The following is a 144,179-nucleotide window of genomic DNA, read 5'->3' as shown; positions in this document are numbered from 1 at the left end:
CCCTAAATTTCTATTCCACCTATTAACCTAACATATGTCAATCTATTGTCACTACCGCTCATTATTTCACTACCATACCGTGCAGCAAGGTTTTCAAGAAGGGAGATGACATGAAATGGCATCTACCTATTCAAGGGAGAAGACACGAAGGTGTTTCATGGAAGGTTGCATGATTGCATATTGGCTTAGGATAACATGGTAATAGGCCAAACGATGGTAAATTTTTACTGCTAAAGATTTTGGCATTTAAAATTATCATTTTTGTTCCTCATGGAAGTATTTGTTAATTTGTTGATTTTAGTTGAAGCAGGTTAGTGAAGGGTTTCTTGATTTTATCCTATTCAAAACTCATAGAAGGGTTTTCAAAATTTGAAATATAATATTTATTACTTGTTTCTTTAAATTGTGTACATAGTAATTTGACTTATGAAAGCTACCATTTTATATTGTTTTATATCAAACACACAATGAATGTTTTTGTCTAAAACTGGTATAAATTTTAGTAAATCAATGATATATACAAGGAAAAATTATAATGATTTAATTTTAAGACATTATTGATAAATAAATACATCAAAATTAGTCTCTTATTGTTCAATCAATATACTATATTGATACCATAACTGGCCAATAAACTCTTAACAGCCCTCACAACTATTAATACCTATTCAAGTACTAGGTCGTCTCCCCTAAATGAAAAAATATGGGATGATTTTATGGTATGAAAAGTTGGACAACTCACCCACACTTCAAAACAACTTTCTAATACAGTTAAAAAAATTCAATCATTATTAATGGACTATGGGCTTTCAATATCATGCTGGCTCTCTACATTGACAATGTGTTCTATACAAACATTCATTATCTATGACACATTGAAGAAGAATCATCCATATTTGGATAAGATCATTACTCGATTGTTGTGTAGTCTCTGAACAATTATGTGGATTTTGAAGCGATCTCCTGAACAAGGGTGTTCAAGTTACTGTGAGAAGAACCTCCTTTACTTGCAGCAAATTTCACCAATTCCTTCCATTTCAAAGCATTATTTCTCAATTACTTCCCCTCTTTGCTTACCAATTCCATGGCCACTCTAATACATCTCTCTGTCTCTTCCCTTCCCATGACCCCATCATCTCCCCTTCTCATTCTCACCTCCATCTTCCAAACCTTGCTCACAAACTTTGACTTAGTTGTCTGGACAATCCAAACTCCTCATCAAAATCCCTAAGCTCAGAGCATCTAGAGTTGAATTCCATCCATAGTCAATCATAAATGCCCCCACTGATAGATGGAACAACACCTCAAGTTGAGCACACCAATCCACCACTGTTTCCTCCATAAATCCCTTCAGAAAAAACTAAAATAATCAAAGTATAGTAAATCAACATATGACTTTAGAACATAATCACAAGATTAGAAAAATAGAACAACTACACAAGTACATCCATCGATGACATCCAGTTGTTGGATCTCAATGGTATAAGAAACACTACCAACCTAAATTGCCCACTCCCACCATGCTAAGGAGATAATCTCAAGTACCAAATGGATAACAATCCAAAAGTCATAACAAGAATCTAGGTCAAGGAATCCTAATAGAAATATATCTCAAAGGTATCAAGTACATAAGTAACATCTAATCCTAGAGGCAACAAAGACATTTAGGAAACCTACCATGAATGTGGGTAAGTCTCATCACTTGAGCCAACTCTAAGATTACCCTAGAAGCCTCTTTGGACTCCACCCCATAGTGATTCTATGTGGCATCAGTATCCTTTCTTGTAAACAAGGCATACTAATGAGGCAAGGTCACAAAAAAAACATCCTCTCTACTCCCATCCTAGCCTATACTAGCACTTGAGGCATGGGCGAGGTAAAACACTAACTCTTGTTAATTCATTTCAACCTCATTAATGGAAATGTTATCACTTATTAATATAACGTACAATGGGTCACCCAAGCAACCTCTTTGGGGCTCCAACCTCCATTGCATACCACTTCCCAACATACAGATAGATAACCTACCCTAAGCTCATAAAAATTATATCTCATAAAATCACAATATTCACCTTAGTCTTATATAAGCAATTGGAAAGCACCAATAGATAAATCACAATATCCACCTCAGTCCTAGAGAAGCAACTAGAAAGCACCTATAGATAAATCACAATATTCACCTCAGTCTTATACAAGCAATTGGAAAGCACCTATAGATAAATCATAATATTCACCTCAATCTTGTACAAGCAATTGGAAAGCACCAATAGATAATTGATTGAAAACCTCATAGGTTACACAAAGAAAATCACAATACATGAGCTTACAAAAAATGAACTTGATCTCATCACACAAATACATGGATATAATATATTGGTTGGGAATAAAATAATTGTGACAAAATAACATCACATAAAAGCATCACAAAAATAACCACTTCCCAAGCCTCTAGTAAACATGCCTATCTGGTCAAACTACTAGGTTTCCCCCAAAACTACCACAAAACAAAACATGACATCTCGTCATGCATTTAAAACAACTATAGTTATTTAGTCTAGTCTTTAAAAAAAAAATTCCATAAAAAATGATTTGCATCAAATTTAAGTTCGTATTTCATAATCATTTCATAGTTAGATAAAGGTTATCCATCATGCAATATTATCATGAAATTAATCTAAATAATCTTAAATAATTAATTATTTAAATTTTAATAACAAAGATGTATATTATTAGATCAAATCTTAATATCAATTTCCTTTCTAAAATATTAATCTAACTTCTATTTAAGTCTAATATTAATATTTACTTTTTCTTTAATTCATAATGCAACCCAAGATAACTGAAATTTGAAATTATTATTAAAATTAAGTTATCTGCAATTTCTCTCATAATATTAACTATTCATAAATAGATGATTACACAGTAAACTCCACTATAACTTCTCTTAACATATAACTAAATTAAAATTATTTATTTATTAACTTTCCACTTACATTAATAAATATAAAATCATTTATATGCAACTAATACTTTAACTAAACTTAAAGATTCATTAATATCAACATCCACTTTATAACTAAATGAGTAGTATTAATTTGATTTTCAAAATTAATAATTAAAATAAAAATAATAAATAATAAATTCAAAAATTGAATTTTGGACTTAATAAATAATCATTATATATAATAATTAATAAATCCAAAAACTATATTATATTTTATAAAATAAAAATAAATATACAATTAGTATTTTCACATGCATTTGATCTCTCAAGTCATGCAACCATACTATAATTAGTTTTCTATATTTAGTATATTTGTTTTTACATGCATGTGTAAGTTTAGCTACAACATGCTTTTCTCTCAATTAATCTTTCGTTTTTCCAATAAATTTTTCAATTAAATTATTTTAGATATAAGAAGAATATTTATCTTTATTTAGAAAACTCATGATAAATGACAAATTTAAAATTCAAACCCTAGTTCTTCAATTTGTTATTTTTCTTCCAGTTTTCTATATTCGAATTAGAAAGGCTTTTAAAAGAATAAAACCTTATTTTTTTCTAAAATTTTCTACAATTATCCCTAGTCATGTTTTCTTGATTAATAAATTTTTCTTTTCAAAATATACAGTATAATTATTTATCCAAGGATTAATACAATAAATTAATAAGCATTATGCAAGCACCCGGGAAGACATGAAGTAGATAGGTCTTTCAATAAAATTCTACAATGGATTTTCAAACCCTACCTCAAAAGAATAGCTAAAATCTAGACAACTTATGAATGCATGAAAATTCAAATCTTTTGAAACTTTCAACAAGGCTTTCACTCCAATTCCAAATTTTGCTCCCCAAAACCGATGTGTGGAGAAATGATCTCTAATATCTTAATAAAGAATTTTTCAACATAGGATTTAGGTTTTACAAACATGCAAGAGTCTTCCTTTTATTGTTTTAATTAATTTAATTCTTTGTACATTCTTTTTGCATTTAAATTACAATAAACTTTATTTAATTTATTCCTTCTTTCTCTTATTAAATATCAAGACATAATTAATAGTATATTTATTAATTTAAATAATAATAATTTTAGAGTTCATTAATCAAAATATAAATTCTAAATTAATTATAATGAAATAAAATAAATATTATTATGCCAAAATTGGAAATTTAATTAAATATTTTAAATAATTAAATATATTTCAAAATTATTTTTATTAAATTAAAGCATTTAATAATTTTTTTATTTGACTTAATTATAACTGAAAATCACAATAGATCGACAAATTTAAATAAAAAAATTCATTTGATAGACAAAGTACTAAATCAAACTCAAGGGTCAAAATCTCGAATTCGCATCACTTGACAAATTCAGAAAGGTAAATAACTAAGATACTTTTCTTGTTTCGTAGGAAAATTGGCTTCCCCTCTTTATCATCAAGATACTACAATAGGGCATACTCATCTTGACAATTCAAGGAAGTCGATGCTCGATACCTGCAATCTGCATAAAAGCTAAGCATATACATATACATATAAATCTAAACTAAATAATCTCACAATCTATGCATATAAACTGAAATGCCAAATTAAGCATATACTATTGGAATTACAATAGGAAAGGTAAACTTCTAAGGGGGGGAGGGGTGGTGAATTAGTAGTTTAAAGTTTGACCCTTAAAACATTCTAGACACATCCATCTCATACATTCACTAAGTAAATTGAAATACCATGTAGAGCATGTACATCTAAATCATGTAAGCAAGTAAACACGTATGACATCAAATATGATTACGTAGAAACCCTCTAATGAGAAGGTAAAAATGGGGTGGGGATGACACCCAAAAATCTTTAGCACTGTAGTAATAAAGTGTATCCAATGAAGGTTACAATGTTTTGAACATGAGACATGATCTACCCTATGAAAGGCATGTCTCGTTAAAGGCTTACAAAGATTGTTAGGTCTCACCCTTTTAAAGGATTTCAATACCTTGTTAGAAGTGCGCTTTGTTAAAGGACTTCAACTCACAATTAAGTAAGTACCCTATTAAAATATTTCAATACAACCTATTAGGACTACTCTATTAAGCGATTTAACTGATTCACCTATTAGAATGATTCAACAATGATCTTGCAGTTAGCACTTGATTTCCTGATGATAGATCACCTCTATACTAATGTATTCTTGATCCTTTTGGTAGGATGTCTCACTGCTATATACTATTTCTTTCCTTTGTTGTCCTTTAACTAATTCTACAATGTAATCTCAGTTCATAACTCCTTAGCCACTATGAATGCTCTATTTTCGCATGCAAACTTCTCTCTTTACTCCCTTCGCTCCTTCTTCCCAACATAGATAGTTTAGGGTTTGTCCTCCTAAATAAGACTTTGGTGAGTTAAGGTTAGGCATGAATCAGAAATTATGATTCATCCATTTTGCCACTTAATCCTTCCCTTTTTTTATTGGCTACATGTAATGCATTGTGAATCCAAATTAGGATTTGTCCTTATCTCCAAATATCATAATTCAATATTTAAGTTGGCTCAAGAATGGTTTACATAGTTGTTTGTGCCATTACAAACAACTATAACAAAAACTATCTTACTTGACATCTAAAGTCTTTGTGCCATTACAAACAACTATAACAAAAACTATCTTACTTGACATCTAAAGTCTTTGATGCTCGACATATACTGTTCTCTATACTCTAACTCAACATCTCTATCACTTACTAAGCTCCTGAATTACTCGACATATACTATCTACTTGGCACTTGAGTGACTCAGCACACAAACTCACTATGGAATCGGTATGCTCTATTATATACATGTTGTGCTTGGCATGTACTACTTATTCAACATGAACTAAGTAAATGACTAAAGTGTGTAGACACTCACTTGTCAAAATCGATTTGAGTTCAACAATCTTCCCCTTTGACATGAGTGTCAAAATTATTTGGTCATGCATTAATATCTTTATTCTTATGAGCATAACATATCTCTTATTCGACTTATATATAAAACTTCAAAATTTCAAAAATTTTCTAACAACTTGTACCTCAAAATCTGATAACTCCCCCTAAGTCGATAGGTCTATTCTATATTCAAAATGATAACTCCCCCTGAGTTGATAGGTATGTTTTGTATTCAAAATTCTATACTCCTCCTGAGAAAATGTGCCTCAATTGATGCTCTTTAAAATTGATGCTATTTGTGCTTTCTCCCCATTAGCTTATTCTATCTTTACTTTGTCCCTTCTCTTACTCTTTTCTCTCATTCTCATTCTTCTTTTTCTCTATCTCCTTTTTATCTCCCCAAAATTTTATATCTTCCCAAAATCTATATCTCCCCCAAAATTTTATATCTTCCCAAAATCTATATCTCCCCCTTCTTGACACTTATGCCAATGGAATTATACATTGATTTTTTGTTTGTCCAAGAAAAATTTATGGACATCCAGGATGATTTTGAGAGTTGTATCCCAATTTTCACATGCCACATCCAAAGATTTGATTTGGATAGCTAGCTTGCTAGCAAGGTGGACTAGACCATCTAATGTTGAAAGATTTGGGTCTTTCTTCATAAGTGTTTCAACATAGCCCAATTCCTTGAGAAAAATCTCCATGTGCAAGGTCAATGTTGTTTGGATGCTAATCAATTTAGCCCTTATATTGGCTTGATCTATTGATAATGCAACTAATTGACTCTAGGTTTGTAGAAAAGTTTTGAAGTGCTTCTCACTTTGAGCTAGTGTCATAAGAAATTTTGCACTTGATGCATTAATCTGACTTTCCAAACTCAAAATGTGACTTCTTGTCTCTTGTGTGAAGAGTGTTGGATTGCAAAATTTAGTGTACAGTGAGAAGATATTCTCTGTTTGAAATATTCAAGACTATGCTAAGTTACTAAGAGGGCAGGGGTGAATCAATAACTTCTAAAATTTCTACTCCAATTTCAATTCTCAATCATTAAATCACTTGAGAATTAATTTATCACATATGATCAAATTGCATGCATGTGAAACTAAAAATATAAAAGTATCCACAACACTTGAACACAATGATTTGGTGGCCTAGAAACCTTCCACATAGAAAGTAAAACTAGGGTGGGGATGAAACCCACAAAACTTCAATACTACAACATAAAGTTGGCCTATTAAGGCTTACAATGATCACTTCTAATGATCTTTCCTGTTAGGAGCAATTAGGACTGCTAGGTCCACCTTGTTAGAGGTTTTACAAACACACAATGAAGTATGCACTCTGTTAAGAGATTTAAGAAAGATTGTTAAGTCTACCTTGTGAAAGGATTTTGACTAGTCCACCTATTAAGATGAAATAGTAGATCTCTTGCTTACAACTAGATTGTTGACAGAGATTCATTGATTGCATTGATCACCCTTTTTGTGATAGATTTGTCACTATTGCTCCTTATGCTGATATGGCCTTCATAAATCTTTATCTTCTACTTACATTCACATTCTTACATGTTTATTACATCTCATACATACTACATTGGATATGATATAATAAATTATATATATATATATATATATATATATATATATATATATATATATATATATATATATATATATATATATATATATATATATATATATATATATATATATATATATACCAATCTAGATTACAAAATTACAAAGTCAGCCATCATACAAGTTAACATCAGTATTACAAAGTTAGCCCAAATAAAGACACTCAAGTTTTGAAGACTGACTTGGTGAAGTTCTGATACTCTATGTTCACTATCATTACTGGTCATCCTCATGCACTTGGTAGAAGTAGAGGCTCAATCCATACTAATCACTTCAAGGTAGTCTTGAAACCAGTCTGCACTGGTGACTTGGTAGATACTGTGTAACTTGACATAAACTAAATCACTCAGTAAATACTAATTATCATACAACTCAATTAACACTAGCTTTACATTTCATGAACTATAAACTTGGTAGAAACTATAATGCTCGGTAACCATAGAATTGCATGTGTTGAACTGCTAGACTGAATTTGCTACATTTGAACTATTGGGCTTCATACTAACTGAATATACTTGGTAACCATTGAAATGCTTGGTGGCTTCTAGATTACATGGCAAACACTATAAACTATTCAATGAGCTTGGTAGCCACACAAATTATGAATAAGTGTGTGTCACTAATAAAAAACTTGACTGATATGTCAGCAATCTCCTTGATGGGGACACAACCCACAACAGAATAGACACAACAAAAAAGAGAAATTGTATTAATTGAGAAAATAAGCTAGTACAAATAGTACTGAGAAAATAAACTTCAAAGCATGCCCTAAGGGCTTACAATAGCATAAATCTGGAGATAATTTCTCCTTTCAGTACCTCCTCTCAAACTCCACTCTGAGCTGCCTTTTACAATGCAAGAAATCTCCTTAAATAGACCTCGAAGGGTTAAGCACTAGGAGTACATTCTAGAAAGTGCTAGTAGGCATCCACCAACCAAATAGAAGGTTCCAAAAGTTGCGTTAGAAGTCGGTGCAAATCTAGAAGAATCCAAAAATGGTACCCGAACTTCCAGGAGGCATAACTTTTGAACCGTAGCTCCGATTGACGAACCGTTTACATTTTTGGAAAGCTCTTGTTGCACTCTATAGCCATATGGACAAGCTTTGCTCATCCCCCATTTTTGGCCCTTTTTGAGGTCATTTAATGCCCCTAACCTAACTTTGAAGCATTCTTAGGAGGTCTCCAAAACTTGAAAAATTGCAATAACTTTCAAACCGTGGGACCTTTTGACCTGATTCTTTTTTGGAATGCTCTAAATCACAATTACATTCATCTGGCCAATACACACCTTCTAGGTCACCAAAATGATGGCCAAATTGCATGCTCCTATTTTTTTGAGATTTTCTAGCACACTGATAGTTGAACTGTGAGAGTTGGAACCTTTATTTGACCCAAATGGGTATCCAAAAATGTAAAGACATGAAACAGAAACTAAGTCTAAGTACATTTTTTTTTTTGGGTGACACAGGATTGCCCTTATACCTCTGGATGCTCCTGCATCACTCCCCCTTTGGCATTAGTGACAAAAACACTTATCAGCCAAAATCTTATATACATCACCATGTGATACTAGCTCGGTAGAATATACTATTTTGAGGTTTTTCAAAATTTATCTTTGTAAGGTATACTATAAATCATCTATTATATACATTCTAGTCATAGCATGTTTCTCCTTCATACTATGTGTCTCTATATACAACATACCATGACTCAACAATAATAGTCTCCCCCATTTTGATACTAATGCCAAAGAATTATTCAAAACTTATTTACATGGAGATACCAATATGAGATAAAAAAAAATTAGAATGTACCTTAAGAATAATTGCTAGGGTTTTATCCCAATTTTCTTGCAAAATCTTGCATGTATGTAGAGCAATTTGCACTTTTGTAGAGAGTTCTATCATGTGCTCTACAATAGAGAAGTTATTATCATGGACCAAGGTTTTTGAGTAAGCAATATGTTTCTACATTGTATCCATGATAGGAAGGATCATATTCTGAATATCAATTAGTGATGACCAGATCCTTGCTTCTTCTCTTAACAATTCTACCTACATGTCTATCAAAGATCTGATCTTCATATGATGTTTAGAGCTTGAACTATGGTCAAGTTGCAACTTTTGAGCACTAGCTTTCAGATGCTCATCAATTTTTGACAATTTTCTCTTTATTTCCTTTGTGAATTCTGAAACATCTCATAACTTCACAAAAAGTGATGTCACATTGGTGCAAGATGATTCAAGATTGGTCAAAATTGATAAAAGCTCAACTTGTTGAATAACAATTTTTTGAGGAATGTGCTCAAGCACTTTATTATCAAATTTCTTTTTAGCTTTCTCAATTAAATTATCCCGTCCACTAGTGTCCTCATTGAAATTTTGGACTACTTCTACTAATTGCAATAAAATAGGTTGAGAAGAATCTATCTCAATACCTATTGCCTCAGAAAAATGTTTTTAGCATCATCAATAATCTTATATTCTCTATCTCTTTCTTCTCTCCATTTTTGTTCCTTTTCCTTCTTCTAAAGGAGTTCTGTTGGTCAAATAAATAGTATTGACAAATGAGTGTCAACAAACTTAACCATTTTCATCATACATGTCGAGTACACAATAGATGTCGAGCCAAGAATTTCAATAAGTGTCGAGCAGATTATAAAGTATTATGTGCCAAGAAATATAGGGATTGTTCATGTGCCGAGTAATAGAATCATTCAGATGTTGAGCAATTCAGAACAATATATGCCGAGCAATACAAGATATAACAAGTGCTGAGCAAGCTAGAAAATGTAGTTGATGCTAAGCAATCCAGAAACAATATGTGTCGAGCATCAGTAATACTTCATGTGCCGATCAATGTAGGATTAACATAAGAGTTTGCATTTGCACAAACTAAGATGTGAACCATTTTTGGAGCTGACTTAGAGAAATTTTGAAGGAGAAAAAGGATAAGGATGAATCATTTATATTCCCTAGGCAATCTACATGTAACCAGTCAATAAAATGGTGAAGGCATGCAACCAATAAGAAAAATGCAAAGTATGAGTAGGAATTTGAGATTTAATATGGATCATAGATCCATATCTAACCCTAAATCTTCACATTATTTATAAGGATAATGAATGCACCATTGCATGTGTGGAAGAAAACAACATAAAGGGGAAGATTATAGCAAACTTTTAGTGTGAAGAGAAAAGACTTAGAGGAATAGAGGAATAGTTTTATATTAATTTGATCAGAACAACACAAGGGACAAAGAGTACATACAAAGATCAGATCAAGTAAGGATTAGAATAGGAAGAGCATATCTTGTACCTGAATCAAGCAATTTGAGATTGCATTCAATCGGGTCAAATGTTCTAATACTCTCTCACAATTTTATTTGAGATTGAAATCCTATGTTGATAGGTTAGCTTAACAACTAGGTAGGAGAACCTTTGGAGAAGATCAAGAAAATATCATGTATTAGGTGGGTTTAATAGCCTTTATGTAAATCCTTTAATAGGGTGACACTTCATGTAAAGTGTTTGTAAATCCTTTCAATAGGTCACATTTAACAGTGTGTTGTAGCCTTTAACAGGGAAAACCATCAGAAATGGTTGAACTCATTGTTGTAGTAATATTTGTGGGTGTCATCCCCACCCCTATTTTACCTTCTTATTCCTAGAGGGTTTCCGGGTCACCAAAATCTCTAGTGTTATGTGTTGATGCATGCTTTCATTTAATGTTTGTTTATATGTTTACATGCATGCAAATTTTTTTTTTATAGATATGTGTTAATAAGAGTTTAATAGGATAAAAATTGTGTACTTTTGATTCACACCCCCCACCCCACCCACCGACCACCCCCCCCCCCCCCCCTTCTCTCAGAAGTACTCTTCCCATTTGGAACATTCCAACAAGTTCAACAACTATGTGCATTTGATCTGTAGTAAGATTATCAATGTCTCATTTGGAAATTTCTATTTTCTCATCTAGGTCTATTTCCTCCTCTATCTCCTTTCCTCTACCCAAAAATATTGTACTTAGTTGAGACTTAGGTTCAATTGTCCTTGTACTTAATGCCTTTGTATCTGAGATGGAAATAATTGTAGATATATTGGGATTTGTAGTGAAAACTGAAGTAGACAAAACTGTAGTATCCAAAACTAAAGTACTTACTGCTGAAGAGCTCAAGACTCTATAAGCCATTATATTCATAACTGATGACTCAGTAGCTAAAGAAGTGAGAGGTTGTAGCTTGGTAGACAAAGTGGAAGTCACATCTGCTATAGATACATTGAGCTAAATGGGGGCAAAGAGTGATTGGACATTTGAAGTGTTTGTGGTTGTCACAATCAAACTTACTAAAGTTGTCTCTGAGGTTGATGTAGTTACTGGTTTTCTCGAAGAGTGAGGAAGTGAGGCAATGTCTACGACTACTATCTTCATAGGGTCAGTCTCCTCATAATCTTCTTTATCTTCCTTGGTAGCTTCCTCCTCTTTATCTTCTTCAACTTTCTCATTGTCAAAATGTGTGGGCTCAGTGTAAATTTCTTCTTCATCATCATCACTTTCATCATCATTATCCTTAACATCTATTGGGAAGTCACTTTGTTTATGCAAATGATAAACATTCTTCCACATACTTGTGGCATTCTTAACCACATGCTCTATATGCTTGATCAAAATTAAACATGTATTAAATCTAAGAGTCATTTTGTCTTCATTTTTCTTCAAAGACTCTTTTACCTCAACATTTGTCATGCTTGGTAGCAACTGCCTCAGGATTCGTGCATAAATGTCTTTTGCTATTTCCATTACAAAGTCCCATCTTGGATTTATTTTCTCTAATAATTCATTAGAGATTTGGGAGGCTATTTGATCTGGTGAGTACTTCCATTTTTCCATTTTGGTTAACACTAGTTCTTCAACTGGTTTCTTCTTTGCCTCTGTCCTAGTTTAATACTTAAAATATTTGAAGTTGGTTATGCCTGCATCTTCTTCCATTTGTTTCAATTTGTTTTGGAAGGTGGGTGGAGGTTTGCTAAAGATAATATCACTGCATTTCTTCTGGACCTCCTTGTGAAGACTGCATTGGATGGCTTAGGTGGCTTGGTGATGACTATCTCTCCTTTCTTCTTCACAGGTTCTTCTTCCTTTTTTGATTCCTCTTTATCCTCTACCTCTTCTATATCTTCTCCTTTACCTTCAGTTAACATGAGAGGTGTGCTGGATTTTAGTTTAGCTATCCTCCTCTTTCCCTTGTTAATTGCCTGAGCGAGTTTTATCTCCAATTCTATTCTTGCCTTCACCTCATCATAGGTTCCAAAGTATGATGCCTTTGGATCAACAGGTTCATTAATCAGAGCCTCAATAATATCCTTTTCTTTATCAATATTTACCTCATAAGGAAGAGGTTTTACCCATACAATTTTGAGCTTCACTGCCTAAATGTAGACTCTGTCACAATCAACAATAAAAACATATATCATCTTGGTAATCTTCAACTAACTTCTTAGGTATTCTAAACCTATTGTTCATTTTCTTCTTGAAAAATTTGAAGTAGTTGTCCATAATGCTGACATAGTTCTCTCCCATTTCTGCAATGCATTCATTTATCTGATATAATATAGGCACATCTTTCCTCCATACTACCGTGCCTTTGGAAGGGAAGAACTTCTGAACATAGAAGAACAAACATGTCAAGAGTGAACCAAATTTATAAGGGTTGTTCTTGGATGTCCTGATACTTTCCATATTCTTGTTGAATTTCCTTAACAACAAATCTGCCAAGTCCTAAGATAAATTATTTTTCACCACTTTATAAGCCAAGTCTACAATGTCATAGGATACACTATTAAGATGGCTTGAATTGTATATCTTATGTTCTATGACATGAATTCAAAATTTTAGTTCTGCATCTATTACACTACTAATTTTCATGCCTCTACCATCTCACTCGATTAGAGTTTTCTTTTCTAGCTCGGCTTGACCTAGGGTTTTGGTGGTTTTAGCTTTGGTGAGCATGGGGAGGTCGGTGATGTGATGAATTATATTCTTTGTGATTACAATAGGTTTCTCAAGCCATAGAAGACCATTATGCTCCTGGCTTAGAATGTATCTAATCCACTTAATTTGAAAACCTCGAGTCATGTGAAGAATATGAGTTAAACCTTTGTCTTCCAAGTGCTTATGCTCAGGTTTGAGAATTTCATTAACACACAATTTTCCTAGGGCATATCCATTTCTAGGGTTCCAATTTCTTGAATAGTACACTTGAAATGAGTATGAATGTTGTTAATAAGGAGGACCATTGGAGGGATTTGCAATTGAACTCCGGTTGAATTAAGAGTTTTAGCAATTGTAGGCACAAGTTTGAAATCTGGTGCTTTCCATTCGACTCCATGAATCAACATCTTAGACCCTCTCTTCACTTTCTTGTTGCTTGATGCTATTATACTCGATAAACTCTAAAAACATTGATAACTTGCTGTAAATTTTCTTGAAGTCACTTGATCACTTTTTAAATTGCTTCTTCACAATAGGACTGTAGATTTCACAGTGAAAAATGAATTTGATTTCATGTTTTTTGTTAAAAATTTTCCATTAATGCTTTGTATGAAGGTAGCTGGGTTGACATCATACTTGACATTATGTTTGAAAGCCTATCATCCACTATGTTATTGATTACTCGGTGAAGGCTCTATGACTCAATAACCATGTGTGTCTTGTTACTCCTGACCTTGCTTGATAGAGTCTATGACTTGACCTTACTCAGTAGAGAAGGTAACTCAGTGATAACTAATACCGATCTTCCTCAGTGATCCTTTTGTATCTTGAATATTGATTTGGATCTTTGTCACCTTTCAATTGGAACTATTTAAATGTGATCTTGATAATGTAGTTCTAGTTCTCCTTTGGAAACCTAGTTGAAAATGGTGGAGTCACCCACTTCTTGAGTGACATGACCATCATTACTTGAACTGGCATCCTCTATAGGTTTAGGAATCCATTTCTGCCTCATTTTCTTTCAAATGTTATCTACTTTTGCCTTCTTTCCATCTTCAATTTTATGAATGTTAATGCAATTTTTGGCTAGATGACCAAGTTTAGTACAGGTGAAACATCTTATGGTGGTATCTCTTCTTCTTGTGTGACCAATGTGTCCATATTCTCCATAGTAATGACATCTACACCAAGTGTTGTAGTCCTAACCAAATATTGCTTTCACAATTTTCTCTACTGGATTGAATGACTTAGTTCTACAATCTAATGTCTTCTAACCTTGTTTCTTGCATTTGAGACACTTGCCCTCAAATTTTGGTTTCTCTTTCCATTCGTTAGCCTTGCAACCATGCTGACTGAAATTGTAGCATTTTCCATTAAATTTGGCTTTAGCATTACTCTAACATTTGTTTGATGTATGACCTAACTTACCATAGTGATTACAAGTAGGTCTTTGATTCCTTTGTGCACCCTGTTTGGAGGATTCACCTTCTTCTTTATATCCAATTCATACTTTACCCTTTTGTCTATAAAGATTCTACTCATTTAGTTGAACCATGTCTGCTTTAGATTTCATCATTCTTTTATTGATTTGCTTTTCAATGTTTAGATCATTTTTCAATCTTTCACTGATTTTCTTTTTAGATCTTAGCTCATTTCTTATTCTTTCATTGATTTGTCTTTCTAATTTTAGATCATTTCATAATCTTTCATTGATTTGTCTTTAGCTCATCATTTCCTCATTTGTATTGGAGATTTGATCCATAAGATTTGCATGCTAAAGTGATTAGTTCTAGATCTCATTGTTTCTTCCATTCATTTCTTTTTTTTATCTTGTTCCCTTGTTCCAAGATCTCACATAGGCTTATTGGCTAAATTTTTTGTTCTCTTTTGAGGTTTCTTACTTTTTCTTGTAGGAAACCATTCTTCGCTAGGAGTTCTTTGATTTCATCATTTGCTTCATCTGAACTACTTGAAGGGAAAAGGTCTTCAATTCTTTCTTCAATGTACTGATGATCATTCATCTAATTTTTAAGTTCCTTCCTTCTTTTCAGAGATTGGAAAAGTTGCTCCTTAGCTTTCTTGAGTTATGCAATGGCCATTTCCATATCCAACTTTTCATTCTCAATTGCCTTATCAAGTTTGAATATCTCCATACCCTTGATCTTTGCTCAAGCTATTAAACTTTCTCCAGAGAAACATAAAGCTCTGATACCAATTGTTAGAAACATTCAAGACTATGGTAAGTTATTGAGAGGGGAGGGGTGAATCAGTAACTTCTAAAATTTCTACTCCAATTTCAATTCTCAATCAATAAATCACTTGAAAATTAATTTATCACATCTGATCAAATTGCATGCATGTGAAATTGAAAATATAAAAGCATCCACAACACTTGAATGCAATGATTTGGTGACCTAAAAATCTTCCAAATAGAAAGTAAAATTGGGGTGGGGATGAAACTCACAAAACTTCAATACTATAGCATAAAGTTGGCCTATTAAGGCTTACAATGATCACTTTTGATGATCTACCCTATTAGGAGCAATTAGGACTACTAGGTTCACCTTGTTAGAGGTTTTACAAACACACAATGAACTATGCACTCTGTTAAGAGATTTAAGAAAGACTGTTAAGTATACCTTGTGAAAGGATTTTGACTAGTTCACCTATTAGGATGACATAGTAGATTTCTTACTTACAATTGGATTGTTGATAGAGATTCATTGATTGCACTGATCACCCTTTTCATGATAGATTTGTCACTTTTGGTCCTTATGCTAATATAACCTTCATAAATCTTTATCTTTTACTTACATTTGCATTCTGACATGCTCATTACATCTCATACATACCCCATTGGATATGATATAATACATTACATATATACCAATCCAAATTACAAAATTACAAAATTGACCATCATACAAGTTAACATCAATATTACAAAGTTGGCCCAAATGAAGACACTCATGTTCTAAAGACTAACTTGGTGAAGTTCTGATACTCAACATTGATTGTCATTAATCGACAACATCATGCACTCAGTAGAAGTAGAGGCTTAGTCCATACTAATCACTTCAAGGTAGTCTTGAACTCAGTCTACTCTGGTGACTCGATAGATACTATGTAGCTTGACATAAATTGAATCACTCGATAAACATTAATCATCATACAACTCGGTTAACAATAGCTTTACATTCCATGCACTATAAACTCGGTAGAAACTATAATGCTCAATAACCACTTAATTGCTTAGGTTGAACTGCTAGACTAAATCTGCTCAGTATAAATTTTTGGGCTTCATACTAACTGAATATACTTGGTAACCATTGAAATGCTCGGTGGCTACTAGATTACATGGCAAACATTGTAGACTATTCAATGAGCTTGGTAGCCATACAAAATCTGAATAAGTGTGTGTCACTAATAGCAAACTTGATTGATATGTCAACAATTCTCAAGTACCTTCTTCACACTTTCTACCTTTTTTGCCAATGCAACTTATGTGATTGCTATGTCACCTAATATTTTCTCATTTGCTTTTCTTTGAGATTTCTTTTTAGGACATTCTAATAATTTTGAATTTGTGTCTAGGTCTGCATCACTAACCTTCTCCACTATATTTGTCAGTTATTCAATGAGTGGCTTGGTTTCATTTGGAGTTGGCAGGGTAAATGCATCTAAAAAGATGTCTTTGATATCCTGCAATGCTTGCTTCTTCCTATGCTCCCTTTTGAGCATTTCCTAATGCTCCTTTCTTGCTAGGGATTCTTGGAGTATGCCCATCTACTCAATTGTCATTGTGTCAAAGTCATACTTTGGTAACACAATCTTTTCATCAAGGTTCACATCTCCATATTGTATCAATTCTTCAACCTTTAATTAGGTTGGACTCAATATTTAGATTTGCAATGGTGTTGCATCTATGCTTGACTTCTGAAGAGTGTGTCTAGAAGGAGTGCTAGGTTTTGGTAAAGTTACCAGTGCTTGAATGGTTGCTTGCTTCTTCATCTTTAGTGTCAACTTAGCCTCTTTAGGCTTTTCCTTTGTTTCCACAATTCCTTGTGATGCACCTTGTACTTGTGATGGAGGTACAGATAAGATTATTTGACCTATTTCACTCTATGTTTCTATAGTGGCTTGGGTTGCCACTATGTCTTTTCCAACTATATCAACCTTTTCTAATGCAACTTCAAGTATTTTATCTAAAGGTTGTACATTAGTGACTTGAGGGGTGATAGTAGGTGGTTCTCATGTATTCAACTCTTCCCTTGTAGTTTCAGTCAATATTTTTTGTATCTCATCTACACTCACCAATACTGAATTATCACATAATTTGGCCTATAGTGTAGACTAATCAACTATCTTTTTGAGATCTTCCTTTGTAAGGGGATTGATGTTCTGAGCTGTGAGACCATAAACATCTTTTATGGTTACTGTTTTAGTATTTTTTACATGTTGAGGGCTAACATTAGGCAATTGCATATCTTTTACACTCTATTCTTGTTGTTGTTTTGCCTCCGCTGTTGCCTTGTCATCTACTTTCATTTCTGTATCTCCCTTAGTAGTTTCTTCATTGTCATCATCTTCTTAATCATCCTTCATGTCAATAAGCTCTTTTTCACCTACCTTTACTATATCAAGTCCATAAGTTATCTTCCATGTCTAAGTAGACTTCTTAACTACATCTTCAATATTGTTTTGTAGTATGCTAAATGCTCTATATTTAGGTATAAACCTAATTGTATATTTCTTCATAGCCTTAGTAATTTTTTCCTTACTAAGTTTAGGCATCACTGGTGCAAGTGAAGTCTCCCTTATTTTTCTTTCCAAGTTCAAGCAATAGTGTCATTTCCGCTCAACTCTCTCATATAAACTTTTAGGCATTGAGTTGACAATTTCTAGTGGGGTTTTCTTAAAATTTTCTATCATGGCATAAATAGCTTCCTCCATTTGATTTTTCTCAACTTTACCAAGATTATCAAAATCAACATGAGTAAATCCTATCAAATCTACATTATTCTTGACATTTTCACATACATTTTCTAAGTTTGATAGAGGATTGTGACTCACCACTTTGAATTAGCTATTGTCATCTAATTCTATTTTCTCCTCATCATACTCATCTTGTGTAATGTACTTTCTCCTTGGTCTTTTTTGCACTTCACCTCCTGTTCTATAGGTTTTGTCTTTTATTTTTCCTTTAGCATAGTGACACATGCACTAGCCCTTGTAGTAGGTGCTATAGATTTGAATTGACTTGACTTGGCTACCTTCTTGGCTTTTACCATTGGTTAGGCCTTGGCCTTCCTCTTCTTTTGATCAATGGGTGTAGGTGCTTCCTCGACTTCTTCTCCCTTAGTACCTTCAACAACTTTTATATCCTCCTCTAGATGATCTTCACCCATTCCTTGAGTTAATGCAAGTGGTACTTGTGTCTAGATGTCTTCTTCCTCTTCATCCTCTTCTTCTTCTTCCTCTTCTTGCTTGACAAATTCACCAATTTTGGCTTTTAATTTCTTCACCAACTTCTCCTTTTTCTTATTAATAGAGGTGGCCTTTAGTTCCATAGTGATTTTAGATTTAGCCATTTCATAGTGTCCAAATGCTTTTGCATTTTTATCAATGTCATTTGCAAGTAAAGTTGTAATAGCTATAGATGCCTCATCTACATTGACTTCATATCCTAATGGCCTTAGCCATCTTACCATTAGAGTTGCTACTTGAACAAAAGTATAATCAACATCCACTAGAAAGAAAACATCATCGTAATGTTTCTCCACTAAGGATACTGGTATTCTTAATATTTTCTTCATTGATTGTTTAAAGTCCTCAAAATAGCTGGTCATAACTAGCTCAAAGTTCTCTCCTGATTGTTCAATGAACTCACTAATCTATACTACCACTAACCTATTGGTTTTCCATGCAACTATGCCAAATGTAGGCAAAATGTTTTGAGCATAAAAGAAAATGAATATCAAAATAGAACCAAATTTACATTGTGCACTATTTGTCTTCCTTATTGCTCCTAGATTCTCAATCAGTTGTTGTAGTTGTAATTCTACAAGATCATATGTGTGATCTTTCTTGACAATTTTATAACCAACATCTACTGCAATATAGGACACACTATTCAATTTTTTGGATTGGTAAAACTTATGTGAAATAACCCTTATTTCAAAGTCTATCAAAGGATCTATAATGGTATCAATTGTCATTCCTCTTTTATTCCATATAGCTCCAGCATTTTTCTCAATAATTTCTTTTGAGTTACTTCTTAGAGTCTTAGGCTGATTTAGGGTTGGATACATTGTTACCCTATGGATTATCCTTTTGGTTATCTTGATGGGTCCATTATCTAACTAAAGTGAATTGTCATGAATTCTACTTAACACAATCCTAATCCATTCAACTTTAAATACATTCAAGAAATCTAGGGCATGAGTTAACCCTTTCTTTTCTACAATTTTATATTCTTCCCTTAATACACTGTTCTCACAAAGTTTGTCATATGCTTGCCTGATCTCCATATCACCTATACTTCCAATTTTATAGTTGTAGCATTTCCTAATATCTTGCACCATTAGAATATTCAATGGTATCATGGATAATGCACCAGAGGGCTCTTGTTTATAAGAAATGTCTAGTATGGCTTTGAATATTGGTTGCTTGACCTCATTGCTAACTAATTGAACATTCAAAACTTCCTTTCCCTCTACATTCTTTGAACTAGATGTCATTGTGTGAAACAAGGATTTATGAAAATATAAATAGCATAACTCAACACTTGATAAATACCTTGCAAGATCCAATGAAATGATGTAGAATTAGTACTAAAATCTTCTACAATCACTTTGGATGAGTTTATTGATAGCCTTCTTCTCTCCTTTCTCTTTCTCAATTTTGAAATGATGTAAAATGAGCTGAAAATTGATTAAATACCCTTTGAAGTTCTACAATAAATTTTGAGTACTTACATAGCTACAAGCTTGACATAAACCAATTTTAGGCTTACTCAACATCCGTTTGTTGGAAATCTAATTGAAAAGATAATTGTAAGAAGAAGATTGATTGAAAGAGGGAGATTGTTGGAAAATTGATTGAAAAACAATACTATCAAAGAGGGAGATTGTTGCAAAGAAGGAAGATGGTTGATAAAAAATGTTTTCAATCATTGTTTTGTCATTGATGTCAAACCTGCTATTTGCTGGAATGAAAATTTCTTATAAGATCCAAGAACTATCACTTAGTTGATCGATAAAAAGGATTTAATCAACAAGATGTAACAAGAGTACCTAAGGGAAAGGTTGAGTTATGGTTTTGTAATGAAGTGCAAGGATTAGTTAAGACAATGATTAAATGATGTATTGATAACATACTTGAAGATACAGAGGCTGGCCACACTTAGAAACATTGGAAGAATAAGTTGTAACAAGGTTGACTGAAAAACTTAACTAAGTTCATTAGTGAGTGTTGAGCAAGCTAGTTGGAGCTAAGAAAATTTTCATTTAGTACCGAGCAAATGAAAAATCTAGTGTCTACCAAGTGATATAGAAGGAGTCGAGTGTGGTCAGGTGCCAAGAAAAGTAACAAGTGTTGAGAGTTAGAAAAATATAGTAGATGTCAAGTGAATCCACAATAGGTGCTGAGCATTAATAAAATGTAATTGATGCCAAGTAACATAGTATGTGCCAAGCACCAAAATTTTAATAGTGCCGAGCTACTGCATTACTGGAAAAGTCAAAGATTTTCCAAATCTAAGCTGACAAGTTTGTTACCTTAAATTTTGTAAACCAGTTGGAGGATAAGGATGATGAGTTAGTGGCACAAAATTCTATGTAAACCATTTTTGAGTGAATTCAAGAGGATTCTTCATGATGTTTCTAGAAGGAACAAGATGTGGGTTATATTCAATGAATCCTACCGAATCCATTTGAACTAGAATTAAAGGAGGGAAGAATTGAGCAGAAAAAAAAATTCTAGAATTCTATTTAAGGAGTCACAGACCAAGAAGCAAGAGCTACTGAAGTGCCAAATTGAAAAGTGGTTGAAGGGTGTCAAGGAGAAGGCATCAAGGAGAAGGAAGAATAGAGCACAGAGACTCTGGTTTGATAAGTGGTCAAAAAGATGATTGCATTGGTACATTGAGCATGAAGACTCAAGGAGACAAATCTTGACAAGGGGAACAAGCTATCAGAGCTACAGAGATTGAAAGCCAAAAAATGTGAAGAGCTGAATAGATATTTGAAACTTGCAAGATAAGTTGTGAGTTGTATTAGATCAAAAGCCCTTATTGTTACTCTTTAGCAATTGTATCAGTTAGGGTAAAAATCCCATAGAATAAGGTTGGTTTAACAACCATTTTTAAATCCTTTAATAGGGTGGCATTCCAAGTGAATGTTCTAAAGTCCTCTAAATAGGCCCACCTCTAACAAGGTGGTTAAATCCTTTAACCAAGTCACATTTAATAGTGTGTTGTAACCTTTAACATGGCAGGCCTTTCACAAGGCATCACTTTAGAAGAGTGAGAATTGAGTAGCATGTTACTGGTGGTTTTTCTCAAATTGGGTTTCCATGTAAATCACTGTGTTATGTGTTTATCTTTTCATGTGTTATGCTTGCATGATGATTTACAGTAACTTGCTAAGTAGGAAAGTTTAAGCTTGGATGAAAGAATAGTTTTAAAGGCTCACTTTACTTGATGAAAAAGTTTTAACTAGACATTTGAACTTTGAATAACTGATTCACCCCCACTCTCAATTGTTCTAAAGAATTTCTAACAATTGGTATCATAGCCATATGCTGATTTAGTTTAAAGGTATTAGAAGTAGGAAGATTAAGATGTCCAAGATAGAAGTTCCTAGCTGAACAAAGACAACTTTGTTGCATGGAAAAACTTAATGAAACTGCATCTTGGATCAATAGGTGATTATGCAAAGACTTCAATTGGAGTAGAACATGTAGATTTGGCTGGACCCCTTTCTTTAGATGATTTCAACAAAAGGAAGGACCATAATCAGACAATGTTGGAGATTGCCTCTGCACTTAGCTATGCTGAATTTGATGACATCAAAGGATGTGATTCTACATTCAAGATGTGGAAAACCTTGTTAGATATCTATGGAGGACATCAGAATGTTCAAAGAGGAAAGAGAGAAAGCCTCATTGGAAAGTTTGATGACATGGAAATGGAGGAAGGTGAGAATGCTGCACAATATGCATCTAGAATGAAAGAAGTGGTAAGTGTAGTAAGGAGTTTGGGTGGTCATTTGGAAGATGATACTATCAATAGAAAATACTTAAGAACTTTTCTCCCCATATATGTTATTAGAGTTTCAGCCATTCAAGAGCTAAGGTGTGTACCAAGAAACACGTTAACCTTTGAAGGAATAGTAGGAAGACTCGCTGCATTTGAGTTGTCCAATTATGATAACTAGAGACCTAAGAATCTTGAATCTGCTTTCAAGGCTAAGCTATCATTGAAAGATACTGAGGAGGTGAAATCAAAGAAAAAGAGTAGAAAAGAAAAACGTGCATCTAGTGATAACAACATAGATGAGGAAGATGTGGAACAATTGAAAGAACTGCTAGCTAGAAGATTCCACAGAGGAAAAGGTAAATTCAAAGGTAAGCTCCCTATAATTTGTTTCGATTGCAGTGAGGTGGGACATATTGCTACAAGATGTACATATAGGAAGAACTACAAAGAATGAAACAAATACAAGAACAAAAGAGAAGATGACAGTAGAGATTACAAGGACAAAGGAGAAAGATGCTACATTGTAGAAGAATATTCTGATGAGAATGATGATGAAGTAGTCTATGTAGCCATAAAGAATAAATTAGATGAAGATGAGGCAACAACACTGGTAACCTGTGTAAACAAGAATGACAAGTGGATCATAGACAGTGGATGCTCACATCACATGACAGGAGACAAAAGTAAGTTTATTACCTTTACCCAATATGATGGAAATAGTGTTAGATTTGGAAATGATGCTCCATGTCAAATCAAAGAAAAAGTTTGAATTAAACTCACAAAGAAAATTTTATGTGACAATGCATACTATGTAGAAGGATTGAACTACAATTTTCTAAGTGTATCATAGTTAGGTAATGTAGGTTACAAAGTAGAATTTGGAAACAAAACTACCAAAATCTATGACACTAATGGAAATTTGATAGGAAAAAGTGAACAAACTAGGAGTAATTTTCTTTACATAAATATGGAAGATATAACATGTCTTGTTGTTAGACTTGATGATGTTTGGTTATGGCATAAAAGGTCGTGTCATGTTAATTTTGACAAACTGATTAGCATTAGCAAAAAGAAGAAAGTCAAAGGTTTTCTTAAGCTGAAGAAGCCTAAAAATACAATGTGCAAACAATGTCAAATAGGGAAGATGACCAAGTCAAGTTTTAAAATAAAAACCTACACTTTCAAAGAAGTACTAGAACTAGTCCATAAAGACTTATGTGGCCCAATAGAAGTGCAAAGCTACCTAGGAGACAAATACATAATGTTATTTGTGGATGAATATTCTAGGATGATGAATTCCATGTTCTTACAAAAAAAATTTGATGCATTTCAAATGTTTAAGTGGTATTTGGCCAGAGTTGAGAAGGAAATAGGAAAGAGTCAGAAGTGCCTAAGATTAGATAGAGGAGGAGAGTTTACATCAAAAGAATTTGAGATGTTCTACAATGACAAAGGAATTAAAAGGTAAACATCAGCACCAAGAACTCCACCATAGAATGAAATTATAGAAATAAGGAATAGTTTAGTAATAGACTATGCCAAAACATTGATGATGGAGAAAAATGTTGCTTTGAAGTACTAGAGATAAGTTGTAAGTACTGCTATTTACACCTTGAATAGAGTCCAAGTAAAGAAAGGAACAAATGCAACACCTTTTGAATTATGGTATGGTCACTCACCTAATGTAAAACATTTCAAAGTATTTGGTTGTAAATGTTATATTATTAAAGATGCTAGAAATGGAAACTTTGATGCAAAGACTGATGAAGGCATATTCATTAAATACTCCACTAGAAGTAAGACATATAAGTGTTTGAATACTAACACTAATAAGATTGTGAAGAGTGCAAATGTGACTTTTGATGAGCATGTAGAAGTCCAAGTTGATGAATCTAGGAAACTAGAAGATTATAGATCTTTTGTATAATTCTATGAAGGAATACCAACTTAAGATGATGCTACCAATAAAGTTGGGAATCAATAACAAATTTCAGTATCAGCCAAGTCACAGCTAGTGAATGTTGAGTTGCATTCAGAACCTAAGTTGCAGAATGAAGAAAACACACATTCTAATTCTGAAATTAGTACACATGAAAGAGATAATGAAATACTAGATAGAGATGTGGAAAGTGATTTTGAAAATGAAGGATCAAATATGAAAAGAAGGACATAACCAAGACTAGCCAAGTATGTGAGAAGACATCACCTTGCAGAACAAATCATTGGTGAAAAGGATGCAATACCAATGACAAGGAATAGACTAAGGAATGAATCATGTCTGCTAAGTAAGATTGAACCAAAATAGTGAAAGATGCACTACAAGATGATAATTGATATAAAGCTATGGAAGAGGAGATAGATTAGATTGAGAAGAACAAAACTTGGACCCTAGTTCCTAGAGTAGCTAATAAAAATGTAATTGATACCAAATGGATCTTCAGGAACAAACTTGATGAGAATGGTAAGATAACAAGAAACAAGGCCAGACTAGTTTGCAAAGGCTATGCACAAGAAGAATGATTGTACTATGGAGAAACATTTTCCCTTGTTGCAAGAATGGAAGGAGTAAGAACACTACTTGCATATGCTATTTACATAGGTTTCAAAGTCTACCAAATGGATGTAAAGTCTACTTTTCTAAATGGTATATTGGAAAAGGAAGTCTATATAGAACAACCAAAGGGATTTGTTGATGATAGCAACAAGGATATGGTTTGCAAATTGCATAAAGCACTCTATAGTTTGAAGCAAGCACCTAAAGCATGGTATGAGAGACTATATAAATACCTTATGAAGATAGGATTTGAAAGAATAGATGACAACACCAATGTTTACATCAAAGTAGAAAAAGGTAAAGACATTTTGATATCTGAAAACTTTGTTCATGATATAATATTTGGAGGAAAAGATGCTCTATGCAAAGATTTTGCTAATCAAATGAAATATGAGTTTGAGATGTCAATGTTTGGAGAAATCAAATTCTTTGTTGGATTAAAAGTATATCAACTGAAGCATGGCATATTTGTGACCCAATCAAAATATATCAAAACGATACTCAAGAAATTTGGATTAAAAGACTCAAAACCAATCAGTACACCAATGGTAATAGGACATAAATTATGCAAGAATGATGAGTCAACTGAAGTGAATTAGACAATGTATAGATCAATGATTGAAAAGTTGTAGTATGTTGTACATAGTAGACCAAACATTGCATTAGCTATTGGAATAGTGGCAAAATTTTTTGCTAATCCAAGAGAAAATCATCTAATGGAAGTAAAGAGAATATTGAGGTACATAAAAGGAACTGGTGACTTTTGTTTGTGCTACAAAAGAAGTGAAAATTTGGGTTGAGATCCTACACTGATGCAAATTGGGGAGGTAATATTGATGACAGAAAAAGAACCAGTGGAGGAGCACTTTTCTTAGTAAAAAGATTGATTACTTGGACCAACAAAAGTAAAGTTGTACCTCACAGTCAACAACATAAGCTGAATATGTTGTAGCTGCTATCAACTACACTAATATTGTATGGATTAAACATCTATTGCAAGGCATGAAGGAAGAAGTAACTAAACCTATGATACTCTATTGTGATATTACAAGTGCCATCAATATATCCAAGAATCTTGTAATGCATGCCAAAACAAAGCATATTACAATTAAGTATCACTATGTAAGAGAATTGGTGGAAGACAAGAAAGTAAGGATGGAATATGTTAGCTTAAAGGAATAGATTGCTAACATCTTTACAAAATAACTACTTAAAGATGCTTTTGAATATCTTAGAGGTAAGCTAGGAGTGATACCCCTATCCAAGGCTATTTGAGAAAAATAAAGATTGCCCTACATCAAATGAGTTGATTGTTGACATATTACAAATTGATGTAGAGGATATTTACTTTATGCTCATGCCTGAAGTAATAAAAAGTGCTAAAGTTCCAAATCATCACAAAGCAAGGTGACAGAGGGAGAAACTAGAGTACCGACAAATGCTACACTTGCATGTTAAAATGCTGAAACAATATGTCTTTGGCATTGTTGTGAAAGAGGGAGATAAGAATGAAGAAACTAATCAAAAATATTAAGAATGAAGAAATTGATCAATAGTTGAGGGAGAAGAATGAAGAAATTGATCAACATTATTCAATTGGACAGAGGGAGAAGTAGCTAAAGTAGTTGAAACCAGAATATGATCAATGCATACAGAGAAAGAAATAATGTAGGAAGGAGTCATGTGTAGTAAAAAGAAGAAGAATATACAAATATGAAAAAGGAAATAGTAGCTTAGAGGGAGAAAATATTGCAAACAAGAATCAATTAGAGGAATCACAGAACAAACAGGGAGAAGATAGTTTATTAGCAAAAGAATTCAAAGTGAATCATAAGTTAACTTATGTTGTTTATAGAATGAATAGTTTTGAATATAGTTTTCTTTTTGGCATTTGACTTATTGTTTTAACCTAGTTAGCATTTTGTTAACTTGGTTGATTAGTTTGGTTTTCCATCAATGCTAACGAGGGAGAATATTGGAAATCTAATTGAAAAGATCATTGTAAGAAGAAGATTGATTGAAAGAGGGAGATTGTTGCAAGCAAGGAAGATGGTTAATAAAGAATGTTTTCAATCATTGTTTTGTAATTGATGTCAAACCTGCTATTTGCTAGAATGATAATTTCTTATAACATCTAAGTACTATTACTTAGTTGATTGATGAAGATGATTTAATCAACAAGATGTAACAAGAGCACCTAAGGGAAGGGTTGAGTTATGGTTTTGTAATGAAGTGCAAGGATCAGTTAAGAAAATGGTTAAATGATGTATTGATAACATACTTGAAGATACAGAGGCTAACCACACTTAGAAACATTGGAAGAATAAGTTGTAACAAGGTTGAATACAAAGCTTAACTAAGTTCATTAGTGAGTGTTGAGCAAGCTAGTTAGAGCTGAGAAAATTTTCATTTAGTGTTGAGCCAATGAAAAATCTAGTGTGTGGCAAGCGGTATAGAAGGAGCTGAGTGTGGTTAGGTGCTAAGCAAAGTAATAGGTGTCAGGCATTAGAAAAGCTTAGTAGATGCTGAGTAAATCCATAGTAGGTATTGAGCATTTGTAAAACATAGTTGATGCTGAGTAACATAATATGTGCCAAGCACTAGAATTTCAATAGTGCCGAGCTGCTACATTATTGGAAAAGTCAAAGATTCACCAAATCTGAGCTAACAAATTTGTTACCTTGGATTTTGTGAACTAGTTGAAGGATAAGGATGATGAGCTGGTGGCACATAATTCTATGTAAACCATTTTAGAGCAAATTTAAGAGGATTCTTCATGATGTTTCTAGAAGGAACAAGATGTGGGTTAGATTCAATGAATCCTACCTAATCCATTCAAACTAGAATTAAAAGAGGGAAGAATTGAGTGGGAAAATAAATTCCATATTTCTATTTAAGGAGTCACAAATCAAGAAGAAAGAGTTGCTAAAGTGCCAAATTATGAAGTGGTTGAAGGGTGTCAAGGAGAAGGCATCAAGGAGAAGGAAGAACAAAGCACAGAGAATCTGCTTCAATAAGTGGTTAAAAAGATGATTACACTGGTACATCGAGCATGAAGACTCAAGGAGACAAAGCTTGAGAAGGGGAACAAGCTGTCAGAGCTATAGAGACTAAAATCTAGACAATGTGAAGAGTTGAATAGAGATCTGAAACCTATAAGATAAGTTATGAGTTGTATCAGATCAAAAGCCCTTATTCTTACCCTCTAGCAATTGTATCAATTAGGGTAAAAATCCTATGGACTTAGGTTTGTTTAATAGCCATTTGTAAATCTGTTAAAATGGTGACATTCCAAGTGAATGTTCTAAAGTCCTCTAACTAGGCCCACTTCTAATAAGGTGGTTAAATCCTTTAACTATGTCACATTTAACAATGTGTTGCAGCCTTTAATAGGGCAAGCCTTTCACAGCGCATCACTTCAGAAGAGTGAGAATTGAGTAGCATGTTACTAGTGATTTCTTACAAATTGGGTTTCCACGTAAATCATTGTGTTATTGTTGATCTTCTCATGTGTTATCCTTGCATGATGATTTATAGTGACTTGCTAAGTAAGGAAGTTTAAGTTTGGGTGAAAGAACAATTTTAAAGGCTCACTTTACTTGTTGAAAAAGTTTTAGCTAGACATTTGGACCTTAAATAACTGATTCACCCCCCTCTTGGTTCTAAAGCATTTCTAACACCCTTATCATTCCATTTTTTTGAAAACCATTATGAGCTTAGCATGAACCAGCCATTTTGTTAGCTTTGCATCTTCTAGTATTCCACTTGGTAGTCATAGGAAACATTTCATGCTTAACAATAGCATGAAAACTTAAAGATTTTCTTAGATTCCTAATAAAATCTTGCATCTTTATTCATGCTTATATAGTATTTTCAATACTAAGTCTTTTTGGAATTGATGTATGATATAACCATTAAATATCAGTTCCACGTACCTCTTGATTTTTTGGTTTGATGAGGTGTGATCACTTGACCCATTGGGTGAAGTGATCCCTTCTCCATTTGATGTGTTGTAACCATCCTTTTCCTTCCATGTCTTGGTCATCTTATCTTTGATATTTTCAACATATGTGTTGCTCTCCAGATATAGCCACCTAGGACCAGGTGTGTGGATCTTAAATTAGAATAATTTTTTTTAGTTCGTAGGTGGAGTGTTTAATAATTTTTAGAATCCAATAATAGGTAGTAGGCAATTTTTGGAATATTTCTGATTTAGAAAACGACTGTCTAATATTGGTAGAAAAAAATGTTTCAGATTCTTATCCTTTTTTTGGATAGAAGACGTTCTTCTTTTCTAAATAAGAAGAAAACATTTCACATCCTTTAATTAGAAAAAGAGAGTCAGTTTAAAAAAAAAAGAGCCAGTCGGCTATGTAAGAAAGGAATCGAATTTGGAGAGATATGGAATGGTTTTTATTTTGTCTTTGTGCAAGTTTTCGATGGTCTGAGTTTTGAACGGATTTTTCTTATCTTGTCACTGGAAACAAGTTGATAGTTGTAGAAGATTAAAAAGTTTTAGTTTTGGGTCGAATTCGGTATGTTTGCAAAAAATTAGTCTCAGTGCATGGGTAATATCTCCCAAATGCACCATTGGATTTTCATGAGCTTTGGATATGTTATTATAGGCCTAATTATGCCCATCTTCACCAGAGCGATTGAAGAGTTTTGATCTGGTTCAAGAGTTATTCATGTCTGACTGCAGGCCTATCTAGAGACAGCAAGAAGTAATGTTTTGCAAAAAAATGTACTCTAATGCAGGATCAATATCTCAAGTTTGAATCGTTGGATTTCTCTCAAATTTTTATATGTTGTTTGAAACCTAGTTATGCCAAATATCAATGTTTGGATTGAGTAAATCATTTTTGGTTCGAAAGTTATTCATGTCTGAGTGTAGGTCTATTCGGAGGCAGCAAGAAGATATTTTGGAAAATTTTATTTACAAAGTTTTGTTTAATTGAATTTGATTTTTCTGTGTGATCCTGAAGGTTGTAGATGCCCCTTGAAGCAACTCAGTTGAGTGACTGATTCCTCCTGAGTTTTCCAAGGTGTGGCTCTGCATCATTTTTGGTATTAGAGCCTAGCATCATAATGGAAGAAGAAGAAGCAAAAAGACAAAGCTATAGTCAAAGACATTCTATATTCCGAACAAAGTGCAAGTGCAAGAATAAGGTATGCAAAGTTATAGTTGATAGTGGTTCCTTTGAAAATATAATCTCAGTAGAAATGGTTGAGAAACTGAATCTTCCAAGATTACCTCATGATTTACCTTACAGAGCTTATGGGTTAGGAGATGAATAGTGGATTGATGTCTTCGAAAAGTCATATGTTTCTTTTAACATTGGACCATATTTTGATACCATTGAATGTGATATTATGCTTTTAAAAGATTGTCACTTGATTTTGGGAAGAGCATGGCAATATGACAGGTCAACCATAAATGATTGTAGAGAGAACACATATACCGTCAACAAGAATGGGAAGAAGATGGTTTTGCTTCCATTGAAGGATGATACAACATGGAAGGAATCAAGAAGTATAGGTCTTATTGATAGGATAGCATTTCCAATGCATGATGAAGTGAAAGAGGAAGTGAAAGAAGTTTTGGTAGAGGCAAATGAAACTACAAAGAAGGTAGCCATAAAGAGTGTAGATGTATGTGAAGTTGGTACATAAATCTCAACAATGATAGATGTAAGTTGTCTTTTGGAAGGGAAAGAACCTGAAGAGAAGAAAGAAGATAAATTGCAGCAAGTAAATGTTGATGAGAAGAATAAAGAGGAAAGTCCTATGGGATTTGATTGTGAACAATTTGTGGTTGGAACAGTAACACGTCCTTTGAAAATAGAGAAGAGTACAATGTTGGAAGGTACTCCTATGGAAAAGATTTTGGAGGCAACTGATGAAGCCTTAAATATGCATAATGAAGAAAAATGTCAAGAGGAATGGCATGAAGGTGAAGCTAAGGAATGTGTAACAGCAAATTCTAAAGAAGAATCTGATTTATGGGAAAAATTTGCAGCCATTGTAGGAGAATGGAAAAGTCATGGCGGTAGTATGGAAACTCAGCTTGAAGAAGAAAGGAAAGAGTGCAATACTATTATTGTTCTTGAGAAAAGTTGTAATAAGAAAGAGATATTTGAAAGTGAGATTACTACAGAAGATCAAGATGATGATAAATGTTTAATAAAGGAAGAAGAGATAAATATGATTCTTAAGATTCAAGATGTGAAACTGGTTGATAGTCAAGAATCAGATAAGTTTATGGTTACTATTGATGAAGATAGATATGATGCACATTTCATGGTGTATAAGGAAGCTCATATTCAACAAGAGAACTCAAATAATCTTAATGCTGATGATATGTTTTCTTCTAATAATGTTTATGCAGGGATGCATATTTCATGTATAGTGAATCATGTTGGAGAATTTTCTGTGACATTTACAACATTAAAGAATCAAAGCTACAATGTGGAGAAGTTGGATATTATTTTTGTTTTTCTTGTAGATGTGCTCATCCTAGTTCAAAGAAATTGGAAAGTTCGAAAGAAGAATGAGATTCATTTCTGCAACACATCATCTCAAGAGGACTTGAGCATCTGGAGAAGTGTTTATTGCCTTCGTCATTCGCAATCACATTGTAATCTCTTTCAGCAATCTCCATGGGCCCATCCCTAAATCTGGTGTTAACGTCACAACAAGGAAATGGGTGTTGCAGATTGGCTCTTCTCCACCAGGTTCTATAGGGGAGTATGCTGCAGTGGCAAAGAAGAGAAACGCTATAGGAGGCAACATTGTTGAAAATGTAATAGGGAATTTAATGTTATGTTTTAAATGCTTTTAGTTTTTGAAGTTTGTAATAACGTCCTACATGTGGTGGCATACCTAGAGTAGCAGTTCGATAAGCTCTCCAAATATAGCCACCTCGGACTAGGTGTGTGGATCTTAAATTAGAATAGTTTTTTTTAGTTCGTAGGTGGAGTGTTTAATGATTTTTAGAATCCAATAATAAGTAGTAGGCAATTTTTGGAATATTTCTGATTTAGAAAATGACTGTCTAATATTGGTAGAAAAAAATGTTTCAGATTCTTATCCTTTTTTTGGATAGAAGACGTTCTTCTTTTCTAAATAAGAAGAAAACATTTCACATCCTTTAATTAGAAAAAGAGAGTCAGTTTTAAAAAAAAGAGCCAGTCGGCTATGTAAGAAAGGAATCGAATTTGGAGAGATATGGAATGTTTTTTATTTTGTCTTTGTGCAAGTTTTCGATGGTCTAAGTTTTGAACGGATTTTTCTTATCTTGTCACTGGAAACAAGTTGATAGTTGTAGAAGATTAAAAAGTTTTAGTTTTGGGTCGAATTCGGTATGTTTGCAAAAAATTAGTCTCAGTGCATGGGTAATATCTCCCAAATGCATTGTTGGATTTTCATGAGCTTTGGATATGTTATTATAGGCCTAATTATGCCCATCTTCACTAGAGCGATTGAAGATTTTTGATCTGGTTCAAGAGTTATTCATGTCTGAGTGCAGGCCTATCTAGAGACAGCAAGAAGTAATGTTTTGCAGAAAAATGTACTTTGATGCAGGATCAATATCTCAAGTTTGAACCGTTGGATTTCTCTCAAATTTTTATATGTTGTTTGAAACTTAGTTACGCCAAATATAAACGGTTGGATTGAGTAAATATTTTTTGATTCGAAAGTTATTCATGTCTGAGTGTAGGTCTATCCAGAGGCAGCAAGAAGATATTTTGGAAAATTTTATTTACAAAGTTTTGTTTAATTGAATCTGATATTAGTGTGTGATCCTAAAGGTTGTAGATGCCCCTTGAAGCAACTCAGTTGAGTGACTGATTCCTCTTGAGTTTTCCAAGGTGTGGCTCTGCATCACTATGAAAGTAGTTGTTGTTGGACAACGTCAATGAAATTGACTTCACATGGTTGAACGAGTTTATTGACATCATCTTCTTTAATAGATTCCTCATGGAGGGACTTGAAGACCTTTGTGATTGAAGGCTCTAAGCCCTCGACCCCTTAGCCCGTTGATGCTTCTAGCCTTCCTGTTCCCTGGTTTCCTATTTCTTGAATCATGTTTCCTTAACCCTTGCCCTTTGGGAAATTTTTTTTTTAATAAATCTATTTTTTCTTTGGATTGGGCCTTGCCCTTTAATGTAAATTATGAAATAGTAAAACCAGGTTGATTTAATTAACTATTTTGAATATCTATGCTATGAATCAATATTATGTACATTGTACATTCTAAAATATTATCAAAGTAAACAATAATTTTTGACTTCTCAAATCGTTGTTCTTGATAGTCTATGACTTTGTTTTTGGCATCTTAATGCACTGTTGAAATGTTAGTCTATGACTTTGTTATAAAAAAAATTAACTATTAGCTATAAAGTTAGAAAGAAAAAAAAAGGGTTTCAACGATCCCTTTATGGTTTCATATTTGATTAATGATTTATAGTAAAAAATTATTCAATTGAAAACTATCCAATGAAAATTTGTAAATTTGTAATATGTATATGTATGTCATTTAAATTCAAAACCTATAAAATTCAATAATATATGGACATAGGGGCTAGGGCCATGCAAGTTAATAGTTAATAGTTCTAATAGTTTTAACCATTATTAATTTATTTATTAAAAATATTAAATAAATAAAAAATAGTTTGTTAAAGTTAAGCTTATGATACATGTAACATCATGAATCATGAATCATAAATCCTGATCAATGATCATGCAATTTAAATTGTATAGATAATATTGAAATTTGATTTGAAAATAAAAAATTCAAATTATAACTTATATATAAATGTTCATATAAAATATTGAATATTAATTAATTTATTCATTTCTTCCTATTTTGAAATGTAAATTTATTTAAGTATCATGATGATCATAATATTTTTAACTTTTTATCCTATTTTGAATTAAACAAAAAATTCCACAGTTATTTAAATTTAAATTAATTTATCATTATCATTATCAAGTTGAAGAAATTTAGTGGCTCAAATATTGATTATAATCTAAATCAATTTTAATTAAGTAAAAATGCTATGATTATTAAAAAAAATTATCATTATCAAACAAATAATGATCGATGGATGATAATTGATTACAATTTACAAATTATAATTTTATATTTTTGAAAATTCAATGTTTCATTAATTATCCATGTTTATTTTTATTCATCCAAATCATGGTTTTAGTAAATTGTCAAGATCTTCAAATAATTGGTATGTTTTCAAATTGCAACTAGTTACTACACTTCATGATTTAAGTTTTAATTTGCATTGTGCAACAATAAGATAGGGGAGAGGAACCAGTAGTCGTGGGGGCTAACTTCATCAACATGTAGCTATACATGGTGATGGGATATCTTAAGACCTTCATTTCTTTTTAGAAATGTAAAATGGACATTGAACTACCTACGGGCTACAACTAAGGTTTGAAGTTATGATTCATCACACAACTTGGTAAAATAGTGCACCTAGTGAGATGTGTCAAAAAATGACTTTTTAAACATTTGACCAAAGCTTAATCTAAAAATATCTAATAATTAAATTTAAAATTATTATTTTTTGTTAATAGAATATTGTACAACTGTGTGAAATGTAACATATATGTAACTTAAATGGACCAAATAGTTATTATTAATCACAAATATTTGTTATATATAACTTTTATATATAACAAAATGACAAATACTTCAACAACAAAAAATTATTTGTTGTTATACAAATAAAACATTATTATATAAAATACAACCTATAACCAACACAAAGGTTTAAGGGACCATTAGTTGAATACTAACAGTTTTTGACAATCTCATACATTTCATAAGAAAATACAAAATATTTATTAGTATTTACCTTTTATATTTTCAAGACATATTATTGATATGATTCACTCTATGCATATACATTGCTATCCCAATAGTTGTACACATAAGAGTAGTATTTGTACACTATTACTAAGATATCAATATTTATTTAATTGAACATATTATGTTTTGAGTGACACAAATATATGAAATAGCTATGATATTTTTATTTTTATTTGCGACAAAAAGTTATTTATTCTTTCTATAACATTTATAAGTTTTCATGTGTTCAAGTATTGGTATATTTTTTGATCAATGTTTGGATTTTTTTATATGTAAAATTAGTTCAGTTAATTACAATAGATAGTATAGTAGTAAAAATGTGTTTGAAGATTGGACTCTATGTTCACGAAAGGGTGATCATAACTAGTCCGTGTCGTAGGCTATAGAACTATAGGCAACAACTTTTTTAATTATTAATTAAACTATTGAACATCAACCAATCAATTTTCATAATTTTTCTTCTACATATCAAATTTTAATATTTGATAAAGTAAAATGCACAATTTTTAAGTTTTGCAATTTCTAAAACTATTTATCTTTAATCTAATTGGTTAAAACAAATCAAGCAAAACTAAAAGATTATAACCTTAACAAAGTTAAATAAAACTTTGATAATTTATGTGTCATATTTTTTATTTCATATCTATCTTGTCACCTAACTTTTTTTCATTATGAAATATTTTAAATGATGAAGAATAGTTTATAAACAATTATCTCATGCCCATTTTTAATTATTGTTAATAATTTATAGATAATTAAACTAAATTACATTTTAATTTTGAAACTAATTAATAAATATGAATAAAAATATAGCATTTGCAATTATATTTTTAAATTTTAATTATTTCATTTGAATTAAACTATTATCATTATTATTTCATAACTTGCGTCAATTTTATTTTATAAAATTTAATATATCTTCATTGAATTTTTCATATCATCTTTACAATAAAAAATTTATGATAGAAAAGAAAATCCTTTATTTATATTATATTATAACTATTACAATTATTATTATAAATTATATTATATATATAATATTATATATAAATAGTTAAATTAACATCATGATTTTGACGTGCTCAAACTTAAAAATAAAATAATAATAATTAATAAAAATTTATTTAACAATATTTATTTCAATATTTTTCTCTATATTAATTAATATGTTATTTAAATTTTTTTCATGCTAATATTTTTTTTAAATCAAATTTATTACTAATTCTATCAATTTTTTTGGTAAGAACTTAGTTGCTATGGAACCTTGCTTAAATAATTAATATTAGTTATTCGAAAGGTTTAAGTTTTAATGATTCACAATTTGATCTAGACCATCCAATGAATGATAGATCAACAACCATGGCTCTATTTTGGGCCAAATTTTAAAAGATTGAAGTTGAATTCTATTTTTACCCAAAATTGGGGCACATGTAGTCAAAGATTCTTTCTTATAAGTTATAGTTATGTCAGACTCAACAAATCCCGACTCCTGACCAATGACTAAAAGAAAGATTGATGACCTGAGCTGAATTTTGGGCCAATTTGGGGAATGTTTTTCCATGTGCCTAGATTCATTCAAAATCATGACACGTGTCTAGTCATTGAAAAGATTAATTAAGCATTAGGATTTGGTTAATATTAATAATAATTATGTTTAGTCTTTTAAAAAATTTATTACTTAGTCTTGACTCGATGATGGCACGATTGTAAAGTAAAAGACAGATCAATGCCAATGGCCCGGGATGAATTTTGGGTTAATTTTGGGTCTGCTATTGCTGTTGTCAAGAAATATCTGTAATCATGACACATGTCAAGGACACATGTCCTTGACAAGTGTCACAATTTCGGGTGACTCTTGACCACAATGATAGCATTCCACAAATTGACCCAAAAATCATATCGATAATTAAATTTAATTTTTATTAATCTATTTATTTAAAATGAACAAATTTCAAAATTCAAATGTATAGTAATGTAAAATTTTTTACCTTTTATTATTATAGTTATGCATATTACTAAATTATTGAGTCTTTTATGTTGTTTACATTTACATTGTACATAGTATTAGTAAAATACCTAAAACTGTTAATTACTTAATACTTATGTTTATACTTTTAACTATTTACCTTTTATGTTTTTAGAGTATGAAGTTGAAAGTTCTACAAGTCGAGAGTCGGATATGATAGGGTTTTCAAATTTGAACTTTTCAAAGTTTGACTGAGTTCTATTTTGTGTTCTAAAGACTAAAAATGTGAAACTTGAGTATCACAAGACAACACCAATTATCTGAGTATTTTCTAGCACTAGTATTGTCAAATTTTGAATCTCAATTTCATGTATTTAAATTTTTTTAAAAAATTTCATTGTAATTTGTAGCAATAGCAATCTTGATTTTTATTATCTTAGGTTGACACTTTACTATTTTTTTAAAATAGGGCTTAAAGAAGAATTTTGTGTAATAACCAGTAGTAGGCATGGGCAAAACAAAGTCAAAAACCTCTAGTACAAGTGCAAACATAAAAGAAATGAAAGACATTATAGAACTTAGGCAAGTGCTACAAACCCCAGGTTTTACTGATGAATGTCATGATTTTTTTATCCTATTATCCATGGAGATTTTGGAATCATGGGAATTAGACATTCATTGTTTAATAAGTGAGAAGATCCACAAAAGGGAAAAAATTATTACAAATATAACAACAATATTCATGCACATACAGATAAACTAGCTGATTTGGTTATTGGATTAGCGAACCTCACTATACCTGAAGTATTCCCTTGTCGTCAAATTGTGATGCTATGTGCTTAGAATTATGATGAAAATAGAAAGGCAATTGTAAACCAAAACACTTAGGAGGAAATTTTATCCATAATTAAGAGTGAATTTTTCACTCTGTTAGACCTAGGACTATGGTTTAAACTAAAAAGCTTTAATGAGTGCATTGACTTGGATAAACTAGCATAGGCTTATGACAAACTAGAAATAGTTTTTCAAGATTCATATATTAAGGGTTTAATAAACTCAGATTCGTCTACTAGTGTTGTAGTAGAGATAGACCATAAGCCTCCCTATTAGTATGATATTTTTGTGCCATGGGTTTAAAATACTATTTCATTGTTATCATTTTGTCTAGGATTGGATAGTAAAAAGGAAGTGGGGACTAGTGTTCTTGAAATAATTTATAATATCCATTGTCAAGGTTAGTCAGTTGAGAAGGTAGATGTAAGATATAATTTTGTTCAGCACATTGTTTAATCTATCTAATAACAATTACTAATGATTAAAAAAAGCACAACTATAGGCAAGATGAAGATATTTAGGTTCACAAGTTACTTGTGCTACCTTCTTTTAGCAAAGCATCACCCAACATTTGAGATAGAGAATAATAAGCTTGATATTGAGGTTTATAAGTTTGATGAGAAAGCCCAAAAGAAATTAGAGACTTCAAGTCCAGTATATGAGTGGACACATAAGATAAGGATGACTGCTAACAATAATAACTACAACCATTTCGTAGACTTCTTTTTGGCACTTATTCACCAAAAAATCATAGGCACTTTGATGCCTAGATTTCTTGTGTCTTGTAAAGATTGCATTCAACTAGGAAGTCAAATTCAATTGGCTGACTAGTTCTTCATGGAAGAGTACACTATCTTAAGGTTTTACAGTTCAACAATTGAACCATGCAAACTTTCAATGCATGTTATAGAAAGGGTTTTTTCACTGGAATATGTATGACAAATGGAAAGCACAGATGAACTTTAATTGGACATCAAAAGAAAATGATATTTCTTTCCTTTCCTTTCACAATTGGAGGCCTTACATTTGAGAGAAACACTTTCAAACTGAAAAATGAATTGGTAACTTTTTGTGGCTTTTATTTTGTCAGCCACTTGAATTATGATCCACTAAACATAATAAAAACAAGGCTAATTGCCAATGGGAACTCTGTAAGCAAATATCAACATCAAGAGATGCCATCAATAGAAAAGTTAAAAAACAAGGATTCATGGGATGAGGTTAAGAAAGAGATGGAGAAACATGCAATAAAGAATAGTATTTCAATGCAAGAATTTTCATCCTAAATTATGACATTGCACATATCAGAGTCACACAAATCAAAGCCTTTGACATACTTAAATTTTTACAAGAAATCATCTCGACGTTCTAAGAAGTCTATGTTGAAAGCAATTAAGGAGGCATGCACATTTGAATTGTGGTGTCAAATGAAGATGAATTTTTTTTGAAAAATGAGCAAAATTTGGGTGAACCAAAGACATCAATAGGTTTTGATAAAATTGAGGAGGATGAACTTTTCAGCAATTATTAGAATAAAGAGCATCCAACTACGCTATATGATTTTGGCAGTTGCAGTGATAGTGATATTCAAAGATAGAAGGACCTCGAGTCTGATGGAGACATTCAAGGTATTCAAAATTTTGAGTTAACCCAGGGTAGACATATTATTAATCTTCAAATGAGTGATTCTATTAAACAAACATATAGTAAAGGGGCAACTATGATACAAAAAGTGGGTTATGCAAGTATAGGGTCCATTGGTGCAAGTGGTCAAGGGATTTGAAATCTAATTCCATTACTAGACCCACCCAAAAGAGGAAGTAAACCAATCATTGGACTCTCTGATGAGATTGATGATGATTCATCTAGAAATGAAAAAAAAATATTATACTTCTACTTCTAGAGGTCATCCCAACACACTATTTGTTAAATCTTCAAATCCAATTGTAGTTTATCCCATTGGCACTAACATTGGCACTATCATGGATACACCTTGTGCAAAAAAGAAAAAATTTATGAAAATTATAATGCAAGCGATGTTAGCGGTTACTTCACCAATCTATGTACCAGTAACTTCTATAAAAAACCCTGAAAAATAGTCCTAAAATGCTAGGATTTGGAATGGGTCATCTTTAGTATGTTGGTAATCCTCAAAATACAATTGTAGGTGGAGTAAGTTTAATTGGAGTTGAAGTAGGATACAACAATACAACTAATAATTCACCTTTCAAACACCCAATTGTGTTAGTGAACCTAGATTTTGGTTTGAAGGAGTGTGCATCAAAGTTTGATTAGACAAGCAAAAGAAATAGGCAAATTATGAAGACTTTGAAAAGTGATGCAGTTGTTGAATGTCAGGGATCTACTAATAGTATATTTCCAACATATGATCCAAACACTAAATGATGAACTTCATGGCTGCTATGCCCCTAGATAGAGATAATAATCCACCAAAAAATGTAATAAATTGTAACGATGTACAAGTTACCAATCTTCAAATGGATTTGTCAAAAGTGAAAAATATTGACAAAATCAATCTATCAAAAGAGAGGAACAAAATGGTCCACTCTACACTTCTAAAAGCAAAGAGAAAAAAAAAAGCTTATAAAGAAAATAGAAAAGTTACAAGCAGACTTTGATAATGTGAAGACCAAGAAGAAAGCAACAAATAATAGGTTCAAAGAATTGCAAAATAGGATAAAGAATTCTTCTCCTATCGAAGCAATTGTCCAGCAAAAAAAGATGAATGAACAACTGCAAAATTTACTAAAGAATTAGATAAGTACAAAAGAAGAATTTAACATAAGAAAACCTCTACTATATAATTGTTCAAGTCTGTAGAGAGTAATGCATAGGTTAGTAATAAATTGAAAACTAACCTAGACTCTATTGTTAAGGAAAATAATAATTTGAAGATTGAATTGGAGAATGAAAAGAAAAAAGAGGAGTGTAAGGACGGGATAATTGATAATTTGTAGAAGGAATTGGGAAATGAGAAGAAAAAAGAGGAGTCTAGTGCAAACACAATCCACAATTTGAAGATGCAATTGGAGAACATGAAGAAAAAAGATGAGTCAACTCCAAAAATAATCCTTGATTTGAAAAAGGAATTAGAGAATGCAAAGAAAATGGAGTCTAGTGTTACTGCAAATAGTAATACAATCCTGCATATGAAGAAGGAATTGGAGACTGTAAAGAAAAAAGAGGAGTCAACTATAAAGAAAATCCTAAATTTGAAGAAGGAATTGGAGAATGCGAAGAAATAGGAGTCTACTCAAACACTCCATGATTTGAAGAAGGAATTAGACAATGTGAAGAAAAAGGAGTCCACTATGAAGACAATCCATGATTTGAAAAGGGAACTCGAGGATGAGGGAAAAAAAGAGAGGTAACTACTACAAAGACAATTTGAGATTTGAAGAAGAAATTGTCAGATGAGAGGAAGAGAGCAACTAATTGGCAAGAGAAACTAGAGGAAATACAGAAAATGAGTGAAATAGAGATGTTTGAAATGAAGAAAGGGATGGAGAATGTAATTGACAAAAATATAATGACATCTTTTGAAGACCATCATGTCAAGGATTCTATAATAAATACAATTAAGCTTATCAAACAAGAAAATTGGGATAAAATAATGAAGAATAGTGATAGTTTGTTTCAATGGCTTGATTTAAATAGAAATCTCAGACTTGTCTTTGAAAATGTAGAAAAAGATGTTGAGGGTAAAAGAAGTATCTTCACCAATTGCTTAAAAAAATCTTGGTAAACAAATTTTGAATAAAGTATAGAGATCCAATGATAGAGATTTGGCAAACCAAGGAATAAACAACCACTTGAATGCCTCTATAATTACCTTTGTTGTCTGTCACAATTGTGAACAAGTAATGCAAATATATGAAGCTCTCAAATTTGCTTCTAGAGACTTGATGAAGATGAATCACAACATACTAAACTTGTTAAATGTTGGATTACCAAATCTAGCTTACCGAGACAACAAATTCATTGGAAAGAAGATTACATGAAAAAGTTGTAGAACACAATGAATTTTGATTTAGGCAACTTGCCTGAGGAAATCACTCTAGAAAGAATTGCCAGTTGCATCAAACGACTATCAACAATGAATGCATTTATAGATAAATTCTTTGATTCATGTAAAACTATCTCTTTAAAGTATTCATTGTTGACGAGGTTACAACTATTTAGCTACAACCTCAAACAAATAGAGTTTCCAAATGATGCAGAATGGAGTACCCTAAGGAACATCATTGGAGCTGGGTCATCTTCTCAAACTATTATTGTTGCTTTCAGTGGTAGTCATAGTGTGTGTAAAAAATGTGGACAAGTATGCAAACACACTTCTATGAATCCTTATACTTGAAATCCTTCAAAATAACACCATGAAAATGCAAGATCTCAAGAATCGACTCATAGCTTCCTATCATTAAGGAAATTGATGTAAAATAATAATGATTAATTAAATAATTCAAATAAATTGAATAATTCAAATAATTTAATTTGATCAAAGGAAATGGTGATGTAAATATCGATTCAAGCTTGAGAGAAATTATGAAACTGGAGCACACATTCAAGGTGACCATTTTAGGGTGCATACACATTGCTGATAGCACTAAGAAGTAACAACTTAGTAAGGGATAGTACTATAATCATTTTGTTACTTGTTTTTTTTTAATTTCAAATTTTGGATTTAATTTCAAATTTGTTTAATGTTAACTATTATAAGAATCAAGAACCAACATATCAAGATAGTTGGATAGCCAGGCACTGACATACTATCACTATACAGAGCAGACGATTTTTTTTTTCCTACTCCTACTTGAAAAAATTATACAATTGACAATGTGATTGTACAAACATAATGTAATATTATGTAGTAATATTTTGATTATATATACAATTACAAACCGACCTATAGCTATTGTTGCTCCCTTGTATCTATAAAAGGGAATTCAGGGTCATTTGATATTGAGTCATTTGCAAAAGGTTGTAATTTTTTGTAATTGTTAAATGTATTATGTTACAGGCTTATTTATAATTATAAATTATAATACAATTTAAAAAATAATAAACCTTATTCTATTAAATGCATTATATTATAATTTCTTAAAGAAACTAGAATCAATAAAAATCTAAAAGTAAAAATGTCTAAAAACTAGAATGAATGAAAATCTCAAGTTCAACATGTATTATTGTATTAAAACTAGAACCAATGAAGATCTCAACATGTTTAAAAAATACAATCAATGAAAATTTCAACATGCAAGTTTGTAACATCAACATGTTTAAAAAATAATTTAAGCATCTATAAAAAGATAGTGAATGAAGGCTATAAATTAACTTCTATAAACATAATTGATTAGTAGATAGAGTCTTAGATTAGAGCTACTAACCTACTACTTGACTCATGCAGAAGTTAGAACTTGAAGTTGAGAAGTTACTATAGTTGCCACTCTGCTTGGACTAACTCAACATTGCTTTCATCAAAATCCTCCTCATTTATTGCATATAAAATTTCATTATTAGTTTTATTTTCTTCATATTCATTGTCAGTGTTAGTATGCATGCCAAAGTCAACATCATCTTCATTGCTTCCAATATTAGGACATGAACCACTACCACTACCATTGCCACTTGGGTTTGAAATGTTGGCCATCTGTATTCTTTGACATTTATTTCTCCAAATACGAAGAGCCCTGTCATAAGGGAAACTATCTATCTCATACCTAGAACTATAGAGTTTCAAATAATTATCCAATTTTTTGTCTAATTTTTTTCTAACCTTTGATTTCAGGAAGCCCAAAGTACTAAAAACTCTCTCATCCTCCATTGAACCCAATATCATTGTTAAACATAAATTGATAAGCTTGAAATATTTTGGTATTGACTCTCTCAACTTAATTCTCTCACCAATGTTTTTCCAAAGCTTTTTTATTGCTCCCTCTTCATTTGGATTCTCCATAAGATCATATTGTTCCCTCATTATGTTTGCAAATGAATATGATTGATCTCTCAGTCAAGATTCATCTAAAATTCTATTTATAGTTACTTCATTGATTACTTTAGGTTTACAAAAATGCTGAATCAAAGTCATCATCCTTCTTCAAAAATTAGTTGGACAATTTAGATACCAATATTGAGGAAAAACAATTAGCATTGCTTTGAGCAGTTCCTCTGGAGGGAATTTGAATCTAATTTCTGACAAAAGATTATAGCAAACTCACTTGATAGAGTCAAGCACAAAGTCTTTGATCTTCTTGATGTCTTTACTTGTAACATGTGAAAGTACCTTCTCTGGTTCTAATTATACTTTGCTTCCTGCTTCATTGGGGTTGGAGTCAAGGTTGATGTGGGCATAGTACTACATTGGTATGTCAACTCCATGTACCCTGGAACATACCTTATTGTTTGCACTAATATGTAAAAAGTTCTTAGGATTGTTCAAATTTGTGATTTCTATCCAATTTGCAAACTTTGATTCAGCTAATGATAGTAATCGATAAAGAGTATCCAAGCTATTACATGTCATTTTATGTAGCTTATCGTATTTTACAATGTACATAGTTCTTTGTTGAACCTTTTTAATAATATTTCTCATGTCCTGTAGCATAGGGAGAATAGCTACTAAAGTTAAGAGTATCTTAACATTAGTTATACTTGAATATAGTTGAGGGAATCTGTCTTGCACAGAGTGGATTAGTCCAAGAAATGATGGATATTTAGAGAAAACTTGATGCGCTAGTCCATCCAAAGAGATCCATCTAGTATCATTGTATTTAAGAAGTTTCCTCCCATCAATGAGTCCTTAAGAAAAGTGTTGAAATTCCTAGACTCATTTTGGACTTTGACAAAAGTGTTGGTAAATCTCTTTGATTAGAGATTCCACTTTACTTACACAACCAAAATTGCTAACAATTCCAAAAGCTAGATTCATTTGATGGGCCATGCAATGAATGAGAATACTATAGGGTGTCAAATCATTTTTTATCTTTTTGCAAAGACCACCTTTATGACCTTGCATAATTGAAGCTCCATCCAATCCAACACACACCAAATTTTTGGAAACCTCCATGTTATCCAAACCTCCACATTCAATTAGAGTACTCTTTAATAAATCATATAATTTTTTAGTTATCACATTACAATTCAATTTAGCAATAGATAGTAGAAAGGGTTGATGACAAAGATTATTTATAGTATAAACATGCATACACACCTAGGAAGTATTATTGATTGTTGTAACTTGATCTAGAGAAAATGCAATGAAATTTGAGCATTTTATTTTTTCCTTCATATCTTCTTTTTCAACTTGTGCAAGACATCTAGCCCATTCCCACCTATTATTTATTGACCAGTGACTATTTAGATAGTTTCAAACTTTAAAAAAGTGAAATAAGGAAGTAATTAAAAGGTAGTCCATCATAGGACATCCTCTACTAAAAATATAAAAGACCACACTTAATAAAACTACTTTTCTCATATTTTGCACTTCCATTGCTTTCCCAATGAAATCTTCAAGGGAACCTTTCACTATAGAACACTTCTCCCATAATTGCTTGTGTAACTTGTATATTTCAGCATTCCTAATATACAGACAATTGTCCTTTTCTTTCCAAGTTAGAATAGATTTTTCAACTCCATCTATAGTTTCCTTTTTGTAAACTTTATTGGCATTCTTTTCTATGGTATCAAGTTTAAGCTTCAACCTCTTCTTCTTCTTTGTTATCCCATTCAAATCTTACATCTACATTATACAAGAGGATTGCCATCAGTTGGATTAGCCATTGGTTCAATGAACTAGTACTTTTCTACCCATTCTAATTGAAAATTCCTTTTGGACAGATCCCAATGAGATTGATCTTTTTTTATTCTAATTTTCTCTTCCCCTTTTGTGCATGAACATGATTAATGGAATCATTTTGGTTTTCTCACTTGACTGGTCATTAACTGACTCCAACTCTATAATATTAGTTTGTGACTCCCTACTAAGGGGAAGTGCCTCCAAATCATGTTTAAGTTTGTCCTCAACTGAGATATCAGGTTCACCAACTTGAACTTCTTCAATATGGTCTCCAACTTGTGACGAATCTCCTTTTTTAATAAGCATTGGAGATCTGACTTGTGAATCTTCTAGGTTACCAACATTTTCACCATAAAAATATGTTGATATCATTCTACGTTTTAGTAATGGTGGCCTCTCTTAGCTTTCAAGAATCCTATCAAAACCCTATTACCCCTCTTGTTTGACATTGTAAACTGATAAAGGCTGTGAAAAATAAATTAACTTAGTTGTTAAACAAAAGACTCAAATAGTTATAAGTCAAAGACCATGAACAATGACAATAGACTACTTAGAGTACATATAATAACAATAATATGATCCATTCTCATAAAAAGGGTACTACTACTATGGTACTATTGTCTATGGTACTACCTAATAAAATTTGCAAACCTATATCTTAGCATGTGAGATATCCAGTCACCAGTGAACACTAGACAGTAAAACTATAAAAAAAAAAAAAATAGTACCAGTACCACTGTTAACATAAAAATAAATTAAAAATCACTTGCCTTTTACAAAAGCCATGGTCCACGAGTCAATGGATAATGCACTTAACAATTTGAAACTTTGCCGACAATAAGAAATGCTAGTCTCTCGACCAAAAAAAAGTGAATTGTGTAGAATAATAATATCTTGTAGTCCAATTTAGGTTGGTGAATTATATGGGACTAACAAGTAGGAATGTCAAATGTAGGCAAAAAACACCTTCCTATGCAAGCCCACAATGAGGAACACTTGGCTAAATGGGGTTGGTGGTCAACACACATTAGGAAAATGGTAGGCGATGCCCAACCCAAGGGAAAATTATTTGGTTATAGTAATGGAAAATGAATGTTAGCCAATAAGAAATAACATGCAAATGATGGTGAAATGTTTAAAATAAATGTATCCAAAACGTATGTTACAATTGGTGATTGGATCAATACTTTTGACCAATCATGTGATAACTAATGGGTGACTACCATGAGCATTGGACCCAAATCTGATAAATATCCAATGACACAGTTGACCTGCATTACATGCATTATTCACCAAATGATGATCGACCCCTGAGACGAGACCGCCAAATGTAAAAGATTCACCTTTAAAGTAATATTTGATAGTAGTATGGCTTATGATTCTTGCAATAACTTGAGATTGTTGATTTCCATAGCTTGGGATCTATTCTTTTTTATTAGATCTGCAATTGGTGCATCAAATTCATTGGAGTATCCATTAGCAAATAGCTTAGTAGTGTCTATCTCTCTATATTGTGTGTCATTCTCCTCAATGGAAATTTCCATCCTTCTCTTCAAAGATTTCTTTAGTTCTTCTCTTACTTCATCTAGTTCATGTAGAATGAGTTGTATTTCAATTACCTAATTCTCAATGATCATTCCCAACTTATAGACTTCCAGTTCAAGATCTTTCCTCAAAGCTACAAAGGTTTTCTTTTAGAGAACTATGCTCTGATACCAATTTTTGGAATTACAATAGGAAAGGTAAACTTCTAAGAGGGGGGGTGGTGAATCAATAGTTTAAATTTTAACCCTTAAAACATTCACCACACATCCATCTCATACATTCACTAAGTAAACTGAAATACCATGTAGAGCATGTGCATCTAAATCATGTAAACAAGTAAACACACATGACACTAGATATGATTTCCCAAAAACCCTCTAATGAGAAGGTAAAAGTGGGCGGAGATAAAACACACAAATCTTCACTACTGTAGTAATAAAGTGTATCAAATGAAGGTTACAATGTTTTGACCATGATACATGATCCACCCTCTTAAAGGCTTACAAAGACTATTAAGTCTCACCTTGTTAAAAGATTTCAACACCTTGTTAGAAGTGTGCCTTGTTAAAGTAATTCAACTCAATTAAGTAAGTGCCCTATTAAAGGATTTTAATACAACCTATTAGGACTACTCTATTAACAAATTTAACTGATTCACCTACTAGAATGATTCAACAACGATCATGTAGTTAGCCTTTGATTGTTTAATGATAGATCACCTCTATACTAATGTATTCTTGATTCTTTTGATCGGATATCTCACTGCTTAATACTATTTCTTTCCTCTGTTCTCCTTTAACCAATTTTGTAATGTAATCTCAGTTCATAACTCCTTAGCCACCATGAATGCTTTTTTTCGCATGCAAACTTTTCTCTTTTCTCCCTTCACTCCTTCTTTGCAACATAGATAGTTTAGGGTTTTTCCTCCTTAAGAATATTTTGGTGACTTAGGGTTAGGTATGAATCAACAATTGTGATTCAACTATTTTCCCCCTTAATCCTCCCCTTTTTCGAATTGGTTGCATGAAATGCATTGGGAATCCAAATTAGGATTCATCCTTATCTCCAAATATCGTAATTCAATCTTTAAGTTGGCTAAAAAATGGTTTACATAGTTATTTGTGCCATTACAAACAACTATAACAAAACTATCTTACTCAACATCTAAAGTCTGTGATGCTCGACATATACTATTCTCTATACTCTGACTCGACATCCATATCACTTAGCATGTATTGCTTACTCGGCCCCTGAATTACTCAACATATACTATCTACTCAGCACTTGAGTGACTTGATACATGAGTGGCTCAACGCTTACTATGGACTTAGCATGTTCTATTATATACATGTTGTGCTCAGCATGTACTACTTATTTAGCATGAACTAAGTAAATGACTAAAGTGTGTAGACACTCACTTGTCAAAACTGATCTGAGATCAACATATACATCCATAATATGAAAGTAAAATATTCAACACATGTATGACACAAGATATTTGGTTCCCCAGAAACCCTCCAAGGAAAAAGTAAAACTAGGGTGGGGATGACACCCATAAATCTTCACTACTATAGTAATAAAGTGTATCCAATGAAGGTTATAATATTTTATCATGAAACATGATCTAACCTATGAAAGTTCTATCCTATTAAAGGCTTAAAATATTGTTAGATCTTAACCTATGAAAGGATTTCAACACCCTATTAGAAGTGTGCCTGGTAAGAGGACTTTAACTTACAATGAAGAAAACACCTTGTTAAAGCATTTACACCTTGTTAAAGGATTTACAATAGTCTATTAGGATTACTCTGTTAAGAGATTTAATTGATTCACCTATTAAAATGTCTTAGCAATGATCCTACAGTTAGAACTTTGTTGCTTGATGTCAGATCACCTCTTTATTGATGTGTACTTGATCCTTTCTAATCAGATCTATATCTAATGTCTTTTAATTCCTTTCCTCTATTCTCCTCTAACTAATTTTGCAATGTAACTCAAAGCATAACTCCTTAGTCACCATGAATGCTCTATTTGTGCATGTAAACTCTCTTCAATTCTCTTTAAGCATTCGTTAAAAATTTTAGGGTTTGTCCTCCTTAAGAAGACCCAGGTGACTTAGGGTTAGGTATGAATCAATAGTTGTGATTCCCCAATATTGCTGCTTAATCCTTCCCTTTTTTGATTGGATGCATGTAATTCATAGGGCTTCACAATTAAGATTTTCCCTTATCATCAAAATATTGTAAAACAATCCTTAAGTTGGACCAAAAATGGTTTCCATAGAATTTTGTGCCATTACAAACAACTATGTCAACACTATGTAACTGGGCACTAGAAGTCCCTAATGCTCGACATCAACTACAACTTCAATGTTGTAACTCAACCTCTAAATGACTCATCATCCACTAATCACTCAACATTTAAATAGCTTAGCACATACCATCTGCTCGACAATTGAGTGACTCGACACTTACTAGTTACTCAGGTCATACTAAATATCTATTGCTCGACATGTACTATTTGAGGACTTATGCTCAACACATATTACTTGTTTGACTTGAACTAAGTAAATAACTTAAGTATATTGTCATTCATATGTTAAAATGAATATGAGATTAACAATCTCCCTCTTTGACATGAGTGGTAAAATACTTGATCATGTATGAATAATCTTTAGCCTTTCAAGCATAACTTAGATAATATCCATTTACATACAAAACTTCAAAACTTCAAAATTATGAGTCATCAGTCATACCTCAAAATTCAATAACTCTCCTTGAGCTGATTGTGATGTTCTATATATGAACCAAAATCATTCCTCCTACTAAGTAGATTTGCATTAGTTGATCTGTGTACTTTTTCTCTATCATTGGCTCCCTCATTTCTCAAAAATATTATCTCCCCCATACCTCTTATTTCTTCCATACTTATTATTTCTCCCCCATTTTGGCACTTATGTCAAAGGGTTATACACTTAGAGTGTATTTGTCAAAAAATGTTTTGCAGACCTCAAGTATTATTTTCAAAGCTATATCCCAGTTATCACAAGCTACCTCCAATGATTTGATCTAGATGGCTAGCTTGGTAGCAAGGTGGACTAAGCCTTCATGAGTAGAAAGATGTGGATCTTTCTTCATGAGTGTTTTATAAAAGGCTAGTTCCTTGTACAATATCTCCATACATGGAGTCAAGATAGACTAGATGCTGATCAATTTAGCTTTAATGTTTTCTTCATCTATACGTAAGACTACTATTTGATTCTGTGAGATCAGGAGATTCCTAAAAAATTTCTCACTCTGGGCTAGAGATTTTGGTAGAGTTATACCAAATGATTGTATATGACTCTCCAAACTTAGTATGTGGGTCCTTATTTCTTGTGTGAAAAGTGTGGGATTGCACAATTTGGTGTACAAAGAGAAAACCTTCTCTAGTAGCTTCTTCACACAGTCAATTTTGGTTGCTAACTCAACCTGTGATAGTGCAATAGCACTTGATACCTTTTCATCAACCTTATGCTAAAACTTTCTTTTAGACTATTCAAGTAGTTTAACATTTAAATCTAGGTTTATGTCATTTACCTTCTCCACTATGTTGGTTAGCTACTTTATGATAGGCTTTGTGGCTTCTAGTGCTAGTAGGATAAATGCATCAAGAAACATTTCCTTGATATCTATCAAAGCTTTTTTTTGACTATGCGCCTATCTGAGAAGTTCTTGGATCTTCTTCTTTGCAAGAGCATCCTAGAGTATGCTCATTTGTTCAATAGTGATAGTTGCAAAGTCAAACTTGGGAAACTCAATCACTTTATCCAAGTTCACATCAACAAATGATGTAACTTTAACTTCCTTGTATGTGCTTGGACTTGGCCTTGATGATTGTAGGGGTATAGCTTCTATACTTGGCCTATGAAGAGCTTGACTACGAGGAGTAGCAGATGCTAGACAAATCACCAGTATTTGTATTGCAATTTTCTCCTTAGGTTTTGTAGTAAAATTCATCTCTTTACTCTTATCCTTTGCTTTCTCTACATTTTTAGTTCCACCTTGATCTTGTGTTGTAGGTGCAGGAGGATCTACTTGACCTGTTGGAACTTGTGTTCCTTCATTCTTTTTTGCTTCATCTTTATGCTCACCAACTATCTCATCCTTGTTAGTTTCTTTTTCCTTTAAATTGACTAAGACTAGAGTACCCTATACCAATGTATTGATGATCTAATTTAGGATCTACAAATTTATGATTTAATCCCAACAATTAGATATACTTTCTCAATCCAAGCAGTAAATGTGTGGTTATGTATTGAAAACCTTTGAAAATTACAGAGAAGAAGAATTTAGAATTGATATAGAGGAATTTTAACCAATTGCGTAAAATTAATTATTTCTTTTACTAAAGAAAATTAACATAATTGAAAATGCAAAAAAGAACAACACATAACAAGATGACAAAATTTAAAATGAGAGATAAGAGGCATAACACAATTTGATCTCGAAGTTTGCCCTGTCAGGACTATGTCTTCGAGTCCTACTCCAACTAGTGGATTGATTTGATTAACTCCAAAAATTAACTACAATGTGTTACAAATCAACCCCTTCAAGTACATTAGCATTACATTTCTTTGATGTATGAGCCTGAAAAATATGTCCTCCAAAATTTTCTCTCTGGTTGATAATTAGTACCATGTTAAAGTCCTCAAAATTATGAATTTAACCCAACTTGAACGGATGAAAAAGGAGTTTGTATGCTCAATGTTAAAGCCAGTCAAAATTGGGTCAAACCTTGGACTAAAGGCTATTAGTAAGGCAAAATTTTGAACTCTCCAAAATTAGTCAAAGTTGGCACCAAATTGAAGGTCTTGTCGAGAGCTTTTCGACAACATTCATTTCATCAAAATCATAGCTTGAGTGCAAAAGTTATGAGAGGTTAAAGTCGGTTGACCAATGATGTGGCATGCATGTATAGATGATGTCATAATGGTGTTAGTTGCCCCATCAGTGATGCCACATGGCATTGCAGCATGTGGCTAGGGTAACAAGGCAAAGACGTGTGCCGACATTCAATTAGTCCATGTGGAAAGAGGACATGTGTAGCATCGTGGCAACAAATTTGGAGAGACATGTGGCACGTCGGGCGTAGTCCATGTGGTAGCTTGAAAATCAATGTAGTGGCACATTGGCAAATGTGGTAGGTGGGGTTTGAACCTCTGACCATTGGTCTCCAAGACATGACCAGTGGTCGTTGCACTATCGCCGATGGTTATAACTAATTTGGGAAAGTTCTTATTTAAACTTAATAATACTACCTAGATGATTGAAAAGGGTTTGGCCACTGGTAGGGTTTGAACCCCTAGCCATTCACTCCCAGCCAAAATAGTTCTGCTAACACGCTACATTTTTGTTTGTTATATATATAACAAAAATTTTATTTATGTTTTAACAAATTGCCTACCCTACATTTTAACAAACTGTCCACCCACTTATAAAATAATGCTTTCGCTAAATTTTAATGTTATTTTGTTAATCCCAAATTAGTAAATGCCAAAATAAAAAATGGTAATAGGGGGTTGAATGAAATAAAATTTTTCTATAAGGTCTATTTATGTAAAAAAAAAAAATTAGCATATTTTAGGCCTTTTTTATGTATAAAAGAGGGGTTAGGGGCCTTTCCAAGGCATTCCAATTGATGGAGATTATGAAAATTATTCAAATTATTCAATTTTTGAGAAGAACTAGAAGGATGACTAAATGTTGACAACCTTGTTGAGTTGCAGATGCAATAGTTATCAGAAAACTTGGGAGCAATAAGGAAGACCAAAAGTGCACAATGTAAATTTGGCTCAATTCTTGCATGTATATTATCTTATGTATAGAATAAATTCCCTACATTTGGTAACGTTGCATGGAAAAAAATAGATCTATTGCAGTGCAAATAAGTGAATTTATTGAGCAACTTGGAAACAATTTTAAGTGAGTCATGACTAGCTACTTTGAAGATTTCAAGTAATCAATGAAGAAAATACTGAGGATGCTAGTTTCACTAGTTGAGAAATATTTCAATGATGTTTTCTTTCTAGTTGACACTGACTTTACATATGTTCAAGTTGTTATTCCAAGGGTAAGGTGGTTAAGATTACCAAGCTATGAAATCAATGTTGATGAAGCCTTGCAGCAATAACAACATTACTTACAAAAGATGTAGATGTTAAGGCTACTACCTTTGGGAACTATGATGTGGCTAAATCTAAAATCTCAATAGATTGAAGACTACCTTAGTCATAAGAAAGAAGCTTAAAGAGAAATTTGGTGAAGGAGCAATTAATGAAGAAGAAGAAGAAGATGATGATGATGACGACGATGAAGAAAAGGAGGATATACTAGCTTAAGAACCACTAGCCTTAACTCAAGGTCAAGGAGAATATCAAGAAGAAGAAGTAGAAATTAAAGAAGGTGTCGAGAGAGAAGAAGCCAGTAAAGCACCTAAGAAAAAGAAGAGGAAAACTAAAGTTCTAGCAGCTAGCAAACCAAGGAAGGTTGTAAAACCTAAGCCTATAGTTCACACTACTAGAGAAAGCACATGGCCTACTACCAAAGAGGCTCTACTATCAAAGAAGAGGAGCTTGAGAGGAGACCAAACAGAAAAGATATAGCTCTAGTTGAATCTAATGAAGAGAGGACTGAATCTGATGACAATAGCCAATTCAAAGTGGTAAGTCAGTGACTTCTTTAGATTTAGACAATACATGTGAGAACATAACAAATAATGTTGATTTATCTAGTCTCACACATATTGAGTTTGAAAAACTTGGAAAAGTGGAGATGAACCAAGTAGAGAAGTCATTATATGCTATGATGACAACATTCAAAAAAACTCCAATTGAGATTGCTAAATCACTACATAAAGATATATATGAAAGAGTTGAGTGGAAGTGGCAATACAGTCTAAACATAGAAAGACAAATTAGAGAGACTACACTTGTGCAAGTGATGCCATAATTGGCTAGGGAAACAATGGCTAAGGCAATAAAGAAGCATACTAGAAAATTTGCACCGAATATAGGGCATTCAACATATTGCAAAACAATGTTGAGGATATTGTACAAAAGACTACTTTGATTTGGAAATCATTATATGGTTTGACAACACCCAAGGTAATAGTGCAGACACCTATTGAGGTAGGTGAGGACAAAGATGAACAACAGGTGACTAAGGTGATTACAGTTGATACTAAGATAGTTACACATGAGGAAGGTAGTGAAACACATCAAGATATACCGACACTAGCTGAGGAAGAGCAACTGATAGAATAGAGTGTACAAGATACACTAGTGCCAAGTGCTAGTCCTCAACATGAGTTGAATATAGACAGTGATACTGTCCAAATCAAGGATGTTTCTGATATTGTTACTCAAAACATCAATCCTCTTATAGAGGAAGACTTGAAGAAGGTATTGGTCGAGTCCACTACCCAAGCTAAACTTTGTGAAAATCTTGTACTGGTGAGTGTTGATGAATTTGAGAAAGCAGATAAGGAATCTACAAGGGAGGAAGTACAAAAAAAAGAGACAAATACAACCCCTCCTCAATTCACAGTAATATAACCTACATTACCCATTTTGGTATATCAAAGGAAGGAGACAACAACTTCCATGGTCAGTTGATCTAGAGGATATTTTTGTTGAAATTTGAAGTATCTCCAAAACTCCAATAATCAATACCATGTTAAAGTCCTTGAAATTTTGAATCCAATGCAACTTGAATGGATGAAAAAGGAGTTTGTATGCTCAAGTTAAAGCTAATCAAATGTGGGTCAAACCTTGGACTAGAGGCTATCAAGAAGGAAACATTTTGAACTCTCCAAAATTGGTCAAAGTTGGCACCAAATTAAAGGTCTCGTCGAGAGATTTCTAACAATGTTTGTTTCGTCAAAATTGGAGCTCAAGTACAAAAGTTATGAGAGGTCAAATTTAGTTGACTAGTGACATGGCATGTCCATATAGATGATTTCATAATGGTGTCAGTCGCCCCATTAGGTGATGACACATGGCATTGTAGCATGTGGCTAGGGTGACGAGGTAGAGACATGTGTCAACATTCAATTAGTCCACGTGGGAAGAGGACATGTGTAACACCATGGCGAAAAAATTGGAGAGACACATGGCACATCAAGCATGAGCCATGTGGTAGCTTGAAAATCAATGTGGTGGTACGTTGGCAAATGTGGTTGGTAGGGTTTGAACCTATGACCACCAGTCTCCAAGACATGACTAATGGTTGTTGCATCATCGCTGGTGGTTATAATTAAGTTGGGAAAGTTTTTATTTAAACTTAATAACGTCACTTAGTTGGTTGAAAAGGGGTCAACTACTAGTGGGGTTTGAACCCCCAACCAGTCAGCCCTGACCAAAAGACTTTTGCCAACACGCCACATTTTTGTTTGTTATATATATATATGTATGTATGTATGTATGTATGTATGTATGTATGTATGTATGTATGTATGTATGTGTGTATGTGTGTATGTGTGTATGTGTGTATGTGTATGTGTGTGTGTGTGTGCCTATGCACGCACGCGCGCGCGTGTGCGTGTAAAATAAACATTTTATTTATGTTCTAAGGCTTTTGTTAATTTTTAATGTTATTCTGTTAACCCCAAATTAGTAAATGCCAAAATATAAAATGGTAAAAGGGGGTTGAACGATAAAAAATTGTTATAAGGCCTATTTATGTAAATTTTTGTTTTAGCCTATTTTAGGCCATTTTTATGTATAAAAGAGGGGTTAGGGGCCTTTCCAAGGCATTCCAATTGATGGAGATTATGAAAATTATTTAGATTATTCAATTTTTGGGAGGAACTAGAAGGATGACTAAATGCTGAGAAAGAGAGAGAAAATTCTCGAGGACATATTTTTTAGTCTTGTACATCAGAGCAATGTAATGTTGATGTACTTGAAAGTGTTGATTTGTAACACATTGTAATTGATTTTTAGAGTTAATCAGATTGGTCCACTAGTTGGAGTAGGACCCGAAGACGTAGTCCTAATAGGGAAAACTTTGAGATTGAATTGTGTTGTGCCTCTTATCTCTCATTTTACTTTTTTTTCAACTTGTTATGTGTTGTTCTTTTCTACATTTTCAATTACATTAATTTTCTTTAGTAAAAGAAATTATTTATTTTATATAATTGGTTAAAATTCCTCTGTATCAATTCTAAATTCTTCTTCTCTATAATTTTCAATGGTTTTCAATACATAACCACACATTTACTAGTTTGATTGGGAAAGTATATCTGATTGTTGGGATTAAGTCATAAATTTTTAGATCCTAAATTAGATCAAGTTTGGTATCGGAGCCTGCTTTGCAGAGAAATTGTAGGTGGTGAATGTTAACCAGGTTAAAGTTTAAACAAGGATAAAGTGAAGTTGTAGAGTTCAATCTAGAAATTGGAAAAAGAAGAACCTTTTCACGAGTCATGGCATCTAAAAAAATTCTTTATGAGTTTGATGTGGAAGCCTTCCAGAGAGCTTTTGTGGATTTGAAAGCTTTGGTGGACATTCTTCTTCAAAAGATTCATGAACGACAGTTGAGAAAGGTGGACATGACTATGAAGAAAGAAGAAGCTAAATCTTCATCAAAAGATGACAAAGGAAAAGGAGTAGGAGGTGGTAGTGACCCTCCTGAACCTCCATCCCTATCTTCTTCATCTTCTTCTTCTCTATCTACTTCTTCTAAAAAGAAACATTCTGTGAAGACAAATTTTTTAAAGCTTGATGTAAAGTTTGATTTGCCTATATATAGTAGTGAGTTGGATGTAGAAAAAATAGATAACTAGCTTAAGAAAATTTTAGTGTATTGTAGGGTTCAAAATATTTTGGATGATTCTTCCAAAATCCAGCTAGCTACTCTCAGAATGAGAGGCATTGCATTAGTCTGGTGGGAGACAAAGATCTAGGATGATCTTGCTACACATGGAAAAATCATTTCATTATGGTATGAATTTATGTTTTCTTTAAAGAAACAATTTTATTCTTTGGGTTATATGCAACGAGCCATTATGGATTGGCAAAATCTAAAACAAGGTAAAGGGTAGTCTATGCTAGAGTATACACAGGTGTCTAGGAAGAAGGCTTTAACTCTTAGAATTCCTCTTTACATGCAAGATACTTTATTAAAGTATAAAGGTGGAATGCATTCTTATTTAAAACATACAATATTGATGTTTATTCCTTCTAACTTTGATGAAGTATGTGTTCAAGCAACCCATATTAAAGCAGGTGGAGGAAACACAAGTTTCAGTTCAGAGAAGGAATTTGTTCCTCCTGAAAGCATCAAGAAAGGAAAGAAAGCAACCACAATGAAGGAAGAGGAAGATAAAAAGCCCACTTATTCACATTGTTAGAAGAAAGTACATGTAGAAGAAAAGTTTTTGAAATTGCATCTAGAGTTGAAACCAAAGTGGTTTAAGAAGGATCAAAAGGGAAAACAAAAGTCTACAGTTGTTGTTTAGGATCTTGGGTCAGATTCTAGTGATGAGACAACAATATTAGTCGTGTGTTTGAAAGGTAACTCTTTTGTTGATTCTACCACTGATGTTTCATATGCTTCCACTTCCAAAAGTCATGTTGTTCCTGAAGATAGTAAAAGGTGTGAACTTTTTCATATAAGGGTGATTTCTAAGAACACTAAAATCAACACATTGATAGATAGTGGGTCTCAAGTTAATTTGACTTTAGAAGAAGTTGTTAAATAGTTGTGATTGGAAACTAAGAAAAATAAGAGACCTTATCCATTAGGTTAGGTGTGCAATGATAAAAAATTGCGAGTCACTAAGCAATGTAAGTTAAGATTTGCAATAACATCTAAGTTCATAGATGAGGTTGAATTTGATGTGATTCCACTTGATATCTATGGGATTGTTTTAGGAAGCCCATACTTATATGATAGGAAAGCTATCTTCTATAGGGAACATAACAAGTATCATTTGTTTAAAGATGGAATTGAATACATTATAAGAGCTCATCATATGAAGAATGCACGATCAATTGTAAACATGGGACATTTGAAAATGATTGTAAATACAAGCAATAAACTAACTCTCATGTCTGTAGCAGCTAGTGAGGATCAGGTGCAAGTAGAATCCAATCATCAGTCAGTGATTGTAAAAAAGATTTGAAAGGTTCATTTTCTAATGATGTTTCTGTACAAGAGGTCCAAAATGTTGATATTCTTTCCATTTCATTAGTTATTTCAATTTTTTTACTTCTATTTCTACTAGTTGGTACTATGTAGGTGGTAGATGTAACAATGAACACTGGTGGATATATGGTTGATTGTATTAGCATTACCCTTTTATTCTTCATAATGTGTGATGGTTCAGATATTTAGAATTCCAACAGTTTGTATAGGTGATATTGGACAAGTGAGGCAAACATGCCTTCATTTCCATTTTATGCAAAAAAAAACTTTCAAAGATTGGAAAGCTCTTTTTTAGTGGGAAGACTTGATCTGGAGGATATTTTCATTGACATTTGAGGTATCTCCAAAACTCCATGGGTGAACCCACAATAGTGGGTTACACTTTTTTGAAGGAAGAAATTCCTCCAAAATCACAAAAGATGATTTTTTTGCCTAAAAACTTTCGATAGAAAGTACCCATATAGTTTCTATCGAAACTAATTTGCATCCTAGTTTCAATCGAAACTAAGTAAATGGAAGAAAAGGGTCCTTAATAGTTTCAATAGAAACTAAATAGTTTCGATCGAAACTATTTAGGAAAAGAAATCAACCTAAATAGTTTCATCGAAACTAAATATTAACAATTTCTATCGAAACTATGTAAAAACTTTTGATAGAAAGTTAGTTTCTATCGAAACTAGAAAACTAGATGTCTTTTGCAAATTCTATAATAGTTTTAGTTGTTTTCATGGCTTCTAGGCTCAATTACTAGGTCTAGATGGAGCATTGAAATCATTTCATTTTTCATGATAGAAGTACTCTGAACAAGCTTTCTAATGAGTATGAATTTGATACATTTTGAATTTGTTAGGTATACGTTTTTGCATGTGAATCGAATAGAGGTTCTTTCTAAAAAATAAATCTCTATATTGAATGCTCATGGAAAAATAGTAACTAAGAGAAAAAAAAAATTGAAAAATAACTACGGTCTTTGTATTCAAGTCCTCTATCAATCAAAAAAAGAAATTTTGAAATTAGGTAAATATATAATAAGTTACATGTGTCAAAAGCCATGTATGTCCAGATTCATGTTAGGTCAACTTAAAACGCTAATAAAATATGAAATACTAAGGATAAAAACATCATATCAGCTCTATGGTTTTGGTATGGATGTTAACAAACTAAATTTGAAAGAATCGCATTGATATCTATTGTAGAAAAAAAGTTATGTGTGTCAAAAACAATGTCACTTTTTAAAAACCAGGTTTTTGATAACATACCAGTTTTCATGGGAGAAAAAATAATTCAATCAAATCAAGTCAAATTTTCTTTTAAAAAATATATTTAGATTCTAAATAGAAAATCCTAAAAGACTCTAGTTTAGTTCATCTTCAAATTCCTAACCGTTAAATGGCAATTTGCATCTGAAAGTGAAAGTTTTCTTGAAAATTCATAGTTCATTGTCAGTTTAGGAAAAAAAGTGTAACCCACTATTGTGGGTTCGTCATATGTATGATCCTTCTTAACTATCTTATAGCCCATGTAAATAGTAATACATGGTAAACTATTGAGCCTATTGGACTGATAAAATTTATGTGCTATTATCCTCACTGCAAATGCAATTAGGGGATCTAAGATAGTATCAATTGTCATTCCTTGTTTGTTCCACACTGCCCCTGTATTCTTCTCAATGACCTCTTTAAATTCACTCCTCATGGTTTTAGGTTAGTCAAATGTTGGATACCATGTTACACTATGTACAATTTTCTTTGTGATTTTCACTAATCCATTATCCAACCATACAGAATTGTCATGAATTCTAGTTAGAACTATCTTTATCCATTCAATCTTGAAAACATTGGGAAAATATAGGGCATGGGTTAACCCTTTTCTTTCTATGGTTTTGAATTAATCTTTCAGTGTTTCATCTTCACACAATTTCCCATACGTTTCCATAATCTCCATGTCTCATATGCTACCCACCTTTCATGTGTAGCAACATCTTATATCTTAAATCATCAAAACTCAAGTTGGTATCATTGACAACACACTAGATGGATCTTGCTTATAAGAGATATCAGGAATGGCTCTAAAATTTAGTTGTATGATCTCATTTCTTATTAATTGTACATTCAAAACTTCTTTACCCTCTCTAAAATTTAGTTGTCTGATCTCATTTCTTATTAATTATACATTCAAAACTTCTTTACCCTCTTTAACCTTAGGAGCTAAAGAACTAGAGGCTATAATGTAAACTAGGGTTTACAAAAATTTAAACTATGTAGCTTAGCACATGATTAATACCTTTTTAAATATTTTGTGATGGTATCGAGTGACTATTGAATCCTACTAGAAAATGCTTGCAATGATCTCTTCAAATTGCCTTTTGCTCTTTGTGCTCTTCTTCAAATTTGAATGATGTCAAATGAGTAGAAATAGATAATATAGACCCTAAAACCTCACATTTAATGCTTAGTTCTTACACAACTGTAAGCTCAACTTCAATAGAGATTTCAACTCACTCAGCTTCCATGAAGTTTCCTTTTTGCTTAGCAACCACTATGAGCCCAATCAACACTATCACCTTGCGATAGCTCAATACTGACTAACATTTCACTTGACAACCATAGTGAAACTTTTCATGCTCAGTAGTAACATGAAAATTGACAAAACTTGAAGATTTATTCTAGATTCTTAACAATAATTTACACCTTTCTTCATACAAATATAATCCTTTCAGAACTAAATCATTGGAATTGATGTGTATATCTTTAAATATCAATCCCACACATACCTCTTGATTGCTTAATTGGGGGTGGTGTAATCACCTGACTCATTGGGTGAAGTGATCCCATCTGAACTTGATGTGTTGCAATCTTCCTTTCTCTTCCATGTCTTGTTCATCTCATTTCTGACATTCTCAACATCTACCTTTCCTTTGCCTTTGTTGAACTCACTACTCAGTTCCTTTGACCTTGTTGGACAATTCTTGCTTATGTGACTAGTCTTTAAACAACTAAAACATGTGGTTTGACTCAACAATTTTTTGTAGTTACTTTTGAAATGTATTCTTATGCATTTTTTAGTAACATGTCTATACTCTTGACAATAGTGACAAGTACACCTAGTATTATAATCCCAATTATAAGAGTTATCATTGTGCTTTACCTTTTCTTGTTTGATGACCATTTAGGCTTGGATCTATACTCATATGCTCTATGTCCATACTTCTAATAGTTATAGTAGTATCCTTTAAATATTTGTGTGCTTATGGTCTTGGTTCTACATTCATGTTCTTGATGTCCTTGTTTGTTGCATTTGTGGCAATGATCGATGAATTTCTACTTAGGATTATGATTTACAGCCTTGCGCCTACAAACATTAGCAATTTGACCTAACTTACCACAATTATGACAACTAGGTTTGGAGTTATTAGCTTTATTACTTCTTTCTTCACCACTTTTGGATGTTTCTCCTTCTTTAGTACTAGTGTAACCCAATCCAAAAGTGTCACTCTTGGATCTAGGAGATCTTATCAATTGTCAATGTACTTGATGGCTTCACTAGGTTTATTAAAACTTTTTACAAATTCTTTTTCTCTTTTTAGATCATTTCTTAGTTTTTCATTCTAAAAATTTAGTATTTTGATCTCAATATTATTTTCATTTAGTTCATGATTTGCAATCATCATTTGACTCAAAGTTTCCAATTGCATGTTAACAATCCTACTTAGATCTGATGTTTTCTTTGTCACCTTCAATCATGACTTTTTCATCTTCAAATTTTTTTTTTTCTCGGTCACCTCATATAACAATACTAATTGGACTTCTTGTTCTCTCTTTAGATTTATGACCTCTTTAGTTAGGGTTCCATTCTTTTCCATTAGATTTGCAACTGTTGCATCAAATCTATTGGTGTTACCATCTGCAAACAATTCAGTAGTGTCAATCTCTTGGTATTGTTTGTCATTCTCTTCAATAGCAATTTCCTTCCTTCTTTTCAATGATCTCTTTAACTCATCTCTTCATTCAGCTGATGTAGGGAAAGTTGTATTTCAATTGTGTGGTTCTCAATAGTCTTTCCAAACCTGTAGACTTCCATCTCTAAGATCTTTCCTCAAAGTTGCAAAGCTTTACTTTCCAAAGAACTCAAATCTGATATCAGTTGTTGGAAATACAATAGGTAAGTAAACTCTGAGAGGTGGGGGGGTTAAGTCAACACTTAAAACTTTCAACCTCAAAATCATTCACCATATATCCATCTCACAATCTATGCATATTGTTAGTAAACAATTTTGCCCTTTAACAAGAATTACAAAATAGGACTCAATACGCTTGACAAGAAGGAAAAAATGTACTACCAATTGGATTAGTGATCATTGATTGATAACTATCTTCTGAATTAAGAGGTACAACTCCCTCATAAAAGATATTAAATGAATGTGATATTTGGTTGTGTCTTTAACTTGAAGATGCAAAAAGATTTCTAACACCCCCCATCAATATGAGGTGAATGTAATTACCAGATCTATGAATAAAGAAGGAAGACAAATAAATAACCCTATGATTGCTTATTTAGCTTCCCACATTACATTACATAAGAGTTAAGAGGGGTTGCAGATACCATGCAAAAATGTGAGTACATCAACCATAAGATTACATGCATCACAAATCTGGTGTAAGAAATATGACTGTGTCTAAAATAGGAAATAAAAGACCATAAGATCTTTTAAACCAGAAATATGAGTGTACAAACCATAGGATCAAACACATGCATATCCTCTTTATTTTATAAACATAATAGAATAACAATAGTATTATTTCATCCATGCATTACAACCAGACTGCAAAACAAATCTCTCTCCCCTTTTTACAAAATAGAAATCCCTTCTCCTTGAAGTGGCTATAGAACTTGCAGATCAAAGAAGAAGTAGACTTACAAATGTTTTGTCCCTATTAAATAAATTTTCCAAGAAGTTGGGCAACTACCACAACTTCTTACCGAACTTCTCTTGTCTTCTCTGACACTTTACTATGATAATTAATTCTTATAAAATAATTAATTTATTTACATCTTTTCTCAACTTTAATCAATTTCTCAAGAGCTTTTACAATTTCATTTCACAAGAATAATTAATTCTTTTTAAAGAATTAATCATTTCAAATTCTTTTTGTGACATTTACCTTACCCCACTAACTTCATTTATCATTTGACCTTCAATATCACATTATAATAGTAATAATTAATTCTTTTAAAATTAAATAATTAATTATTTGAAAGAACATATTAAAAGTGTGGTATTTAATTATTTTGCAAATATTAATATCTAATTAGTTAAATAATTAAATATAATGCTTTTTGCTTTGAAGGTTTTTTCTTTTTTAAAATTTTAATTGTTGGGGGGCAAGATACTTAGGGTTTCAAAACCCTAGGTAACACATATAAATTGAAATACCAAATTAAGCATATACATCCATAATATGAAAGTAAAATACTCAACACATGTATAACACAAGATATTTGATTACCCAGAAACCCTACAAGGAGAAGGTAAAACTAGGGTGGGGATGACACCCAAAAATATTTAGTACTATAGTAATAAAATGTATCCAATGAAGGTTACAATGTTTGATCATGAAACATGATCTACTCTATAAAAGGTTTTCTCTATTAAAGGCTTAAAAGATTGTTAGATCTTAACCTGTTAAAGGATTTCAATACCCTATTAGAAGTGTGCCTGCTAAGAGGACTTTAACTTACAATGAAGTAAGCACCCTATTAAAGGATTTACAATAACCTGTTAGGACTACTCTATTAAGAGATTTAGTTGATTCATCTGTTAAAATGTCTCAGCAATGATCCTATGGTTAGCACTCTATTGCTTGATGTCAGATGACCTCTTTATTAATGTGTACTTGATCCTTTCTAATCAGATGTATATTTTTTGTCTTCTGATTCCATTCCTTTATTCCCCTCTAGTTGATTCTACAATGTAACTCAAATCATAACTCCTCAGTTACCATGAATGCTTTGTTTGCGCATGCAAACTCTCTTTAATTCTCCTTAAGTGTTCATTAAAAAGGTTAGGATTTATCCTTCTTAAGAAGACCTAGGTGACTTAGGGTTAGGTATGGATCAATGGTTGTGATTCACCCATATTTTTGCTTAATCCTTCCCTTTTTCTAATTGGATGCATGTAATGTATAGGGATTCTAAATTAAGATTCATCCTTATCATCAAAATATCATAAAACAATACTTAAGTTAGCCCAAAAATGGTTTACATAGAAGTTTATGTCATTACAAAAAATTATGTCAAAATTGTATAGCTTGAAACCTAAAGTCCTTGATGCTTGACATCAACTACAACTTCAATTTTGTAACTCAGCCTCTAAATGACTTGGCATCCACTACTCACTTGGCATCTGAATAGCTCAACACATATTGTTAGGGTTAACCTCAAATAGAAATAATAGTTACATGCAAATATAACCAATACCAAAAAATATTAGATCACACAAAAGAGAATACAAGACACCAATATTTAACATGGTTCACCTAATCCTTGGGCTACATCCACCGATAGCAAGTCCAATATTATTATGATCCAGTGATTACAATTCGTAATCCCTTACAACTCAATATTGCCACAGGAAACAATTTCGCATCATGCACTATGAAAAATCCCTAACCTTAAGCCTTTTTATACAAGTTTTTTTTCCATTTACAAAATTAGGGCTAGAATAATAGAAAAATAGTAACTGACACCTTTTACAATACAAGGTCATTTTTTTGCTTCAAGGGTGTTGCCCCTAAAAACCCTCGCAAGGGCATTGCTCCTTTAGCCCACCTTGTATTGTGATAGGGAATGCACCTAGGGCACTGCCCTAGGACCCCACAGTGGTGCTACACCCAAATCCCTGTAAAAATAATCTAGAGGTAAACCATGCCTAATAAACCTTTGAGTTTTTTTAGGCTCCACATCACAACAATCTCCCATGTGGAGACTAAACAGACTCCACAATAATAACACATACCATTTTCTCAACACTTGAGTGACTCGACACTTACTAGTTACTTGGCCTATACACATGAAAAGTAAACTAGGGCTAGGCACTACAAATTGAATTCCATTTTTTTTTTCTATTTAACTTCTAGATGTTTTTGTTTGAATATTTAAATAGTTTCAATCTTTCAATAGTACACACTAAGAGTCTTCAAATATATGATTAATCAAATCATACGATGAGAAATAAGATCTAAAGAACCCAACAATGAAAAATTCCCTTCATATCCAAAACTAAAAGGCCTACTATTGATTTGCCATTTAAAACAAATGATTGGACTTATTAGTTCCCACACAATTGATCTCTTCTACTGATTATCTTCAATCTACAAAGCAACAAAATCACATTTATCACATAGATCTGATTCACAAACATCAACACTCATTTATACCTAGAATCAGAGATCCTAAAAGAACTAAAATGTAATAATTGGTTCTTTTTAGCATCATTTAAGCTAAGAAGGTCTATACAGTTTTTGTCAAAATGGAAAATCTATAGATCTATATTTCCACAAAATGATGAACAACAAAAGTAGGTCTAGTACTAGTTACCTTGACTTATAGGAGGTGACCACCTTTGTAGCCTCATTGATTATTATAAGAATTGTGAGTAGAGAGAGTGACCGATATGCACATAAAATTTTAGATAAATAGGGAATGGCCCTGTAATAAATAGGACAACAATAGAGGAAGTGGTTTTTCAACTGGTAAGTGAATCTTCCTTATAGACCTTTTATATTTTGAATATTTACCCTACTTCTAAAAGGCCTTACAAATAAGATGTCCACAAAACCTATTTGTGGATGTTAAATTCCCTTCACCTCACAACAACCATATAGTACAAGTACAACCTCCTATTATTGTATACTTTGTTTGAAGCATTTGTTGCCTCAAGAAAACCACAACACACACATTTTATACCCATTGCATTATGTAAATATTCATCTCTCAAGCATTTTCACAAATGATTTTAGCACCTTATGTATGATTCCACATTTCAATTTCTTTTATCTTAGTAGCAATTACATATTCATGAAAATCCACATTCAAATAATAATTTATAAACATTGATACCATGTAGCAAAGCTCCTGTTTTGGCACATGCAGTTTGAGGGTGCTGCCAATTGCCCAATGTGTTGTACACCTCTATTTGGTGCTAAAAACACACATTTTCTTGCTTTCATGTAGAGGGTGTGTTAAAAGACTTGGAATCATTTTGGTTGAACATAAGGTTTCACTTTACCAAGATTTTGATGCCACTACATGGTAGAGATATTTTCTCTCAAGTTGTTACTCCATAATTTTTCATAGATTTCAAATAAATTTCAATGGTAAATGGGATTGGGACTTGGTATTTTAAATGTATTTAATGTAAGGTGTATGTATGAGGACATTACTACACATCACGTGTCTAGTCTTATCACTCATTTCATTGCACATTATTTTATAATATTATTTCACAAATCATTTAAATGTAGAGCACAATAGTGATTTCAGCCATTGATTTAATAGGCCCCTTCTTTTTAGAAGTATTTGAAAATATGATTTTAAACATAAAAACGTAATGTTATTTTGATAATAGGAATTATGAGAATATGTTACAAGCATTTCACAAAATGAATTTAGTTAAATCTTGGTTATTATTAGATCTTGAATACTAAAGTATGTTTTTGTATATATACAATTTAATTCCTTCCACTTGTAATTATTTCAAGTGGTGATTTTTTTAATTCTTTCAACCTCTAAAAGTTATAAAGTAATTTAAAAATAAAAATAAAAACATTTTCAGGTAATTATTTCAGAGCTTTTTTTATTTATTAAATTTGATTTCTAATCATGTTTACTTATTTATATAATGTAATGTATTTGTTAGTATTAATTTTTATATTGTATTTTATAATTTAAAAAAAAAATACAAGATAAATGTAGATAATAAACAATATTTTTTCTTCACAAACTTCTACCAATAACAAATCTCTCATCTAACCTTTTTACATTACAAACCACATTAAAACTGATCTTGCATAATTACATACCCAACATCTTTAGGCTAACTACTTGACTTTAACAAGATGTTAAGTATTAATATCAGCTAGCAATTGCACCTTAAGGTGGTGCAATGGGTACGCCGAAGATATATTAAAGGTCAATTTGGGAAAATATTTGGTTTGTTTGTTTAGATAATAACACATATTGAGCTAATTCATTACACCAACGATCAAAGCAATTTTATTTAGGGTTTCAAATACCTATATTGTTATTTGAAGTTTATTTAGTTTAAAGCATACACGCATATTGGGTTTGTTTGGACTAAGGAATATTTAAGGTTTTAGCTTTTTAAGCTTTAAGGATTTAATATGGATGGATCGAAGCAAATGAGATTATAATTTTTTTTCTATTTTTACTATTATCCATCATAGACCTCAATTAAATTTAAGTAAACTTATTAATGTGGAAGATAATCTTGCTCAACATTAACCTTGAATCTTAGATATATTAAGCCATATTGATCTAAACCATACTTATAATACTATATATAATCAAAACCCATACTGTAAATACACCTCTAGCTTTGAGATAAATTGAAACCATTGTCCTACCTTTAATAATAGCCCTAACTTTAATCATAAATTAGGTATATCCCTAAGAAAACCTTAGCCTATAACCCCAACCATAATAGAAAGCAAAATGTGAACCCTTACACTAAGAATGTCTATAGTACTAATCCAATACATAAATATCTCCTTTACATATGTCAATTATAGAAGTTTGGTGATTTTTTTAATGTATGATAAAAGAAAAATGAGATTATATATCACAATTATTGCAAAATTCACTAATACACACTAAGGAGGAGATAGAGTGAAGAGTGAATGTTTATTACAAGTGATCAAATTAAATCAATTTTCCTTAATTAGAGTTAAGTAGATTAGATTGATTCAGCTAAAATGAATCATTAAAAATGCAATGACCATAAAATCATTAAAATACAATGAATTATAGACTCTTTTAAAGATTAAAATCATTATGGTCTATAATATAAAAATTAGCAAATCAAATTGGCTTCAATGGAAATGAATGGCCAATTTGATGATTTTATGATCTATAATCTAAAATTAGCAAAACTTTAACTTCAATAAAAATGAATCACCAATTTAATAAAATCAATATCTAAGGAGGCAATTCATATTTATATTTCAAATTCTAATAGATTAAAGTAGTATACGGGATAATTATTAATGCAAATGGAATAGTAAGCTTGAAAAAATGTTTAATACAATGAAAAGCCTCCCATTCCTAATCCACTTTTAAATAGCAGAACCCAGCACATGGGAACATGGAATTACAAAGCAGTGGAGAAATCACAACCAAACAAATTGGGATTAATATCAAAGGGTCTTAACCAAATGCAATTAACATGTTGTCCATGTATGCACACACAACAACAAGCGGTAGGCTCACACAAAAAAGAGCAACAAATGCTCCCTGCGCATGAATCCAAATCCAAAGTTGATAGTGTTATTTTGCCCCATACGCCTGCCCACATAATGTTTCCAATCTATTTCCGGTTACCATCTATAGAGAGAGGACAAAACGTTGGTATTCCATGCAACAGACTCATGGATTTGAAAAGAAAAATTATTCACTTCTGTGAATACACTTACAATGGGGTCAATATTGTGTACTTACTACTATTATTCATTCTAAATCTGCTTCCAGAACAGTTTTAAAAGAACACAATCGCCTTCTTCATTCTCAAATTGGGTATTTCTACTATTGACTTTATGTCCACGTGAGTACTTTGCATCGTCATTAATACTTCTAAAATTATATAAGGGAGACGACCAGTGGCCGCCCATGTTCCAATGACTCTTATGTCTACTATTATAGATCACTCCCAATTACCGTTCATAACAGGCTCCAATAAATGATAGCACATGTACTAATAACCGATCATACATGTACTAATAAATGATCATTTTTTAGCTTTCTTGGTTGTTGATTGGTCCATTTGTTTAAAAAGTACTTTTTTTCGTGAGCAATTCTTGAGGAGTGAACATAATGGGTTCTAGGCGAATGGTTTAAAATGACACTTTTAGACCAGCTCACCTAGTTCTCTAGAGAGCTTTGTAAATGTGGAAAAGTTGAAAGATTAGTTTAAAGTTCTTTACTGCCCTACAGAAGTTCATCGAAAAATTTGACAACTTTTGACATACAGATTGGAAGTTTTATTTGTCTGAAATTAGCCTAAGTGGCTTTGGGTTGTCTCCCCGGCATATATAAGTCTTTAAAATAAAATTCAAATTACTTGGATCTAATTAATTCATTCATTTATTGACCTATTTTTAATTAATTGAGCAAAGCAAAATGACTTTTGTCCAAAGTACTGATATTTCTCAAAAGTAACTTTGTGTAAAGAAAATGAAAAAAGATGGGCTGATTTTTATGGTACAAAAAGCTGGACGACCCGCCCACACTTGAAAACGACTTTTTTATACGGTACAGAAATTCAATCATTATTAATCCTGTGGGCCTTCAAGATCATGCCAGCTCTCTGCATTGACAATGTGTTGTATACAAACATTCATTGTCTACAACACATCGAAGAAGAATCATCCATATTTGGATGAGATCGATACCCAATTGCTCTGTAGTCTCTGAACAATCATGTGGCTTTGGAAGCGATCTCTTGAACAAAGGCATTCAAGTTACCGTGAGAAGAACCTCCTTCGCTTGCAGTAGATTTCAGCAATTCCTTCCATTTCAAAGCATTGTTTCTCAACTACTTTCCCTCTTCACTTCCCAATTCCATGGCCGCTCTGATACACCTCTCCGTCTCTTCCCTTCCCACACCCCAGCATCTCCCCTCCTCATTCTCACCCCTGTCTTCCAAACATCGCTCACGAACTTTGAGTTAGTCGGCTGGTCCGTCCAAACGCCCAATGTGAGCATTGGGATCCCCAAGCTCAGAGCATCCAAAGTCGAATTCTACTCGCAGTGGCTCATAAATGCCCCCACCTACGGATGGGACAGCACCTCCAGTTGAGCACACCAATCTACCACCAACCCCCTCTCTTTCGTTTCCTCCATGAATCCCTCCGCCAAAACCTCCCCAATGTGATCGTGTCCTGGAGGGGCCCGGATCACCCACAGGAAATTCTTCCCACTCTGCAGAATGCCCAAAGCGAGCTCTTTGAACTGCTCTTCGCTCAGGACCAAGATGCTGCCGAATGAAATGTATAACACCAACATGGCAGCTTTCTTGTTCAGCCATTCCATGCTGTCTGCCGCCTTCCATGGATTCGCACCGACTTGTCTGTCCTCCAAATTGGGATCCTGCAAGAAAGCCCATGGAATGGAAGGGCCGATTGGGAGAAAAGGGAGGGAGTTTGATTTAAGGGAATCGATGATTTCAGACTCTAGATCATACACCGTATTCTCAATTACCCACGAGACATCCTTCACAACGTCCAATTGCCGTAGTTAATACTTTATGAATCCTCTTGTTCCCAAGAATACCGACGGTAAATCGGTCGATCTCAGCTCAAGAATGTGAAAAATTTAACTATTGCAGTCAATTATTAATCTCCTATCATAAACGATTATTAAACTGCTGAAAATAAATTTCCAGCTAATATCAAAAAATAACACAACTGCAACTTCACTTATGTAATACGGAAAGAAATGAACAACACAATATTTTCGGACAAATTGTCACTGGAAAAACCCCTAAGGGAAAACCAGAACTACAAATGAGGAATTATATTAAACTTTAGCAAATCAAGAGATACAATATTCCTTGCCTCTTACTGGCAGAACTTCGACAACCTCCTAATTTATCCCACTGATATTCCCCACTATTATTCTCACGCTAACACTACGCCCTTGCTAACACTGCAAGACTGTTTGCTAACACTGCAAATGTTTATTTAAACTTCATGTTCTCCAAATGCTCCCCTGACCTCCTTTTATACTACTCCTATTGGTAAACCAACGGCGGAGGTCAATTTACAATCGACGGTTGAGATTAAAACAACTTAACAACCCTAACCAAGTCAGTTTCTAGTTGTTTCCAAAAGTGGTCAATTAATTAACAAATATTTGTTTTTAATCTAACCAATTAGTTAGCAAAACAATTACTTGCTAAAAAAAAGCAAATGGACAAACAGTTGTCCAAAGCTAACAAAACTAACACTCCCTCTTAGTGAGGAAGCTATTCTGCAGGACACCTAACTTATCTTTGAAGAAGATAAATTTTGCCTTCCCCAATGCCTTAGTCAGAATGTCTGCTACCTGCTCCTCTGTAGGTATGTACTGTAGTTGAACAACTCCCCTTTGTACACAATCTCTGATGAAGTGATATCTGATCTCTATATGTTTAGACCTATCATGAAACACTGGATTCTCAGACAACTTGATGCAACTCTGATTGTCACAATGTATCACAGTAGTCTCAACCTTCTGACCAAACAAGGCTACTAACAACTTTCAAAGCCATATAGCTTCACATGTTGCCATGCTAGCTGCTATGTATTCTGCTTCTGCTGAACTTAGAGCCACAAACTTCTGCTTCTTGTTGAACCAAGATACAACTCCTGATTCCAAGCTGAAACAACACCCTAAAGTGCTCCTTTTGTCTATTGTACTTCCTGCCCAATCTGCATCAGTATAGCCTATCAACCTGATACCTTCATGTCGAACATATCTGATCCCATACTCGACTATACCATGCAAGTAATGTAGCACATGCTTAGCCGCTATCCAATGCATTCTCTTTGGTTCAACCATAAACTGACTAAGAGAGTTTACTATAAATGCTATATCTGGTCTAGTGTTGACCAAATACATAAGCGAACCAATCAACTGTGTATATAAAGTGGGATCTACATCTTTCTTCTTAGTTGTATCTACCTCCTCCAATTCATGATCATGGGTGTAGACATGGCTTTGCAATCCTCCATCTCAAATTTCTTCAAGATTTCAATGCAATATTTCCCTTGACCAAGAAAAATCTCCCCATCTGTCTGCCACACTTCCATGCCTAGAAAGTAGTGCATAAGTCCTAAATCCTTCATCTTGAACTCTTCTACAAGGTTCCTCTTGCAATCCATTATGAGCCCTAGTGAACCTATAAGAAATAGGTCATCCACATAAAGAACAAGAATGAGAATCTCACCCCCAACCATCAAGTAGTAGAGGTTAGCATCTGCTTCACTCTTCACAAAGCCCATTTTTTGCAAGTATGTATCAATGCGCTCATACCACGCTCTAGGAGCCTGCTTGAGTCCGTACAATGCTTTCTTCAATCTGCACATGTGGGTCTCTTTGCTATGTGCTACAAAGCCTTCTGATTTTTCTATGTATACCTCCTCCTTCAACTCACCATTTAGGAATGCTGTCTTGACATCCATTTGATGGATTTGCCATCCCATTTGTGCTGCAAGTGAGATCATAGCTCATATAGAGTATACCTGGCAACATGAGCAAATGTCTCCTCATAGTCTATTCCCTCCTTCTGAGAGAACCCCTTTGCCACAAACCTCGCCTTGTATTTCTCGATGCTACCATCTGCACCATGCTTTATCTTATAGATCCAGTGTGATCCAACTACAACCCTATCTGTTGGTCTAGGTACTACCTCCCACACATCATTTTGCATTATCGAAGAATATTCTTCAACCATAGCATCTCGCCATACCTGATGTTTTGCACCTTCCTGATAGCTAGAAGGCTCACTATCTACCAACTAACTAACTAATGCCACATAGTCATTGAACTTGGCTGGTTGTCTTTGTTGTCTAGTACTCTTCCTAGGAGCTCCCACAAACTCTTGAGTATCCCTTTGTGTATCTGGAACCACATGGTTACCCCTGCCAACTGTAGAGGATGAAATGTTAACCTCTAAGTCTTCTAGATGAATTTCCTATTGCACCTAGTGCTCCATACTCTGTGAATCTTCACTAACTGAGTCTACACTCGTACTGGTAACTGTACTTGAGCTTTGTTGCTCTTGACTTGGTCTTGGAGCTTCTGTTGGCTACTCACTCTGATCATCTACTGGCAAAACTCTAGATCTCTTGAATGCCTTGTCCTCCATGAACTTGACATCCCGTCTGACAATAATTCTTTTAGTCCCCAGAATGAAAATCTTGTATGCCTTTGAGGTCTCACTATACCCAACAAAGTACCCCCTCTCTGCAGTCTGATCTAACTTTGTACGTGTATCTCCAGGAATATGGCAATATGCCAAACTCTCGAATATCCTGAAGTGACTAACATCTAGCTTCTTCCCTGTGAAAGCCTCCTTTGGTGTCATCTTCCCTAGCACCTTGTGTGGAACTCTATTTTGAATGTAAACTTCTATATTACATGCCTCTACCCATAAGTAACAGGGCATGTCTTGGTCATGTAGCATAGCTCTTGCTGCCTCCGATATAGAATGGTTCTTCCTCTCAGCAACTCCATTCTGCTATGGATTGTAAGGAACAGTCCATTCTCTCTTGATTCCTTCTCTAGTGTAGAACTCATGGAAGACATTTCCTTTGTATTCACGTCCATTGTCTGACCAAAGAACCTTTATCTTCTTTCCTGTCGAGTTCTCCACAAGAGCCTTGAACTCTTGGAATCGACTAAAAATCTCATCCTTAGTCTTCAAGAAGTATATCCAGGTCTTTCTAGAGAAATCATCAATAAAAGTAACATAGTACTCATATCCTCTGAGAGATTTCATCGACATCGGTCCACAAACATCTGAATGTACTAGATCAAGAACACCCTTAGATCTGGTGTCACTCCTCGAAAAAGATGCTTTTGCAAACTTCCCCAACACACATCCCTTACATACATTTTCATGCTCTGTGCTCACCTCTGGAACACCTGTCACTATCTCACGAAGCAATCGAAGTGCTCCATGATGAATATGGCCCATCCTCTTATTCCATAGCTCTCCGAGATCTCTAGGATTACTATTGCTCATAAGTGCCTTAGGAGTATCAAACTGCAATCTATAAAGGTGACCACTCCTAACTCCAATAGTTATGGGTGATTTCCAATCCTTGTGCTTAATCAACACATTTGTCCCTCTAAAGAGTACATTATACCCCCTATCCTAAAGAATAGATATAGAAATCAAATTCATACTTAAGCCTGGCACATATAACACATTATGAAGTGGGATTATCTTTCCATTCTCCCTCTGAAACTGAATAGTCCCTTTTCCAACAGGGTTGAGTTTGGACAAGTTTTCCATAGAAATCTGGATGTTGGTGTCCTCCTCCTTGTAACTGGAGAAGTATTCTCTAACTCCTGTCATATGAAATGATGCCCCACTATCTATATACCAAACACACTGTGAGGTTGAGCTAACCATACAAGCTATGAGTGCAAACTCATCTTCCATTCTATTGGAGAGTTCTTCTGCACTTGCTGAAGTTGCCACCTGCTTCTTACCCTTCTTCTTCTCTGGGCAATCACTGACATAGTGGCCAAACTCGTGACATCCAAAGCACTTGACCTTAGAAAGGTCCTTCTTCTTTTCACTTTGTGAATTTGATCCTTGGCTAGATCCCTTCTTTGCTTTCCCTTTACCCACTAGAGCAACGTTCTCTTGTTCCACCTCATTTTTATGACTCTTGTTGGCCCCATTGACAAGACTTAGTCTAAACTCCTCCTGAGTGAAATCAGCCCATAGTCGATCCTAGCTCGGTAAAGTATCTCGTCCACTGACAACTTGAACAAAGACACTCCATTGTTTAGTAAAACCATTTAGGGCTATTCTCACTAGCTCGTCATCACTAGGGCTATCTCCAACAGCTACTAACTCATCCTTGACAAGTCTGAGCCTGGTGAGGTAACTTGTGATGTCTTCTCCCTAATTCATCCAGGTATTCTTTAGCTTCTCTCTGATAATCAACTTCCTATTGGTGGTAGCATTTTGGTATAGATTTAGAATGGCATCCCACATCTTCTTTTTCATATCTAGCTCTGCGATATGTGGAACAATATGATCCTTGACACCATCAAGGATAATCCTCGTCGCTTTGGAATCATCCTTTCTATATGCTGCAAGCTGGGTTGCATCTGTTGGTACAGGAACAACACTGGTAGCATAATCCTTGATACCATTCTCTTCCAACAATAAAGAAATTCTGGCCTTCCAGACACCAAAATTTGAGGCACCATCCAATCTATCCTGATCTCTCAAACCAACTAAAGCAATAATAAATCTAAAGAGATCAAAATTTCTTTCCTAGGGAAAAACTCTTCTACCCTTAACAATGCTCTGATATCATGCGAAAAATTTAACTATTGCAGTCACTAATTATTAATCTCCTATCATAAACAATTATTAAACTGTTGAAAATAAATTCCCAGCTAATATTGAAAAATAACACAACTGCAACTTCAATTATGTAATACAGAAAGAAATGAACAACTCAATTAACACAATATTTTCAGACAAATTGTCCCTAAAAAATCCCCTAAGGGAAAACTAGAACTACAAATGAGGAATTATATTAAACTTCAACAAATTAAGAGATACAAAATTTCTTGCCTCTTACTAGCAGAACTTCGATAGCCTCCTAATTTATCCCACTGATATTTCCCACTGCTATTCCCATGCTAACACTGTGCCCTTGCTAACACTGCAAGACTGTTTGCTGACACTGCAAACATTTCTCCAAAATTCATGTTCTCCAAATGCCCCCCTGACCTCCTTTTATACTACTCCTATTGGTAAACCAACGATCGAGATTGATTTACAATCGATGGTTGAGATTAAAACAACTTAACAACCCTAACCAAGTCGATTTCTAGTTGTTTCCAAAAGTGGTCAATTAATTAACAAATATTTGTTTTTAATATAACCAATTAGTTAGCAAAATAATTACTTGCTAAAAAATAGCAAATGGACAAACAGCTATCCAAAGCTAACAAAACTAACAAGGTAGCCTCGGGATTGCCACGATTTTAGGCATTTTTCTGCAATCCCATCCTTATGCTAAAAAAAAAAGCCATCAATCACAAAATTAGATTTTGGGGATTAAAATATACAATCAGAGATAAACAAGCTAAGGATACAAGCTTTAAGTAGTTTGAAAAATAAACAGAGTGAAAGAGAGCAATAGTGTCAAAATTTGACTGTTTTGAAAGTGGTGATAAATGGTGAAAACAACAGCGGACTGCGTCTAGAACAAGACCTGAGGGATGCCCAGTTTATTCACAACATCTCGAACCCATGGAAAGAACAAATTGTAAATTATGTAGGAGACCGAAGGCTAATTGTCCCCCATGAGGGCATTGAGTCAGCGGATCAGGTGTTCAAGTCCTGAGCTGTCCATGTTGTCTAGCATGTGCTTGAACACTACTGGATTTATGTTCGAGTCTAGAGTGGGGTCATCTTCTAGAAGGCCGTCTAGAATGCATTCAAAGCGTATGTCCAGCTTCAGGCGCTTCAGAGACTCACTGGCCTGAATGACTTTGCAGTGATTGTAATTGAATGTGACGAACGTAATGAGCAAATTGCTTGTGGAGGCTAGATTCTTTGAGAACTGGAGCATGGGATTCATGTGGCCCGTTGTTGGGTATGAAATCACAACTATGTGACCACCCTTCTTTGTATCATTCCCTCCATTACAACTATTCATATTATAATCTTTATCTTTTCTTCGACCAGGAAATAGCTGGTATTCACAGGCAGAAGTCGAATCTAATGAGCTCCTACTCTGTACCAAAGAAGAGATATTTATTGCACCTCCTTGTACTTTCACACACACATGAATTTGAACCATAGATAGTAGCCACCATATATGTGACAATTTTGAACATCTATTTGATTAAGACAAAAAAACTGCAATATATCTTTTTTGTTATGACAAAATTAGGATATTTGTATTGCATGATGACATGGATGATAAATAATCTTGCGTAGGGGGCGGCTTATGCCAAACAACCCAACTTGGGTGTGGGCATGCCTTTAAATGACTTCATCCTCTTACAATGTTTCTCAAACAATGTTTCCTTTATTTAATTAGTAGCACTTGCACTAGAAATAGGTGCAAGGGGTATGCCGATAGGTTTTGTTACAAAAGAAAAAATTAAGAGATGTAAAATTAATGTACAGATTTCAAATTGATAACATATAATTGAATTTGTTTATAGAATAATGGCATATACACATCACTAATCTTTTTAGAGGTTCAAACATTGTACAACATTCGAATTCAAGAGTTGATTTGAATAGTACATTTTTTGAAATATTTTTTGAGCTATAAATAGATTTAAATGAAAAATTTGTAATATCATGCAATTAGTCATGTGAGGGTTTTTTCTTTACAAATTCATTGCATATAATTGCACTATTCCTCAGCTGTTGTAATGCCCCATCAAGGGATCCAAAGAATTAACCTAAAATTTCACTAAGTTTGCCAAACATTTTTTTTTTTTAAACATGAAAGTAAACATAACAAGTTACATTCTTCATGGATCCCTTAATTTTGTATCACATCTAACATAACTAATTATCCAACATCACATCCTTATGAAGTAACAATGATACATCCAACATTCTTAAACCATATACGAGTGTCCTTCTTAGTAGTTACCTTATAGATTGCTCAATCATCCACTGTACATGTCACATGGTATGAAAGCTTGAAAGATTATAAATCCGTGTAAATAAACTACATCATCATCCAATATTAATCCATGATGAAATAACATAATGAAACCACATGTCATACATGATACATCATCACAAAAGATATAAACATCCATCATAAAAGATAACCATATATCACAAACATAAATAACTAAGTGCACAGTTCCTCCCAACCGTAAATAACATCATTACACAATCGTGGATCCTAGTCATCCCTCTGTGCATAACATCCCAAAGCACCGAAGAGATCATCAATATTAACATAGTAGGAATGTCACTCCTAAAACATCCTACATCATATGCAAAAAGTAATCTAACATGCAAGTAAAGCATAAGATAACATTATCTAACATATACAAATCATCAATGTGAGGATACTTGTCCACCATCATAATCTATGAAGAAAGATGCCAACAATGAATATATCAGCCATGGTGTCTCAGACAGATCTCAAATGATAAGAGTGATAAATACTACCACACGATCGCGTGGAACCTAAGTGGTCCACTCCCACCGTGCTAAGGAGATAATCTCAAGTCCCAAATCAAAACTAAAAATATCAAATCACATAACACAAGTACTCTCTAAGTCCAGGAATCCTAAAAGTATACTAACTCAAAGGTTCCAATCACAAAACCGACATCTAATCCCAAAGGCACACAATGAAATGTAGGAACCTACTATGCAAGCAGGAAAGTGTCATCACATATATCATGTAGAAGTTACCTTGGTAGTTAACTAAAATTCACAGGTCCCTACTGATCCTCATGCAGCCACTAGTATCCTTTCATACTGACAAGGCATACTATGGAATGCAAGGTCACAACCAAGCGTTCTCTCTACTCCCATCCTAGTCTATACTAGCCCTCGAGGCATGGGCGAGAACCAAAATAATTATCTTTTTAGGTTCATTTAATCTCCATTTAGTGTAAATGTTATCACTTATTAACAAAACTTACAATGAGTTACCCTGGCAGCCACTTAGGGCCCTGGCCCCCATTGCAAGCCACTTCCCGACACTACAAGTAGATAACCTACCCTAAGCTCATGGAATCATAAATCTCAAAATCACAAAAGATAATCCATAATAAGAACATCAAATATGCACAATAAAGCATCAAATCTCCATGAGCAAGCATCCATAGAAAATCATGACCACAATAGCTCTCTATTGACAACTGAAGCATCACTGACAATCAAAAGTATCCATTGGTTCTCAATAGCCAAAATATATCTCAAAATCATATTGATCGAAGACTCCAAAATGGTCAAGTCAAAACATGTCACAACATGACATCATCAAGAAATAAATCAACACTTCAGTCCCATCATGGCAATTGGAAAATATCCCAAGGATAACTGATCGGTGACTCAAAAATGGTTAAGTCAAGTGTCTTAGATATATATAACTCAGCTTCACTCAAGAAGACTGATAAGCAATAACAATCAATAAATACAAACATGTCATAGAGAATTCCATCACATAACCATGGTTGGGTTTATAAAGATCGAGACCAAATAAGATCAACATGCCATCACATCTCATAACCCCTGAGCCTCTGGTAACAACCTAAGACTGGTCAACACTAGTCAACCCAAAAACCCAAAACAAGAAGCATAAAATATACACAATGCAAACACAGGTTTTGGTTTTGAATTAAGTGTAGAGGTTTCCAGTTTTTGTTTTCAAGTATACTAAGAGTAATCATTTGACCTACAAGTCAACCCGTTTGTTTCCCCGATAGCATTATCCTTCCATTATTAAAAATTACATTCTAAGAATAACTGAAGGATAGATATTTACTCATTAATTAAAATTTTCTCTTTATTTAACTATGATCCATATTCTAATTGATTAACTCTTCTTCAATGTTACTTCAAACTTTCAACATAAATCAAGGCTCATTATTCGTTATATTATAAGAGACCCAGTTACTAGTCTTCGAATAAGTGTTTATTAAAATGATCAATTAAATCAATCAATTAACATAGGTACACAATCCATGACCTTTTAACATTCTAATAGTTCTCAATTAAAAATTAATTAAATATTACTAAAATTTGAATCTTTTAATTTAATCGTTATCATCATTGACAGCCATTATAGTATCTAAAGTCATTATTCAAGTCATTAGAATAAGACTCATCTACTTCGATATAAATACTTTACAACTTCGCTAGAGGAATCGATATTAGCATATCAATTAAAACTTTATTACATATCTTAATTATTAATTAAACTTAATTAACTCTAATTAATTAATTTAATCAATAATTACATAACCATACCAAGAACCCAATAAATATCAATTGATTAATAACTAACTATAATTTGTACGTCAAAAGTCAACCATAATCCAATACACAAATATTCATATTCATAGTTCAATAATAATAACTTGTTAACATTTAATAACAAGCTATATTGGGAATCTTATTAATAAATCTATAATGACCACATTCATCATTCTTTTATGAATACTAATGTCTCCTTAATTAATCCATATTATCGATAATCATTAAGACCATTATACTATTATTTATTAATAATTTGCTACACCCAACAAACATTAATAAATAATAAACTATAATTAATCAATCTAGAGAAACCTTACATAAACTTCATTAGTTAATATCTAACTAACTCTTAACACCATTCAGGTGCATCAATAATTTACATAACGAATTAATAATAACATAATAATTCAAATCATAGCATTGTTATAATATAACAATGACTACCTATCAATCCAATATCATTAAAATTTAAGTCTCTTAATTTTAAATCATTTTCATAATATAAAATTACTATCTCTAAATTATTTAATATATATTAAATAGTATTTAATATACATTAAATAAATATAAAAAGTCCACTATATAAACTATATTAAAATCTCTTCTCTATTAATAATATTTGACAAATTATTATTAATCATTTATCATTTATCATTTTCAATAAGTCAATTGAGAACCCCAAAATAATGGATAACTTAAACATTTAAAACTCATTCTATTATCACTTATTAGAAATTTTCTTGTCTTGATTAATTACTTAAATAAACTTTTTTTGTTAGTTATATATATATATATATATATATATATATATGTATGTATGTATGTATGTATGTATGTATGTATGTATGTATGTATGTATGTATGTATGTATGTATAATCATATATTAAAATCGAATGTTCCACCCAACAGCGATATTTATTTATACTGCGGCCTTCAAAAACCATGAGACCACATATGGGTCGTCAACCTTTTAAAAAGGGTACCCATACCTTTTAAGCCATGCAGCCTCCTGACAAGGTACCACAGGCTTTATTACATAGGCCGTGCGGCCCCCTGCATTAGCAGGTCCGCCGACATTTCAATGTGGATGTGGGGTGCGGTGGGTATAAACCCCACCCGCCCCTATGTTATATGTATTTTTTTTTAAACACATTTTTAAATAACGTTTTCAAATAATGCTTTCATGCGATATGAAATTTATAAATCTCCATTGCGATTTTATGCAAATATATACATATATGTATATATGTATATATTTATGTGTATATACGTATATGTATGTATATATATATATGTATATATATATATATGTATGTATATATATATATGTATGTATATATATATATATATGTATGTATATATATATATATATATGTATGTATGTATATATATATATGTATGTATGTATATATATATGTATGTATATATATATATATATATATATATATATATATATATATATATATATATATATATATACAAAATTTGTTATCAATTATTATTACATTTTCTATATATATATATATATGCAAATTTTACAAAAGAGAACATATACTTAGATTTAAACAAAAAGGGCTTTTCTAATTAAGAATTTTCTCTTTAAAATATTTGTTTTCTAAACATACCCACTAATCTATCTAATAGGTTTAACTATAAATTTTGAAACCATTTTTAAATCCATTTCTCAATTCGATTCTAATTCGAACCCAAACCCGATTTAGAACTAATTTCTTTTCTAAATTGAAGCTACGGTTTTCTATTGTTTTCTTCACATTCAAATAAAAATTAACATATATATCTAGATTCTAATTTCAAGATTGAAGATTCAATCACAGAGAATATTCAGACACATATAACAGTCACGAAGAAGACATGAAGAGAAAGAGTGCAAATAGAATATGCGAAAATTACGAGTGCAACTGGACACTAATGCTAATTTGCCATGCCTCAAAAGTCCATAAAAAAATCCCTTCCTTCTCCAACAATTCACAATTCCTCCAAGATCCAAGCCAACCGAAACCTCCAAGTGACTAAAAGGGCTTGAAGAAGCATAGGAGCATGTAGGAACAAATGAGCATGTAGAAGCAGATGAGCTTCTCAAATGCATGTAAGCTTTGAAGCTTGTCTAAGCACACTAGGAGAGCCTCTATTTAAAGGCCTCTAAGATGCATCTAGAATGTCTCTAGAAACAACTAGAAGATAAGCATGACAACTAAGCATGAGTCTACTCCAACCTTCTAGACGAGTCATAAGGTTGTAGACACCATGTGCTCAAATAATATGTTAACTCCTAAGTGTAGACAACTTGTGCATACTTAGAGTGCAAACTCCTGTGTTGTCTACATGACAACTCTCGAGAATTCGCAAACTCCTAAATATTAAAATAATGCATATAATTAATATAATATTTACTTTACTCTTTTCAATATAATTTATTTATTATTTTTAAATCTCATGCACTAACTTTAATAATTCCACTTGTTTTTATCTTAATATATTTATATTTTAATCTCATCCACACATCATGCAACTTATAATCTTTTAATAATTTTAATATCTTTTCCACTTTTACATTTATTTTTGAAACTTTAGATGCCGAAATATTTATTAATTTAAATAAATATTATCACATTCCAACTTTAAAATTATAACTTTTATCTTCAAATTTAATTATTTTATTAAATTAATTTCTTAATTAATTAAATAAAATAAATATTAAAATACCATATTAATTTTCCATTAAATTAAAACATTAATTAAATCTTTTAATTAGGCTTAATTAATAGAAAATACTTCAAAGACTCACAAGGTAAAATACGAAAACCCATCATAGTCAAAATACATACAAAATCAAACCAAGGGTTAATATCACAAATTACGTCATCCAATGTATTCGGAGGGTACTCAACTCAAATACTTGTCCTAATTTTCAATTAGGACAAATGGCTTAAAGGGTTTGGATTTGGACTTGAGAATTTATCTCCCCTCTTTTACCATTGAGATAATACGATAGGGTACGCTCATCCTAGCAATTCAGAGAAGTCGATACCCGATACCTACAACCTGCATAAAAATCATGCATGTACATACACAATATATACTAAGCTAAACAGGCAATGGTAGGAAGTGGTGCATCATGTAGATTCCGACTAGTAGGTGACTATGACTCCCTTCCTTAACAACATCAGAAATGCCATACAGAAAGGAACAAACACGCACACCATACACATGCAAGTATGGGGTAAGTATCCATAAGAAAACACATGTGATAATAAACCATCCAATCTAATCATCATCAATAAATGAAAGCAATGCAATAATCATCATGCATATATGAAATGTAGAGTCTAAGTGTTCTTATCACATATCAACTGAATCCATAGCACATTATCTAATAGTCTCAAAACTATGCTACTAACCATCAACATAAAACTAGCCCTAGAAGACTTCGGCAATGATAACTAAAAATGCGACCTAGGGGCAAGCACTACAGCTATAGCCACTCCATCTCATACAAACTCTTTCGCTTCACACTTTTCCTCATCAATTGCTAACTTAATAAGAATTATACGAACCTCAATAAATTCCATTTTCATCTTGTATCCGACATAATCCTATATAAAATAGTTTAGGATTAGAGATTCCATGTGGAATGAAGATTTGTTGATTCATAAAAATAACATACCTTTATCATCCCTTTTGAATTTCAATGAAAAATTCTCTTAGAATAATTGTATAATACTAGATTTCTTTTCTACCACCAACTGAATTATGTAGATGGAAATGAATTCTCCTTATGATTGTTTGATTAGAATGATTAAATTAAAATTGTAAAATATAAAGTCATGGACATGTTATGCAAACTTGTGTTTAGTGGTACCTAAGCGAGAGGGTGATCATGCTTGAGATGGAATAAAATTTCAAAATGGCATCCAACATCATTCAACCATGTCAAATGGTTGAAGAACATTATTTTGACCAACGTATTAAAAATAAAATGTTAAAAAATTTATTTAAATGCCCACATATCCAGAGTTATGCAAAATTTTGTCAAACTATTTCATTTATAAACAAGAGACACAATGCAACATAGTTGCTAGTTAAAGCAAGCATTTTTAAAGTAGAAATGAAGATAAAGAGGGTAAAAAATCAGTACAATAAATAGTTGTGGAGAGAAGTGGGAAGAAAAATAGTGAATGGGATGAAGGGATCAAGAATCTTCAAATAAGATATGAATACAATGAAGAAGATAAATATAGAGATGAATACAAACACCTAAACATAAGAGTATGAGAGATAGGTAAATTGTAAAATTTTAGGAGTGTTGGTTTTCCATTGGTAGCTTGATCTTGTAGCATTCTGACCTATTAGTTGACAAAGTTGGAAAATGCCAGGACATTTGATGTTGGAAATGATCTTGGTGTGCAACAAGTGTGTAAAAAATTGGTGAAAAGTCAATAAAACAAAAAAAAGGTCTTTTTCACATGCATTTATGTAGTAAATGAGGATGAGGTTAATCAATAGTTCATTGAGAAAAGGATTTTTTTAACTAGCAAATGTTCTAATGGACAAGTGATAGCTTCAAAGGAAATATGCATCAATTTTCATGAATGCTTGAAATAAAACCTTTGAATTGTCACCAACATGCTTGTTTTATGTCTACAATGGAGAAAGGGATAAATAAGGAGTGAAGGGGTAGAGAAGAGTTGGGGTGGATGAGGGGGGGAGGGGGGTGTGGGGCAAGGTCCATTAGAGGGGGTAAGAAAGACAGAGAGAAGGGGAGATGTCTAGAGATAAAGAAGAGAGGAAGTTAAAATTAGATGGGAAGATAGTAGGAGATTGATAAAGAAGAAGAGATAAAGAGACATTAAACATTAAATATATATAAATATGTAAAAAGTAATTTCTATATTTATGAATGAAAAACATATATATTTATATCAAACATTATAATAATAACAAATGTAAACAATGTAAAGATAATCTAATGTCAATATGTACATCCCAGATAGAGTAGAGTGCATGTCTTCCACGTTTTTTTAACACAACTATGGAAAATGTGTTTCACCACACAAATGCACATATAGTTGACCCACTTTATGATTGTTATTGGCACATTTTAATTATATAAATCTAATGGACAAGTGATAGCTTCAAAAGAAATATGCATCAATTTTCATGAATGTTTAAAATAAAAACTTTGAATTATCACCAACATGCTTGTTTTATGTCTACAATGGAGAAAGGGATAAATAAGGAGAGAAGGGGTAGAGAAGAGTGGGGGTGGGTGAGGGGAGGGTGTGGGGCTATGGAAAATGTGTTTCGCCACACAAATACACATATAGTTGACCCATTTTATGATTAACACTAGCACATTTTAATTATATAAAAATTTGCACCTTCTAAATAATATTATATTAACATTTTTATATTTAAAATACTATATTCAAAATAAATATAGTGAAGAAAAATAATTATTATTACATAAAGTAAATGTAATTAAAATGGTAACATTCGAAAAATACATTTGAGAGTTTTAGGCGATAGTTTCCTACTTAGGATAAATTTTTACACAATTCTATTAAAAAAGATATTCATCAACTATTACAGACTGTGTAGAACTTAAAAACTCGAATGCTAAAATTTTTCAGCAGCCAAACAGGTATATCATTTTGTGATATTGCTATCAGGATTTAACTATGTGATTTCAAGTCAAACTCATTGACCCATGTTTCATGAGTAGTGATTGAACATGAATCCATCTCTCATGAGAATAAATGGAACACTTAGCACTCATTGGATCTAGGTGATGCTCATTGGGGTGAAGCACCAGGACTTCCTGGGAGGTCACCCATCCCAGTACTACTCTAGCCTAAGTGCACTTAACTACGAAGTTTTCTCCATGGTTAAACCCAAAGCTTGCAACCCCATTTGCAAAACCTTCACCAAGTTTTGTGCCTTATGAACCATTCATTAGAAAGACCCTTAGGCTCATCAATTGATAAGTAGAAGATAATTTCTACAGCAAGTCAAACTGTGATATTGCTATCAGGATTTAACTGTGTGATTTCGAGTCAAATTAGCAGTGACAATTTTGAAGAGATGGACAGTCTTGTCAAGGACCATCCTCTTTTAGTATTGACCACATGAGTAACTAAACTTCTTGATAGAATTCATAATTATGTACATTATGCAATTAGAGCTTCTGTGGTATAACATTAGTTAGATATTTTTTAATACTAATGCTAATCAGTTTGATGACTGTTTTTCAAGTTTATTATATGTATGTGTACTGTCAATAAATACCAACTGAAACATACCAATGCCAAAATAAGAAAACCACTAGACCGATTATCAACGGCTCCAAATTCAACTTGATTTTCGAGCATCCTCTCGTAGGGCATTTTAATGTCAGTTGGCCTTGTAGTCATGTACAAAACACACTTTGTTGTCTGATCCAAAACCACCATAGTTTCTGGCAGGCTATCGACTTTCGGCTTCAAACGGAATGTAAAATGCACACCATCAACTTCAACTTTTTGCACTTGATTATTGCTAATCCTACTCAAAAACTTGCTAGAAGGAACACTAACATGGCTAGTCAAAACCCTAGAGTTTGATCTCAACAATGAAAAAGTAGGACGCAAAACCACGCCCAATTCCAAACACATCATTCTAATTTCTCGCACCTGACTTTGTAGGGTTTCCTTACAATCCCACTTGTAGTTTCTCCACCCTCATCCTCTACTTTTCTTTTTCGAAGAGGACTAGCTACTAGTACCGCTAGTTTCATTAATACTGCTTAAAATATTATATAGGATAAAAATAGTATTTATAATTTTTAACAAAATAATAATTAAATATCATTTTAATGGATTCAAAAAAATTGATGCTTTCCATTTATATACCTTGTCTAATTCACCACTTTAGAGAGGTGTTAGATGTCTATATTTTCATTTTTACTTTGTTCTTAACTTGAGTCATCTACCCCCCTCTTAGATAAGAGGCTCACAATTTACCATTATGTTGTAGGCTCTTGCCTATGTTCTAGAAGTCATATTTTAATATTATTTTTTGATTTAAAAAATAGCAAGAAAACTAATATTCTAATATTATTATTTAATAATATTAATTATGGAATTATAATTAATCAATCAAAATGAACAAATAATTAATTATCTTTTATAAATTTATTAAAACTGTATTAGAATTAACTTAGAAAAAAATTAGAAAATTATATCTATGATTCTTTTTATAGAACCATGTTTATCTCATTTAAATAATTATAAAAAAAAAAAAAATCAAAGTGAAAACCAAATGAGCTTGTGCACAAGGTGATTAAACTTAGACAAAGAACGATGTGTTTGGATGATTAAAATAATTTTTTCCCCTCCCTTTCACTTTCTCCCTCAGTGGCTTATAAACATTGACACTTCTAAACAAAGCCTGAATTTACAGGTTACAAACCACTTGTTTTTCATTTTGCTGAATTAACAGTATTACATATAGACACTTTTTACCCTTTTATAAATCCATCCAATTCTCATCTATCAACTAGATATCTCGATGGATTTAACGTATCCCTTCGGCTCTGGCTATTTTTGCACAATCATAGTCAGCATTCCATTTTCTATGGCAACTTTCACATCTTCCAGCTTTGCATTATCAGGCAGCCAAAATCGTAGCAAAAATTTACTGCCTGAGTGCTCCACTCGGTGATATTTTTCTTTCTTTTGCTTCAGTTCTTTATTGCATTCTCCACTAATCTGTAGGATCCGCCCATCCTCAACTTCTATTTTCATAGACCTGACAAAAAACAACAAATTCAAACCCTATCAGATCAATAACTATAAAGGAACAAGGAAATTGCAACATAAAATAGACCTAGAATAATTACTTTCCTGGCATATCGACCTTGAAAATGTGCGCATCTGGAGTCTCCTTCCAATCAATTTGTGTATTTGTAATGGTTGTTGTTTCCCTTGCAAATTTTGAAGGAGGAAAATCCCTGCTAATTGAATTAAAAGCTCCAAATGAATCCCACACATAAAGAGCAAATGGTAGTTGTAGTTTAGTGGAGATGGCAAATAATATTGTATACATGAGCAATCAATGGTGAGTGGAAAATTTTGAATGGTGAATTATAGTTAGTGCTTTCTACTACCCGTCCATATTGGAAAAGAGAGACTATAGTGCCATGTTGGAATCTTAGTGGAAAACAAACCAATGAAGCAAAAAATGCTACATGTGTATAGAAATCATTTAATGTGAAAATCATTTGGCTAGCACAAGACAACTTTCAACTGGTTGTTGCTAGCATGAGACAACTTCTGGTTGGAGTGAACTCCAATGAGAAAGCCTATCAGCTAATAATAAAGCTCAAGTCAAAAAACTTAAAAGGTATAAAATCTTGCAGATTTATTTAATCTTTCTAAAAAAGGAAAAAAAAATGTGAGATCAAAACAAAATATAACCTCTAGATTTTGTGAATGGAAGAGAAGGGGCATTGCAAGGTGAAAGACCCCTTCGCAACAACTGATGGCCACATCAAAGCTACAATATTCGCTCAAATCTACCTTGAAAAGCCTAAGCCTTTCTTTAGCTTTAGGGAGTGAAAGCAGATGACTAGCCTTTGGCACATTATCTATTTACAAAAATGAATTGAAATTTTTCAAAATTTAGGTGTAAAGATCACTTCCGGAGCTCAAAAGAAAAAAAAAATCCAAAATTTAGGTGCAAAGATCACTTTCGAAACTCAAAAGAATTAAATTTTTTTAAAATTTAAGTGCAAAGATTGCTTCCAGAGCTCGAATTCAACAGTTTCCATTAAAACACCAAAAGACAGAGGAAATTTTTGTTCTCACTATCCTTAGTGAACAATAGGGCATAATGAAATACTTGGATCTCTGATTGTTGCATGAACTATGTGGCCATTTTGGAGGAGGCGCTTGACCAACCATGAACTGATGTAGCCTGATGCACCTGTCACACATAATTTCTTGCCCATGCTCTACCCTAAATGTCAGGGTTAAAATCCTCCAGGTACATAGAGAAGATATGAGGGAAAGAGAAATCAATCCGTGCATGTTCCATCTCCTTACACAGAATCTGAAAGTCTTCAGATTTCAATTCAGGTTGTGGAAATCTAAAAAAATTAGTTGCTAATTGATCCCTAAAAGAAACAATTCTATGAACAGAAAGGAAATTCTACACCACCTAGTTCTCACCAAATACGAGTTAGTGCTTTCTGTTACCCATCCGTATTGGAAAAGAGAGACTATAGTGCCATGTCAGAATTTCAGTGGAAAACAAACCAATAAAGCAAAACCTGCTATGTTCGTACAAAAAATCTTTAATGTGAAAATCATTTGGCCGGTGTAAGACAACTTCTGACTAGTTATTTCTAGCATGAGACAACTTCTAGTTAGAGTGAACTCTAATGGAAAAGCCTATTGGCTAATTACATATTCCAGTGCACTTCTATTGGTGTCTTAGACAATTATTTCTCTATATTCTATATTAGGTATTTGACCTTCCAATTTACACACCTAAAACATGCTAAGACACATGCTATACCTCATAGGTATCATGTAAGAATAAAAGATGATCACGATAAGTATTTTTGGCAGAAGATATTGACTCCATCATCAGACGTCTTTGTCTCTTTTTGAGTTTCCATTTATAATACATGTGTACTTCTGATTTCTTTTGATAATTAAATGATAAGGATTTAAAAAATCACATTGTTTGAAAACTAATGAATAATATATGTTTTAATTAATTAATTCATTTGCACATAATTTACATTCTAAGAATCAATTATAAACTATGTTCTTAAATATCAAATATTATTGTTTAATTATCTCTTAATGCATAGGCGAATATAATTAAGAATTTGATGTTGCATATAATGGTGTGATGTGTTGAAGTTTAAAATTCTCTATATTCTAGCATTGCAAGCAACAATAGGCATGCAAGGTTCAAAACTAGTTATAAGCAAGAATGAGGAAAATCAAGTGATTCTTAGCCATATAAATTGTTACACAAAAAATGCTTAATTTCACCATGTTATTCATAACACACACACATGCACGCATGCGCGCGCGCGCGCGCACACACACACACACACACACACACACACATTCAACATTTGTGTTATTGCAATACTAAAGTTGGATAAAAAATTACATGGTAACTTACATGGGAATTTGAAGACAACATAAATATGTGAAGATGATGAACAACTATAGTGCAAAAAATATAACTCAAACCATCACAATGCTTTCACAATGATACAAAATCAAATCCCTTGTAAAAACACAAAATCAAGGATGTAATATTTGGATCATAAAATAATACAATATTTTTTGAAAATCCTTCATAGTGAAGCTCTTAGTCTTGACTTATATTATACTCTCTTCTAATTGGAACCAATTTTATCACTTCGATAAATTTACAAAAAATTGTTGATCACCATCCTCCATATAGACATCATCAACACCTGCAAATGTATTGTGTTAATAATAAAATTTATTTTCAAACTAAAGATACAATTGATTGAAGTTTATTTCATTTTTTCCTTACTATCTCTACCTCGCATTGTATTCATTTTTGCTATTGTTTGATTAAGATCAATAAAATATGGTTGCACATTTTTTTGAAATTTTTGTTGATCATCTAATTCAACAAGAGCATTAATATTTAATATATATCATTAAAAAATTTAAAATATAATTGTAAATTTAATACTCATATATATTTTTTTCATAATTTCATTACCATATCTAGCTTCCATTTCATTATTTTTTGTTGATCCTTGATTAGATTCAATGGAATCTGGTTGCATGTATTCTTGATTTTTCTATTCATCGTCTAATCCTGCAATACTATGAACATTTAGTATGTAAACATTGACAAAATAAATTTACAAACTAAAAACTTATAGTTAATTGATTTATATAATGTCATTACCATGTCTAGTATTTATTACATCTATTATTGTTAATGTTTGGTTAAGTTCAATAGAAAAGGGCAACATAAGTTGAACATGGAGATTCTTGTGATCATCCAAATCTACAAAAAAAACTTGTATTTAACATTTTCACTTAGATAAAATCTTCAAGTATAAAATTAATTTATGTAAATAATTTAAACAATATTAAAAATACTATCTACCTATAATAACTTGTTGAAAGGTATGGGCAAGGATAATAATGACCATTTGTAAACTACACTTTATCTATTGTTGTATGGTTTAGATCGATGAAGAAAGGTAATTGACGTCATGGAATACTTTGTCGATCACCCAAATCTACAATGACATATAATTAATACATGAAATGAAAATATGAATTATTGTTATGTAATTACTAAAATATATTTTCTCAAAAATACACTCACCTTGTTGCTCTATAATATCTCTTTCTTGTTGAATAGCTATACCTAAGCAATTTGTGACCTTTCCCTTTTTCTTTTCTTTTTCTTTCTGCATCCTATATAGGGGGAACTGGAATTTTTAATTCTCCTCAACTCTACTATTTAAGTTTCTAGATAGGGATTTACACTTTTGGTGAATGGAATGACTTTTTTCCATTTTTCAAGCACATCTTGACTTCAAAAAAGTATAGAACCATCTACAATTTAAATATTGAGTAATTAATATTGAGAATCATAAAATTAAATATTTAATTATACAGATCATATTGATCATCACTAATGACATTAATGTCATGACTCGATCTTCCTTTGACTTCCTCATCATCAAAGACTAATGGAGTAGAAGCTTCTGTAATTTTAAATGAGACTAATATAGTCAGCATAGATTTTTTTTCAATAAAATATAAATAAATTAATCCTAAATTTTAAATGATACTTACCAAAAACTTCATCATGTATGTTCCTCTTTAGAATATATAAGATCTTGAACACATGCTTGCATGTGTTTCCTCTTTTTGCCCATTCACAATCACACATGTGAAAATTTGGTCCAAAATTTCTTACGAAATACCATTTTGCTAGAATAGTTTGACTTCTAACTTTATATGTGTTTGGTAGGTGATCATCTAGATAACAATTTGTATCTGGTATTAATTTTGATCTTTCTAAGGTAGTTATGTAATATATTTCCTTTTTGAAGTTGGTTAAAAATACAAATTACTGCAAATATCTTTTATTTTTATAGAATGACTCTACCCTATGAAGAAATGTATAGATGATCCAATCCATTCTTCTTGTGCATTTCCTAGAATGATCACTTAGATGTTGACTCTTGATGTGAGAGAGATATGACTCTATTGAAGCATTAGTTTATTGATTTGCATGAGGGAAGCTTGAAAAAAATTTCGCCCACATCACTAGAAAAACAAATATGACATCTTAGAATATAGATTAATTAATTTAAATTAAATAACTACATAAAACCATAAAAAATAATCTTGATGATCATACCAATGCAACTCTTATCATGGCACCAATAATTCTGAAAGTAATGAATTCCTTCTCTTCTTTGAAATCCTCCATGAACTTTATTATCAAATCAATAATGACATCTTCATTTTCATGGATTGTTAAGATTAAACCACATATAGAAATAAAAATTACATGCAAATATAAAAAATATCAAAAAATAATAGATCTTACAGAAAAGAACACAAGACATGAAGATTTGATGTGGTTCACCCAATCCCTTGGCTACATCCACCAAACAACAAGTCCAATATTATTACGATCCAATGATTACAACTTGATTAAAATTTGTAATCCCTTACAGCTCAATACTTTCGCAAGAACTAATTTTTACATCACACCTTATGAAACAATCCCTAACCTTAAGCCCTTTTATACAATTTTTTTTTTCTTTAGGGTTAAAACATGTCGGCCATAATTTGGTGAATATATGCAATAGCCAATTGGTGAATAATAGCCCAACATTTTGTGCCATTAGCGAATGGTGAATAGTAGCCCAAAATTTTATGCCATTGGCAAATAGTAGCCCAAAAAAAAATTGTACAGTACTTCCCTGATCAGTCACCACAAACTAACATGGATTGCATACATTATCTCACCCAATCTATCAAATATTCTTGTTCCAACATCTTTATTTTTAACATATCTGGATTATATAACACAATATAGAGTTATGATGTTATGTGTGTGATTTTCAATATATTCTAATAAAATATTAACTTGTACACATTCTTCAACCATAACCTACACACAAGCCAAATGCATAACAACACTCGACATTTAAAGGATAATCTACAAGCCAACAAATTATCAAAGTTTATAAGTAGTATTCTAATAAAATAATTCTTAAATTGAAACTAGTTTATGCTAAAAATTGGAAAACATATATCTGTATAAACTAAATATTAATAAATTGCATTCTTCTAACTATAAACTAAGGTTGGAGAAAACCTTATTGCTTCAATCTCAGTGCTAGCATCATCCGTCATGAATGCATTGACATGTCAATCTTCTCTATATATTATTTTCCTATTTTATAAATCTCTATTAGCTGTTCATTTATATTTTAAACTTTATTTCTTGAAGATATGGCCCATGCAATGGATATGCCAACTTCTTGTTCATCAAATATAAGAAAAGTATAAAGTTGATACTACACATGAAAAAATCAATGATATATTATTTTTTTAGATAAATAAAACTAATGACTAAATAAAATTAATATTGTTCTACTTACACAATATTTGTTTGTTGAGAATGTGGAGTCTATTGCAATAATTGAGTCATGTGAATGTTTCACCATCATCTCTTACATCCACGGTGTTTGGGTGCCTATGATAAATGGAATATTTTCCTTATTTTTTGGTGTTTTATAAAAAATAAAGTTATCTTTCTCTGCTATATGCCACAAATATACACTTTTTGCTTCATCCTCATTTTTCTGTGAATGTAGGGAACATATTCTTTTCCATGCATTTAACACATCCTTTCTTAGCAAACAAGTATCCCTCTTATTCATCTAACTTTGGCAGACCAGAATCTAGGTAATGTCATTCACATATTGTGTCAATCCCTATGCTCATCAACAGTAAGGATTCAATATACAATTTACATTCATTTGATAACCTTGGTGCAAAACTACTCTTTGGATCACCAGAAGGGTCATTTATTCCATGAAAAAATTCACCATTAGCATCTTGATGACTAAATTAATTATATGCAATTATTGCAATATCTAGTCTACCATACATAACCCTAACATTAAAGTAGGTTTGAAAACCCCTTTTTTGAGTAAAATTATGATTCTTTCCTTTCTTTTTGGTGCATTTCTTTTATCTAGTGGCTAAAAAGCACAATGCTAGCTATTTATACATGTGAAAAATATAAATTAATGGATATAATAAAAAAAGGGACATGCTTAATCTATTTATTAAAGCTAGACAAACCTTGAATACATCATTGTGGCATGATTAGTAAGTTCTATGAAATTACTCTCCAAAATCCTTTTACGTATAAATGTTGTTTTAGTACTATCCAATAAACTTTCCCCTTTGACAAAATGAGGGAGCCTCTCAAGAGGGATAGCAGTACACCAATCTATCTATTGTTTAGTATCATCTCCAATAGGTGTCCATTTAAGTTCACAACTTGAGTAATGACTTCCTTCATTTGGGATGTCTTGCACGTCTAACTTGATGAGTGATTCCCACTTATTCTTTCTACCCATCTTGAAAAATGTTAATATTGTTAGTGACCCTTAATATTATTTAAATATGTAGAAAACATTTTATAATGGTACCATTAAATCTATATTATAATATCCCTAATCATTTTTTTTACTTTAATTAAAATTATTTAAACAAAATATATATTAACAAAAAAATAAAATGACATATCCCTTGGTTTAAATGCTTTTTCATTGTCACTGTAAGAGGTATATGAAGATGTTATGATAGCATAAGTGATGCTATAATGTATGACATAAATATTTTTATAGATGCCATGTGAGTATGGATACTATGGTGGGGTAAAATTACAAAGTTGTGTTACCTTTTAGGATGACTTATCAAAATGACCGAATTTGAGTATTTCTATCTAGAAATCAATTTTGTTTAAACATATGATCTAAATAAATTAATTCTAGCTAAGTTATATATGTTCTCACACTTCTCCAGTTAGAAATGTCTAATAAATGCATGTTTTATACTAGTTTGTATCCAATTACTAAAGAAATAAAAATATTTTAGAAAATTGACATTTAATAATTCCTATTTTTTATGACATGTTTTTAATAACATATAAATATTATTTTGTAGAGCTCAAAGTCAAGAATATTCTCATATAGAGTTTACAGTGTTTTAATTAGATATAGTATATTGTAATTTAAAAATTCTACAAGCATGTATTTTAACACACAAAAATATGTCAATTTTGAGAAGAAAAAAAATAAATCATATAAAAAAATATTTAAAAATTATATGTCGTTCTAGAGGAGAGAGTCTTTTTCAAGAATGTATAATTTTTCTTTTTGTTAGAATAGAGTTGTTTTGAAAAATATGGTGGGAGGTGAAAACTATCGATTTATGGTGACTTCAATTTTGAATCATTACAAAACAGAAAATATAGGTCTAAAGACAATTATTATTTATGATTGTTCTAGCTATATATGTTATTTATCACATAGTTAGAGATTAAAGTGAAATAAGTTTATTTCCATATAATTTTGTGGTGGGAACTAGACTCCTAATTTTCAACGTTTTTTAGCAACTAAAAACTATCTATAATAATTAGAAAAATATATCAATTCTTATTCCGAATAATTGTTAAAAATTATAATCTTAAACTTCATTCATTTCTACATGTTTCATTAGTTTATTTCATTTTCAAATTCTAAATAATAATATCAACTTTATGTCATTGAATGTGAATAGTTATACTTTTGTTAGCCTTTTCCTTTACAAAAAGGTGACATAGGTTTGTGCTTTTACTCAGTGATGGTACCAAAGAGATAAAAATAAAACTGATAGCTCTTTTCACATTACATTTTTTTTGTTTGAGATTTGACCTGCATTCAGGTATCAGATTTTGGAATGGGTATATGATAAGGGTAAGTTTTCTTTTTTTTAAAAAAAATGTTTTGAATGAATATTATTATAAATTAGTTATTTTTAATTGATTTTGTTAAAAAAAAATATTTTTTAAAATAGAAATTGTTGAAATTTAGGTTTTTTTAATAGAAATTATGTTTTACAAATTAATAACTATGGCTGACCCAAATGATGATACTAAGGCAAGAAACAATGTTCCTCATAATCCTCCACAAAACAATCCAGTGCCCCCTCAAAACCATCCACCAAATGATCCCATACCCCCTCAAAACCCTCATTGAATTGAAAATTTGATATTTGAAAAGCTCACCAAATTGAGGTTTTTGTGAACCACATATAATACTATACCCACATTGGCTCCTATGTTATCTACATTAAACACCATAGTGGATAATATTGAAATAGTTACCAATGAACAAAATGCTGCTCTTCACTGGTGTGACCAAATGCATGCCATGTTTGATGATGGGTTGGACTATGATGAGGTTGTGACCCTAAATATAACTAAAGATGATATGGTTAGCCTTTTTACGGACCCAAAAATCAATAAACAATTACAATGCAGAAAGCCCAAACTATCAATTAAATGGTGCATAAATGAGGCTATGCATGCAAAATTTTGGGATCGTTGGTGGATGGCTTTTGACATCCCTCCACATAAAAATTTAGAGGTGCCATTTTATTTCATTAAAAAATTGTATGCCAAATTTGTGTTGGGCCTCAAGGTGAACTATTGGAGCATGAAGCCCAACATGGGTGTAGGAGGAGGAGCTCCTTAGGATAGACCCTTTTGCTAGTGAAGAAAGCTGGCACTTTTTTCCCCCCTACTAATGTCTTCCCCCCCTCCTCAAGTGCAACATCTTGATATTGTTGCAGAGGCTAGCTCTCAGATTATTAGAGTCATCCATAGATTGAGTAGCCTATTGATATCCTAGGCTAGGCCAGTGTTGCCTCCCCATGTTGATAATGCTGGTGCAAGTTCATCATTGGTGAGCTCATCACATGTTTGTGTGCCCCATACTTGCATAATGTGCAAGAATATTTGTCTAGGTCCCATAAGTGATCTTTCTGAGTATCAATTTGTATTTGAGGAGGATACACTAGATGCACATACAGAGGATACACACCCTAACGTGAGAGAGGAGGGGCATGTAGAGGCATGGAGTCCTTCTGTGTCAGTATGTGCATACATTTTTTTTGTTATGACATATGTGATTTAAAGTTAATATTTATAATAGAGTAATTTTAATTTTTAACCCATATTGACTTATATAGGTATGCAATCTTCATTCATGTTTAGTTGATGACTAAGGAGGAGCTCAGATAGATTGATAATGTAATGCTCTTGGATATTTCATTTGGCCTTGAGACATCTATGGTACATTATGTTGTGTTTTATTATTTTTTCTATTTGATATTGGAGCATATATGGTTTCTAATCTTTCTTTTCTCTTGTAGGTATCACCTATCAGTGGGGGGCAGAGTGCAGGGGATGAGGCATGACCCATTAACAAGGGAAAGGTAATTAGGTGCTTTTAAAGTGATTAAATATCAATGCATTCTTATAAAATATTTGTGGTAATGGAATTTAATTACATTCTTTATTGTATAGGGTGTGGCTACTGGTGATGAATCTAGAAAAATTTCACATCGTAGATCCTCTAGCATTTCCATTTGCAGTGAGAGCCCCATCGTATGTATAAATATCATTTATTTTTTATTTTCCTTATTTTCGTAAATAAATTCAAAATTGATTTCCATGATATTAACAACTAGTATTTTGTATCTCATAGGAAGCACCAAGTGCATAGGAGGTTGTTAGGATTAAACCACGGATAGAAATAACAATTACATGCAAATATAAACAATATCATAAAATAATAGATGACATAGAAAAGAACACAAGACACCAAGATTTAATGTGATTCACCCAATCCCTAGGCTACATCCACCAAACAAAAATTTTGATATTATTATGACCCAGTGATTACAACTTGATTATAATTTGTAATCCCTTACAACTCAATATCACTACAAGAACCAATTTTTGCATCACAACTATGAAACAATCCCTAATCCTAAGCCCTTTTATACAAGTATTTTTAATACTTTAGGGTTACAATTAATAATTACATTTCAGCCCAAAATTATGATAAAATAACAATCTTGATCAGTCACCAAAAACTAACAATCTCCCACTTGGGGACTGATCAAGCTCCACACTAAACAACAATCTCCCACAACATGTGCAATATCTAGCCTCGTACATACCATAGCATACATCAAGCTTCCTATAGCTGAAGCATAGGGTACTTTGGACATCTTATCCTCTTCTTCTTATGTCTTGGAACACATATCCTTAGTCAATTTCAAATGACCAGGTAAAGGTGTGCTGATAGTTTTAGCATTCTCCATAGAGAATCATTGCAACACCTTCTCAATATAATCAGCTTGAGATAGTGTTAACTTTTTGTTCTTCCTATCTCTGCAAATCTTCCTACCAAGGATTTTTGTTTCTACCCACAAGTCCTTCATAGAAAATGCATTTCCTAACTAGCATTTCAACCCCTTAATATGATCCATGTTAGAACCAGCTACAAGCATATCATCAACATATAAATATAAAGTAATGTAGCTATCATCATCCAAGCTCTTAAAGTAAACAAAATGATCTAAATGAAACCTATTGTATCCATGCTTATGCATAAAACTGTCAAATTTTAGATGCCATTGCTAAAGTGCTTGCTTCAAGCCATATAATTTTTTTTTCAATTTGCACACTAATTTCTCCTTACCTTTGACCTCAAATCCCTGTGATTGAGCAATATATATCTCTTCATCCAAATCACCATGAAGGAAGGTTTTTTTAACATCAAGCTGCTCCAAATGTAAATCTTCAATAGCCACAAGACTTAAAACAATATGGATAGAAGTCATTTTAACAACAAGAGAAAATATCTATTCAAAATCGATTTCTTTTTTCTGGGCAAATCCTTTTATAACTAACCTAGCTTTAAATCTTTTCTTACCTCCACCCTCTTCTTTTAACCTATAAACCCAATTATTTTGTAAAGCTCTTTTACTAGCAAGAAACTTGCATAAATCACATGTATTATTCTTTAGCAAAGAGTCCATTTCGTCTTTCATTGCAGACTCCTACTGAATCTTAGTATCCACCTGCACAACTTCATCATAACATTTAGGTTCACCAGCATCAGTAAGTAAAATTGAATACAAAGAGGGAGAAATTTTTTATGGAGGTTTAATTTCCCTTGTTGATTGTCTAACATTCATTGGTGTGTGTGGTATTTGTTATTGTAGTTGTTTCACATCATGAGGAATGGCTGGAACATCAACTTTTGGAGTATCATCCAACACTACATAATCATCTTTTTTCGTCTCATGTTGTTGCAATGGATCTTTGTACAACATTTCTCATTGAATATGATATCACTGATTCTTACAATTTTATGATTTTCAAAATTCCAAAGCCTATAACCAAATTCATTAATGTCATAGTCAAAAAAAACACATTTGTTTGACTTAGCATCCAGCTTGGTTCTATTTTCAGAATCTATGTGAGCAAAAGCTTCACAACCAAAGGTTTTGAGAAAAGAATAACTCACCTTCTAAACAATCCAAACTTCCTCTAGAATACCACAACCCAAAGGAGTATAAGGACCTCTATTAATCAAATATATAAAAATATTGATAGCCTCTACCCACATGTATAAGGAAAACCCAAAATGCAACCTCATGCTCCTTGCATGCTCCATTATAGTCATGTTCATGTGTTCAGCCACTCCATTTTTTTGTGGAGTCCTTGGAATAGTTTTCTATCTACAAACACCATTAGTGGAGCAACAATCTTTAAATTCATGACTGCAATACTCACCACCATTATCAGATCTGAGACATTTTAATTTTGTACCAATCTCATTTTCAACCAAGCATTTCCATTTTTTAAAAGTTTGAAATACATCAAATTTATGTCTAAGGAAATAAACTCATACTTTTCTAGCTGCATCATCAATGAATGTAACATAGTAACGAGAGCTACCAAGGGAAGATACCTGAGCTGGTCCCCATACATCTATATGCACAAGCTCTAATTTCTCCTTTTTATTTTCCTTCCCAATCTTGACAAAACTCACTCTTTTTTGTTTTCCATACACACAACTTTCACATAAATCCATATTAAAACATTCTAGACCTAGTAAAACTTTATTTTAATGAAGTTCTTTCATACCTTTCTCAGTTATGTGCCCAAGTCTATTGTGCCATGACACTATATTAGAATTTACAATAGCTATTTGTTCTCCCTTCTCAACTACAATAACTGTTCTTGAACATTCATTTTTCTCTGAAACAATTAAAGTAGAAGGAACAATGTGACCTTTACAAAGATATAAGGTGCCTACTTCCACACTTTTTTCTACTACAAGAGAACCTTTTGAAACCTTCCAATTTTTATCATTAAAAGTAACTACACAACCCTCATCACTGAGCTACCCTACTGAAATTAAATTCCTACTTAGCCTTGGAACATGTCTTACCTCATGTAGTAGCCAATGATACCCATTCTACAACTTAGTCTTAACTTTTCCCTTTTCAACAATCTGACATGGTTCATTATCCCCCAAATAAACAAGTCCAATATCCCCTTGGACATAATCAATGAAATATCCTCTATGAGGTGTAGCATGGAATGAAGCACTAGAATCTAAAACCCATGAATCATCAACACTTTCTAAAAATAGAAGCAAAGCATCCTCTTCGGATTTGTTACTTAATACATTTTCCTCCTTGTCTCCATCTGGTTTATCTCCTTCATTTTTCTTTTAATTCAAACATTTTTTCTTTTTATGCCCTAGTTTCCCATAGTACTAGTAGTCATTTGGTCCTCTCAATTGAGACATCCTCCCGTTTGACTTTCCTATTGATTTCCCACGATTTCCAGAATTACTTCCTCTCTCAGTCATTCTGCCCCTGCTTTGTGGATTCAAAGCACTTCCTGATGTAGATCCACATGAGGTTTTCCTATGAGTTTCCTCACTCAAAATAACACCAATTACATCATTATATTTTAGGGTACTAGATCCAGAAACATAATTACTCACATCCATTACCAAGCTATTTCAACTTTTAGGCAAAGAACACAAAATCAAGAGAGCCCTAATTTCTTCATCAAAATTGATACCCACAAAAGATAACTTAATAGTAATAGTATTAAACTCATTTAAATGATTTGCAATAGATCCACCTTCTGCTATTTTCATATTAAATAAATGCTTCATGAGAAATACCTTGTTTGAAGCGGAGGGCTTTTCATACAACTTTGCTAGGGTTTCCCTCAATTCTTATGTTGTCTTTGCTTTTGTAATATTAAATATCACTAATGGTGTCAGGCATAATCAAATTCTTCCAAGTGCTTTTCTATCCAATAGATCTCATTCATCATTTGACGTAGATCCCTAATTCTTGGCTTTGCCTTCTAACGGCTTCTAGAAATCCTTCTGATAAAGATAGTCTTCCATTTGCATCTTCTATAACTGGAAGTTCTACCCATTAAACCTGTCAACCCTCAGCTTACCCTTGTCTATCATCACTCAACTCCACTATGAGACTCCCACTCAACCATGAGACTCCCACTCAACTGTGAGACTTTCCTACAGAGGATAACCAAAAAAACAACCTCGCTATGATACCACTTGTTAGAATTAGACCATGGATAGAAATAACAATTACATGCAAAGATAAACAATACCAGAAAATAATAGATCACACAGAAAAGAACACAAGACACCAAGATTTAATGTGGTTCACCTAATCCCTGGGCTACGTCCACCAAACAACAAGTCTAATGATATTATGATCTAGTGATTACAACCAGATTACAATCCATAATCCCTTACAGTTGAATACCGCTGCAAGAACTAATTTTTGCATCACAACTATGAAACAATCCCTAACCCTAAGCCCTTTTATAAAAGTATTTTTACTATTTTAGGGTTACAATTAATAATTACATGTTGGCCCCAAATCCTGAGAAAAATAACAATCCTAATCAGTCACCACAATCTAATAGAGGTTGGACACCAGAGTTTTGTATCTTTGTTGACGCAGCCATTATATCTTGAGGAGGAGTTGACACAAGTAAGTTGTAGTTTGAATTCTTGATTATACATTATAAATTTAGCATGCTATGAATTATAATGTTATAGTTTAATTTTTAGATACATTTGACAAACATACTTGAACATACACATGCCACAATCAATGAGGTTCAAGCATTGCTGAGGAGACATGAGAGGACTCATGACCAGTGCAGGAGGTTGACGATGAAAGTCCAATACTATAAATCTTCATTAAAAAAATATCATTATGCATTTGAGTAATTCAATATTAGATACATATAATTATATAAATTTAGTAGTCTAACTTTGGGTTTTCCTTTTTTGTTTATGTCGGAGGCATCCGATCCACCTAGTGCAAAAAAGAGGCTACATTTTGATCATCCATTAGTAGCCTAGGATAGTATAGTTGTCACAAGATGTGTCATGAGATATTTTGAGATGGTATATGCCACACTGTATACAAAAACATTGATATTATACACATTTTGATGGCATGATCAGCCACATTTTGTATATGGATCTATGTATTTTGATATATATTTGTATAATTTGTCTATGGATACATGAAATTTGATATATATTTGTGTAATTTGTTTATGGATAGATGTATTTTGATATATATTTGTCATTTATGTGCACAATGATATACATATTAATTTAGTATAGTATTGTTCAATTTATCGTGGATCATGTGTATTGTTCATGTTTATGGAATATCATTCATTTTCATCATGTTTGTTATATTTGATTCAAATGCAATAATTTGTGAATAACATTTTAACAACCTTTATTATCAAATTTTGATGCAATATTTAATTTGAAATGCTATCATATATGTTTAATTTGAAATAATCTCTACAATCCCTTAAGATGTCACTATGGTTCACTAGCCCAAACACACTTAGAGCACCTTGGAAATGAGATAGGTTATTATAGGTGTCGGCATGACTATCCTATAGCATTCAACATTTCATCAATAGCCCCCACAAGCTACGAGTTAAGCACCTTGGAGACTCTTTGGTATGGGGTGGCCATGAATGATGGAGGCTCTCTGTGGCTAGAACAAGGGTGTCACTAGGATTCACTTGCCCATCTAGAGCTAATGGCACTGACAATTCGATGGCAAGATCAATAGTTTCAACATTATGTTGTGATGCACCTATGAATTGAGGCATACTACGAGTTTTGACATCGAGTGAGATCGCTATGTTGAATCCAAACAGAATGTGATCTCTCAAAAATGAGATAAGTTTCATCAATAGCCCCCACGAGTTCCAAGTTACGATCCTCAGAAGATCAACCTTGAGACACACTTAGAGCACCTTGAAGACTCTTCGGTATAGGGTGTGATGTACTACAAGGCTTGCTCACACTGACTAGTCCTTCTTAGGACTTCCAAAGGTCAAATTTAAGACCTTATTGTTTTCTTCTTGCTTCTTCCACTTTGGATCCAGCTAAGATCTACCTCCTTCACCTTGGTATGTCAACTTTACAAAGAAAAATGAGAACAAGTGTTATTACGAGACTTTACTACAAATTTGGCTTACCAAGCGCACATGAAATTTTAGCAATGCAAGACAGATTAAAGGCTTCCATCAACATCATGACATTGATATGTATGAGTTTGGATCAACCAACAACTCTACAATAACTAAAAATCAATATCTCAAACAAATTTCAATTAGTTGCTATTGTTAGCACATTAAAATTATAGCCATAGCAAGGTCATTTCACACCTCACACTGTTATCATGGCATGATAGGATTCCAACACCTTGAGAATATGGTGTATATGAGCAATGTTAGTATGCTAATAGAAACCAAATTTAAATAAAGCTTCTACAAACTAAAAAAAATTCATAAACTTCAAGATAGACTAAGATGAACTCTCAATTGAGAATATGAGCCATTAATGGACTCTCTCAATGAGAAGCTCTCTTGTTGAGTGGCTTTGTCTAAATAGATAGGATGTATGCTCAAGCTTATGCTTCAAAAAGGGCTTCAAATGGAGTTAGAATTTGGATGTGAGTGTATGGTTTGGATGTAAAATGGCTTCTCAAAATGGCATTATGACTTTACTTCATGGATTGTGTTATTTTGCAAAGGGAGAGGATCCAATTTATAGGCAAGAGGCTTGAGGGTTTGAGGGCTAAGATGCAAGGATGGGAAAAAGCTTATGGAGGGCTTAGATTGCATGAGAGGAGAGCACATGGATTGTGCTTCCTTATAGCCAATCAAGGAGTGGCACATGTCACATGGTGAGAGGATGGAGGAAAGGGGAAGGATGAGTCAACAAAGGAGGTTCAAGGGATAAAATCTTCATAAAGACCCTCATAATGACTTGTAAGAGCAATAAAAGGGCTTGTAAGAGTCATTTATGACCTAGTGGACTTCATAAAGTTTTATGCTTGAGATATTTTGAGGGTGATGAGAGCAATTTCGACTTGGACTTGATTAGGAAAGTTTTAAGCTTGTTTAGGCTTGTGCAAATGATTAGAGGATGGATTAGGATGGTTTAGGATTAGCTTAGGGATAGGCAAGTGGATGGCATTTAATGAGGGTGGGTGAAGGAAGAGATATTTGTTAACTTTGGCTTGGGTTAGTAAGTTTTAACCCATGTTTAGGGAATGTGACAAGGTTAGGAGGGGATTAGGATTAGGTTTAAAGACATCTTCTAGAAGAGTCTAGATTTTGGATGAGGATAAAGACTTTCTAGAATAGTCTAGAATTTCCTAGGATGAGGATGAAGACTTTCTAGAAGAGTCTAGAACTTCTTAGGATGAGGATAAATTAGATTTTTAGGAAATAAATAAAGTTTTATTTATTTCAAGGGTTTGGGTTGAGGAGATATTTATTAAAAAAAAATTAATAAATATGAGGATTAATATTTAATCTTAATTAAATATTTTGAGTTGGGATTAGGGGTAGGAAATGATGGGATTAGCCTTTAATCAAAATTAAAGAAGGATTAGAAGATTTTGGAAGAGGTTATTGGTCATAAGGAAATTGGCCAACTTTTGGGAAAAAAAATAAATTAATTAATTATTTTGGGATTTTTGGTCAATTTATTAATTAAATAATTAATAAATAAGGAAACAATGTTTAAATAAGATTTAAACATTTTTGGGAGGGATTCCTTAATTAAATATTTTTAATTAAGATAAAGGGATTTAATGGCATAAAAATTAATTAATTAATTAATAAATGATGATGTCATCAGAGATTTTTTCAAAAAATAAAAATACTTTATTTTCTAAATGTTTTTAGGTGTCTACATTTTGCCCCTCTTTGATGTGATGCCGCAAGTGGCATGGCATCAAAGATAAGAAAATAAGATGCCCAAGGCTAGAGCAGAAGAGGAGAGAATGGACTGTGAGATGCCCCCTCAAGAAGGCAGCGGGGAGAGAAAGCGAGGCTCGATGGCTTCTTGAAAAGTACAAGAATCTTGGATGAGCAAGGAAACTCAGATTGGCAAAGAGAAGGGGTTGAATTAGCTCAAACTCTCACTATGGGAGAATGATAAAGGGAGAATCAGAGGCACAAGAGGAAGCAAGCTTAAGATCTCAGGGATTGCAGAGGATGAAGGAGCAGAGCGCTATAAAAAAGAATCTAGGATAGGGAGATGGATGAGGGGATGATAAAGCTGATGCAACAGGATTTCAAAGAGTTAGATTGGCAGAAGATGGGTTTTGGAGATCCCTAGGACTAGGATTGTGGATCTCGAAAGATGAGGCTTGGTGGGTTGATTTGGATTGGTGGATCCCTAAGACTAGGATTATGGATCCCTAAAGCTAAGAGTGATGAGTGATTCAAAGAGATACTGATGCATCAGCTAGGGTAGGAGAGACGGATGCTGGATATGGATGGGGGATAATGGAGATGAAGGAAAACCATTGAAGCTTTTTGAGCAGGGGGATACTCCAAAGAGAAGTACCACCATGTAGTTGAACACTAGATTTGCTATAGGACTATTGGTTAATTGCCAAGGTTTCCAAGAACATCAAGGCCTTTTCACCAACCATCCAAAGGACTGACAAACTGACTCAAAACAAACACGCAAGGATTGCCCCAGTATCACACATGAATCCTAGAGGAAGCAGTGTGGAAACGACACTGGGTAACCCACAAGCAAAAAAGAAAACAAGCAAAAGACATGATCAAGACCTTACGCTCTGATTGCCCCATTCATAGTATACCATGATATGGAAGATCGTGGCAACCTTGAGGAGGGAACAAGGAGATTGCTTGGAAAAGATATTTCAAGACCCAAAAGGGAAGATCCCAAATCAAAAGAAAGTGAAAATCCAAAAGAGAGCCATTTGCCAACGAGATGGGTAGGACAAGGTACTAACGGACCAAGATCAGACATGAGGAAAGCTATATCCTGTAAGGACCTATCGGAGAGCACCAAAGCTGGTGGATTTGGATGAGTGATGTGTCTGGCAAGCTGAACTAAGAAAGATAACACTTTGGTGACAGGAAATCTAGCTAAAGGATGCATTGGAATAGCTAACCAAGATGTGCGATGGGTTCAAGATGCTGATCAAGGACGAACTGACACGAACACTAGATAGATACAATGGTACTAGGCTAAAGAAGATGTATAAGCTGATGGACCAAGATATTTACAAGATGAAGCTGACCAAGATAGTTACAAGTAGGCAAAAACTCAGGATGATAGGATAGTGAGATGGTTCGATGTTGTGCAAGATGCAAAAGCTAAGGGTGGGGTGATAGCGAAAGATATGGATTTGGCAGGATGCATCAAATGATGATGAGAGATTTTGTGACCAAGGATAGCTAGAGGAGAAGGATGAGATGGCTGGATAGGATGGTAGATAGCTAGGATTATGATGGATATAAAGAGATGACATTGGGTTTGCATGAGGATAGCCTAGAGCTAGATACCAATGACAAGGGAGGATGGAAAAGACAAGATCTCCAAGGAATATAGTGCCCCCAATTAGAAGATAACATGCAGAAGGAGGTCTTATGATGGATGTGATAGGATTGAAGCTAGGATGGAAAAAGCTGAAGGGGCTAGGGAGATGGATGATAGCTGAGATGATTGGCTGAAGCTGCATAAGATTAGTGGATGGTGTGAGATGGAAGCTGGAGGATGGAGGATAGGTGGATAGATTGGAAGATGGAGTTGGATGTCAAGAGATGACCAAAAGCATGAGGGTGATAGGCTAAGCTGGGGATGGCAGGATTACGCATGACGCTTGTTTGCCAAGTTTTCATCATGGTACTTGTCCAAGGCGCTTGAATTGCCAAGTTTTCACCAGTGGACGCTTTATTTTTCTTTTCTTTTTTGACTTTTGACTTTGGACTTAGCTGGAATGATTTTGGCTTTCTTCAGCTATTTTGGCTTTTTTGGGATTTTTCACTGGCTATTGGAATGTTCAATTTTGTTGCTAGCTGTTGGTACACCGGATGTGTGATTTATGCAATAGATCGGATTAGATGGGATTGATGGTAGGAGATGCAGGGATGAAAATGCTGGAAAGGAGCATGAGATGGGGATGCTTGCAAGAGCAACATTGGCACATGTTGGAATGGGTGTGAAAAGAGCATATGGGGGATAGATGGTAGATGCGGGTGTGATGGAGGATTTGTGGAAGTGTGCTTGGGGATATAGGCACCCAAGATGGAGTTAGGAGATGGGGGACATGAGTCACTAGATGGGGGATTAGCAATGGTGGATGCCATTATGCATTGGGTTTCAACTTTTTTCTTGGGGATCCACATGGTTTTGGATTTTCTTTTCATAGGTTGTTGCATTGTTTTGCATTCTTTGATTGGATTTTTCCTTTTTGGAGTATGTCTTTTAGAATAGACATATGATTGCCTAGGATGTGGATTTTTAGCTTTATGCATTTTGAAGTTGGCATTCACATTGCTGTGGTAAGCTTTGGGAAGATGGTTAGGAGAAGCTTTGTGAGATGGAGAGGATATGAAAGAGCATGTAGGGGGATGATGATGGATGATGTGCCCTGATATGTGCCTTTGTTGATCTTGCATAGAAATGGATGGAATAGGATTTTTATGATGGCTGATAGGAGGATGGAGGATGGTAGATTTTGGGACATAGGGACCCAAAATGGATTTAGCAGATGAAGGGGGGATATGGTAGGTTGTTTTGGGTTGCAAAGATGGTGGGGGGGGGGATGACATAAGATTTCTTGAAGGAGTGATGGGAGGCTGGCATGGTGGGCTTGGAGATAGGCTTGGTTTGGGGGTGTGGTGTACCAACACCTTTAGATGGTGAGCCTTTGGATACATATCCAAGACCATGAAATCCTAGATTTTTTTGTGCAATAATAGGCTCTTTGATTCCTTGCTCTTGTGGTCCTAAACCTTGACCTTGATAATGCCATCGATTGAGCATTTGAACAAGCTGAGGAAACTTTTTGCTTGCAGAAAATGGTAGAAGTGATTTATTAGGTGTATTGCAATGGGGAGATACTGTTCTTAATTCTTTTGCTGAGAGAGGGACACCGTGGATGAATGTAAGTGAACCAAGAGGGTAGATTATAGATGGTGGAATAGCTTGGATAGGTGGTAAGATGGAAGCATGGAGCGGGGGAGATGGAAGGATAGGATCTTGATGTAGCTGGTGGGATGACAAGATATCTTGTAGTGGAGGAGATATGGCTTGAGGTTTTGGAGATGGAGGAGATGGTGACTGCACTATGGATGGAAGACATGGTACGATGATATCTTCATTTATGCTTTGGGAGATGTCAACATGCTTTTGGGCAGGATCTTGATAGAATTGGTTTGGAGTGGATGGTGCGATAGGAGGTGAAGGGATGGATTCTTCAAAGGCAGTGGATGGATAGATGGGAGATTCAGTAGTGGAGATGGGTGAGTAGAAGATGGATGCATAAGGGTCATTACAAGAGATTTGGGAAATGCTTGGAGGCGATGTGGATAGGATTTGGAGGGATTTGATAGGTGGTGGGATTTTGATGCTTGCGAGAAGTGGAAGGATTTTAAGCAATTTGATGGATGGTATGGGGATGATAGCTATGGGAGATGGAGGTGATATTATAGATGGGGAAGCTTCATCACTGACTACTTCACATGGTTGGATTAGATGACATGGCTTATCAACTGTTGGAGGCAACTTTTCTTGTATTTCCTCTAGGAGATTCCTTGGAGACTCATGTGTCGAAGGTGGAGGTGGATTGACAGGAATAGCTAGTGTGATGGGGGTGGAAGATTGGAAGCTTGGTTGATGGGGTCATGGAGGGGAAGCTGGAATATCAGATGGCATGACTAGATAGTTTGGAATAACTCTTGGATTTTGGGGGATGCTTGGGGGAATGTTTCTAAGGCTTTCAATATACCCGTCATAGTCAACAAGATTTTCATCATCATTGGAATAGGAGGTGGCGGGAACAAGGACAATGCGACCAAACACATCATGATAGGATTGGTACTTCATGCTTTGATGATGAGTTTGATGGGGATAGGGTCTTGCATATGGATGAACATGGAAGCTCATGGTTGGATTTGGGTTAAGCACAGATTTTGGATTGGCTGATGAAAGATTTCCTAGGGAGAGTCAAAGTTGCATGACAGACCTAAGGAGGATTGGCTAAAGATTTTTGGCTATCTTGTGGGTGGAAGACTTCAAGGTTATGCTGTCAAAAAGTGAGAGTTTTGCTTTCTTATGCGCTAGATTTGGTGGTGGCTGTGTCAACTTGAGGATAGACTAATGATCCTATGGGCATGACACGAGATTGACCACTTGTGGATCCCAATCTTTAGCTCAAGGTGATGAGGGATACAAGTGACAAAGCTGGATTACCCTAGACAATGCTCTGTCAAAGGGATAACCTTGGTGAGATTGGTTGATTGGTAGGATTGATTGGATAGCAAAATCTAGCAAAGTGACAACAACTCTTCAAAGGCTTGGGTGATTTTGGATTGGGTTGCTAGCTGGCTAGGGGGATGATTTGGATGGACTTTGGATTTGGGATTGTTCTAAGGCAAAGAAATAGATAGATTCGGTTGCAACGAGGGAGCTTGGATAATTTTCTGATAAGGTAGTGAATACGCTAAGTATGCCTTGAGTTGGGAGATTTTTGCTTTTTTGGGATTTTGACCAAAGTTGGCAAACATTCATTCAAAAGCTATGAACAAATAAGCAGACAAAAGTTTTGAGCAAGCACATCAAACACACCAACATCCTAGGAAGCTTTCTACAAGGATGAAATTTGTTATAGCTAGGGAGTCCTTGATATACGCAAGGTACGTGAGGCCCAAATCCATAGATGAAACCAAAAAGATGTCACACAGCTGAGAGGAGCGGTAACCCACTTCTCCTCTTTCACTTTTCAAGGGTATAAAGTTCCTTGAGGCTTAGCCCGAGTGACAAAATTTTGATCCCAAGAGAGGTGTCTTTGGATTCACCTCTCGATCTTTATACTCCGTCGAAACGCTGGAGTTGAGGTCGTCCCAAGGGGTGATGAAATCCCCAAGCAGGCCTTCTAAAAAGTGTAAAACAAGACCACATACATGATCTTGGGCTTTAAAAGACACGCGTTCATTCCAATTGATGATTTAAATTTTGTAAGCTATGATTGAAGACACTTGTGATTATGGCATACAATGTTCATTCCAATTTGACAGCGTCATTAGCATAATGAAAGTTGAGAGATCGTCAACATAAGAAATGCGAGCGCCATTGAAAATGCATCAAAACCATGCCATATTCATTGATTTTTAGGCATTCAAGATTGAGTGTGAGTTTATTTTAAGCCCAAAACAAAGATGTGTGAAACTCGATTGCCAAGCGTGCGCCCGGAGGCCCTCCATGTCAATAGTTGTTCAATTTTAGTGCCCAAACTTGAAGTGTGATCGATTTAATCTAGAGTTTTGGTCATTTAAATTTTTTGATAAAGTTAAAGCAAATGTTCAAAGACCAAGTGAGTGAGTTGGATTGTGGAACATTTAACACCTTTTTCAAGTAGACCCATCCCCATAAATGGTGTTGAGATTGCAACCAATGGTTGAATTGATGGGTGATTAGAAAAGAGGTGAGTCCAAGGAACTACTCAAATTGATTTTTGCAAATTTGTATTTAACTTAACAAAGTCTCTTAAATATCCAAAAATCAAACTTTACCTAAATTGCATGTGGAAAAGAGATTTGTTTTGTTCAATTTTAGAAGCTCCAAATGAAGTGTTTGATATTGCAATGGTTAATTGATCCTTGGCATTCAATATTGGATTTGTTATTTTAATCATACATTCAAGGAAAATTTGATTTTAATCCATGGAATTGAAGAGTGTGTTTAGCAACATGCATTCAAAGACAAGTGATTAAACATTCAAAATTTTTCCTTTGAGCATTCAAGATTGAGATTTTGTGTGTTGTTTTAAGAACTTTGAAGTGCTTTGTTTTAACCTTAGATCATTCAAGATTTTTTTGGACTCAAAAGTGAAAATGACTCTTTGGACTTTTCTTTTCATTCAAGATTTTGTGTTCTAGTTTGCATGTTTTAAGTCCAAAAATGATATTCCTAGATTGTTTTGATGCATGAAAAACCTAAGAAACATTCAAGATTTTGCAACAAGACATTTGTTTGGAACAAATAACAAAAGTTTTAGGACTCTTAGTTTTCATGAGATTTTTAAAAGAACTTTAAAATATTTTCAAATGAGGTTCATTTTATCCTTGATTGATGCTTTGAGTTTGATTTAGATTTTAGTGTGCACTTAGTGTTGATTTTGAACCTTTTGAAATGTAAACTTGAAGTTCTTTTTAAATTCCCAAAAATGAAGTGTTCCTAACTTTGCATGAATGCATCTAAAACCTTGATGTTGCAAGGATGCAAATGATTGGATTGGTTTAGTTTCACTTGTTAAAAGATTTTTTTTTTTGGCAAATTTTTAGTTTTTAATGGATTTAAGTATGATTTGGGGGTTCATTTTAAGCACTAAAAGAAGTGTGTATGATTTTGCTTCCTTAAAAAAAAATGGCCAAGATTTCCCACAAGAAGAAGAAGAAGAAGTAGATGGAATAAGAAGAATATAGACAAGAAGAGGAAGAAGAATTTCAAGTGCTGTGTCCACCTATAAGCTTGAAAAATCTGCAAATACTATGAGATAGACTATGAGTTCCTTTGTCTTATTCATGCTCATGTGGACCTACAAAACCAATTTATACAATCCTACCAATCACAAAAACAAGCAAAATTAGCCAAAATCAGTGAATGACATACAAAACTTGACTAAAAAAGCTAATGAAGATGACCCATGCGGGGTCCCACCGGGCGTGCCAAAATGTATATGAGCAATGTTAGTATGCTAATAGAAAGCAAATTTAAATAAAGCTTCTACAAACTAAAAAAAATTCATAAACTTCAAGATAGACTAAGATGAACTCTCAATTGAGAATATGAGCCATTAATGGACTCTCTCAATGAGAAGCTCTCTTGTTGAGTGGCTTTGTCTAAATAGATAGGATGTATGCTCAAGCTTATGCTTCAAAAAGGGCTTCAAATGGAGTTGGAATTTGGATGTGAGTGTATGGTTTGGATGTAAAATGGCTTCTCAAAATGGAATTATGACTTTACTTCATGGATTGTGTTATTTTGCAAAGGGGAAGGATCCAATTTATAGGCAAGAGGCTTGAGGGTTTGAGGGCTAAGATGCAAGGATGGGAAAAAGTTTATGGAGGGCTCAGATTGCATGAGAGGAGAGCACATGGATTGTGCTTCCTTATAGCGAATCAAGGAGTGACACATGTCACATGGTGAGAGGATGGAGGAAAGGGGAAGGATGAGTCAAAAAAAGAGGCTCAAGGGATAAAATCTTCATAAAGACCCTCATAATGACTTGTAAGAGCAATAAAAGGGCTTGTAAGAGTCATTTATGACCTAGTGGACTTCATAAAGTTTTATGGTTGAGATATTTTGAGGGTGATGAGAGAAATTTCGACTTGGACTTGATTAGGAAAGTTTTAAACTTGTTTAGGCTTGTGAAAATGATTAGAGGATGGATTAGGATGGTTTAGGATTAGCTTAGGGATAGGCAAGTGGATGGCATTTAATGAGGGTGGGTGAAGGAAGAGATATTTGTTAACTTTGGCTTGGGTTAGTAAGTTTTAACCCATGTTTAGGGAATGTGACAAGGTTAGGAGGGGATTAGGATTAGGTTTAAAGACATCTTCTAGAAGAGTCTAGATTTTGGATGAGGATAAAGACTTTCTAGAATAGTCTAGAATTTCCTAGGATGAGGATGAAGACTTTCTAGAAGAGTCTAGAACTTCTTAGGATGAGGATAAATTAGATTTTTAGGAAATAAATAAAGTTTTATTTATTTCAAGGGTTTGGGTTGAGGAGATATTTATTAAAAAAAAATTAATAAACATGAGGATTAATATTTAATCTTAATTAAATATTTTGAGTTGGGATTAGGGATAGGAAATGATGGGATTAGCCTTTAATCAAAATTAAAGAAGGATTAGAAGATTTTGGAAGAGGTTATTGGTCATAAGGAAATTGGCCAACTTTTGGGAAAAAAAATTAATTAATTAATTATTTTGGGATTTTTGGTCAATTTATTAATTAAATAATTAATAAATAAGGAAATAATGTTTAAATAAGATTTAAACATTTTTGGGAGGGATTCCTTAATTAAATATTTTTAATTAAGATAAAGGGATTTAATGGCAAAAAAATTAATTAATTAATTAATTAAATAATTAATTAATAAATGATGATGTCATCAGAGATTTTTTCAGAAAATAAAAATACTTTATTTTCTAAAGGTTTTTAGGTGTCTACATATGGCACTTTTTTCAACTCAAGAGCAAGTTCCAAATGAGGTTCTTACTGGTTTTTTTCCAACCTTTGTCATTAGTGTTGCTGCAAGTGCATTTCAAGAATGCCAAAACAAGAAATTTAGCATGCCACAACTCCTACAAAGGCACAATTAATCTTTCAACTATCTAAATATGTCCAAAATGTCATGATTCAACTTGAAACAATCCACCAAAAAAAGTTCTTGGAACCAAATGCACTAATATGGTAAAGTGTTGCTGCTACAAACCAAGAAAAGAGGGTTTTAACAGTTGGAGATGTGTGTTGCTCAAAAAAACCACATAAAAATCCTTAAAAAATTAGGGATATGAATACCCTTTTCAAAAATAGAGATGATTCCATTACCTTTAGGCCTCCACCATATACCAAACACCCAAAACACAAAAAGGCTAAAAACCAAAGCTAGAAGGGGGTTTTGAACCCGATTTTACAAAATCTTACATAACTTTCTTTGTAGAGCATAACATCACCTCCAATTGCACCATGAGTACTATAGGAACATTCCCTACCACTTTCCTTACTTTTTTTTCACATTTTCAATCACCCAACACTTGATATGTTGTTGGTTATAGCTATATTTCCACTAGCCAAGACACTTTTTGTGATGTCCCCATTTTGGCAAGTAATTTAAATAATAATAATAAATATTTTATATAAAGTAATATTAATAAATAATATTAAAATAATAATATTATGCTATAAGTAATATTATAATAATTATATTAAGTCGTATTATAATAGTAATATGAATGAAATAATAAATAATGATATAGCAATACTATATTAGTAAAAGTATTATAATAATATTATTTATAAGTAATACTATTATAATCCTATAATGCTTTATAATCATATTAGACTTATAAATTTAATATTATATTATAATCATATAATAATGTCATATTATGTATAACGTATTATAATATAATCAATGAAATAATAATAATATAATATAATGATATTATGATTACTAAGATATATTTCAATGTGACAATACTATATAAATAATGAATTATAATAATGTATAGTTGATATATTATTAAATTAATATATATTACAATATAATTATTAATATAATATATTAACTAAAGCTTATTAATATAAATATATTATTAATATAATATAATTATTATTATTATGAAAAGATGTGTCTTTTACTATTAAAATGTATATATGTGGAATAGTAACTTTGAAAGGGGATGAGAGGGAATCAGATAGAAATTATCAAAACCATCCAGAGAAAATATAGTAGAAGAGAACAAGGAAACAATGATGTTCTAGAACAGATATAGACAAATGAGTTGGAGCATGTAATTGATTAGACAGAGATAAGATGGAGTATAGAAAACAATATACATAGTAGTGATGAAAATAGAGGAGCCAAATGTATCATTCCAGGAAGCACATACCTGTGATACATATTGCAATGAACAAACAATGATGAGTCCCGATAAAGAGTGAACAATGATATATATAGAAAAGAAATGGAGATATTTATCTCTTCTTCAAAGTCAAACACAATAGAAGCATGAGAATACATGTATCGAGCAGACTGAAGATATTTATGTCCAAAATAATCTATAGCATCAGGAGCAGACTTACAATTAAATAATTAAAATTATTATACATTGTCATCCTAGATTTGCAGGCAGCACTTGAGACACATAAGACAAAGGATGCATTACACACATTGAGTGAAATATATGCAAGAGAGAATTGCGAACACATATAATGTCAAATGGAAGGTACCATCATTTTGGAGGAAAACGTAGAATAAAAATAGGAAGGAAACTACACAATACAAGTCCAACCAAGTATGGTACGTGAGATGCATATATGGTTGGCATACAAAGTCAAATCATTCCTCGAAAAGTATTGATGGTAGCTGTATATTGTCCAGTCTCAGCATTGAAGTCCTACTATAAGAAATTCAACATCAAAGGCAATATTGTTGGGAGTTGTTTGAAAAACCATCACACAAAGTCAAGTTAAGGCATCAATAATCAATATTAATATTATAATGAGGAGAATCAATCGATATATATCCTAAGGTGATATCCTTGATAATAAATTGATGTAATAAACAAAATGAAACATTCTAAACAAGGATAAACATTAAAATGAAATAAGGATAAATGCTGAAGTCCATGGTCCAGCGAATAGGCCAGCAATTAGAAAAAAGATATGGAAAAAGGGGATACAAATTAAAGTAAAAGTCACAAATGAATGACCCCTAAAAAGTCATTACAAATGGAAGGACTCAAGAGAAAAAATATTTACAGTAAGAAACCCTAATGTCCCAAAAAGGTTCATTACAAATGGTATCAGAGCACCGATTCTGCCATCCTGTGAAGAAAATTTGAAGACAGGACATTAAGAATCCATAGAAAGGGTAACATAAATGTTTTGGGCTATGAAATTTATTTTAAAAATCAATTTGAAAGAGAAAAAATAGTAGCAATGGTATTTTAATAAGCCCCATTCAATAAATATGTTTAGAAAAACAAAATCAACCAAGTGATATAAGGATTGGGCATCGAAATTCTCTTTTTTTTCTTCAGAATGAAGGTGCACCGAGTAAAAGTATCCCAAAGTACAATGGACCCATCTTAAATAGTGGCCAAAGTAATTCAATGAAAATTATATTATATCTGTCCATAGCACCTTGCTATTCTAAAATTTGCATAAATTTGTGACAAAAAACATTTGAATTATTTATTACCAAAAACATTAGGACAAATATTTACATTGAGAATTTGCAATGGTTTATAAATCATTAGGGGACGTCTCGTCATCTATTTAGAAGAAAATTTAAGTGGGAATCCAATTTTATAATGTTTGATAAACATTAATGAAAGATAAAACTTTGGGTATCTGTATGTTGTGGCAGTTATTGTCAAGCTCATTGAGGTTTTTTTTGGAAACAATTGCCCTATTAATACTTGAGCTTCTTCTAAGTTTGATGAAATAAATATTTTTGGCAAACATTGAACTATCAAACCTGTGGGAGATTGAATAAATACCCTCATTACTCTGAAGTCCTCTACCATGAGAATATAGTTTGAGGTATTAATTTTTGGTAAGCATGGGAATATTGGTATTGGTAGTGAATTGTTTGAGCAGAGACATGAATTGATTGCATTCAGAATACAATGTTGGGAGAACTCTCTTTTGCTAATCTGGAAGATATTACCTTGGCATTGGGTGATAGATAGATGTTTCAAAGATATCTAGAGGTGCCATCTACTATACAACAATCTACATGCTAGCCTTGAAGGAAGAGCATTGCATCCATAGTGAATAGTATATATTACTGGCGTGAAATGACAACAGTTGCTATGTCAATAAGAGTTGTGTGTAGCAGTGATAGGTTGTGCTCAAATGACTCATATCTATAGTTTATTCTACCATATTTTTGCATATTCTATCCCAGTATTTGAGGCAAAAAGTTTTTAAAGAGAAAAACTATGCCAAGTAGATTGACTGGGCATGATAGAAGTGGGACCCATGCACAGTGTGTGTCGTACATCCATGACAAGCTTAGATAAAGCACCCACAAACTTTGTTTCATAGTGTGGAGGCATATATGGTTCATATAGACTATTTTGCATAGCACTTAATATAGAGGAATTAAATTACAGATGTCAACGAAAATAGATTCTAGGAACCAAATGAATTTCAGCGCAAGTGCCACAATTATTGAGTCTAAATACAATACCTAAAAGGGAAGTGCCTGCTTCATAAATATGAAAGCATTCACTATTCAGGAAACAAATCTGTGATTAAAAGGGTGTGGTGAACATCCATTACAATAGATAGCAATTATGATGGTAAATTGAATGTGAAGCCAATTAATAATGTCTCAAATATTACCAACTTAGAAAGTAATGATTGGACAACAATGTTAATAATATGGAGGAGCCGGCAATGGTTTACAATGATGTCAACGCTTGAGAGACAACATATTAAAATTTGAGAGAAGTATCATAGTCAAAAATACGGGAATCGATTAGACAATAATGTATTGAGCATCCCACCAAAATGAGTTAAATCCAATATTATAACATAGTCAACATCACTATATAAATTAGAGATATCCAATACAATTCAAACTACGATTCAGTGTAATGCATGATTCAGAGTCATCAAAGGCATCCAACATCTAATATTTTGAGAGAAGAAAGATAGCAATATTTTGATGTTAAATATGGTGAGACATCCAACACATTTCAAGCAATAAAATCCTCAAAAGAAATAAGGTATGGAACTTAGGTGATGATTATTACGTGCTTTCAAACTGCTACTCCATTTCAGAAAGGTAAGGAGGTAACTTATATATCTTCTTCATATTTTTTTATCATATGAAAAATTGTTAACATAAGATATAATTTTTAGTATCTTTTTTATTATTGACACATTTGTTATTGTGAAGAATATTGAATAATCAATCAATGATACTAGTTACAAAGAAATGAAATTAGAATATATGAGAATGGAAAAAATATATATGAAAAATGAAAAAAAAAAATGAAATATAGATATGTTGATTTAAAGAAAACATAGTAATTAGAATACATTTCAATTATAGTATAGAGAGTCTATCTCTCATCCAAATTATGTAATCTTAGATAGGGAGTTGGTGGAGGGAAAGGCAGAGTAATTTCGAGCACTTGTCAAATACGCTTGGAGCTTGTTTCACATGCCCTCTGCACCGTCATTCTACCATCAAGATGATCGTAACAAGGAGAGAGAAAGTTGTTTGTGTACTATAAGAACATATCTTTCAAATGAACTAAGTAAATTAAATTTAATACTCATCTTCTCATCCACATTATGATATCCTAAGGTAGGGAGTTGGTGGAGGGAGAGGCAGAGTAATTTCGAGCACTTGTCGGATACACTTGGAGCTTGTTTTGCGTGCCCTCTGCATCGTAAATCTACCATCTTATGATGATTGTAATAAGGAAAGGGAGAAAGATTCCTTCCAAAGGATTATGTAAATAAGAAAAGGGAACCCTACCACTTTTCTATGGAGTTTGCAATATGGAGAAAGCACCCTATTGTAGTGCTAGTTAAGGGAAAGATAGTAATGGCTCCTTTTCACACGAACCTTTCTAGCCAAACAAGCAACCCACTAAGTAGACCACCTCATGTGGATTCCTAACACCTACCACCGGGGCAAAGGAGGTCAGGGTTGTGCTCTTGGGCTTAGTATGGAATTGGCTTGGATTAGCTAATTATTATTCAAATTTCTTTGAAGTTTATATATATTTATATACATGTACTAATGCTCATTTTGTGGTTGCAGGGTTCATAAGCCTAATGAAGAAGTATAGTCATTGCGCATTGTTAATTTTAGGATCTAATCAAGGCTATGTATGATATGTTTGCATCGTGTTTGCTCCATGTCTTTGAATCTGTCTACATCATATTACTTCATGTTTTCATCTATCTACATTGTGTATGCTTTTTGTTTTCATTCATGTATATTTCATAAATCTTTCTTGTCTTTTTTATGCAAATATGTTTGTATCTATGATTGATTTTTCTTAAGGACAAGCAAATTCGAGAGGGGAGGACTATGATGTCCCCATTTTGGCAAGTAATTTAAATAATAATAATAAATATTTTATATAAAGTAATATTAATAAATAATATTAAAATAATAATATTATGCTATAAGTAATATTATAATAATTATATTATGTCGTATTATAATAGTAATATGAATGAAATAATAAATAATGATATAGCAATACTATATTAGTAAAAGTATTATAATAATATTATTTATAAGTAATACTATTATAATCCTATAATGCTTTATAATCATATTAGACTTATAAATTCAATGTTATATTATAATCATATAATAATGTCATATTATGTATAATGTATTATAATATAATCAATGAAATGATAATAATATAATATAATGATATTATGATTACTAAGATATATTTCAATGTGACAATACTATATTAATAACGAATTATAATAATGTATAGTTGATATATTATTAAATTAATGTATATTACAATATAATTATTAATATAATATATTAACTAAAGCTTATTAATATAAATATATTATTAATATAATATAATTATTATTATGAAAATATGTGTCTTTTACTATTAAAATGTATATATGTGGAATAGTAACTTTGAAAGGGGATGAGAGGGAATCAGATAGAAATTATCAAAACCATCTAGAGAAAATATAGTAGAAGAGAACAAGGAAAAAATGATGTTCTAGAATAGATATAGACAAATGAGTCGAAGCATGTAATTGATTAGATAGAGATAAGATGGAGTATAGAAAACAATATACATAGTAGTGATGAAAATAGAGGAGTCAAATGTATCATTCCAGGAAGCACATACCTATGATACATATTACAATGAACAAACAATGATGAGTCCCAATAAAGAGTGAACAATGATATATATAGAAAAGCAATGGAGATATTTAGCTCTTCTTCAAAGTCAAACACAATAGAAGCATGCGAATACATATATCGAGCAGATTGAAGATATTTATGTCCAAAATAATCTATAGCATCAGGAGCAGACTTACAATTAAATAATTAAAATTATTATACATTTTTATCCTGGATTTGCAGGCAACACTTGAGACACATAAGACAAAGGATGCATTACACACATTGAGTGAAATATATGCAAGAGAGAATTGCGAACACATATAATGTCAAATGGAAGGTGCTATCATTTTGGAGGAAAACGTAGAATAAAAATAGGAAGGAAACTACACAATATAAGTCCAACCAAGTATGGTACATGAGATGCATCTATGGTTGGCATACAAAGTCAAATCATTCCTCAAAAATTATTGATGGTAGTTGTATATTGTCCAATCTCAGCATTGAAGTCCTACTATACGAAATTCAACATCGAAGGCAATATTGTTGGGAGTTTTTTGAAAAACAATCACACAAAGTCAAGTTAAGGCATCGATAATCAATATTAATATTATAATGAGGAGAAGCAATCGATATATTTCCTAAGGTGATATCCTTGATAATGACCTGATGTAATAAACAAAATGAAACATTCTAAACAAGGATAAACATTAAAATGAAATAAGGATAAATGCTGAAGTCCATGGTCTAGCGAACAGGCCAGTAAATAGAGAAAAAATATGGAAAAAGGGGATACAAATTAAAGTAAAAGTCACAAACGAATGACCCCTAAAAAGTCATTACAAATGGAAGGACCCGGTAGAAAACATATTTATAGTAAGAAACCCTAATGTCCCAAAAAGGTTCATTACACTTTTCTTGCCTAGGGCGCCACCATAAAAATGGTTTCATTCATTTTTCTTGAGCCTTGTTTTTGGAAAAATAATGTACAGTGAGTAACCTCCCATTTCCCATATTTTCAATCGATTTCTATGGTGGGAATAGGAGGAAAACTCCAAGAAACCAAAATGCTGCAATTTTTTTACAAGAAACTAGTCTAAAACAAGAAATTTATGTACAAAATTTACACAAACAAAAAAACCTTGATTTAAGGCTTAGAAAACAAGAAGAAACATTAAAATAATTACTACAAGAAAAATATCCATATTCTCAATCCAAAACAACACCAAAAACTTCCATTACATAGTGGGTCCTATGCATTTCAATGCCCAACCCAGACATTTTATGACCCAAACACTTCCAACCCTTGAAACTGAACAAGAACAAACTTATATAGTTGTTTCCAACCTTTTTTGGTCATTCTCAAACCCCTAACTAACTCTTTGTACTCATTTTCAACTTTGCAAGAAAAGTTACAAAAGTTGCGAAATTGCAATTTTGCAACTTTTGCAATTTTGAGCAATTTTTTCTATAACTTAAAATTCTTAATTAGAGGAGTTCACCAAACTTGGTAAGGGATCCTATTATGTTTATTGAGACATTTCAAGATGGTTTTTAACCCTTGGTCAACTTGTCTACCACTTTGGTCAACCCCTACTGAGCAACTTATAAGCATAACAACAACTTAGGATAAAAACCCCACTTAGTAACTAAGTTAACCTTACCTAAGGACCTAATAGGTTGTATTAAACCACTATTAATGTGGCTATAATCAAAACAAACCAAAATGACAAGAAAGAAGCACTAGGTACAAACTAGCCTACCTAGGTGCTCCTGCACCAAGGTGGTCGTGAATGATGGAGGCTCTATACGGCCGGAACAAGGGTTTCACTAGGGTTCACCCACCCATCCAAACCTAATGGTACTAATTATTTTATGCCAAGATTAGCTATTTCAAAGTTATGCTATGATGTACCTATGAATTGAGGCACACTATGAGTTTTTGCATCGAGTGAGATCACTGTGCCGAATCCAAACGAAATGTGATCTCTTAAAAATGAGATAGGTTATTTTAGGCCTTAGAATGGACATCATATAACATTTTATGTTTCATCAATAGCTCTCATGAGTTCTACATTATGACTCTCGAAAGATCAACCTCGACACACACTTAGAGAGCACCTTGGAGACTCTTTGGTATAGGGTGGCCGCAAATGATGGAGACTCTCTGTAGCCAAAAAAAGGGTGTCACTAGCATTCACCCATCCATTCGAAGCTAATGAAATTGATGATTCAATGCCAAGATCAACAATTTCAAAGTCACACTATGATACACCTATGAACTGAGGCACATAGCAAGTTTTGGCATCCAGCGAGATCATTGTGCCAAATCCAGATAGAATGTGATTTCTCAAAAATGAGATAGATTATTTTAGGCCTCGACATAACCATCATTTAACATTTGACATTTCATCGATAGCCCTCATGAGTTCTGAGTTATGACCCCCGAAAGATCAACCTCGATATGCACTTAGAGAAGCTTGGAGACTCTTTGGTACAAGGTGGCCGCAAATGATGGAGGCTCTTTGTGGCTAGAACAAGGGTGTCACTAGAGTTCACCCACCTATCTAGAGTTAATGGCACTGACAATTCGATGCCAAGATCAATGGTTTCAAAGTTACACTATGATGCACATATGAACTAAGACACACTATGAGTTTTGGCATCGAGTGAGATCATTGTGCTGAATTCAAACAAAATTTGATCTCTAAAAACTGAGATAGGTTATTTTAGCCCTTGACATGACCATCATGTAGCATTCAACATTTCATTAATAACACTCATGAGCTATGAGTTAAGAGCCTCGAAAGATCAACCTTGACACATACTTAGAGCAGCTTGGAGACTCTTCGGTATGGGGTGGCCATGAAAGATGGAGGCTCTCTATGGCAAGGATAACTTTAGTGGCTAGTATTTTCTAATTGGCTAATCTCACCCATTAGGGACACCAAATTTGGCTAATTTTTTGCAATTTTGGGGTGTTCATGTTGCCTGCACTTTATCAAAATTGGGTCCCATGCTTAAGCTAATCGCTAATAATAATATAGAAGTATTTATATTTTAGTGATCACTTTACCAATGGAATCTAATTTTTCTACATAGTAAATTAAATATTTTTTACTATAATTTTCAAGGTTTGTCTTAATTAATGGTCATATTTGCAATAATTGGTAAAAATTTAAGTTACACTACAAATTAAATATGTAGATTTGACATATGTCTCTATTCTTAAGATATTTCATGAAACTTTTCATCATTTCTCACTTTTCCATGAAATAGATTTGATTGGGGACACATGTCTTTACTTTGTGAACTTTTTTTAAAACTTGGTATCATTTTAAAAGTTTGTCTTCAAATATGATTCAGACCATTTATTTAGGATCATCCAATCGTTAAAAATAATAGGGGAGCTTCCCCCAAACCACCATTCAATAATTTAAAAGAAAATTGTAATGATAAAAGTGGGCAAAATTTAAACTTAAAGTTTGATAATTAATTAGGCTCCATATAATAACAATAATAATAAAATCATTGTTTCTAGGTATGTCTACTTTTTTCCTTGATTTTCATCAATAATGAAAGATTCACAGGAATTTTATAGAATTTTCATATGGTTGAAAAATAATTGCCAATAAAATTAAAAAATTTCCTACTGAAAAATAAAAATTCACCAATAGAAATTAATTTTCTTCCCTTGAACTAATGTTCAATTTTCCAAAAAATTATACTTTTTTCTAAAGGGGGTTTTCTTAAAGTTATCCCTACTTTTTGGCTGGAACAAGGGTGTCACTAGGATGGGCTAACGGCACTAACGATTCAATGCCGAGATCAACAGTTTCAAAGTTACACTGTGATGCACTTATGAACTAAGGCACATTGCGAGTTTTGGCATCGAGTGAGATCACTGTGCCAAACCCAAATAGAATATGATATCTTGAAAATGAGACAGGCTATTTTAGGCCTTAGCATGATCATCATGTAGCATTCAATGTTTCATCGACAGCCCTCATGAGATCCAAGTTACAACCCTCAGAAGATCGACCTCAACACACTTAGAGCACCTTGAAGACTCTTTGGTACAGGGTGGCCACGAATGATGGAGGCTCTTCATGGTCAAAAAGAGGGTGTCACTAGGGTTCACCCACCATCCAGAGCAAATGGTGCTGATGATTTGATGCTAGGATCAGCAGTTTCAAAGTTACAATGTGATGCACCTATGAAATAAGGCACACTATGAGTTTTGGCATCAAGTTAGATCATTGTGTCAAATCCAAATGGAATGTGATCTCTCAAAAATGAGATAGGTTATTTTAAACCTCAGCATGAATTTTTTATAGCATTCAATGTTTTATTGATAGCCCTCATGAGCTCTGAATTATGACCCTTGAAATATCGATATTGACACATACTTAGAGCACCTTGGAGACTCTTCAATACAGGGAGGCCGTGAACAATGGAGGCTCTCCATAGCTAGACAAAGGATGCCACTAGGGTTAGTATTAAGTAAAAATATTATTTTTTACCTCTCTCGAGTTTTTGGCATTGAGCACAGTGCAATTTTGGTGTTAGTATGTATTAAAATCATCAATTTTTAGGTCCCTCCACATAAATTGCATTAAGTAAAATAATATTTGTGTCTTAGATTAAATCAATAAGTTTAAATTTGTAATATCTAAAGTGTTTCATCATTTTTACATCAATACACAACTACCAAAAATTGTAGTGTCAAAAATAGTGGTGTCAAAAATTGTAGTGTCAAAAAAAGTAGTGTCAAAAATCGTAGTGTCAAAAATAGAATAGATTTTTCTTCATTCTACTCCTTACTTAATTTTTTTATCTTCATGCATATCTACTCTTCATGATGTACCCACATTCCAATATCATAATTTTTTTAAGTAACTTATTGTATTAAATAAGATAATCATCAGTTCATCGAATCATTGTGAACAAAATAACATAAGAAGTAAATATACCTAGTCGAGTGTTCTAGTAGGGTCCTCTCTCTATTTTAGGGTCTCGAATAGGGCTTCATGATAAGCATTAGTAATATTAAAAGGTTATTTTACTTTTTTTCTTCCTTGATGCTTAAAAAAATTTACATTTGTTGTTATATTAAGATGCGAAAATATGAGAATTGTTTTGTGCTTCTGATAGTCTTCGAATGTAGGAATTTCATTCCTTCTAAGCATGTACGTCTATAGCCATGTTCTAGCAACAACCACTGAATCAATAGGATATGTGAATCCATCATCCTCTGTGACTAGTTGTGCAAACTTTTTTTTACCTCTTACACAATGTATAACTAATAATTTGATTCATCATTATTCCCTTGTGGTGCAACTAATGTAAAGACATGTCCCTGCTGAAGAAGATCTAATAGATGGTTATCCTCAAGTGAACTTTCCATGTCATCATTTCTGATAGAGGGTATGATAGACAATGGAGTAAGATAATGTGGAGCCCATGTGTCCACCCACTCACTCAACTCACAGTGATCCCAATCACACTAAAAATAACTAGGACAAAAGCAAGCTACCTATTGTGTCCAAATGGTCCATGTACTAGAATCAGAGGCCTGGAATGAATGCATTTTTCATGAGTCTCTCACTGTAGCACAATCTAATCTATCACCTATGAAGCCTTCCTCAACCAACCAAAATAACCTATGTACTACTAAATCAAGAGTCCCCCCTATGATAATGCTGAACTACACCAATCAACAATGCTATGAGCATTAAGAAGCTCTACTCCTGAAATCTTCTATTGCTCCTTAACTAGAGCTCTCTTCACACATGCCTCTGCTCCATCATGTTCCTCTTTCCCATGGCCAGAGTAAAAAAAATTTCAAATATGAGGCACCCGCCTCTCTACGTGCATCCTACACAACCAATAAACCAGTGAGCATTCTTGAATTGACCCATGCAATTATTTGACCAAATGATATGTCTATCCATAGAAATTGCATGCTCCTATAAGAAATCAAAATAATTCTTGAAACAATGTTACAGAAGCTTGTGAGAGTGAGATCTATCATTACTCATATAAAAATGGTACTCTCTAATAATATTTTGATTATATTCTACACTATTAGAGGCATGTCTATATGTTATGTGCACAAAAATAACAATCTGAATTGAGTTGTAATATTGAGATTGTGTCTCATTTTGAGGTTGCAATGTGTAGTTCTCAACAAAGTCAATAAATGATATAATAGTGTCAATGGGAAAAGTCTCCTTACACATTCTAAATTTTTGATCCAACCACTAAGACCTATGACTATGTCTTGCATACTTGTACAAAAGGTTAACTATGACACCTTTCAATGCATTCATGACAACATATGTCCCTAAGGGTCCTCCAACCCCTAGGGACCCATTTAGTTGGTTCAAATTTGTCAGAAGGGGTCATAGATTAACCTATAATCCCTTTCAATGCATTTCATGACAATATATGTCCTTAGAGGCCCTACGACCCCTAGGGACATCGAAAGGGATCATAGGTTAAATTATAACCCCTTTTGACACAACATATGTCCCAAGAGGCCCTAGGACCCCTAGGGACCCATTTGGTTGGTTTGAATGTGTCAAAAGGGGTCCTAGGTTAACCTATGACCCCTTTCGATGCATTTCATAACAACATATATTCCTAGTGGCCCTAGGACCCCTAGGGACCGATTTGGTTGGTTCCAATGCATCGAAAGAAGTCATAGGTTAACCTATGTCCCCTTTTGATGTTTTTCATGACAACATATGTATCTAGGGGCCCTAGAACCCTTAGGGACCTATTTGGTTGGTTCCAACATGTCAAAAGGGGTCATAGGTTAACTTATGACCCCTTTCAACACATTTCATGATAATATATGGGACCCATTTGGTTGGTTTGAATTCATGACAACATATGTCTCTAAGGGCCTTGGGAGCCCTAGGGACCCATTTGGTTGGTTCAAATGCATCAAAAAGGTTCATAGGTTAACCTATGACCACTTTCAATGCATTTGATGACAACATATGTCCTTAGGGGCCCTAGGACCCCTAGGGACCCATTTAGTTGGTTTGAATGACTCAAAAGAAGTCATAGGTTACTCTATGACCCCTTTTAATGCATTTCATGACAACATATATCCCTAGAGGCCCTAGGACCCCTAGGGACCCATTTGGTTGGTTCGAATGCACAAAAGGGATCATAGCTTAATCTATGACCCCTTTCAACACATTTCATGACAACATATGTCCTTAAGGGCCCTAGGAGCTTTAGGGACCCATTTGGTTGGTTTAAATGAGTTGACCCCTTTCTATGCATTTCATGAAAACATGTGTCCCTAAGGGCCCTATGACCCCTAGGGATGTTGAAAGGGATCATAGGTTAACCTATGACGCCTTTCAATGTATTTTCATGACAACATATGTCCCTAGGGGCCTTAGGACCCCTAGGGAACTATTTGGTTGATTCAAATGTGTTGAAAGGGATCATAGGTTAACTTATGACCTTTTTTAACACATTTGATGACAACATATGTCCCTAGGAGCCCTAAGACCCTAGAGACCCATTTGGTTGGTTTGAATGTGTCAAAAGGAGTCATATGTTAATGGATGGCCCTTTCGATGCATTTCATGACAACATATGTCCCTAGGGGTCCTAGGACCCCTAGGGACATCGAAAGGGGTCATAGATTAACCTATGACCCTATTCAATGCATTTCATGACAACATATGTCTTTAGGGGCCCTAGGACCCCTAAGGACCTATTTGGTTAGTTTGAATGTGTTGAAAGCTATGACCCCTTTTGACACATTTCATGGCAACATATGTCCCTAGGGGCCCTAGAACTCCTAGGGACCTATTTGGTTGGTTCAAATGTGGCGAAAGTAGTTATAGGTAACCTATGACCCCTTTCGACACATTTCATTACAACATATGAGGGCCCCTAGGGACCCATTTGGTTGGTTCAAATGTGTTGAAAGGGATCATAGGATCATAGGTTAACCTATGACCCCTTTCGATGCATTTCATGACAACATATGTCCCTAGGGGCCCTACAACCCCTAGGGACCCATCTGGTTGGTTTGAATGCATTGAAACCTATGATCCTTTTTGATACATTTCATGAGAACATATGTCCCTTGGGGCTTTATGAACCCTAGGGACCCATTTGGTTCGTTCGAATGAGTTTAAAGGGGTTATAGGTTAACCTATGACCCCTTTCAACACATTTCATGACAACATTTGTCCCTAGAGGTCCTAGGGCCCCTAGGGACCCATTTGGTTGGTTTGAATGCATCAAAAGGGGGTCATAGGTTAAACTATGACCCCTTTCAATGCATTTCATGACAAAACATATGTCTCTAGGGGCCCTAGGACCCCTAGGGACCTATTTGGTTGGTTCAAATATGTTAAAAGGGGCCATAGGTTAACCTATGATCCCTTTTGATGCATTTCATGACAACATATGTCCTTAGGGGCTCCAGGACACCTAGGAACCCATTTGGTTGGTTTGAATACATTGAAAGGGGTCATATGATAATCTATGACCTCTTTTGATGCATTTCATGACAACATATGTCCCTAGGGGCCCTAGGACCCCTAAGGACATCGAAAGGGGTCATAGGTTAACCTATCACCCCTTTCGATGCATTTCATGACAATATTATATTTAATAATAATAATATAATACTGTATATTTTAATATAATAGTAATATATTACTAGATTATATAACAATTGTAATCATAGATTACTATATTATATTTAATAATAATAATAACCATATATATTACTATATATAATAATAATAATCATATAATATTACTATATATATTTAATAATAATTATTATCATATATATTACTATAAATAATAATAATATAATATTAATATATAATCCTAATCATAATCATATATGATAATAATAATGCCCACACTTCCCAAATTTTCGTTTCCCTCCAATATGATGGTTTCCCTCCAAAATTTTAAAAATCTGCCACTTTTCGGGTATCTAATTTCAAATTGGGTATCCAATACTAGATCAAATACCTGATTAGGCTTGGTATTTACCAAACCTGTTTGGTCAACTCAAAAACCATGTTTGAGAAAGGTTTCACTGACATTCAGACTTCGAGTATCCATTTGACAATATTATTTTCATCAAAATTCAATGAAATGAAAAGGGTTTTCTTATAACACTCTGAAGATTCCATTGATATAATTGCTATCAAATTATGAGTTTGATAAATATTTATTAGTTAATTTTTAATCAAGATGATTATAAAGTGTTGATTGACATACTAATTGAAAAATAGCTATAACTTTCAAACGATATAACATTTTTGAAATCTAAAAGTTGTGTCACATCCTTTGCTTTGCCTGGTATAAGGAAAAAAGTTAATTTGTTAATGTTTTAAGTTAGTTAAGGTGGTTAGACACGAGATTTTTTTATTCTAAAAAAGTAATAGTAGAATATACATATTTAATTATTTATTTGGAATAAAAATACCCAAAAATATGCATCACATCCAGGCATGAGTTTGTTTTTTACATATATAATAATTTTAAAAAATATTGTCATTTGAGTTTGATTAAGGTGGTCAACATACACCTACTTTTTATTTTCGCCTTGAACTTTTTGTAGTACTACATTAAAATCAAAACTTTTGACCAATCAAATAATTTTTTCTCTAGATAAGGCCTAATAGTTTAGATACTACATTCAATTTCCTATAGATTATTTTTTTACAACTTTTTGATATAAAATGCAAAACCACTTTAAAATTATGTGTCAAGTTGACATAACCATAATTTTCTAATTTTTTACTACCACTTAGGGTCATAGTTTGGTTGACAATGATCTTGCACATACCCTGCATCAATATATAATACAATATCCTGTAGGATCTCAAAACACATGATACATACATACATTAAATGAATAAAAGTCTTCAAGATAAGAGGAAGAATGATAATGGTACCACTATATTAAGGAGCAACCAACATCTGTCAATATGAGGGGGACCCAAATGGTAGGAGTACACTACCTCTCGACTGTGTGCTCACCTAATCAGACTCCCATTCCCACCATGTAGGAGAGGTAATGTATGATCCACACACATAAAATCAAATCATAAAATAATTCTAGGCAAGGAATCCTGATAGCCAAAACTACCTCAAAGGTAACACTAACTAATCAAGAAGATAAGATACTCCAAAAGGAAGAACACTCAATCCAATACCAATATCATACATATACCAAGAAAAGATCAAATCACCAAAATCATAAGATAAAGTGAACAAAAAGCCACATGCCAAAAGTACATCAACCATAAATGAACAATCACCATCAATGAAAGTAAATAACCACATTAAATACATCAAACAAAAAGTACACCACCAAAGGCATATATAAAAAAAACTATGGAGGAGACTCAGGCTAGGGAGTGTCATGTCACATGATCAAACTACTTGAGTTACCCTGGATTGATCTCACAATAGATCCTAGACCCTCAAGTGTTGAGTTACCTTGGACTAGTTACTCTAAACCTTGGACCCTCAATGTGACACATGCAAAACTAGAAAACCCTCTCAAGAAGACAAGGCAAACCATTCATACTATTATCCCAAAACCATCCTTAGTCTATACAAGCACTGAAGGCATGGATAGGGCAAATATTTACAATTTATCTTTTTAGTGTGTTTCCCCAAAATATTAATTACTAGATTATCTCTTATTACATAACTTACAATAGGTTACCTTGGTACTGACCACTTTGGGTCCTGGAGCCCTACTGTAAGCCACTCCCAAGGATATGCACCTAGAAAACTTCTCAAAAATCACAAACCACAATAGTGTCCCATACCACAAGAGTAATATTGATCGAATTTAGTTCCTTAACAGGCAACAAAAAAATAACATTGGTTCTCAAAACCCAAGTTCTCATAAATGTTCAATAGCATAAAGCTCATAAAACATAAATCTCAATTCAAATCGTAAAGTTTGTGATGACATCCATAAAATAGTCATAAAAGAAATCTCAAAAATGCCTGTAGTTCACATCCTAACTTGGCCAACTAAACAACCCACAAAGAAAAACCATCATAAAAATAAACACCACAAGACTATAAATAGAATTAGAAAATACATAGTTTTTAGCCACATGATTTAATTCCATCAATTTCTCTTGTTTAATTTGGGTCATAAAAATGTGTTTAGAAATAAATTAATAATATATATGTTAATATAAATTGTTATGCTCATATGCTTATTTAAAACAATAACTATTTAAATATGCAATCTTTTTGTGCATATAAAATATCATACAATATTATCATGTTATTAATTTAAATAATCTTAAATCATAAATGATTTAATTAATAACATAAATGTATATTATTATATTTAAATATTGATATTAATTTTAATTTCTAAAATATTAATATTAATATTTACTTTTCCTTTAATTCATAGTGCAAATAGAGATAAAATTATAAAGTTAATTTAATTATTTATAATTTCTCTCATAAAGTCAAATAGTTATTAACTAAATGATTGTAAAGTAAACTCTACCACACTTCTCTTAAAATATAATAAAATTTTAAATATTTATTTATTAACCTCCCTCTTGCAATAATAAATATAAAATTATTTATATGCAACTAAGAGTTTAACTAAACTTAAAGAATCACTAATACTAACATTCACTTTAACTAAAGGAATGATATTTATTTAATTTTAGAAATTAATAACTTATTATTATTATTTAAATAAATAAATCTAAAAATTAAATTAAATATTTTTATAAAATAAAAATAAACATGTAATTAGCATTTTTGCATGTCTTTGATCTTTCAAATCATTCAAACATACTATATTTAGTTTTGTATTTTTAGCATATTTTTTTCACATGCATGTAACCATACTATACTACACTTTCTACTTTTAGCATATTTGTTTTCACATGCATGAAACTATACCATACTTAGCTTCTATTTTTAGTATATATTTTTTCACATGCATGCAACTATACTGTACTTAGCTTTCTATTTTTAGTATATTTCTTTTCACATGCATGCAACTATACTATACTTAGCTTTTATTTTTAGTATATTTGTTTTCACATGTATGCAACTATACTTCATTTTCTATTTTTACTATATTTGTTTTCACATGCATGCATAAGTTTAGTTACAACATACTTTCCTCTCAATTAATCTTTTTCTTTTTCTAATAAATTTTGCAAATTAAATTATTTTAGATGTAAAAAAAAATTCATCTATATTTAAAAAATTTATAATAATCACATAGTTCTAATGAAAAATTCAAAGTTGAAATTCTAACTGTTCAATTTATTGTTATATTACAATTTTCAATAATCAATGTTTTTATTATATTATAAAGTGGTTTATAAGAATACAGTTACAATAATTTTCTACAAATTTTTCATAATTTTCCTTAGTCAAGTTTTCTTGATTAATAAGTTTTTTAAAAAAAAATCTACAACACAATTCTTTATTCTATAATCAATGCAATAAATTAATAACCAATATGCAAACACCTAAGAAGACACGAAGTAGATAGATCTTTCAATAAAATTCTACAATGGGTTTTCAAACCCTACCTCAAAACCACAACTAAAATTTGAGACAATTTGTGAATGTATAAAAATTTTGACCTCCTGAAACTTTCATCAATTCTTTTGATTCAATTCTGAATTTTTCTCCCGAAAACCTCAAAACCACAGCTAAAATTAGAGATAATCTGTGAATACATGCAAATCCCAAACCTGCCAAAACTCTCAATAATTCTTTTAAATCCAATTCCAAATTTTGCTCTCCAAAGCCTGTGTAATTGCAAAATGAGCTCTAGATCTTTGATAAAGAGTTTGCCCCTAAATTGAGGCTTTGATTGTGCAATCACGAGAGGGAATTCACTAATCAATTACTGTTTATTACTTTATTACCTTTTACCTTTTCATGCACAACTCTTTTAGATATTTAATTACAAAATATCTTAATTTAAATAATTAGCTTTCTTTTTTTAATTAATTTTCAAAATGTTTTTAATAATATATTTATTAATTTAATTATTAACATTATTTAGAGTTTATTATTGAAATAAAACTTCTAAATAATAATTATTAAATTAAATAAATATAACTACGTCATAATTAGAACTATAACTTTATCTTTAAATTTTATTCTTTTATATTTTATTTTCCTCTAGTTTATTAATTAGTGCAATCACTAATTAAAGCATAGTTTATTGTTTAAATTAATAATAATAATCAAAGTTCATTATTTAAATGCAACTCTAATTTAATTATTATTAAATAAATAATTATAATAAAGCAATATTAAATCTTTGATATTTTAATATTTTAATTCTCTTTTTGTCTTACTTCTCAAATTAGACTATTAAATTAAATATTTTAAGCTGAAGTACATATTTAATTAATTAAATATCATCATATTCTAATTTCTCTTTAACCCATTTTCTAAATTTAGACTTCTAAATTAAAACTTTTAAATTAAAGCACATATTTAATTAGTTTTTTAATTAATTAAATATTCTCATGGTTTAATATATTTTTTTCAAATAATATTTAATAATATGATTAACTCAAATATTATAATTAAATCATTTACCAAGTAAATTAAATAGCAAAATTCACATAGAAGCAACATTACCAAAATAGACCAAAGCTCAAAATCAAACAACATAGACAAAGTTAAATTCATGAGTTTAAAAAGGGTGGAAAGTTAGTTACAAGTCCTCCTTGCAAGACAAGTATTTAGGTTATGGTTGAGATTGGACCTGAACATTATCTCTCCATTCTTACCATTGAGTTATTGTGATAGAGCATGCTCATCCAAACAATTTAAAAAAGTCGATGCCCAGTACCTACATTCTGCATAAAAGATGAGCATGTACATGTATATAAATATATCTAAACTAAAAAAGCAATGGCAAGGAGTGGTACATCATGTAGATCCTAACTAGTAGGCGACTACAACTCCCTCCCTTGAACACATCAAACATGTTGGACAATAAAATAAAATAAACACATGCACCATACACATGCAAGTATGAAGTAAGTATCATAATAATCACAAGTCAAATATCAAATACTTAGGTATAACAATGAATTATTATGAATATGAAATATTCATCATTAACAACATCATCTCACATCATTATGAAAGAAATCTCATTTATCAACTATGAATCATTAAAGCATCATTAATGCACTAGTAACCATAACCATTAAACAACACATGAAATATAGTCAACTAAGTAATCATCGTTGATATATCTCTAGTTTAGGTTATGAAATAATATCCTTAAAACTAATGCATCCATGAAATAGGCATAAAAGAGTTTGGTAAATATAATGGAAAAAAAAATTGTAGTGCCTGCCCCTAGTTTGCATTTTACTTTCATTGTCAAACTCTTTTAGGTTAGTTTTATGTTTGATTATTAGTAGTATTGTTTTAAGATTATCGAATATTGTTTTACATTTAGTTTATTATATAGTGAGATTACTTGGTACTATATATTTTATGTATGTATGATGATTATTCAGTGTTTTCAGTTATCGATGATGATTAGTTAGATGGATTATAATATGTGTTTCTTATGGATACTTACCCCATATTGCATGTGTATGGTGTGTGTGTTTGTTTTCTTTATGTTTGTGTTTCTGATGCAGTTAAGGAAGGGAGTCGTAGTCACCTGCTAGTCAGGATCTACACGATGCACCACTTCCTACCATTGCTTGTTTAGCTTAGAATATTTTATCTGTACATGTGTCGATTTTATGCAAGTTGTAGGTACCAGGTATCGGCTTTCTTGAATTGCTAGGATGAGCGTACCCTATCGCATTATCTCAATGGTAAGAGAGGGGAGATAAATCTTAAGTCCAAATCCTAAACCCTTTAGCCATTTTTTCTAATTGATAATTAGGACAAGTATCTGAGTTGAGTACCTTCCGAATAAATCGAATGATGTTAATTCATGATTATAACCCTTTAGTTTGATTTAGTATGTGTTTTTCTATTATGAGTTTTCGTATGTTGTTTTATAATTCTTTGGTGTATTTTCTATTAATTAAGTCTAATTAAAAAGATTAATTAATGATTTTATTTAATAAAAAATTAATATGATATTTTTAATATTTAATTAATTGAGAAATTAATTAAATAAAAGAATTAAATTTGGAGATAAAAGTTATAGTATAAATTTAGAATGTGATGATATTTATTCAATTTAATAATAATATATTTAGAGTTCATTTTTAAATAAATGCTAAATATTATTATTAATTGAGTTAATAAATATTCTATCAATTAAGTTTCTAAAATAATTTAAAAAGTGAGAATATAATTATTTAATAAAAGATTTTAGTTCGCATGATATATGCATAAGATTAAAATAAAAGGAATTAATTAAAAAGATTAAACATGTGAATATAATAATGTTATTTTAATTTCATAAAGTGCACATGAGATTAAAGTAATAAATTAATTAAAAATAGAAGTCAAGTGGAAAATTAAATAAAGTTATTTAATAATTTATTTAAAGTGCATTAAAAGATAAAGCAAAGATTAATAAAGTTAATTTGGAGTTTTGAGTCTGGTGAGCAAGGAGTCCTCTCGGGTGAATGCACAATCAGTGCCTTGATTTGAGGAGAAAACTCCTTATCACAACTTTGGGGTTCATTTTGAGGAACAACGAATTTGGGAAAGAATTTTAGAGACAAGAATTTTGGAAGACATCTTTTGGTAGCAAATTTCAGAAGGAGAATTCTACGAAAGTTTTTTAGAGGAAAGTTATTGAAGGGGAGAAAATTCTCTCACAGGTTATTACAGATTTCATATTAGCATCAAGATCAGGTAGGGTCCTGTGTTTTGATCGTTGGTTATTTACGCAATTTCCCTATTTCTTGTCTTCTTTGTGTCTATGGATTGTAGACCTGAATTCTCTATGACGAATGTTTATACATTTCAATATTAAAATTTATCAGATGTTTGTCAATTAATTTTTGTATACATAGGATTCAATTGGGAAGGGTTGAGTTTTAAATAAAGTAAAAATTTAAGATTGAAAATTTGGATGGTTAAAAATATTTTCTCCATAGAGTAAAGATGAAAACTATATATATAAGAAAGATTGTTAATGAATTTAAATATTTATAAATTTTATAAAATAAATAAACTTCATTTTAAAAGAAATTGTTTAATTTATTAGAACAAAGTTTTAAAAAAAAAAAATTAATAACAAACATATATTTTTAAAACAAAATTATATTAAAAAAAATGGATTAGGGGAGGGGTGGCTTAACCACCCCCTACCCCCTTTTTATTCATTGTTTATAGCTATGAAATCCGGCAGCTACTGTGCAGCCAGACCTACGACTGTGGTTGTAGTACGACTGCAATAGCAGTCCGCATGATGGTAGGGACAGCGATTTATAATCACTCAAACTTATTGTTTTATGCCCATTCCAATATATATTTGGAATTCGACTTTGGTAATTACTTGTAATGATATAAATTTGCATTAATTTTTATTGAATTTTTAATTATTATTTGTATTAATATTATATATTAAAAAGATTTTAATATTATATAATTTTTAATATATTAACTTTATTATTGTTTAATAATGTTTTATTTATAATTTTATTAACATTTAATAATTTAGCTATTAATGCATTTTAAATATAGTTTTGTAAATATTAATTTATTAATAATTTTTGGTTAAATATTAATAAATTGATAATTAATGAAGATATTAATATGCGTGTTTAGACCTATAATTATTAATTACTTTAATTGAAATTAATTTAATTAAAGTTAATTAACAATGAATACTAATTGATAAAATTGTAGAATTATTGTTTTAAAATATGATGGGAGGGTAATCCTAGTTTCATTCAAACAAGTAAATGGGTCAACCTATAGGGTTGTCCAGAAATCTTTTGAACTTGAAACATACCTTGAAACAAAATGGAAACCTAATTGAGTAACATGTTTTCAATCAAACCAAAACTTGATACCTAGGTTCTGTTTTATATATGTTGTCTATGCTTTTGGGGTTTTTGGGGATTGTTCTAGTGTTGGCCAGTTTAGGTTGTTACCAGAGGCTAGGGGTTGTGAATGTGATGTTATGATGATTTGTTCTCAATCTTTCTTAACTTGACCATGGTAATGTGATGGAGTGCTCTATGATATGTTGTATTTACTAGTTGTTATTGCTTTCCAGTTTCCTTGTGTGAAGCTAAGGTGTATGTTTTTGGGTTACCTGACTTAACCATTTTTGTGTCATCGATCAGTTATACTTGGGTTGCTTTCCAGTTTCCTTGATGGGACTGAAGTGTTTTGTGATGCTTTTGATGATGTCATGTTGTGACATGTTTGACTTGACATTTTTGGAGTCTTCGATCAGTATTGTGATCTATTATTGGGATACTTGTCGGTTGCTTATTGGAGAACCATTGGATATTGTGATTGATCATTGATGTCTTCAGTTGCTGATAGAGAACTGTTGTGATTATTATGATTAACATTTGATGCTTTTTAGTTTCTCGTGGAGAACTTATGTGATTATTGTGGACTATCTTTTGATGCTTTCTAGTCACTTGTATAGGGCTGAGGTGATTTTATTACGATTCTTTGATTTGTGATTTCATGAGCCTAGGGTAGGTTATCTATGTGTAGTGTCAGGAAGTGGCTTGCAATGGGGGACAGGGCCCTAAGAGGGTGCTAGTGTAAACCCATTGTAATTTGTTTTAATAAGTGAAAACATTTACACTAAATGAGAGAAAAATGAACCTAACAAGATAATTGTATGTTCTCTCCCATGTCTTGAGTGCTAGTACAAACTAGGATGGGGTAGAGAGAATGCTTGGTTGCATCCTTGCATTCCATAGTATGCCTCATCAGTTCGAGAGGATACTAGTGGCCGCAGGGATCACTAGGGACCCAGGATTCCTAAGGGATTGCTCGGGTAACTTCTATGTGACTTTTCTGATGACACTTTCTTGCTTGCATAGTAGGTTTCCTACGTGTCTTTGTGGTGCCTCTGGGTCTAGATGTCGATCTTTGTGTTGGAACCTTTGAGTTAGTATACTTTTAGGATTCCTGGACTTAGAGAGTACTTGTGCTATGTGATTTGATATCTTACTTGGGACTTGAGACTATCTCCTTATCATGGTGGGAGTGGACCATTTAGGTTCCACATGGTCGAGTAGTAGTGCTTTTTCACTCTCACCATTGAGATCTGTCTGTAGTCACCGTGGCTAGAGCTTCTTGGTATGCTTGTTTATCATATTTAGAAAATGTTGTTTACTTATGCTTTATTCTAGTATGTTAGATTTTTATATCTTTTATGATGGATGGATGTATCATGTATGTTATTAGTTTCATTTATTTTACTATACTTTGTATCATGGATTCGTGGAGGTTGATACATTTCTATTTTTACATATGTATATTCTTTTAAGCCTTTCATACCCTGTGACATGTACAGTGGATGATTGAGCACTTTGAATTAATTTTCCAAGAAGCATTTGGAATAAATGTATATTATATGGACATTGGACTTTCTGATTATTCTTTCATGTAGATGTGGTAGTTGTTACACTTAGGATTAAATTAAATTTAAATGTGACTCAACATCTTGGGATCCTTAAGGAATGTAACCTGTTATGTATGTTTGTTGATGATTACATGTTATTGCTTCCGCTACTATGTGTTTGATGTGAATGATTTATCTTTCTTGTTTTAAAGGAAAACAAATGTTTAGCAAACTTAGTAAAACTTTAGGTTAATTCTTTTGGATCCCTTGGAGGGGTGTTACAAAAACTATGGGTGGGCATTACATTAAGTACTTACATAGTAGAATTGAGTAGATAGCAAAAAAAATTCAGTTTGTACATTAGTTTACCTAGTTTAATATTTATCCATGAATTGCAATAGTTGGAGATAGATATTGAAATAGATCCTTTGTGCCTGCATACGAGATGATAAAGGAACAAATTGGGATAAAGTGTCACCCAACAACAATGGAGTAAGGAAAATCATTAAGAAACTATTAGCAAGAATCAAATATAATAGATTCTTTCTAAGCCATTCAACTACACCATAACAAAGGCAACTTGACAAAAATGGCTTTAGATACTTCAATTCCATTGGGAAGAATCAATAATGCCTATTATGTACACAAGGAACTCACTATGTGCAATGATTTATTTTTTCCATAGAACAAAACTAATAAGCCACATGCACTTTAATTAAAATTAAAATTTCTAGATTACATATGAACTTAGTCTAGAAATAACAAAATTTCAAATAAAATCAAACTCTTAGTAAGAGCAAGAGTACCAAAAAAAACAATGCTCAAGGAAAATACATCTTTACATGAATGACACAACAATACAAGATACATTGCTAGTACAGAGGGATGGTTCCAAAATGAACCCCTTGGAGTAGGAGGAAGAAGTATTTTTACCATTCAATTTTATTTCTTTGAAGAGGGGAGGCAACAGTAGGACAGGGCCAAGTGCTTGGATATGAAAGATAGCCCTCTTTTCAAAACTTAGTGTATTGTCCTCATGAAGACATGTTCTCGTAAATCTCACTAAGCATGAATAACCCTACTTTTGGAGCAAAGCAATGGCATATCATACCCATTATTAGTATCAAACTAAAAAAAATTCTTGCCAAACAAGGTAGGGATAGACGTACTAAATGGCAAGGCCTTTGAGCAATGGAAGATCTTGAAGTAGGTCCATAATATTTGAGAGAAAAATAGAAATTTCCTTCATGCATTGAAATGTGTAGGGCTTTTTGAGAGAAAACCAAGCCCCATAATGTATCTTATGGCACCTTCACTTAGATCACAGTAAAATGAGAAGAGAAATGAGATTTTGAGAGAGTCATATTTTCCTAACTCCCATGGCTCTCACCTCCACTACCAAACAATTTTGATTAATCTATTAATATTGTTGTAATCATTGTGGCTGAATTTGACATTTGTGATTATATCAACAAATTATCATGAGAGAAATAAAGTCAACTTTGAATAATTAACATTTTTAACACTTTTAGCCTAAGAATCAAGTCTTGATATATGATGTTTAAACCTCCCCTTTTAAAAGACATATATCCATTTTTCCATGTGTGCATTTATTTTAAGCTAAGTTGTTGTGTGGACATTGTGTGTAGTTTATCAGCCTAATAAAAAAGCCCCCATATCGTCAATGAGAAAGGAAATATGTGAAGAGTGGAGCATCTTGATGTCCAACAGTGCTACTGCTGCCTACTCAACCCCATGTACACTTTCCACATCAGAAATAGCTAGTATTGTTGAAGAGTTTGGTATGGTGGCAAGGAATTCCATGTTGGCAGGCTTTGATGGCATGGAAATCCATGTGACACATGACTATTTGATTGACCAATTTCTCAAGCACAAGATTAATAATAGAGTGGATGAATATAGTGGGTCCCTCCATGACTAATAAGTATGAGAAGACTAATAAGCTTTTAGTAATTGGGTAGTGGCTATGGTGCAACTTATATGCACCTAGACTAGTGTTAAATTGTCTTAAGTCTTTAATATACATATAAAATATGCTAAAAAAAGGTGCATATAAGTTGCACCATAGATAGTGCCTAGTAATTGTATCATTTTTGTTTTCCTCTGAATCTAGGTTTATCAGATCTACTGATAGTGTTCAAAGAAGAACAATTTGGAGAGCTTCCATTAGATGGAACCCAACAAAAACTCAAAGAAGAATATTGGAATCCATTTTCACTAGTGGAATGAGATGTATGTCAAGGGAGCCTATTAACCAAATTACTACAGAGCTTTGGCTCCATGGTCCCAAGAATGTCTTCTATTGGTTGCAAAATGCTACTATCAAAAATAAATACAAGAAAAGAAAAGAAAAGTCATGTGAGTGGCCAGGTAACTTCTTTTGAATTTGATTTTTACGTTGTCTTTTCACTAACAAAAAAGTGTAATATATTTCAGCCTCGCAGATGCCTTTAGTAGTTGAGGTGCCATCTGATGAGAGCTCTGTACAAGTATGAACCCACATTTTTTATTTCACAAATCATTTACAATGTTGAGTACAATAGTAATTTCATCCATTGATTTAACAAGCCAATTTTTTTTTACAAGCATTTGACAATATTTTTTTTTAACATAAAAATATTTTTTTAAACATAAAAACATAATGTCAATAATTTATACCTTATTTTGATAATATGAATTATGACAATATGTTACAAGCATTTCACAATATGAATATAATAAAATCTTGGTTATTATTAGATCTCCAATACTAAAGTATGTTTCTGGATATATACAATTTAATTCAATCAACATAATAATTCTGAAAGCAATTGTTTTCCCTACGTCTACAACAAGTTAAACATTTGGGCATGAACTTGGACACACTGCGTCTCTTATTTTTTCCATGACAATTTTTTTTTTAAAGATATGATGGATTTTCTTATGAATTGCATCCAAAACTAAAAATTTAAATTTTACAATTTAACCTTCAACAAATGACATTTAACTTTGGTAAGAACTTTGACATTAAATATATACTATAGCTATTTTATCTTTCCTTTTATAAATTAATATCTAGGAACTTTTTGTACATGCCTCATTGACTTGTAATCTTATTAAAATACTATATAGTTAATTAATGTCATATTCTCACATTTCTTTATGTATTGCATATTTTATATTAAAAAAATGCTTCAATTACTATTGTTTATTACTAATTAGCCTTCAACAAATAACATTTAGCTTAATCAAGAACTTTAATACATTGTGTCATCATTAATATTTCTAAAACTACATAAGGGAGATAGATCCCCCCAGTTACCACTCATAACAAGTGTAATGCCCCGCCAAGGAATCCAAAGAATTTTACTAAGTTTGCCAAACAATTTTTTTTTTAAACATGAAAGATAAAACCATTCATAACATTTGCGAAAGCAATAGAAACAATTCAAATGAAAATAAACATAACATGCTACATTCTTTAAAGATCCCTTAACGTTGTATCACATCTAAATTAACTATTCATCTAACATCCCATCCTTATGAAATAGCAATGATACATCCAATGTACTTAAACAATATACAAGTGTCCTTTTGTAATTATATTTTAGTTTAGCTCAATCATCCACTGTACATATCACAGAGTATGAAAAGCTTAAAAGAATAAACATTCAAGTAAATAAAATACATCATCATCATCTAATATTAATTCATGATGCAATAAAATAAATGAAACCATATATCATACATGATACATCATCACAAAAGATATAAACATCCATCACAAAAGATAACCATATATCACAAACATAAATAACTAAGTGCATAGTTCCTCCCAACCGTAAATAGCATCATTAGACCATTGTGGATCCTAGCCATCCCTCCATGCGTAACATTCTAGAGCACCGAAGAGATCATCGATATTAACATAGTAAGAATGTCACTCTTAAAACATCCGACTAACATGCATAGTAAAGCATAATAAATCATCAACTAATATATGCAAAGTAAAGCAAATCATCAATATAAGAAACATACCAGTAAATACATCCATCATAAGATATATTATCTATCATAATGCTCCAAGAACATAATGAAGAATAAATATTAATCAAGGATACTCCAGCCACGGTGTCTCGGACGGATCCCAAATGATAAGAGTGAAAATACACTACCACCCGATTGCGTGGAACCTAAGTGGTCCACTCCTACCGTGTTGAGGAGATAATCTCAAGTCTCAAACAGGATATCAATTCACAAAGCACAAATCTCTACAGTCTAAGAATCCTAAAAGTATACTAATTCAAAAGTTTCATCACACACAAAATCGACATCTAATTCCCAGAGGCACACAAAGACATGTAGGAAACCTACTTTGCAAGTGAGAAAGTGTCATCGCAATTATCACGTACAAGTTACCTTGGCAGTTAGCTAAACTTCACGGGTCCATACTGATCTCGTGCGGCCACTAGTATCCTCTCATACTGACGAGACATACTACGGAATGCACGGTCGCAACCATGTGTTCTCACTACTCCCATCATAGCTTGTACAAGAACTCAAGGCATGGGCGA

The 144,179-nt window shown here is 32.7% G+C and overlaps 2 pseudogenes; both read right to left on the bottom strand.

Moving 5' to 3' along the window:
- Positions 1-70,319: 70,319 nt before the first annotated feature.
- LOC149576098 (UDP-glycosyltransferase 74D1-like) lies at positions 70,320-87,284 on the bottom strand (annotated as a pseudogene).
- An 879-nt stretch (positions 87,285-88,163) lies between these two features.
- On the bottom strand, positions 88,164-88,716 carry LOC149576097 (18.1 kDa class I heat shock protein pseudogene; annotated as a pseudogene).
- Between the last annotated feature and the right edge of the window lie 55,463 nt (positions 88,717-144,179).

The sequence above is a fragment of the Cupressus sempervirens genome, chromosome 1 (genome assembly GCF_028749045.1).
Source record: "Cupressus sempervirens isolate cs-2001-9-10 chromosome 1, ASM2874904v1, whole genome shotgun sequence".
Lineage (NCBI taxonomy): Eukaryota > Viridiplantae > Streptophyta > Pinopsida > Cupressales > Cupressaceae > Cupressus > Cupressus sempervirens.
Note: the sequence above shows the minus strand (reverse complement) of the source record. Positions and strands in the feature narration are given on the sequence as shown.